Below are 144,179 nucleotides of genomic sequence, written 5' to 3'. Positions count from 1 at the left end.
TGTTGATCTTCTCCTCCTGTTGGTCTAGCAGATCCAGGATGATGCCCATCGGGGACTTTTTCATGCCCACTCCCTCCATCTTATTCTCCAGTCTGTTCTTCATGTTGCGCAGCCTCAGAGACGCATGAACCAGGATCACTATAGGGAAGAAAGGCAGGATTAGTTTCCTACCCGTTCAGGATGTGCTATCCTCAATGGAGAATCCCATGGTAGAATGTTCCCATTCTGTCAGCTGGAAACATGTTGTAAAAGTACACAGGTGTGCCTTACTCTTACGCAGCTTCAACTGAGAAGGATAATTATTTTCCAGGTATGTTATTATGAAATACAATTGATTAACGGGTTAAGGAGAGGCATCTTTACTTCCCTCGTCAGAGATGCCGACTGCATGATGTAAGCCAGTAAACATAGTGGAGTCTATAGTACAAACAGTACATAGCAACCACGTCGGCAGCCACAGGACAGCCCTCTTGGGATAGGCTGTGTCACATATTGACTGCCTCCTGTTTTTTCACCACAATGTTAGTTGTTGCCTGTACTTTTCTCAGAACCACCAATTGCCCTAAACATTGTGTTCTGTACTGTGTATTTCAGAATGTAGCAGTTTGTCTAGGCCAGCATTTCACAACTCCAGTCTACTCCAACACCACACACTTTTGTTGCTCCGGACAAACTCAACTGATTCAACTTAACGAGGGCTTGATGATTAGTTGATAAGTTGAATAAGGTGTGCTCGTCCAGGGCTACAATTAAAATGTGTTCTGTTTGGGGTACTCGAGGACTGGAATTGGGAAACACTGGTCTAGGCTATTTCTTTTCAAACAGTGGCACATGCATTCTCCATATTGAACCCATTAAATCAGTGAGAGTTGTTAAATAAAGGTTAAATAAAAAAATCTAAATAAAATCTGTTTGCTCCATCTTCTGGGACTCATCCCCCATGTTTGCACCTACCCCATTCATAGACGCTAACTGCTTTAGCATCTATTGACGATAGTATCTGCTGACCAGGGAACTTATGTTAAGAGCCCAGACTCTTGCGCTAAACATTAACACGCATCTCTTGCGTTGCGGCACAGTTTTGGAAACATTAGGAATTTATCTTTCATATCAGCGAGAAAAGATTTAACAAAAAAAGGTTAAATTACTACACACCTTTATTGGGTTAGGGTTCCCACATGGCCATATTTCCATGTTACAGCACTTGTTTACAGAAAACAGACAGAAGAAAAGATCTTAGAAATGTCTGTTTACAGTAGGGATGGGTGTTTAATGTTTGGATTATTCGAGTACTCATGATTTTTTGGGGAGTATATTTTTAGAACACAAGGCCCACTATGGTAAAAAAATGTTTGTGCATTTATCTATACTGGACAAAAATATAAATGCAACAATTTAAAAGATTTTACTGAGTTACAGTTCATATAAGGAAATCAGTCAGTTGAAATAAATTCATAAGGTCCTCATCTATGGATTTCACAACTCGGAATACCGATATGCATCTGTTCGTCACAAATACCTTTTTAAAAAAAAAAAGGTAGGGCGTAGATCTGGTGTGACCACCATTTGCCTCATGCAGCGCGACACATTTCCTGCTCATTGAGTTGATCAGGCTGTTGATTGTGGACTGTGGAATGTTATCCCACTCCTTTTCAATGGCTGTGCGAAGTTGCTGAATATTAACGGGAACTGGAACACGCTATCGTACACTTCGATCCAGAGCATCCCAAACATGCTCAATGGGTGACATATCTGATGAGTATGCTTGTTGCATTCATATTTTTGTTCAGTGTATACTTAATCCATGTTTTGTATGAGATATGCCTCTTGCATGTGTGTAGATGGTGGGTGTGTTGCATAGAAATTAATAGTTCCTGCAAAGATGCTGGGAAGTGCTGGATGTGCGGCAGCTAAGATGGTGAGGAACAAAACATGGATTTCATATTTTTGGGGGGGGGGTTCCATTGATTTTTGTAGAACCACCTGCAGCTGGAAACTGACATTTCTAAGATACTTCTTACACCAAATCGAAAATGAAGAAAGTATCGTCAAGGACAGCTTAGTTGAAAAATCTATGGTGGCAGTTTGTATGGGGCTTTCCTGTAACAGCCAGTAATGGACACCAAAAACATTGGTTATATCACATTATTTTGTGTACAATGTAGCTAGTTTGCTCCCTTTTCCAATGGAGTTACCATTGGAAAAGGCCTGGAAGCTAGGATAAATCTACATGCTAGTTACTGTGTGCATACTTGTGCATTGTGTGACTATCAGGATTCTGACCCTATGGGCTGAATTCCCAGACACAGATAAAGCCTAGTCTTGTACAAAGATCTTCATCTGTGTCCAAAAAGCTGGCCTTATGAGTGTACAATTTTGAGACTCACACAGCAAGGGAAAAGTAATTCCGAAAATGAAGACCATCACTCCACCACACAGCGACAGCAGGAAGTAGCTCGTTCCCATGACAGCGATGACAAACAGAGTGGGGTTCTTCTTCTTGAAGTTCTTGATGAAATTCTTGTTCTCTCCTGCCCACACCGAGCCCATGAAGACCAGAGAGACCACCGCACCGCCCAGAAACATGCCAAGAGGGTTCAGAAACCTACACAACACAAGGGAAACACAGATTACACATCCTCTAAATCCACTCAAACGCTATACATGGCAATGCAAAACAACAATTGGGCCTCTAAAACACAATACATGTAATGATGAGCACAAGCTGGTGGCTGGAATATGATCAACACCTTTACATTATTGATTTATTTTTTATCTGAGCCATTTTCTAAAATAATATCATAACTTTCAAGCTACTGTAGCTGCAATTTAGTAATTAGGACGCATACAAAGCTGGTATCATATCAATTGTATTAATAGCATACTTTGACATGGATCAGTGTGTGGCTGAGATATGGTCCCAACAGCTGGGACAACTTGCAGCATCCATGTGTTGTCATTGTCAGGTTGACTCAAGAGACTATTAATAGAAAATAAATGTGACAGGAAACTCATCTGTCAAATTTTACAGAGTTCAGTTTCGTACTTGAGTACCTTTTTATATTTTGAGTACCATTTATCTTTATTTCAAAAGACAAAAAGGTACTCAAGTACTCAAATGAAAATGAGACTATAACGAAATTGGTTACTATTAGCCTAAGGCCTACATTACCTTGTAATTACTATGTTCATCATGGCTCCCATGATTTAAAAAAATGTCACACACAGTTGCTGGCAGCTGATTCAGGAAAAGTGGTGCAATGAGATTTGTTTTTAGCAGGCCAACTACAGTAGCTAATGCCAGACTCCATTCCAATTCCATGACATGACTGGATCTCTTATTTTGACGTTGCAGCAATATGAAAAGGTATATAGGGACTGCGCATTGCTATGAATAAATGCCCACGACTGGCGCGTGGATCGGATTGCAGACTAATCAAAGAAACTAGTTATCTAGTTAGCTAGCTATAGCAGCTGGGTGGAAAATGCTAGGAAGCTCGCGCTGTCATGCTGACTTACCCCACGATCAGGAAAACCACTATGGCCACGGCGAAATAATTGGTCTGATAGTATAACAAGTTGCTGATCACCCTGTTGTTCCATTTAGCTAAATCTCCGAAGTCGGGTTTTGCAAATCGATCAGCCCCTGGGAAGAAGTCATCCCACGGTCTAAGTGGTGCAAGCTCCATACTCGCCATCTCTGAGTTTCACTGCGCGAGTATTTTTGACTGATCAGCTGATCAAATCAGTTCTCGTTCTTAGCAGTTCAGCTTCTCGCGAGAGTAGGACAAGCACATTAACGTTGATGTGAATCAAAATTACGTTGTGCTTCACCCTATTTTTTAAAACAGTCTATGGCTTCACATGCCGCGTTTAAAACAAATGGTTACTCAGAAATCTCCGACTTCCGAGCATTAACGAACTCGGAAAAAACGAAATATCGTTTTGAACGGTCATCCAACTCGGAATCTCGAGCTCCGACCTTAATATCACTGACGTGATGATTTGACCTCGTTTTACCTGAGTTCTCAGTTGTCTTGAAAGCACCATTATAACTGTGCAAAATTTGAGCACATAATGCTAACGCAGGTTTGATTTTTGTGAATATACAGTACAGGCACTGGGGACATGGCAGCGTGAAAGTATGGCGGATGCTGAAGAGCCGTAAGTAACATTACCAAAATAGATATTGTAGCTGACAGAAATATGCTGCTGTTAAACAAGCATTGAACCTTTTATCTCTCATTTTTAGGGAGAAGAAAAGAAGGAAAATAGAGGAGCTGACTGAGACGTTAGTGACGAAATGCTTGAAACTGTCAGCAGTAGGTTTGAGTTGCACAACTAGTTAGCTAGCATGGAGTGTGGAAATTCATTCATTCAACAATTTCAGTTTTGGAAATTGGCCCAATTCAAGTAGTTAGCTAGTTTACTATAACGACCAGGCAAATATTAGCAAGGAATTATAGGCCTAGTCAAAGTGTACCAAATCTAACCTCGGCCAGAGGCTCTAGCTCTGCAATATCAAAGAAGACCAGTTAGTTATGGTAACGTTAGCTAGCCCTTGATCATGACTCGCAGTTCCACACAGATTAAAATCGGGTAACGGACGGATAGGTAATTTATCTAGTTTACCAGCCTGGAGCATTACACATAAGTCAACATTGGACGAAGGCGTATTCGGTATGCGGGAGTTTTGTTAACAGCCCGACCCTCGGTCTGAACACGCATCGCTTGTGGTACGATTTTGGAAGCATAATGACCTTATCTTTCATATCAGTGAGAAACCATTTTCAGAAAACAGAAGGTTAAATTGATACACACATGGCCATATCTACATGTTACAGCGCTTGTTTACATTTATAAAATAGAGTCTGGCAGGATATTGACGTTTATGAATGGGGTTTTGCCAGACACAACCAGGGATGTAGTGGAGGATAAACGACGTTTACGCGCCTTTTTAATTTAGTTAATTATCGTTTACACACTTATTATTGCGTTCCCAGCGTTGGTCAACATTCAGAAGGCTTCTTGATCTGAGTTCTAATCGCGCCTACCTGTGCTAACGAGTGGATTCATGTATGCTTATGGGGAGTGATACATGCCAAAATTAAGCCTCATGAAGCTACTGATATCTCTCACCAAGTCTACTAACGTCTTCCTAGCGCCATGAATTAACATGGACTGTCAATGGAGACAAGTTTGTTTTTAAAGCGCCAAACTGCCGACGCGTTCACGACACGTACACGTCATGTGGACATAGTGTTCACGTTGTGTAACGTCTCACTGACACGTCATGTGTCACTGACACGTCAGTTTGCGTGTAAGTTTATTATGAATGATTTTACCACGAACAATTTAAAAACGTCTACATGTGTTAAAGTCTCTGTTTAGTATTGCAATTTCATTTGTCGATTTAGCTAAAATAGGCCTATCACCTCAATGCAAAACTTATTAGGCTAGTTGATATTGCAGCCACCATTACCGTGTAGATATGCCTATTTCTCACATCAATACAGACACAAGGGCTTCTTGGTAGCCTAGTGGTTAGAGCGTTGGGCCAGTAACCGAAAGGTCGAATCCCAAAGCTGACAAGATAAACTTTTTTTGTCGTTTTGCCCTAGCAAGGCAGTGTTCCCTGGGCGACGAATATGTGGATTTTCGATTAAGGCAGCCCCCATCACCTCTCTGATTCAGAGGGGTTGGGTTAAATGCGGAAGACACATTTAATTTGAATGCATTCAGTTGTACAACTGACTAGGTATCCCCCTTTTCTTTGTTGGGGGTAGTCTAGGTCCCTATTGGCGCATTCAAAACAATTCGGAAGTCTGCAATCTGACTTCCGACTTCAGTGCGTTCAAGACAACTGGGAACTCTGGGGGGGGGGGGAAAATTATCTCAGACTGGGATTTTAGTTTTGTTTTGAACAGTCATCCAACTCGGAATCTCTGGCATCTTTCTTTGACCTGAAAATCACTGATGTCATGATTTGACCTTGTTTTCCCCCCACTTCCCAGTTTACTGGATTAACAGACACAATCACTGTCACCATGCAATCCTTCGTCTATACATTTCTGTAGAGATGTCTTATGGTTAAAAGCAGGGTTCGAATTGAGGTGCTATGTGAGAATATAGGCCTTGTTGTAGAGATGTGCAAAAAGCATATGTTACCACTTGTTTGCTTAGCCATAGGAAAAACAACAGTCAAGATTTTATAAAGCGATCTAGGCTATAACAATGATAAACTCCACGATTATTTCTGCAGTCTACTGGTCTATTGAAGGTCTTGCGCAGCCTAAACATCCCAGGAAAATGTGGTTGGTTTATTAAATGCTCTGCAATGTAGAGCTATGCCTAATGCAAAATACCCAAAAGTTAGAATCGGTATGGATCTATGCATAGACCAAACAGCTTAACAGAGGCCCTAGGACCATGCCTCAGGTTTTAGGCTGGGTTTCTGTACAGCACTTTGTGATATCAGCTGATGTTAGAAGGGCTTTATAAATACATTTGATTGAACAGATAATGTATTATTCAGGAGAATCCATTTGAATCAGGCTATTCATTTCAGTGCAGTTGTGTTCTTACGCATATCCTTAGACTAAACGGAACCGTAAACACCCCAGCCTGTTTTGATCACAGATCATGATGAAGCCTGAACATTTAAGCTGTTTGTCATTGATTTAGCCCACAATTGCCTAAGGATTTGATACACATGAAGACCTATATTTAATCTGGAATTGACAAACAAAAGCCTGACTAGGATCCTGACTTTCCCCCATGTCATATTACCAATTAGGGTAAATGTATTCCTATTAATTTGCATAGGCTAACCATTGCGATTTAATGATATTTACCATCTTTTGCTTTTTATGAGTAAACAGGCATCAGGGTAAACATCATATAATTTCAATGCCCCCCCACACACACATTAATGTTACTTACCTTACAGATCACAAAGTGAACCAATTTCCCCCCCATTAATATGCAAATACATTTGATTCATACACTGGCTTGTCTGGCTGGCATGTTTTCATTTTAAACAGGCATTCCCTTACCTACACTGAAATAATTTTTGTCCTCAATAATGATTTTAAAAAGTCATAGCTCATTAGTACACCCTTGTGGTTGAATATAAAAAATATATATATCTTATGATACAATTAATAATGTTGAACTAACAAATACCATCAAGTGATGCATTACAATTTACAATAACAAACACCTTATGAAACAGCTGTGAAAACCAATCTAGCAATATTTTAGATTTAAATACATAACCATTGATATTCTTTTGGTACATGTGTGTCAATTTACTTTCAGATTTTTTGTACACTCACATGGCAATCATAGACTGAAATACAGAATTATGGTGTGTCGAATAGAGAGGAGGTGGGTCTTGTGTGGATGGGAGGTTCTACCTGTCACTTGTTTTTCAACAGGTAGTGGACTCGAAGAGGGAAACTGCAAAGTTCAGGCGCTGCTGCCCTCTCTGTTCTGAGTGTTTGCAGTGCTAGTGTTTTTAGCTAATCTGTGCAGCTCACATTATGTGCCCAGTATGATAGTTGTCTTGCTCTTTCTTAGCAGATAATGACAACTTGACAATAACAGTAGCTGATGTAATGAAAAGTTTGAGGGTGGTTGGTAATGGAGGACATCAGGTGGATCCATGTCTGGGTGTTAGGCAGAACCCCTAGGTCCTGGAGAACAGGAGCAGAGTAAAGGGAACAGGGTAGGAGACAGACGTAAACAAGCAAACACACAGGTTAAATGATTGTCAGGTATGTAAAAATAGTTATTTAATTATTTACTTTAAATGTTTGATTAGACATGGATTAATGTTAATGGCAGACAGAAAATAAAGGATACCTTTATTATTTTTGATGTCAGTGGGGTTGGGAAGGGATGGTCCCTGGGAAAGATAGAGAGATGAGTTGAGAGAAACTCCAGGGTGGTGTCATGACCACTGGAGTCATACACCCTAACAGTACCTACCTGGAAGTGACGGTTACTTAACGTGACCCAGTGGTTAGCCTTGAGATTGACTATTTGGAGAAACACCTGGGCCAGTGTTGGTACTGCTGACAGCATAGCGATGCCACCCACCACGAGGCAGCAAATGCAAATAGTTACCATCTGAGATTTGTTATATTCCCCTTAACGGATGTTGACCCCAGCTAGGAGCGAAAGAGCACCAAGCTTTCCCGGGTCTCATCTTCCTTTCGTCCTTCTTCCAAGCCAAGTAATTTGCCCAGATGTCAAAGCACTGGTCCCCTTGATTCTTCTCAGGTGGCTCCACTTTTTCTCATGCACCCAGTCCATGTTCAGTCTCACCTTGATTGATAATTAAAATAAATGCAATTATATTTAATATTATTACAAATATATCTCTTGGAAGGCCAGAAAATAAATGAACAGCGGACAATTTTTACCTGGTCAAAAACCTCCACATCCTTCTCAGTCCGTCCCTGAAGGTGGTCTTTGAAGGAGTCCTAATCTGGTTCGACAACTTCTGCCACATCAGGTGGAGTATTAGTGACCTCAAAGTGCGTTAGTACAAAAAACAGCAAAAGAAAAACACTAAGTCAATCAAAAAAAGTATACTACAGTATATGCAATAATATTATATACAATTGCATTGTTTACATCAGTTAACTGCTGCAGCCCCCCTCCATATAGCAGGTGATAGAGTGAATACTCTGGAGGCCTGGACACTGCTGTGTTGTGTGCAAAAATAATTACCTTCAGATTGTCTCAACGTCAACAGTGAAGAGGTGACTCCAGGATGCTGTCCTTCTAGGCAGAGTCTCTCTGTCCAGTGTCTGTTATTTTGCCCATCTTAATCTTTTATTTTTATTGGCCAGTCTGAAATATGGCTTTTTCTTTGTAACTCTGCCTAGAAGGCCAGCATCCTGGAGTCACCTCTTCACTGTTGATGTTGAGACTGGTGTTTTGCAAGTACTATTTAATGAAGCTGCCAGTTGAGGACTTGTGAGGTGTCTGTTTCTCAAACTAGACGCTCTAATGTACTTGTCCTCTTGCTCAGTTGTGCACCTGGGCCTCCCACTCCATTTTCTATTCTGGTTAGAGCCAGTTTGTGCTCTTCTGTGGTACACAGTGTTGTGACAGATCTTCAGTTTCTTGGCAATTTCTCGCATGGAATAGCCTTCATTTCTCAGAACAAGAACAGCCTGACGAGTTTCAGAAGAAAGTTCTTTGTTTCTGGCCATTTATGCCTGTAATCGAACCCACATCATCATTTCTAGGCCATTAGCGATAACAGGAAATACACAAGCCGTAGGCTACACTATAGTCCAAGGTGGCTATGTCGGAATGTCTGCTTGCACGGGGAAAATTGTACATTTGTAACATCTATGGTTGAGATTTAATTAATATAAATATAAACTATGCACATTATGACTGTCATTAACACGCAATGCAGGTGTCACACAGATGTTAGTAAGGCGTTGGTATCATGTCAGGTGGTACGGTTGCCAAGGCTTATATGTATGTGTGTATGTGTGTGTATGTATATATATATGTGTGTGTGTGTGTGTGTGTGTGTGTATGTGTGTGTGTATATATATATATATATATATATATACTGCTCAAAAAAATAAAGGGAACACTTAAACAACACAATGTAACTCCAAGTCAATCACACTTCTGTGAAATCAAACTGTCCACTTAGGAAGCAACACTGATTGACAATAAATGTCACATGCTGTTGTGCAAATGGAATAGACAACAGGTAGAAATTATAGGCAATAAGCAAGACACCCCCAATAAAGGAGTGGTTCTGCAGGTGGTAACCACAGACCACTTCTCAGTTCCTATGCTTCCTGGTTGATGTTTTGGTCACTTTTGAATGCTGGTGGTGCTTTCACTCTAGTGGTAGCATGAGACAGAGTCTACAACCCACACAAGTGGCTCAGGTAGTGCAGCTCATCCAGGATGGCACATCAATGCGAGCAGTGGCAAGAAGGTTTGCTGTGTCTGTCAGCGTAGTGTCCAGAGCATGGAGGCGCTACCAGGAGACAGGCCAGTACATCAGGAGACGTGGAGGAGGCCGGAGGAGGGCAACAACCCAGCAGCAGGACCGCTACCTCCGCCTCTGCGCAAGGAGGAGCAGGAGAAGCACTGCCAGAGCCCTGCAAAATGACCTCCAGCATGCCACAAATGTGCATGTGTCTGCTCAAACGGTCAGAAACAGACTCCATGAGGGTGGTATGAGGGCCCGACGTCCATAGGTGGGGGTTGTGCTTACAGCCCGACACCGTGCAGGACGTTTGGCATTTGCCAGAGAACACCAAGATTGGCAAATTCACCACTGGCGCCCTGTGCTCTTCACAGATGAAAGCAGGTTCACACTGAGCACGTGACAGAGTCTGGAGACGCCGTGGAGAACGTTCTGCTGCCTGCAACATCCTCCAGCATGACCGGTTTGGCGGTGGGTCAGTCATGGTGTGGGGTGGCATTTCTTTGGGGGGCCGCACAGCCCTCCATGTGCTCGCCAGAGGTGGCCTGACTGCCATTAGGTACCGAGATGAGATCCTCAGACCCCTTGTGAGACCATATGCTGGTGCGGTTGGCCCTGGGTTCCTCCTAATGCAAGACAATGCTAGACCTCATGTGGCTGGAGTGTGTCAGCAGTTCCTGCAAGAGGAAGGCATTGATGCTATGGACTGGCCCGCCCGTTCCCCAGACCTGAATCCAATTGAGCACATCTGGGACATCATGTCTCGCTCCATCCACCAACGCCACGTTGCACCACAGACTGTCCAGGAGTTGGCGGATGCTTTAGTCCAGGTCTGGGAGGAGATCCCTCAGGAGACCATCCGCCACCTCATCAGAAGCATGCCCAGGCGTTGTAGGGAGGTCATACAGGCACGTGGAGGCCACACACACTACTGAGCCTCATTTTGACTTGTTTTAAGGACATTACATCAAAGTTGGATCAGCCTGTAGTGTGGTTTTCCACTTTAGTTTTGAGTGTGACTCCAAATCCAAACCTCCATGGGTTGATAAATTGGATTTCCATTGATTATTTTTGTGTGATTTTATTGTCAGCACATTCAACTATGTAAAGAAAAAAATATTTAATAAGATGATTTCTTTCATTCAGATCTAGGATGTGTTGTTTAAGTGTTCCCTTTATTTTTTTGAGCAGTATATATATGTGTGTGTGTGTGTGTATATATGTGTATGTGTATGTGTGTATATATATATATATATACACATATATACACATATATATATATATATATATATATATATATATATATATATATATATATATATATATATATATATATATATATATATATATATATATATATATATATATACACATACACACACACACACACATATGCATTATCCCTACACACACACACAATATATATATATATATATATTGTGTGTGTGTGTAGGGATAATGCAGAATGCCACCTAGAGTTTTGGAGAGCTATTATGGTAGCCAGCTAGTTTCCATTAGCTAGTTAGCAGCAGCAACATCTGCTGCCAATTATGAAATCTGCAGCCTGAATTTTCACATATGATAATCGAAAAATTGTTTAGGTACTAGCTAGCTAGTTATACTAGGGAAATCATCATGATGTTAATGTACAAGTTACAGACCGGTGTCTACCTAGCTAGCTCTCTCATTTTGACTCATCACACTTGTAGTAAAGGTTTGAATGATTTCTGATTGATATGTGCAGAAGAGCACCGTGTGTTCTCTGTGTGCAGAATGGCTGTAGATGGAGACAGTAGAGACTGGGATGGCCGATGGAACCATGTGAAGAAGTTCCTCGAGAGACCCGGCCCATTCACTCATCCTGACTTTGAGCCAAGCATTGAGGTAAGGAAGGAATAGCAAATAGATAACTAATAACATTTCCTTTATTTAGGGGATAGAGATAATCATTCACCAAACCAACTCTTTTATGTTCTCAGTCCCTTGGGTTCTTATTGGAGACATGCAAGATCCTGGTCATCGGAGCTGGAGGACTTGGGTGTGAGCTGCTCCAAAATCTGGTATGAGAGTTTATGTCCAGCATCCAGGTGCAAATGCATGCAAGCCTTTTTGTTTCTTTGTCTGTTTCTGCACATCAATATCTTAAAGTGGAACTGACAGCGTTTGAACTACTTTGCATATATGACATTCCCAGTTTATGCTTCAAAACCAACTTTATAAGAAGTTTTAAAAATAGGTTATATTTTAATCAAAATTCCATGACTTATAATAAGGCATTGTTGGCAGAATACAGTTGAAGTAGGAAGTTTACATATACCTAATTCACCAATACATTTCTTGGTAGTCCAAAAAATATTGCTATCAGGTTGTAAATCACAGATGGTCTGGCCCATGTTTTGCTGCCTCCACCCATTGGATGCACTGTTTCAGTTTAAATGGCTCAATATTTTGACCAAAAATGGACGACTGTAACAAAGGCTTGGAATGTCAATACAATCAAACTATCAATGATCAAAAGTCAGTCATAACGTGGCAAATTGGCTAGCGCACGTGTCATACACAAGCGAATATAAATGAGTCAAATTGAATCATCTACTTTATGAAATTACTGCCTGATGCGCTTCCTAGTTTACAGCGCGTAGCGAATGGGAAAGTTTACAGACAGACACATGCCTAGCTAGGCTACTAAAATGTTGCAGTCTGGCTTTGGTTTTTAAGGCTTGACAGTGAGTACGTTTACATGTACACTAGTAATTTGATATTAAACTGATTGTGGCAGAAGGCAGAGTATGGCATCAGTAAACACCTAACTCTGCTTATCTTAATCAGTGTAAAGTCATAATCGAAGTAAGCATACGCCGATTAACACCTGGTTTTCTAAGCAATCTATCTAATTACTAAAACATGTAAGCAGCATAATCGACGTTCCAGCGTTGTATTTGATTTGCTTATGTGCCAGCACCGGGTAGCGCAAGCCTCAATCTTATGCACGAGTGAAGTGAGCTCGGAAAAACTGAATAGTTTTTACATACAAAAGGTATATGTCCAAAATCAGAATCAATAACTATTTGCAAAAATAACATTGTCACTGTGGCAGAACGCTACTTTTTATTAGCGAATTTCTGTATTTATCAAAAGTTCCATCAGTAGCCTGATTTCAGATGTGTCCATGTAAACAGGATTATTAGGGAAATCGTTTTTCTTGCAAAGCATGTCAACTTTTTAAACAAACTATTATATTGCTGTGACTATCCACAATAATCGCATTGTTGTGTGCGTGTAACTGTGCTCAATTAATAAAAAAAATTTTAAAAACCTGCAACAAACTTCCACGCAAAGGAGAAACATGTAGGCCTATTACAACAATTTTGAGCAGTAAACTAGGTTGGCTACTGACTACAATACATTTGTATGTCACCATACAGCAATGCTGTATTCAACTGCACCCGTGATCCATGCAGTGCAAAAAAATAAAAACATGTTTTAAGTTTAAATGTTACAACTTATTGCAACGTTTTTGTTATTTGGAGTTAAGTACTTTTTTTGGATTAGGGTCGCAGCATATTATGCATAGCAGCAAAGGCTGTACACATATTTATATTTTGTTGTAATATGTAACAATTCTATATACCGTATTCTATGTACATAAGTGGACATTTTATAAAGGGACATTTTTTTCTGATAAAACCAATGGCCAGTTTGCGTCCCAGTTTCACGTTTTTTTTTGTTGTAAAAACAAGTAGGCTATATCTGGCCCGCAAATTCGTAGTTTTTTTTCATATGTCCCGTGCACTGATTGAGTTTGACACCCTTGGGCTAGCGTATTTATTTAGCAAGCTAAAAACACAGAGCCTAACGTTAGCTAGCTAGCTGTTAGGAGGATGTCATGTCATGTCATTGGACGAGTGTGTGAGTGACCGACTTTTTCCCCTGATCGTTTTTCGGTGGCTACAGCTAGAGATGCAGCTGTCGTTTGGTTAGCTAGCAAGAAATGTGAATTGCTTTGCTAGCTCGCTAAACTGAACTCGAACGACTGTTATCCACAGTTAGTATATCTCTTAGTTGTGATCAAATGTATTTGGCATTGATCAAATGGGCGGGTAGGCAGGGAAGTTCCTATTCAGTTTTCAAAACATGGGTTGTGAGAAGCATGCATTAGCAGGTAAGCTGCAGAAGGACGAGCAGGCTACTTACTATTCCCCATCGTTTATCAGTGCAATTTTGACGGCCAACTAGCTATGTTTATCTAATATTCCTTCGTTAGATTTGAGCTCATCTCGCTCTGGCTAGCATTAGTTGTTGATGTACATAGGCAACTGAGGGAGAGAGTCTACCTTTTCATGGTTGTTTGATCAATAGGACTGTCAAGTTCTCAAATGTTAGTGGACTCCTGTGGTATTTACGTATTTCCCAAACATTCTATGCATTTATGAAAATAATCATATCTAATTGCTCGCTTGTCAGAAAATGTAAAAGGCCTCATATTATTCCTGGGGTTGTGTATGAATAAAATGTAATGTTGCTGAAATGCTGTCAGTTCCACTTTAATGTTTGGTTTTGCCTTGTTCTAGGCCCTGTCAGGTTTTCGTCACATTCATGTTGTTGACATGGATACCATTGATATCTCCAATCTCAACAGGCAGTTCCTTTTCAGGTTTGGCTTGCCATTTTCCCCCCTTCTCCTATGTCCATTAATCTTTTACTTTATGATGGATAGCAACCTTAGTGTGTTCACGGTTGATAGAAAAAATCTACTGAAAGAAAAAGAGTCTTAAGAGTTTACTGTTGAACACACACATCTCATCTGTATACCCTGTTTAGGACCAAAGATGTTGGACGGCAGATGTGGCTGCTGACTTTGTCAATGGTCGCGTCCCTGGATGTCAAGTCGTCCCGTATCCTTTACAACTGACATGGTGAATACCGGCATGTAGGATTACCCCATACACATTATTGCATTACTAAGCTTGAGCATGTGAACATTAGTATCTTCTATCATTTATTTTTCTTAAATAGTATCCTGCTCAGACATTTCAACAAAATCCAAGACTTTGATGAATCTTTCTACAGACGTAAGTGCAAACTTTGTGTACATTATGGAGTTTTCTAAAATCATTTGTACCTACGGTGCATTCTGAAAGTATTCAGACCCCTTTACTTTTTCCACATTTTGTTACGTTACAGCCCTATTTTAAAATTGATTAAATAAATATTTTTCCTCAATCTACACACAATACTCCATAATAATAAAGCGAAAACTGTTTTTTTCGAAGTTTTTGCTAAATTAATAAACGGAAATACCTTATTTACATAAGTATTCAGACCCTTTGCTATGGGACTCGAAATTGAGCTCAGCTACATCCTGTTTCCATTGATCATCCTTGAGATGTTTCTACAACTTGGAGTTCACCAGTGGTAAATTCAATTGCTTGGACATGATTTGAAAAGGCACACACCTGTCTATATAAGCTCCCACACTTGACATTGCATGTCAGAGCAAAAACCAAGCCATGAGGTCGAAGTAATTGTCTGTAGTGCTCCAAGACAGGATTGTGTCAAGGCACAGATCTGGGGAAGGACATAAAACATGTCTGCAGGATTGAAGGTCCCCAAGAACACAGTGCGTTCATTCTTAAATGGAAGAAGTTTGGAACCACCAAGACTCGTTCTAGAGCTGGCTGCCCGGCCAAACTGAGCAATTGGGAGAGAAGGGCCTTCGTCAGGGAGGTGACCAAGAACCCGATGGTCACTCTGAAGGAGCTCAAGAGTTCCTCTGTGGAGATGGTTGTCCTTCTGGAAGATTATCCCATCTCTGCAGAACTCCACCAATCAGGCCTTTTATGGTATAGTAGCCAGACGGATGCCACTCGTCAGTAAAAGGCACATGACAGCACGCTTGGAGTTTGCCAAAAGGCACCTAAAGACTCTCAGACCAAGAGAAACAAGATTCTCTGGTCTGATGAACCCAAAACCTTTTCCAGAGCCCTCAGGACCTCTGACTGGGGCGAAGGTTTACCTTCCAGCAGGACAATGATACTAAGCACACAGCCAAGTCAACGCAGGAGTTGCTTCGGGACAAGTCTCTGAATGTTCTTCAGTGGCCCAGCCAGAGCCCGGACTTCGATCAAACATCTCCGGAGAGACCTGAAAATAGCTGTGCAGCGACGGTCCCCATCGAACATGACAGAGCTTGAGAGGATCTGCAGAGAAGAATGGGAGAAACTCCTCAAATACAGGTGTGCCAAGCTTGTAACGTCATACCCAAGAAGACTTGAGGCTGTAATCGCTGCCAAAGGAACTGAGTAATGGGTCTGAATACTTATGTAAATGTAATATTTCAGCTTTTTATTTTGAATAACTTAGCGAAATAACAGTTTTTGCTTTGTCATTATGCAGTATTAAGGTTGTAACATAACAAAATGTGGAAAAAGTCAAGGGGTCTGAATGCTTTCTGAATGCACTGTAAAACAATGGCTCTGACACATTTTCTTCTCTTATTTGTAGAATTCCATATTATTGTTTGTGGATTAGATTCCATCATCGCCAGGCGTTGGATGAATGGCATGCTGGTATGTCTTGATATAAACTATATGCTATTTGGACTGTGTGTATATGTCAGGGTTTTTTCTGGATTTAAAAGGGGCTTAGGGGGTGGCATGGCAGGTGGCGTGGCAGGGAGCGTGGCAATGGGCACGGTCGGCACAGCTGGATTTGAGACATTTTTAGAGGCCCCCAACTTTGCAGTGTAGAGAAATGTTGGAATATATAAGCACATTTCCTGCAATTCTACAAATTCCTCCATGGAGCTGAGAGAAATTGTTTGTTTTAATGCAAATGTTCTGCAATTCTACACATTTTGCTGACTGTCTAGCTTTTATTTTGGTGATAACAGAATATATATACTGTAGGTCCATTTTATCTTTTAGACCTGATTTATCTGGTTTTAGTCATTTAAGTTCAAACTGAAAGTGTTTTTACATCCAGATTTTAATATATTAATAAAAAAAACTGTTTGGATATAGGCGTCCCGAAAAAATGCTTAGGGAGCCCGCCCAAGGATTTCATGGCAGAAAAATACCTGTATGTAAAGCGTCAGTTCTAACTAACTGAAGACACCATTTACAGATATCTCTCCTGAGCTACGAGGATGGTGTTCTGGACCCCAGTTCCATCATCCCCCTCATTGACGGTGGGACGGAGGGTTTCAAAGGCAATGCTCGGGTCATTCTCCCTGACATGACTGCATGCATCGACTGCACCCTGGAGCTCTACCCACCACAGGTGCTCCAAGTTCTCTCAGACCTGCCAATTTTTTTTGTACTACTTCAGTAGCCCACTTATATGTTAAGTTGGACAGTGATTTTGTGTTCTGCAGCCATTTTGTGTTATCATTGACAACTTGTGTGTGTGTGTTACATTTTATGTATGTTGTATAGCCTAATTTGATGTATTCTTTTGGTCCATAGATTCATTTCCCCATGTGCACCATTGCGTCTATGCCGCGGTTGCCAGAGCACTGCGTTGAATATGTCAGAATGCTACAGTGGCCCAAAGACGAGCCTTTTGGAGGTACGACCATGAATAACACTACTCTTTGTCACATCACCTCTTGATTGCAATCAAAAGGTCAGAAAATGATTATGCTGTATCGCCCGTCATAATACCGCCATAACACTATCATAAAGATTGACATAGTCAAAATACCTCCACAGCTGTTATAATAGGTAGTCATAATATCTTTTTTCTTTTTACCCCTTTTTTCTCCCCAATTTCTTGGTATCCAATTGGTAGTTACAGTCTTGTCTCATCGCTGCAACTCCCGTACGGACTCGGGAGAGGCGAAGGCCGAGAGCCGTGCATCCTCCGAAACACAACCCAGCCTCTTGACACAATGCCCACTTAACCCGGAAGCCAGCCGCACCAATGTGTTGGAGGAAACACCATACACCTGGTGACCATGTCAGCATGCACTGTGCTCGACAGTCATGGCCAACTGGACTTGGACCCAGAATCTGTAGTGGCACAGCTAGCACTGCGATGCAGTGCCTTAGACCACTGCGCCACTCGGGAGGCCCTGTAATATGACTATCTAATGGTACAGTTTGCAATACAGCATTGTTTTTTTAGCCGTTTCTGCCCTTGCTAAATGCTTTAAGAAAGAGCAGAAACAGCCAGGAATCTTTTTTTTTTTTAAGTGAGTAGATCAGCTTTAATATGGCAGATATATTGTGGCTTCTACCAATGTAATTATCTGCATCATTTCCAATCCCCCATATATACTGAACAAAATATAAACGCAACATGTAAAGTGTTGGTCCCATTCCCGTACGGACTCGGGAGAGGTGACGGCTGAGAGCCATGCGTACTCCGAAACACAACCCTGCCTCTTGACACAATGCCCACTTAACCCGGAAGCCAGCCACACCAATGTGTTGGAGGAAACACCATACACATTTGTGCACAGAATTTGAGAGAAATAAGCTTTTTGTGCGTATGGAACATTTCTGGGATCTTTTATTTCAGCACAAATTTGTTTACATCCCTGTTAGTGAGCATTTCTCCTTTGCCAAGATAATATCTCAAGAAGCTGATTAAACAGCATGATCATTACGTTTTACTTTTTTAAAACATTTTAGTCATTTAGCAGACGCTCTTATCCAGAGCGACTTACAGTAGTGAATGCATACATTTCATTTCATTTCATGCATTTTATTTATTTTTTATTTTTACTGGCCCCCCGTGGGAATCGAACCCACAACCCTGGCGTTGCACACACCATGCTGGCATTGCAAACACCATGCTCTACCAACTGAGCCACAGGGAGCCATTACACAGGTGTACCTTGTGCTGGGGACAATAAAAGGCCACTCTAAAATGTTCAGTTTTGTCACATGACACAATGCCACATGTCTCAAGTTTTGAGGGAGTGTGCAATTGGCATGCTGACTGCAGGAATGTCCACCAGAGCTGTTGCCAGAGAATTTCTTGTTAATTTCTCACAACCGCTGACCACGTGTAACCTTTGCATGACCTCATCTGGCTTCTTCACCTGCTGGATTGTCTGAGACCAGCCATCCAGATAGCTGATGAAACTGAGGAGTATTTCCTTCTGTAATAAAGCCATTTTGTGGGGAAAAACTAATGTGATTGGCTGGTCCTGGCTCCCTAGTGGGTGGGCATGGCTCCCAAGGGGGTGGGCCTATGCCCCCTTAGGCCCTGAACCATAGATTAGGTCCTAATTCATGTTTTAATTGACTGATTTCCTTATATGAACTGTAACTCAGTGAAATCGTTAATTGTTGCATTTAAGTAATAAGGCACAAGGGGGTGTGGTATATGGCCAATATACCACGGCTAAGCTCTGTTCATGTGCGCAACGCAGAGTGCCTGGATACAGCCCTCAAATTACCCAGTTTATAATTATATTTTGTGTGTGTGTGTGCGTGCGCACGCTAGTCATGCTCATACATGCATGCATATCCGTAAAACATCAGTGTCAATGTCAACAGTGAAGAGGCGACTCTGCGATTCTGGCCTTCTAGGCAGAGTTGCAAAGAAAAATCCATATCTCAGACTGGCCAATAAAAGATTAAGATGGGCAAAAGAACACAGACACTGGACAGAGGAACTCCGCCTAAAAGGCCAGCATCCCGGAATCTTCTCCTCACTGTTGACGTTAAGACTGGTGTTTTAAGGGTACTATTTAATGAAGCTGCCAGTTGAGGACTTGTGAGGTGTCTGTTTCTCAAACTAGGCACTCTAATGTACTTGTCCTCTTGCTCAGTTGTGCACTGGGGCCTCCCACTCTTTCTATTCTGGTTTGAGCCAGTTTGCGCTGTTCTGTGAAGGGAGTAGTACACAGCGTTGTACGAGATCTTCAGTCACTCTGCAATTTCTCGCATGGAATAGCTTTCATTCTCAGAACAAGAATAGACTGACGAGTTTCAGAAGACAGTTCTTTGTTTCTGTCCATTTTGAGCCTGTAATCAAACCCACAAATGCTGATGCTCCAGATACTCAACTAGTCTAGTCTAAAGAAGGCCAGTTTTTTACATTCCTTTTTTAATCAGGACAACAGTTTTGTGCTGTGCTAACATATTTGCAAAAGGGTTTTCTAATGATCAATTAGCCTTTTAAAAGTGATAAACTTGGATTAGCTAACAACGTGCCACTGGAACACAGGTGTGATGGTTGCTGATAATGGGCCTCTGTACGCCTATGTAGATATTCCATAAACATTTTTAAAAAAGCCGTTTCCAGCTACAATAGTCATTTACAACATTAACAATGTCTACACTGTATTTCTGATCAATTTGATGTTATTTAAATGGACAAAAAAAGTTTTTCTTTCAAGAACAAGGACATTTCTAAGTAACCTCAAACTTTTGTGTGTGTGTATATATCTATAACCCTACCTCATTGGAGTAAACTAAATACATATATTTTCGTTCTTTGTTATTTTCCCATAAACCTACCTCCCTCCCCTAATTGGAGTAAATTAATGGACAACAATACAGCTTATACATGCTATGTACATTTGCTGGACAGTATGTTTTACATTAGTTATCTTTTTGTTTGTTTTTAGTCCCAGCCTTCAGCTACCCTCAACCTCTCCCACCCACCCCTCCCCAAACTGGCATTGCACAATGTGCCTTTTGGTGGTCATAATTCCTTCATAACACTATCATAATGATCAACATTATACCCATTTATAATAGATAATGGCAGCTAATGACAGTCCGGCTCATGTCTGTCCCTCAGATGGTTTTGGTTTGGATGGGGATAACCCTGAGCACATCCAGTGGGTGTTCCAGAGGGCCCAGGTGAGAGCTGCTGACTACAGCATCACAGGAGTCACATACAGACTCACACAAGGTGAGGAGAACCATACTGTAACACCCTGTCCTGTTTTACCAGCTTTCAGCCATACATACTGTATAGTACACACAATTTGCTCTCAATTCCATTTTCAATTAGAATTTTAAAATGTTTTTTTTATTTAAGTTTTATTGACACAAACTCCCCCGCTTACAAGTATTGGTTGCTGAAATCTGTGAACAGTGGAGTTAAAGATTTCTTTTGACATGGCTTTGCCTCAGGCGTCGTGAAAAGGATCATCCCTGCTGTGGCGTCAACTAATGCTGTAATAGCTGGTAGGAAACCCTTAATGACTGTCATTGGGTTTTATTTTGAAGAATCCTAAAGTAAAGTGTAATGTATTTCACATTTTATGTTGCTTTGTAGCTGCCTGTTCCACTGAAGTTTTTAAAATGGCTTCAAGGTTAGTACTATGACTCATCCCTTTTTCACATGATGGACTCACTGGAGATTCCATACTAGGTCCATACTAGGTCATACTATGGTCAAATCCATACTAGGTATCATTCATATTACCTTTCTGTGACTTTGCAGCACTTATATTCCACTGAATAATTATCTGGTATTTAATATTGTGGACGGACTGTACACCTACACCTTTGAGGCAGAGCGAAAGGTTAGTAATGTTTTCGATGTACCCAGATGAGTGTCCTTAATGGATATATATTTGCCCATTTTATTTAGGAGAACTGTATTGTTACTGACGGTGCTATTGACACACAAGGCTATAAGGGTATGGCGTGGTTTCAGGCTACTTGTGCCTTCATGCTCTTGTTTGGTCTGACAGGAGAACTGCTCAGCTTGTAGCCAGGTGCCCCAGGATCTACAGTTCCCACCCTCTGCCAAGCTACAGGAGGTCCTGGAGTACTTGACAGAGAACGCCTCCCTGTGAGTACATCTAGTAACCAGATTGACTGATATTGATGTCTGTCATGTCTTCACACAGAAGAGGCTGTTTTTTATGGTTACTGAAGTGTAAATGTACTTGTTTTCCAGACAAATGAAATCCCCAGCCATCACAGCAACCCTGGAAGGGAAAAATAAGACACTGTATTTACAGACTATAGCTTCAATTGAAGAAAGAACTAGACCAAACCTTTGCAAAACCTTGAAAGGTAAGATGTGTGCATTGTATGTGTGTGGTAAATCATATAAATCTATGTGTTTATTTTGGCCATCTTGTAAATGTAATGTTGTGTTGTTGCAGAACTGGTATTGTCTGATGGACAGGAACTAGCAGTGGCGGATGTCACCACACCTCAGACTGTCCTCTTCAAGTTGAAACTCACCTTTTAAAGGGCTTGTGCAGTCATAAATGTGATTTTTCTTATGTTTTATCTATATTTCCACACTATGAGGTTGGAATAATTCTGTGAAATTGTGAAAATGATGATAATACCCTTTTAATGTAAGCTTGTTTGAAAAGAACGCCTGACATTTCAGGTAATTTTGCATGGGTGGAGTTTTGGCCTGCCTGGCGACATTACCGGGCGGTGTTAATAGACCAATAACAGAGAGTTCCAAACCTCTGCCAATAACAGCTAGTTTTCAGGTTACATATCCCTCCCATTAAGCTTCTCCAATTAGGTGCCTCTCTCAGACCACTCCCAGACAGTCCTAACGAAATTATTGCTTGAGAAATTGCTTTTTGTTAAGAAGCTATTTTTGTTTCTTTTTTACCATTGTTTTCAATTAAAATCACAGTAAGGTACTTAATTCTTACCCAGAAATGATTTGATATTGAGATAAAAATGACTGCATTGGACCTTTTTTAAAATGCAGAATCTGTCAAGACATTTGACAACCTTTGGGGAGAAAGTGGCAAGTGATACAGTGTGGCATGGTTTTAATATATTTTAGTCTGATAATGTATATAAGATCATTTTCTCTGTCGTATTGGCCCATTATGGGAGGTCGCTGATGGCCGTCAACTTTCTATATCACTATATGTGGAATCAGTCTGTGAAAATGTTTCTTAATGTTTTACTCCTAAATGTTTGCGCCAAACGGCTGTCTACTTTCCCTCATTCAAAAGAGCAGTCGTTTATATTGGGTACCAGTCAAAAGTTTGGACACACCTACTCATTCCAGGGTTTTTGTTTATTTTTTATTATTTTCTACATTGTAGAATAACAGTGAAGACATCAAAACTATGAAATAACACATATGGAATCATCTAGTAACCAAAAAAGTGTTAAACTTCATAGTAGCCACCCTTTGCCTTGATGACAGCTTTGCAACCAGCTTCACATGGAATGCTTTTCCAACAGTCTTGAAGGAGTTCCCACATATGCTGAGCACTTCTTGGCTGCTTTTCCTTCACTCTGCGGTCCAACTCATCCCAAACCATCTCAGTTGGGTTGAGGTTGGGTGATTTGTGGAGGCTATGTCATCTGATGCAGCACTCCATCACTCTCCTTCTTGGTCAAATAGCCTTTACACAGCTTGGATGTGTGTGTTTGGGTCATTGTCCTGTTGGAAAAACAAATGATAGTCCCACTAAGCGCAAACCAGATGGGATGGTGTATCGCTGTAGAATGCTTTGGTAGCCTTGCTGGTTAAGTTTCTTGGCTCAAGCAAGTCTCTTCTTCTTATTGGTGTCCTTTAGTAGTGGTTTCTTTGCAGCAATTCGACCATGAAGGCCAGATTCACACAGTCTCCTTTGAACAGTTGATGTTGAGATGTGTCTGAACTCTGAAGCATTTATTTGGGCTGCAATTTCTGAGGCTGGTAACTTTAATGAACGTATCCTCTGCAGCAGAGGTAACTCTGGGTCTTCCATTCCTGTGGCAGTCCTCATGAGAGCCAGTTTCATCTGCACTTGAAGAAACTTTCAAAGTTCTTGACATTTTCCAGATTACTGACCTACATGTCTTAAAGTAATGATGGACTGTCGTTTCTCTTTGCTTATTTGAGCTGTTTTTGCCATAATATTGACTTGGTCTTTTACCAAATAGTGCTGTCTTCTGTATACCACCCCTACCTTGTCACGTCACAACACAACTGATTGGCTCAAACACATCAAGAAGGAAAGAAATGACACAAATGAACTTTTAACAAGGCACACCTGTTAATTGAAATGCATTCCAGATGACTACCTCATGAAGCTGGTTGAGAGAATGCCAAGCGTGTGCAAAGCTGTCATCAAGGCAAAGGGTGGCTACTTTGAAGAATCTAAAATATATTTTGATTTGTTTACCACTTTTGGTTACTACATGATTCGTAATGTGTTATTTCATAGTTTTGATGTCTACACTATTATTTTACAATGTAGAAAATAGGAAAAAATAAATGAGTAGGTGTGTCCAAACGTTTAGCTGGTACTGTTTGTAATTATGACAAACTGTGCTGCAATAAAGTGTTTCGTTAATGAAAGTTATCACAAAGAGGGTTTCCTTAGTCTGCACTAGATCGACGCTATATACCCAACACACCACTGACATAGCATGATTTGATTAGAGGTGGTTTCACCAACCCAAATTAATTTAACTTTTTAGGATATTGATCATTAGATTTTTTTTGTATATGGTTTAGTAGTTCCTGGACTCTATGGCTAAACTTCATAGTCATAGACTAGCCCAGATTTCAATTAAATAAATTGTAAATGGGGCATTTTGTAGTCGACTTAAAGAAATTACGAGTTGACACCTATTTTACTAAGCACAATAGGAGGACTAGTACCATGGTCTGCACGTGAGGTTAGCGGCTATAAAATACTTCTGTGGTGTGTTCAGGTTTGCTACATTGTGGAGCAAAAACGTTATTGAACAGACAGGTATGTTTGCTCTAGTGGAGGCTCCTTAGAGGAGGAAGGGGAGGACCATCCTCTTCACCAAATTTCATTAAAATATTGGAACATTAAAGTTATCCTTTTTAGATAAAACCTCTAAACGTATTCACACGTCACCAAATAATTTATTAAAACCCTGTTTTGCAAAGGTCTACAGTAGCCTCAACAGCACTCTGTAGGGTAGCACCATGGTGTAGCCGGAGGACAGCTAGTTTCTGTCCTCCTCTGGGTACATTGACTTCGATACAAAACCTAGGAGGCTTGTGGTTCTCACCACCTTCCGTAAGCCCTATTCGCACAGGACTAGTATTACTAGAGAACGTTGGTTATGTAATTATTTCCCCAGAATGTCCATTATTCCAGAGGACAATTCGGATGGGATTAGTGTTTTCCAAACTACCACCCTGTAATTCTTACTTTCTTTTCAATAAATTGACAGTTATTGGAGGTTTCTTTCTAGGTGTGAAGATACTGTATTTCAACAAGTCCAGGTGACAACAGGGCTACACTGTTAACTAGAGTTTGGTTCCCAAGTTTTAGTATGATTTAGAAACTATCTTTGGTATAGTGTCACCATAATATTTGAATTGAGGAAGTGTGATCATAATCTTTAGGATATTTCATGTCCTAAATGACCGCATTCTTCAGATGTAAGCTAAATGGTGCACTTGTGTTTTAAGGTTTTGAATGAGGAAGTTAACCTGTCATTTCCAAATGTTTAGGTCAGTTGTATGCTGCTTTGCAATCTATTATTTTTTTTTTATTTTTTATTTCACCTTCAGGTAAGAACAAATTCTTATTTTCAATGACGGCCTAGGAACAGTGGGTTAACTGCCTTGTTCAGGGGCAGAACGAGAGGTTTTTACCTTGTCAGCTCGGGGATTCGATCTTGCAACCTTTCGGTTACTAGTCCAACATTCTAACCACTAGGTGTTGCATTAAATCGGCCCTATATGTTTTACTGATACATTTCACAATATTAAATTAATTCGCACAAAACATATGAACAAAAGTATTCACTGAGAAAGTTGATACATGTAGGCCATTAGCACTTTGTTCAATTTATCTAATCAGTTATTGTTTTCTTGCTCAAACCGCGAGCATCACCTGTCAAACTCAGACATTTCTCTCAAAACACAGGGATGTCAATTCCAACAGGACTAGTATTGTCAGATCTTGGAGTTCGCCAAAAAACTAGGCTATTCTGGCTGGAATTGTTATACTCCTGCCATGTAAAAATTACTGATATGGCAGATGCGGACAGGAGTAAAATTACAGATGTGGGGTTTTGTGCTCATGCACATAATTACATTACCCGACCTCCCCCGGTAAAACTAATCCTGTCCGAATAGGGCTATAGACTATACACAGTAATTATGACAAATTCCGGAGGACCTCGTCCAACCTATCAAAGCTCTTCCAGCATGAACTGTCATGTTGTCCACCCAATCAAAGGATCAGAGAATGAATCTAGAAATGAAAGCAGAAGCTACAGCTAGCGCTGCAGTGCATAAAATGTGGAGATTAGTTGACTCAAAGAGAAAGACAATAGTTTAACAGTTTTGAACAAATTCATTTATTCAAAAATGGAGAAGCAAGAGATGGCTATATTTTTATTTTCTTTCACTTACTTAGCTAGTGAATGTAGCTAGCTAGTTTAGCCAACTCAAACACCCAGCTCAGAGGGTTGCTATGTTACTTAGCTGGCTATGGCTATCCAACACCGGAACTCTTCCAAGTAAGCTTTTGGTACCTGCCGGTAACTGTTAAATTGCTTGCTACCTGTACACTGTATTCCCTGATTGTAGCGGGTTTACTAACTCGTTAGTTCTAGTAGCTATGTTGACTTGACATTAGCTAACATGGTGACAACGATGTAAGCTGTGTGTAGCGGTTATGATATTTAGGTTTGACTATGAAAGTTTTTTTCGTCTGGTCACAGACCGCTGTTGTGTTCTGCACTTTAGTCCAGAAGCTAGGGGAAAAGGTGAGAGGAGGAGAGTGTGTAGATGCGAGAAAGAATTATCCAACGATCAAAGGGATCATGCTGTTTATATGTGGCTGCTATGATTTTAGTATCAGGTAGTAGCCTAAACCTATCGCTATTACTTTGAGCTGGGTGAATGGAATATGAATGACAGTCATCCAATATGCTGTAATAGAAATAAGGCTAAAATATAATCGTCCTCCCTCATCTTAAATGCACTGACCGCCACTGGTTTGCTCCCATTTGATGGTGTGGGGTGGCTTGAAGCAATGAGTGATGTACTAAAAGGACAGTGGTCATGCTGACATCGTTCCCCAACCCATCCCCATTTTCAACTTGTCTTTCAGTACAGCACCATTTCCGTTCAATTACTGAATGCTGCCCTGGTACAGGATTCATACCCCGCAGTGAGTGAGCAGATCAAATGTACCCACACACTATCACTGTGTTAAATCAGCATAAGCTCCTTAGTCCTTACGTGTCATATTGAATGAGGTTTGGTGTGGTATGGAGAAAGATGGTTTCTTGATTAAGTTGTTAAATGATGAGAAAGCCGCATGGCATGCTAAACAGTCAGTATCATGTGAAAACTGGTGTCTTGTGCCCTCATGTAGTCATTTAGCTCTGGGGAAGTACATCATACCCATTCATACGTTTTGCTCCAGTAGCGACTGCATGAAGATATGATACCTGTGAGTTTCCAAATTAGTCCATCAATGATGAGAGGATAGCCCTGAAGCATGGGCTGGAATATATTTCAACAGCAGTGAGAGATATTTCTCTCTAACCCTTCGATTTTTCTGCCTCGGACTGTATCCTGTTAAACGTTAATAGTCTGAATTGGAGTGACTTATCACGCGGTTTCGTCTGTTTTCATATCAAATGTGAGGTGGCTACTGAACAGAAACAAACTCAAGGAAATCAATAATTATTGAGGAAGGGACTCTTTCAACCATTATTTCCAGCATTATTTCTAGCCTATTGCGCATTGATGTGGACAACATTTTTTGACGTAGGAACCACGGTTTTTAGGGGTTAATACGAAATTAGCTCTGTAAAAGGCAAAGAAAGATACGAACAGAGTGAAGTGTAGGCATACTTTATCATGCATGAGAATGTTTTCCTCTCAATAGTGAGTGCGTTCTTGGACCGATAAACTGTCTGGTTGATGGACGGCAACTTCAAGAAACAATCAGGAAAGTAGCCTAGGTGCTAGCTGTCATCACAATGATATATGGCTCTATAGGTAAGTGAGTATTCATATCTAAATTGAATCCATTGTTTCATGAATGTGATTAAACACTATCGTGATCAGAAAATGACAGACTGCTTTATCTGCGAACAAGTGTCAGTCGAATGATCTGAAGCTGCAGCGTTGTTCATTAAATTCTAAACACCTTGGAAAGTATTTGATTTTATACACACTACCGTTCAAAAGTTTGGGGTCACTTAGAAATGTCCTTGTTTTTGAAAGAAAATCATGTTTTTTTTTGTCCATTAAAATAACATCAAATTGGTCAGAAATACATTGTAGACATTAATGTTGTAAATGACTATTGTAGCTGAAAACGGCTGATTTTTTTAATGGGATATCTACAGTCGTGGCCAAAAGTTTTGAGAATGACACAAATATTCATTTTCACAAAGTCTGCTGCCTCAGTGTCTTTAGATATTTTTTTCAGATGCTACTATGGAATACTGAAGTATAATTACAAGCATTTCATAAGTGTCAAAGGCTTTTATTGACAATTACATGAAGTTGATGTAAAGAGTCAATATTTGCAGTGTTGACCCTTCTTCTTCAAGACCTCTGCAATCCGCCCTGGCATGCTTTCAATTAACTTCCGGGCCACATCCTGACTGATGGCAGCCCATTCTTGCATTATCAATTGACCACAATGGGATTAAGGTCTGGGGAGTTTCCTGGCCATGGACCCAAAATATTGATGTTTTCTTCCCCGAGCCACTTAGTTATCACTTTTGCCTTATGGCAAGGTGCTCCATCATGCTGGAAAAGGCATTGTTCGTCACCAAACTGTTCCTGGATGGTTGGGAGAAGTTGCTCTCGGAGGATGTGTTGGTACCATTCTTTATTCATGGCTGTGTTCTTAGGCAAAATTGTGAGTGAGCCCACTCCCTTGGCTGAGAAGCAACCCCACACATGAATGGTCTCAGGATGCTTTACTGTTGGCATGACACAGGACTGATGGTAGTGCTCACCTTGTCTTCTCCGGACAAGCTTTTTTCCGGGTGCCCCAAACAATCAGAAAGGGGATTCATCAGAGAAAATGACTTTACCCCAGTCCTCAGCAGTCCAATCCCTGTACCTTTTGCAGAATATCAGTCTGTCCCTGATGTTTTTCCTGGAGAGAAGTGGCTTCTTTGCTGCCGTTCTTGACAACAGGCCATCCTCCAAAAGTCTTCGCCTCACTGTACATGCAGATGCACTCACATCTGCCTGATGCCATTCCTGAGCAAGCTCTGTACTGGTTGTGCCCCGATCCCGCAGCTGAATCAACTTTAGGAGACGGTCCTGGCGCTTGCTGGACTTTCTTGGGCGCCCTGAAGCCTCCTTCACAACAATTGAACCGCTCTCCTTGAAGTTCTTGATGATCCGATAAATGGTTGATTTAGGTTCAATCTTACTGGCAGCAATATCCTTGCTGATGAAGCCCTTTTTGTTCAAAGCAATGATGACGGCACGTGTTTCCTTACAGGTAACCATGGTTGACAGAGGAAGAACAATGATTCCAAGCACCACCCTCCTTTTGAAGCTTCCAGTCTGTTATTCGAACTCAATCAGCATGACAGAGTGATCTCCAGCCTTGTCCTCGTCAACACTCACACCTGTGTTAACGAGAGAATCACTATCATGATATCAACTGGTCCTTTTGTGGCAGGGCTGAAATGCAGTGGAAATGTTTTTTGGGATTCAGTTAATTTGCATGGCAAAGAGAGACTTTGCAATTAATTGCAATTCATCTGATCACTCTTCATAACATTCTGGAGTATATGCAAAATGCCATCATACAAACTGAGGCAGCAGACTGTGAAAATTAATATTTGTGTCGTTCTCAAAACTTTTGGCCACGACTGTACATAGGCGTTCCGAGGCCCACAATCAGCAACCACCACTCCTGTGTTCCAATGACGCGTTGTTAGCTAATCAAAGTTTATCATTTTAAAAGGCTAATTGATCATTAGAAAAACCCTTTGCAGCTATGTTAGCACAGCATAAAACTGTTGTGCTGATTAAAGAAGCAATAAAACTGGCCTTCTTTAGACTAGTTGAGTATTGTGAGTTTGATAACAGGCTCAAAATGGCCAGAAACAAAGAACTTTCTTCTGAAACTCCTCAGTCTATTCTTGTTCTGAGAAATGAAGGCTATTCCATGCAAGAAATTGCCAAGAAACTGAAGATCTTGTACAGTGCTGTGTACTACTCCCTTCACAGAACAGCGCAAACTTTCTCTAACCAGAATAGAAAGAGTTGGAGACCCCTGTGCACAACTGAGCAAGAGGACAAGTACATTAGTGTCTAGTTTGAGAAACAGACACTTCACAAGTCCTCAAATGGCAGCTTCATTAAATAGTACCCGCAAAACACTCAACGTCAACAGTGAAGAGGCGACTTCGGGATGCTGGCCTTCTAGGCAGAGTTGCAAAGAAAACGCCATATCTCAGACTGGCCAATATAAAGAAAAGATTAAGATGGGCAAAAGAACACAGACCCTGGACAGAGGAACTCTGCCTATAAGGGGAGTTGCAGCAATAAGACAAGACTGTAAAAGTATAAACAAAACAAAAACGTCTAGGAGCAACAACATCTCAGCCGCGAAGTGGTATGCCACACAAGCTCACAGAATGGGACCACCGAGTCCTGTAGCATGTAAAAATCTTCTGTCCTTGGTTGCAACAATCACTATCGAGTTCCAAACTGGTTCTGGAAGCAACGTCAGCGCAAGAACAGTTCATCTGGAGCTTCATGAAATGGGTTTCCATGGCCGAGCAGCCGGATAAAAGCCTAAGATCACCATGTGCAATGCCAAGCGTCGGCTGGAGTGGTGTAAAGCTCGCTATCATTGGACTCTAGAGCAGTGGAAATTAGTTCTCTGAAGTGATGAATCACGCTTCACCATCTGGCAGTCCGCGGGACGAATCTGGGTTTGAGGGATATCAGGAGAATGCTACCTCCCCCAATGCGTAGTGCCAACTGTAAAGTTTGGTGGAGGAGGAATAATGGTCTGGGACTGTTTTTCATGGTTCAGGCTAGAGCCCTTAGTTCCAGTGAAGGGAAATCTTAACGCTAAAGCATACAATGATATTCTATACGATTCTGTGCGTCCAACTTTGTGGCAGTTTGGGGAAGGCCCTTTCCTGTTTCGTAATGACAATGTCCCCGTGCACAAAGCGAGGTCCAAACAGAAATGGTTTGTCGAGATCGGTGTGGAAGAACTTGACTGGCCTGCACAAAGCCCTGACCTCAACCCCATCGAACACTTTTGGGATGAATTGGAATGCCGGCTGCGAACCAGCCCTAATCCGCCAACATTAGTGCCCAACCTCACTAATGTTTTTGTGGCTGAATGGAAGCAGGTCCCAGCAGCAATGTTCCAACATCTTGGGGAAAGCCTTCCCAGAAGAGTGGAGGCTGTTATAGCAGGAAAGGGGGGACCAACTCCATATTAATGCCCATGATTTTGGAATCAGATGTTTGATGAGCATTTGTCCACATAATTTTGGTCATGTAGCGTAGCTCTATTTCACCAGGTGTTGAAGAACACAATCTTTTAGATACTGTAGGCCTAATATCAAAGCAGATTTTCTCTTTAATATTGAGTTTGACAGGTGGCCGAGATTGTTTTTTATTACAATGGGAGCAGATACACTATGGACCAAGGGGGAAATAATTATTAGATATGTTTGCCATAAATCCACATGAATTCAAATGCATTCTTGTCTATCTAATGCTAGTCTTGTCTGTCTGGTCACAGAGAGGTAATGTGATAACCTGCCTGATCACTGTGGTGTTTGATACACTATGTGATCACCTTAGTAGGTTGCATCACTGAGCTAGGCTACCTACTGCATACAGACACAGTGACGGGTTTAAGACCTTGTTGAAGAACAGATGCTGGTTAAAAATACAGTAGTTAATACTCCTGATATCCTTCTTCTGGGAGAATCTCTGAGCAACAGCGGGTTAACTGTTTTTCTCCCAATGTTCTCTGCATTATTCAGCACTGTAATTAAATGTAAAAGAAGAAATCCTTGTCCTAGTTTTTCTGGGACGACTTGGTTGTGTTGAAATACTTGCGGTTATCTGGGGTATTGTTGTGGACTGGGTGAGGGGGTTTGTGAGGTAGAAGTTCTCAAAGGGTTGTGAAAGGGTGGTATGGCCTAGGTTATTGGGTCAGGAAATCCTTACACACTGTATAAAGATGTATATTAAAGTTGAAAACTCGTAACATAGTGTGTTTGAATGTGGAATCACTTTAAAATAACCTATATATAAACGAGACAGACAACGGAATTGGCTACAGAGCAGGCCATCAGACGTCAAAAGTTCAAGAACCTGCAGCGCTGAATGGGCCTATACTATGGCAGCACTGTAAACACTATACCAATTGGTGGCTCAGTCTGACCGTTGGTGGTCTCAGCAAGCTGGGTCTAACACCACTCATGGGTGCAGTCAGAGGCTAACTGTTGATTGAATACAAATGTTTGGTCCATGTCCCTCATGAGTTTAGCTCTTCTCACCTTTTGTCCCAATAACTGTTTTTTTTTAACCACTGGGTGGCAGTAATTGTATGTCGTATTGTCTTTCATCAAGCTTTCATAAAACTTCATGATGAAATGTAGACACAATATGTAGATATAAAAGTGTTAAACCAACATTTTTCTATTTTAAGAAATCAAATATTTGAAGTAGCTGTAAGCAAAGTATTTGAACTAATACTGAATATTCTAACAGACGTTTCAGACCCCATCCCCCATACTGTGCGATGGCTGTTGTATCATACATTCCCACTAACAACATATTTCTCTGTTGTTGCTTGGCTGAAAGGATGAAGGTTATTAGCTGGGAGATGGCGTGGCCGGTACACTGGGGCGGCCTCCTGCTCTGCATAGTGATCCTCTACTGCCAACCAATGTCCACCGGCAACCACAGCCCCTTGGGGCAGTCGGGTAGGTACCAGAGCCAGCCCACACCAGCCCCTCCCTGGCCCCCAAAAGACTCATTATGGCTCCTGGCCACCAGTATGCCTAGCTCTACTGGGAACTGAGCACGGTCAATACTAATGAGGTGAAAAGAGGTGTTTGGTCTGGTCTGTATGGTAGAATTTAAACACAGCATATGCTGATGCTGCAATTACTGTACAGCGACTGTAGGAAGAGACTACAAAATACTACAATAATCAGCTACACATTCATAAATAACAAACAGGTAATTGTCAGTAATTTATTCTCTTCCCTTTAATGACCAAGTGTTCAAATACACTACAAGAAAATGCTCAACAACAAAAGAGTGATCAAATGAAGATCCTACATCTGTAGGTGAAGGCAGGGACGTGTCTTTTTGACAGATTTTAAGGACTGGTTTAATTTTTTTCATCTATGTCTATGCATGCTAGTCAGGTTACCACCTTTCCTAAACCCTTTGTCTCAGATTCATCACAGGTAAAGACAGGTACCTGTGAAGTGGTGGACGCCCATCGCTGCTGCAATAAGAACAAGATTGAGGAGCGCTCTCAAACCGTCAAGTGTTCCTGCTTCCCTGGCCAGGTCGCTGGGAAAACAAGGGCAATGCCCTCTTGTGTTGAAGGTAGGATGCTTCATATAAGATGGTAGAGTTTCAGTACTTCAAGGGTTTTTATTACAACAACATATTGTCAATGTTACAGTTATCTCGCCCGTTTTTCCAGGCGGAAATCAGTGTTTATTGAAGTGCTCTCCAAACAACACGCTGCAACTCATCTCATTTCAAGTGACTGACTGCCCACTGTGCTGTGTTCTCTCCTGTTCTTTTCAGCATCCATCATGCTTCAGAAGTGGTGGTGCCAGATGCAGCCCTGTCTAAAGGGAGAGGAGAGTAAAGTACTGCCTGATCTCAATGGCTGGTCCTGCAGCTCTGGAAACAAAGTCAAGACCACCAAGGTGAGTTTATGTGAAGGGACAGCAAAGGAAATTAAATGAAGGACTTTGAATTCATGCATTATTACAGTACAGTTGGAAGGCAATGAAACCAACCTATTAAGAACACAATAATTAAATGACAAGAAAACTATACATCTGTTTCAACTAGCATTACATCAGGGAAATGGCACCAATGATACATACATGCTTCAAAGTGGTCCCTGTGTAAAGATGATGATAAATAACCTAATGAAATTATTGATTGTTTTGATAAACGTAAGAAGAAATGTAAGCTCCCTCTCTCTCTCTCTCTCTCTCTCTCTCTCTGCACCCCTCCCCCATGAAGCTTAATTATGTTTGCACATCTAGCTAATGCAAAGATTGAATGACAGCGTTTGTGCAGAATCATCACATGCGTTTACAGTACATGCAATAAGCCTTGCTTTGATGATAAAATATCCCACAATCTGGCATGATTACTGCTCCCAGTCAGTCACAGAGGGCTAAGCAAGCTTTATTTGGTAATTCTGTGCAAGATGGGGCCAAAAGGACAAACATGAAATGAGACCGTTTTATACATGTAAACCAGCTGATACAGAGATCTAAATGGAATGTAATTCAATCTGACAGCCTTTCATGCCAGTGGACAAACTGCTGCCTTTAGGAATGTGCAAATCTGTGATGTCTTGCCTTTTATCAGCTTGAAATATATATGCAGTAGGGAAACCTATCATGAGTCAACTCAAAGGGAATAGAAAAACAGCTGAACATATACTGCATAAAGTAATTAATGAATCAAAACTGAAACAAACATTCCAACATGAATCTTTCTGGACAGGTATACTATACCCATCTGATTTTATAGTTGCCCCAGGAAGAAACTCCGTTCTGCCATTTCCCTGTCCACTACATACAGTATGTCTAAGATTTGGATCAGGCAGTAGAAATAATGATTTCTAGTGAAGGCTGTTGGTACAGGGTGACCCAGCATTTAATAGACCTTTCAGAAGTTTCTGGATTGCACCCTGTTGCAGGATTTGTTGTTGTTGTTACTTTAACTCTATTTGAGGTTTAAAAAGGCTTCTGCAGTTTGTAATTTCCACTTAAAAATGTCAGACTTGAATTTCTCTTATGAAAAATGTGTCAACCCTTACAAAATGTCCATTAATTAGAATCCACATAATAATTAACTTTTCCTGTTGCTGCAGGATTATTTTCCTGCTGTGGCAAACTGACTCTAAGATTCTACATCTGTTCTTCCTTTTACCTTTTCCAGGTAGCGCGGTAGCAAAAACCCATCTCAGCCAATCGACTGAGACCCAGAATGTGCCCTGGCCTACAGTAAATCTCACTCGTTTTTTTCTTTGAACAAAGTGAAGATCTCGTGCAGTTCCTGGGATACAATTATGAATACACTAGCAAATGAGCAGCCCTACCAGATAAATAAAGTGACTGGTGTGAATGAAAAGGATAACTCAAGAGGAACTCAAGGAGCCTGTGCAATAAAGTATGTATCCCTACTCCCCTGCCTGTGTCCTCTGAGAGACAGAGATGGGGGGCAGATAAAAAACAAAATCTCTCAATTGGATTCCATATTGTGTTCTGTCAGAGGGACATTGTCTTTCAGTGAGAGATAAATGCTGAGCTGGTGATTGCTGTATGCATTGTCTGTTTGGATGAGTCACACCCAGAGAGAGAACTGGACATTTGAAATAGATTGTGAACTTGGACCAATGACTGTATGAACAGAGGCTCTTGTCTTGACTGTCTCAATGAAGCAATGTGCCCTGCTATTGATGAGTGGAAGCACATTTGATTTGGGCATTCTTATCAATACGTTTTGTGGAGAGACGCTGTCTTCATTTGTTTTGGGCATTCATATCGATACTGTCATTTGATTTGTCCTGTCCAACGTTTTGGAGGAAAGGGCCTGACATGCCTGGGCTGCTCCTCGAGCTACTCCAGATTCAGCCACACACACTCACACATGCAAGGATGTGATGGCATGGAAATTAACATGGAACTCAGATGCAAAACAACGGCTGTTTGAAATGCTAATCACTAGGAGAGGAGGAGAGAGGAAAGGGGCTTCTTCAATGCCGACAGTATTTACATCACGCATTTGTTTGTCTTTCTAACTGCTGTCTCCTGTTGAGAGGACCTCTGTTATAGTAATGATGTGACATGGTGCAGAATTGCCTGTGCCTTCAAGCAAATTGTGGCTACAAGCAAAATAGAACATTCACTCTACTCTCATTTACTTTCCTCAGTTTCTGTCCTCTCAACACTTTTTGTACATCTATGCTTACTCATAATAATTGTCATTCTTTTGTTCATTCTTTTAAAGTAGTTTGAGAAAGCAGGAGAGTTTTTACAGTTTAACATGACAATGCAGAAATGTTACAGAGCTTCACTGATAAAAACCTACTTATTCCCAAAACAACATCCCATCAAAACATGCCAAACAGCCATTCAAATTCAGCTTGTCAAGCCTAACATAAGAGGTGTTTGCTCACCACCGCCAAAATTATTACCCTGTAAAATGATTTGGCAATTATATCTTCTGAGCTGTCATAAAGGATCAGATGTAATGTTGTGTTTATGACATAATAATTAATGCTAGTGTACATGATGCCTAACCTACAGTTTTACTCAACACAAATATTTATCTTCCTAATTTATTCAGCACAACTTTCTCTTAATGACCTAGAGAGGACACAGCTAATTAATAAAGTGTGAATATGATAAATACAAGCCATTATTGCACTGTGTGTTTGTGTGCATGCATGTGGGTGTGCGTGTTTTGCCTGGGGAGACAATAATTAAAATCCCACTGGTTTTAAAATGCCTTCAACTTACTCAGTGCGATAGACTGAGTGTAATTTGGTTATGGCTCAAAGATATGTTCCATGTGTCTTGTCATGTGCATGATGTCTAGAATTGAAATTGCATTTAACATAATTAGAGAGTTGAACAATTATATTTTAATGAATATAATATTAATTGGAATAACAATGTTGGTTCATCTGCCTGTGTTTAATTCATGTATAGTGCATGCATGGTCATGCGTCATAGTTGTACTGTAGGCAGATTGATGCATACTGTAGCTACTTGTAATCAAATACATAAAATCATAGTTTAGTCTCTCCCTGTTTTCATTGTGCTGTGATGTTAATGATATCATATGGTAACTATGAAATTTTCTGCAGTTATCATGGGTATAAATTATTTAATATTTAAAATGCATGATGTAAAATATACTTTGACTTATAAAGCAACCGTCCTATTAGTACAGCCTAATTTCCTGAACTATTTTGAAAGTATCTTGCATGTGGATAATTGTAATTTACTGTCACACTCTTTTAAAGTAAACATGTTGAGCTCACAACAGAGGAAAATAACCCCACAGCAAGACACAACAGATAGGGAGAGCATACAAAGACTCAGGCACTGCCTGTTTTCTTGAGTAATATTGGTGTAACGTTATGTCCTATTGTTACCAAACATGAGTATGCTATCCACAGCAAGATGTATCTTCTCCAGAAAATCCCTCAACATGCATTTTACAGTTAATCAATTATTAACCTTTGTCTTCTGTGGGTTTACTTTACAAGGGGAAAACTGTACGTTTAAACGTTTTGCCTCCTGAACATCAGCGGGGTAATGTTGATGTAAGGTACACTGAGTTTACAAGGTCAATGAGACAGGCCCACAACACATTAGCCCCATTTATACCTGGTTCTAACATGCATCCTTTGTCTTGATTTTATCCACATTCTGAATGTGCCCACATTTTTAGACAAGTGTAGACGACCACCTCCAGAGGTAGTCGGGGACCATTTGTATCTGGATATCAATCAATTTGAAACAGATCTGGATGATCTAACCATTTAAATCATAATTATACTGGTCTCTAAAATCATTGACAGGTAGCACCATTGACTTATGGCATCAATAATTGTCTTAAAGTAAATAAATGCATATTATTTTGAAAGGATATGTGTTAAATAATCTGCATACAGGGAGGCCCCAGGAAATCTGGTCACAATGTGGATACAGTGGACGGATAAGAGACAATTAAAAAAAATATTTTATATTATCTTTTAACCCCTTTTTCGTGATTACGATCTTGTCTCATTGCTGCAACTCCCCAACGGGCTAAGGAGATGAAGGTCGAGTCATGCATCCTCCGAAACATGACCCGCCAAACCGCGCTTCTTAACACCCGCTCACTTAACCCGGAAGCCAGCTGCACCAATGTGTCAGAGGAAACACTGTTTGTTTGATGACCGAAGTCAGCCTGCAGGCGCCTGGCCTGCCACAAGGAGTCACTACAGCGTGATGAGCAATGTAAAGCCCCCCGGCCAAACCCTCCCCTAGCCCGGACGACGCTGGGACAATTGTGTGCCACCCTATGGGGCTCCAGGTCATGGCCGGTAATGACATAGCCTGGGATCGAACCTCAGGCTGTAGTGATGCCGCAACACTGCGATGCAGTGCCTTAGACCTCTGTGCCACTCGGGAGGCCAAGAGACACATTTTAATACCATGTGTAGATGCAACGGCTACAATGTGGGCACAATCAGAATGTGGATAAGATCAGGACAAGTGACTCATGTTAGAACTAGGTATAAGTGAGGCTATAGTCAGTCAGTTTCAACACATGTCAAAGCAGGTCACCACTGACACACTACCAACCCTGTAGATTTATCACTGTTTGTAAATGTGTTATTGTTTTTGTTTGCCTGATCAAGTCTTTAATCATTGATGGAGCCCAAATGGTTTGGCGGCACCAGCGTTCTCAGCATGAATGATTTAGATGAACGCTGGAGGAGCCGGGAGAGGAACCTGATGTCAACTTTAATTAGAATCGAGTTTGGTCCGCATTACCTTGACTTTGAAATCCCTGCATCCCACAGGGAAACAGGGAGACAGTGCCTGTTTTGAGAGGATGTGATTAGACTTGGTAATATCTTGGTGGCTGGCTGCTGCCTGTTGTACTTGGAGAGAATGGCAAACACTAGAGCAGTTTGTTTTACTCTACTGTAGGCTATGTACGGGGTCCGAGCTTAGTTTTCTTGCCAGTTGTCCACATAAACTACTGTACATGGCACATGCACCTAATGTAGTGGTGGCTGAAGTGGTGGTACACACTTATTAATTGACTCCATCTTGGTACAATCATTGACTTAATATCTGACACTACCCATCATGATCTTGAGTTTGACTGACGTACAAAATGTGTAAATGGGTTGGTGCAGGTGTTGAGCATGAGCACTGTCAGTGTCACCCAGTTGGAATATGTTTATATCTAGAATATCCCATGGGTATCCAGCACTGAGGTGTAATAAGAACTGGAGACTGCATCCAAGATGTTCAACTATTGTTTTCAAGGTAATCTACTCATGCTCGTAGACGTCGATTCATGGACCGTCTACATCCGGGTTGCATCCGGTTTATACCGACCAACATCACATGTGCACTAGGGCACATGGAGCAGCGTGAGTAGCGACGACATCATCACATCATCCAAAAACAAGGCAGACATTGGATGAATATAATTTGTTAATATCTTGTGATGTGAAAAAAATATCTGCATTTGTGCACAAAGTGGATGACTAAAGTGTCTTATTAGGAATTTTCAAATCTGACTTTTCTATGTGGCTGTTTATGGAAATTGTCTTTCTGGGGCGGGCATCAGTTAAACTGCAGTACCGAAGCAAAACTGTAGGAGTAGTCAAAACTGTTTCTAGACCAGAACCCTGGCCCCTTGGGATCCAGCAGAGAAGGGGTCCTATGGGTACCTCACTATTGTCCCCTGATGCCTCACTTACGTCCTGACAGAAAGTCAAGGTGGATCAACAACAGTTGCCACGTATTTGTCACAGTTCTGCACCCAAATGTGAGCCATCAGGCCCCGCGGGAGCAGCCTAGAGTGTGTCTGATTTTATGGAGCTGGTGCTTCTTCAGAATCTCCTGCAGTTAGCTAACATTAAATTATCATTAGTGTCATAGTGTTTGGTAGTGTGATGGAGGATCTGTTTTACTGTCAAACAAACGACTTTAGTTAGAAACAGAATATGGCTGAATGTCAGATTCTGGGTAAGAGGGAGAGGAGAGCTGAATGAGACAATTGGAAGCTGCGGTTGAGTAGCCATTGGTAGGATGAGCAGCCATGTTGGGAATCTATCCAGGCCAGGGCACCGGGGTTATCACCCCTGTTCTAGCCACAAGATATTTAATGATCACTGAGTCAAGACCTCAGTTTCAACAGCTCTTCCACAGATAATTGAAGATGATAACTTTTCAGAGTGCTTCAATTTAGCCGATGATTCCCTCCATGAGACACAATGCTGCATACCATGGTTTCACCTTCAACTACTGTTCACCTCTGTCTCATTTATCTTTTTCACAGAATCCCAGTAGGCCAGTCCCACCAGCTTAATCTTTTCATCTGCAGCATGATTGTAAAGGGAGCCTTTAAAGGAAGCACCACCTCCATTAAACAGTGGTTTAGTAATTAATTTGCTTCCTTAGGCTGTGTGCTTACACAGGTACTGTATGCACACTAGCAGTTCATCAATAGTTGTTCAGATTGGAATACACTTTAGAACAGATTTCAAAATACAGTTAGGATACAGTGCCTTTACTTGCATGTTACTTTGTGCTGTCCCTAGCCTTGCCTGCCGCTGGTGCGATGTGATTTCAGTGTGTGTTTATACACTGTGTTTGACCCACAAGCACAGATGGAGATTCCAGACAACATGTGCCAGAGAGCAACACTAAGAAAATCCCTTCAGGGTGTCTGGTGGTTTTACATCTCCCCGCTGACTGCTTGGTTCCTGGTGCTTTGTAATATAAAAATCTTTTATATAATCTGCTTCATGCTCCATTGGGTATCCTTTGTTGAGCGGAAGACTTCAGAGTAAATCTGTTTTTTATTGACTGTCCTTATTCGTCAAGTTAATTTGTTCTTTACAATGCGAGCAGAACACTTCAAAACCCCAGTCTGTTAGGGTAGAATTCCCAGAGTGCTGCAGTTCTGTAGCTACTGTTTTATGGATTCAACTGGTCTAGTAGGCTACCCAATACAAAAGATGCATGTACACGGGTGAACGTAGGCCGGTACGGTCCATTATGGCGCCCCGGCAAAATAAATAATGGGGGTACGCAATACCGGTAAAATGTGAGTATCACAATAATTAACACAAAATGCCAATAAAACTATAGGCTATTAAACCATTATTTAACATTACCACAGTGGTGTAGTGGAGGGTAAACAATGCAGTTTACCCACATTTTTAGAGGGCTGGACAGTTTACCCACCTTTTGCAGAAAAATGCATTGAAAGTATAGGGAGTGTCATTTATTTCACCACTAATTGGGCGGTAAGAAAATAAATCTACTTTCACCTCTGAATGTACAAATTAAACATTGGTATTCTGGTCATGTGATTTCCTCTACTTACTTAACCCAGTTAGCAGGCTAGTTGATTGTGATCGTTGGGATTTCTGACATCTGTGCACTGTGGAGGCAATTATTATCCAGATTTCATCACTTACAATAAGCTGATTTTGTTGATACTTCAAGCAGCCAATGCAAAATAGATATTTAATTACATAACACACCATAGTTTAATTTAATATTTATGCACAAAGCAATGGTAGACTTTTAATATGTTGTTGAAGAATTTGACACACAAGGCATCTAAAGAAGTAAAAAAAAAACGTAGACCTACTGTGTTTTTTGGTGAACACTCAACCGTTTGATGGATAACTGAACTATAAAAGAAAGCAACAGAGATGACCTAAGGAATTCAAGTACAAAAACAGTTTTGATAAAAGAAACATGTCTTGTTATTGGCCAAATGATTCCAATGTACATTTTCATCCTCACATGATCTACACCTATAGGTTATTGTATGTTTAAGAAACACTAGACCTTTGGTTGTGGTCTGGAATCTGGAACACATGGACAAGAACAGAACAGATCAGGGTTTGGAATCATTTACATCTCACCACCATCATACTGTAGACAATGTTCTTGTTCACATGAAGAGACTGAAACATGGTATATACAGAATCCTGAGTCCCCAGGGCAAGTACTTCCTCAAAGTAACCCAGAAATGTCTCTCTCTGTCTTTCGCCGAGTCTGTCTGAGTCTGCTGATACAAGAGAACGAAGAGCTGGGACAGTGGCGGCAGTAGATTCTCAGACGAATATCAGACGCAGTTCAGATGTGCTGTACATCCAAATGCAGTGTTCCATCAAATTACAACATTGTGAAATCACTGGGTTTCCCATTGCTATGCTTCAGCTGCATCATTCCTCAGTGCCCTTGAGCAGCAGTTTCTTTGAGAATTCACACCTTTCTATACAGGGAAGTTCACACGTATAACTGTAAGGTAAGCTGAATGTCTGGGTCCTTGGATTGATCTGAAACAAACAAAAGGGAGAGCACTCAGATATTACGATACAGTATATTGAGGTGCAGCTAAAATAGTCTTGATTATTAGATGGTTTATGGTAAGACGGTATACATTAACAGCTCCATGGAAGATGGAACATGTCAAAGCTGACCTTTGTAGTTGGCCCATCTAAAGTTAGAGGTATCCTTTGCTTGCAGGTTGTTGGGTGTTCTAAAAAAGAAAAGAGACAGTTCTCATATTCTTGAGTCAATACCTTGTGCCTTTGTCTGTCAACATAAAACTCTATTGGTCTGTTGGTGCAAATCTCCCATGACTGTACCTATCCCTCCTCCAATATAACTCTGATTCAAATTGTAATGAGAGGTTAATCTTACCCGGGTGGTTTTGATCTTGTTCCCAGCGTAACACATCCAGCCTGAGTTGTCAGGCAGCGTCTTGCATTCTTCATCCTCCAGGCAGGGCTCCATCTCACACCACCACTTACCAATCACTATGGATGCTGCAGGCAACAAAACCATAAGGTGACCTGAGTATGTCTTACCCAGTGGAAACGGAGGCAATATCAGATAGCATTATATGACTTGAAGATGGATTGGTGACTAGCACTGAAGCAACCTTAGGTGTATTTACAGTGGCTTGCGAAAGCATTCACCCCCTTTGGCATTTTTCCTATTTTATTGCCTTACAACCTGGAATTAAAAGGGATTTTGGGGGGGTTTGTATCATTTGATTTACACAACATGCCTACCACTTTGAAGATGCAAAATATTTTTTCTTGTAAAGAAAAAAATAAGACAAAAAGAACTTGAGCGTGCATAACTATTCACCCCTCCAAAGTCAATACTTTGTAGAGCCACCTCTTGCAGCAATTACAGCTGCAAGTCTCTTGGGGTATGTCTCTATAAGCTTGGCACATCTAGCCACTGGGATTTTTTCCCATTCTTAAAGACAAAACTGCTCCAGCTCCTTCAAGTTGGATGGGTTCCGCTGACGTACAGCAATCTTTAAGTCATACCACAGATTCTCAATTGGATTGAGGTCTGGGCTTTGACTAGGCCATTCCAAGACATTTAAATGTTTCCCCTTAAACCACTCAAGTGTTGCTTTAGCAGTATGCTTAGGGTCATTGTCCTGCTGGAAGGTGAACCTCCATCCCAGTTTCAAATCTCTGGAAGACTGAAACAGGTTTTCATCAAGAAGTTCCCTGTATTTAGCGCCATTCATCATTCTTTCAATTCTGACCAGTTTCCCAGTCCCTGCCGATGAAAAACATCTCCACAGCATGATGCTGCCACCACCATGTTTCACTGTGGGGATGGTGTTCTCGGGGTGATGAGAGGTGTTGGGTTTTCGCCAGACATAACGTTCCTTGATGGCCAAAAAGCTACATTTTAGTCTCATCTGCCCAGAGTACCTTCTTCCGTATGTTTGGGGAGTCTCCCTCATGCCTTTTGGTGAATACCAAACGTGTTTGCTTATTTTTTTCTTTAAGCATTGGCTTTTTTCTGTCCACTCTTCCGTAAAGCCCAGTTCTGTGGAGTGAACGGCTTAAAGTGGTCCTATGGACAGATACTCCAATCTCTGCTGTGGAGCTTTGCAGCTCCTTCGGGGTTATCTTTGGTCTCTGTTGCCTCTCTGATTAATGCCCTTCTTGCCTGGTCCGTGAGTTTTGGTGGGTGGCCCTCTCTTGGCAGGTTTGTTGTGGTGCCATATTCTTTAAATTTTTTAATAATGGATTTAATGGTGCTCTGTGGGATGTTCAAAGTTTCTGATATTTTCTTATAACCCAAATCTGATCTGTACTTCTCCACAACTTTGTCCCTGACCTGTTTGGCGAGATCCTTGGTCTTCATGGCGCAGTTTGCTTGGTGGTGCCCCTTGCTTAGTTGTGTTGCAGACTCTGGGGCCTTTCAGAACAGGTGTATATATACTGAGATCATGTGTCAGATCATGTGACACTTAGATTGCACACAGGTGGACTTTATTTAACTAATTATGTGACTTTAGAAGGTAATTGGTTGCACCAGATCTTATTTAGGGCCTTCATAGCAAGGGGGGTGAATACATATTCACGCACCACTTTTCCGTTTCACTTTTTAAATTTTTTATTTCACTTCACCAATTTGGACTATTTTGGGTATGTCCATTACATGAAATCCAAATAAAAATCCATTTAAATTACAGGTTGTAATGCAACAAAATATGAAAAACGCCAAGGGGATGAATACATTTGCAAGGCACTGTAAAGCCTTTCTTACATGCATTTCAAATCAAAGAGAAAGCCAGATGTCTAGACATGTTAATTGAAAGAGGGGACATAGCTGTAACTAATGCAGGACATATTCTTGCTCTGGAAAGAGAAAATTGCCGTAAATACAGGGTAAATGTCCAACACATCTTGGACGTCTAACAGAGAAAAATACCCTGTCAGTCCTGACAGACAAAAGAGACCTCAAATTCCCTCACTCTGTCTGTGTACTCTGCTCAGTAATTGTGGAAACATTTCCTAATGGTTAGAATCTAAAGAAGCATACAAGCAGGTGAGAAGTGATGCTTGCTGTCAGGGCTGGCCCCAGGCATAAGCGACATAAGTGACCCCAAAAAATGTAAGGTGTCTAAAGCGTTTCCACAGTTGTGTCAAATTGGCTGGATGTCCCTTAGGTGGTGGACCATTCTTGATACACATGGGAAACTGTTGAGTGTGAAGAACCTGGGTAGAAACCTTAGATTTGTGTCGGGACTATATCTCATGGAAGGATGAAATAGTATCCAAATAACCTTTTTAATGAAAATATGTCAATCATTATTTGAATATGTTGGTAACCTGTTATATAAAAGTGATAATGCCCTTGAAGCTGGTGTTTGGAGAATATATTGGCACCTTTTGCCAGCCCGACACAAAACAACACTCATGCCAATATATCCTCCAAAACCGTCTTCTCGGGCTTTATCACTTAACTATAGTAATTACGGCCGAATACCGACTGGGTACTATTTTGTTAGTCACTTTCACTCAGAGATCATTAACATGGCATAAGTCATTGCAAAATGTGGAGAATTGCAGGAGATTAGCTTTAAAACTGCAAAAAATGTAGCTTCACCACATGGCAAAATGAGTATACAATTTTAGCATTTTCTCTCTACCCCACAGCATAGGAAGAAATACAGTATATAGACAGTAATATAGGCTACTACTGTCTTCTGTTGGATCTTTACTAGAGATGCTAAAATTGTGTCTCATCTGTCAAAAAGCCAATACATACAATTCATAAAGCAACAGTAGATTTCCACAGTACAAAATGAGGTAGTTGAGTATGGCCACAACTTCAGTAAAAGTTTTGTCTGAGTGTTCTTGGCTGTCCTAGTCTAAGTGGTTTTCCACTTGGTCCTGTTCCTTACGGTGAAGAGGGTCACCGTGGTTTGTTGCATCTATTAAACAACAACTCCTTAGGCTGCTCTGTCTTAGACCTGGCACGAATCAAAACAAGATGCATAATACACAAAGAACCATTGCAACTTCTCTAGGGAATGTACTGTATGCCATTGATGAAAGCGTATGTTCTATAAAACATTCTATACATTCTCTCAGGTTAATACTTCTGCAGTGAGCTAATCAAAAGAAAGGGATGGTGCATCTCCGTCTCTACTGGCCACCTGCTGTGAGAAATGCTATCCCAGATCTATTGGGAAAGGCTGAAGCATCATATATAATCCAAGTTATATATTGTACTACTTTTATGCAACCCTGATAGAAAATATTCAAGAACTGGTTCTATAAGCAGCATCTGTGTGTGCGAGTCCAATCAGTGATAGGGCACACACTTCCCTTGCACCTGCATTGCCAATGGGGGTTGGGATGCTAGTCTTTGTCTACTCACCGTCGACACAGGAGGGTCTGTTCCTGGTGGTCCCTGCCACCTTCCCTGGTAGACAGGAACACTTGACTGTCTGGGACCGCTCCTCAATCTTGTTCTTATTACAACATCTGTGAGCCGCAATCACTTCACATGTTCCTCCTTCTAGGAAAGATAAACAACAGCAAACAAGTAAAAACTGTTCAAAATAACTTCTTAGGTTAGTCAATGGCAAAGTTAGCACAATCAACAATGATTTATGTAGCTACTGTATGTTGGTAGGCCCTTTGTTGGCATGTTCAATTCCTGTGTATGTTCTAGGCTTTATCTCAATATCAACATACTGTAGATGGTATCTCTTTATGCAAGATATCACAAGTGTATTACATGTGACAGCTATTAATATGTTTACCATAAACAAGGGCAATGTCTGTCGTGCGTTTTGTGCTTTGATTGAGTGAGGCCCCAGAGGTCCCTAGCTTGTGTGAGAGACTAGATAAAGACATTATCAGGATGAGAAGGCCTCCAGGGGCCCTCCCTCCGTCTCAGTCTGAATAATGTCCCTTCATGTAATTATCAGGAGGTTGGTTCACTTTGCCTACAGGACACCGTCCCCCGCCACCCCCCTCATCAGGCTGCCTGTCTTATTCTGCCTACGGAACATCTCCCTATCAGGATGCCCCACCTGCTGTCCTCAACGGTCTGCCCCTACAACTAACACGAACAACACAACACAAGTATGACCAATCCAATAATTAGGCCTGTCTGCCGACCAAAGACAAGGAAAGTTTATATGTGAATCAGGAGGCAAATATGAAATGTTTCCCATTTGGTGGAGTTTTTCAAGAGAAACGTATATGCCATTACGTTTTCAAAATGTGTTACGACTAGAGAATGTAATTGCAGAGCAGCAGTGGATATCACCTGCTGATGAAAGTAATACTATGGAACATATAACCTATGAGACTGGGTTGAATAATAATGCTATCGCCTTACCCTGTGCAATATCCAAAGATTAGTCAAATACAGTCAAATGACTTTTTCCCAACTAGATAGAAATGTAGATTTGTCTTCTAAGATGTACGATTTCAAGTGAGACCCATATTCGGAGTCAAAACCCAGATAGACTTTTAAAAGAGTTTCAATTCAGGTCGGAGAGGAGTCGGTGTCAGCTTCATGCTATAATTCAGTGATCATGTTAAAGCCTGGAGAGATTATCTAACACGACCTCTCCTGAACCCTGGATGACCTCCTGACCCCTGATTGAAAGGACACCACACAGCCCATTCTCCTCTACTAATGACTTACTCACTCATTCCACCACCTCAACTCAATAGCAAGAGGATTTAGTTTAAACATTTTCAATACAACATGCAAAGAATTGTAGAGACTGCCAAACGTTACCATTATACGTTAGGGTTTAATCAGGATTTTTGATATACTTTACCCACACACTGCCTTTATGCATAACATTGTGTTTTTCAGAGTGTGCATTGTACATCACCCTGTCAGCTATCTGAAGTGTTGTTTGAGCCTAGCTTGACTGAGAAGGGACTGCAAATAACAGCAATAGAGATTGGAAGCTCCGTTGGAGACAGCCTAGAGGTTTAATTGGCAGAAATAATTGTAATAGAATAATTAAACTATGGTAATTGACTAAGTTTAATTGAATGGGAGGAAATAAATTAAAGACCTTAGCTTTCCAAATCTCTCTGTCTGACCAGATTTCTCAATAATACCGTGTGGTTTCAGTGGGATTTTCATGACTCGAGGCCTTGGCAGGAGTTGAGGAGAGACAAACTTTATCTCTGAACCTGTATGACAACGGGGCATGCTTGCACAATGATAATCCAGATTTTATTTAGCAGTGGAAGCAGTAGGCCATCAGCTAAAACAACAACAGCCCACAGGGGTTAGTTCTCTTTAATGCATCTTCTTAATTGCATAAGACAAGACCCAGATGAATCCTTTGATCTATTAAAAACCACACTACTCAACAGAATGCACTTTGTTCGTTGCTTACGTTGCTTGTTGAGAGGAGCAGCAACGAGAACAGGAGAAGTTTGAGTCTGGATATACTCTATATTTGGAAATCGTCACCTCTGAAGAATATATTAAAATCAAATAAAAATGCAAATAGGCTTGGTTATTTCCAGCTGGTAGGTGTATTCGGTGGCTTTAAACAAAAGTAATGTGAAACTGATGAGCGTTCTTTAAGCTCAGTCGGTGTGGCTCAGTTTGTGACTGCCACACTCTTAATGCTCCGAGACTCCATCTCTACGCACACACGCTGCATGCTCAGAGACCACATCTCTGCGTCATGAATATATCAGGGGGAGATGGAGAATAACATGGCTGGAGATGAATAGTGCCTCATCAGGTGACGGCTGCTGGAGCCATGCCAGGATATAATTGTTTTCTGTATTTCCATTCCCTCTTCCATTATCAATCACTGAGAACAAAGTCAGCTGCCCTAATGACAAATGGCTTCAGAACTTGTGTGTGCGTGTTTGTGTAGTTATGTGTCTCATGGAAGCTGTGATATTGTATAAAGGTTGGGTGGGATGGTGTGCTTTCTGAAAGCACAAAATATCCCATCTCTCCCTGAAAAGCACATTATGTTAAGCAGGTCATGAGCCAGTTCCTGATCTCTTTCCTTATTGTTTCTCCCACTATTGTGTTGACTGGCAGAGAACAGGAATCCTGCTGAGACAGTCGTTCCAGGGGGTAGAGGGGTAATGCAGGGAGGAACAGGAGGACCTCTGCTAGTAACGCACTATTTTAGTTGCCATACCATGCCATGTTTCTGCCAGGCCCTCTTCCTGTCTGTACAGTAATCTAAACATTGGGTTTGTCAGAACACAGGTGCCACACAACCTGCAACCCAATAGGTCTGGGCCACATTTAGTTAGCTAGAGACATTGACCTTTTGAAAACGCCTGCAAGTTTGCTGAGGTTAAAGACTATTTGTCACTGCATTTTGAGGAAAGATAAGGTACTGTCCTGATATTTGACAATGTACTTTCTGTGGCATTCAGGGAAGATGGTTGTAACACTTCAAACCAGAGTAAAAGGGGCTTGGGAGGCCTGGTTTCTGGGGGCTGCAGAGAAAGACATTTGTGTGAGCTCTTAATATTTTAGGAACCCATGATTTGGACAGGTCACAACACCTGGTGGCCACAATAAATCAGTTTCTGAGGAGTAACAGAGGAGTAAATCAGTTTCTGAGGAGTAAATCCGTTTCTGAGGAGTAACAGAGGAGTAAATCAGTTTCTGAGGAGTAACAGAGGAGTAAATCAGTTTCTGAGGAGTAACAGAGGAGTAAATCCGTTTCTGAGGAGTAACAGAGGAGTAAATCAATTTCTGAGGAGTAACAGAGGAGTAAATCAATTTCTGAGGAGTAACAGAGGAGTAAATCAATTTCTGAGGAGTAACAGAGGAGTAAATCAATTTCTGAGGAGTAACAGAGAAGTAAATCAGTTTCTGAGGAGTAACAGAGGAGTAAATCAGTTTCTGAGGAGTAACAGAGGAGTAAATCAGTTTGAGGGGTCTGGAAAGCGAAATGAAAGCCAGTAGAAATGAGGAATTAGGACTTATTACCCCTGCTATAGAGGTTCATACTGTAGTGTCAACCCATGCATGACAATTACACACAACATTGACATTCTACAATTGCGTGGATCTAAGATTCTCTGTGCCTAATGGATGTGAACAGGGGCCATATGGGACCAATAAATGGCTATTCACCAGTGATGAAGCTGCTATTGCTCAGACGCAAATGTTCGCCACATCTCACTAGAAATGTCACTATATGCCGTAAGCATGCCAAGACTTGCTGTCTACTATAATAAACACGTGTAAAGTAGTCTCCAGAGGATCTGACCGCATGTATTCTATCTCAATGGGTAGTGGGTACAATCTTTCCCTCTCCAGCAATCTGTGCTGTGTGTGTGTGTGTGTGTGTGTGTGTGTGTGTGTGTGTGTGTGCGTGTGCACGCTAGTCTAAAACAAAATATGAACCTCCAATTGAATGTACTGTGCTCTCTCTGCTGTGTTTCACACTGCCATCCACTTGGAAAGCCTTAGACGCTCAATTTAGCAGGTAACATGGCTCTTTTCCGAGGTTCTGTGGATGCACACTTACTACATTGTGAATGGTTCTTTCCCATATACACACACATCTCCACGAGTTCTGGCAAACCACAGCCCATGTTTGGAATGGAAGTAGCCAGCCTCTCACCATTAAATAGAAGATTCGCTCAAGGTGACCTGTAATAGGCCGTGCTCACAGTTCATTCTCTGTGTCCATGCCAGCAGGCTACCACAGCCCTGTCACTGGCAGGAAATGAGACAACCAGATTAGAGAATGTCAAATTAATGCAGATGGAAGACAGTGAGAGTCACAAAACACAAGCCTGCATGGTGTCAAATTGAAAGACTAGGTTTTTCCACCCAGTAAAGACCTTGCAGGGCTGTTGTTATTCTGGTCTCAAATGCTTGGGAAGAACACGGAGAGAACTATTGCATGATAAATTGTGTGCCAATCATGACAAATTTGTTTCTGCAAAAAAGAAAAACGGATGATAACATGAGATGATGCCAATCATAAATGACATCTAGATGAATCGTGTGAGTCATGGGAGAGAAAACTAAAACGGAATAGCTGAATGTTATGAACAATGTAAGATCAATGTTTTCTTTTCTCTCTCAGAGCAAATAACATGGGTTTGAAAAGCGCTAAGAAGTCCTAATAACGCACTGATCAAGAAGGCTAAATCGGGATTCGACAGTCCCTTCTTGTGTGTGTGTGGTGTGTAAGGGTGTGTAAGTGCGTGTGTGTGTGTTTACTTTTACCCTCCCAGACCAGAAAGAATTACTCTCCCCCTCTGAATTGGATTTAGCAAAGTACTTTTTTACAGCATGCACAATTTACACATGGCTGAAGAAAGATATAAATTGCTACTCAGAAAAAGTACGGCCCATGAGAAAATTAATATAAGCAAGGACATTTAGGAAATATATGACTGGCAGCACTGTCACTTAACAGCAGTAGCTCCTCCATCCTCTTAGTAGTTCTTTTGCATTTCAATAAAGTATTGTCCATTCTCAGTGGCCCGTTGCACCTGACCATATCTTTTACCCTCCTGTGTTAAAGATGCATGAAAATAGCATGGAACAGAGGAACCAGAGAGAGGAAGGGAGGAGAGGAACCAGAGAGTGGAAGGGAGGAGGGGAACCAGAGAGAGGAAGGGAGGAGGGGAACCAGAGAGAGGAAGGGAGGAGAGGAACCAGAGAGAGGAAGGGAGGAGGGGAACCAGAGAGAGAAAGGGAGGAATCAGAGAGAGAAAGGGAGGAGGGGAACCAGAGAGAGAAAGGGAGGAACCAGAGAGAGAAAGGGAGGAATCAGAGAGAGAAAGGGAGGAGGGGAACCAGAGAGAGAAAGGGAGGAATCAGAGAGAGAAAGGGAGGAATCAGAGAGAGAAAGGGAGGAATCAGAGAGAGAAAGGGAGGAATCAGAGAGAGAAAGGGAGGAACCAGAGAGAGGAAGGGAGGAGGGGAACCAGAGAGAGGAAGGGAGGAGAGGAACCAGAGAGAGGAAGGGAGGAGGGGAACCAGAGAGAGAAAGGGAGGAACCAGAGAGAGAAAGGGAGGAATCAGAGAGAGAAAGGGAGGAGGGGAACCAGAGAGAGAAAGGGAGGAATCAGAGAGAGAAAGGGAGGAATCAGAGAGAGAAAGGGAGGAACCAGAGAGAGAAAGGGAGGAATCAGAGAGAGAAAGGGAGGAGGGGAACCAGAGAGAGAAAGGGAGGAACCAGAGAGAGAAAGGGAGGAATCAGAGAGAGAAAGGGAATGGGTTTTTCTATTTGCATCTGAGCCTCAAAACCTGTCTCCACAGCTGTCACACAGGGATGCAAAGGCTGCTGTATAAACTGGTATTGATCAAGGGCATAAAATCATATTCTCAGTCTTGAGGAGGAGGATCCTTATGTGACAAAATGCCCATGGTGATTTCGTTTTGCTATGGATATACTATATGTGTTGTTGGGCGTGACAGCAAACTACAGCAGCAATCATGCAATGAAACAAAAACGTTCCATTTGGTAAAAATAGGACAAGAAACATTGAACATGAGTCTCTATTCTTCTTTATTCTTTTTCCAAAAATGTAATGTCAATGCTTTGTCTGCCTATCTATCCATCTTTCCCTAGCTCTCGCTGCCTTCTACGTTTCCAGGTATTTAATATCAGTATATAGCCTTCCCAGATGAAACACTTCCAGTCTGCATTAAAAAAAAAGAAATAAAAAAAGAGGGAAGATGAAAGGTGGGCACTATTCAAAGAGTTGTCAGTGGAAAGCTGCTGAGCTTGTATCTGTAGCTACAATCTTAGAAAAAAAGGTTCCAAAAGGGTTCTTCGGCTGTCCCCCTTTTTGGTTGCAGGGAAATCCTTTTGGGTTCAATGTAGAACCTTCTATGGAAAGGGTTCTACATTGAACCCCAAATAGTTCTTCAAAGGGTTCTCCTATGGGCACAGTCGAAGAACCATTTTAGGTTCTAGATATCACTTTTTTTGTTTGAGTGTAGGTCCTCTCCTCTCAGTGCTGGACGGACGCTGCAGTAGTCTGGTGCAGGGTACAAGTGTGTCTGGCTGCCCTGCAAATGCACTCTGCTGCAACATTTGCTCTGTGTAAATAATGTACAGCATAGTAGAATGCTTAAATTACCTGTCATACAATAAGACATGTACTCTCCTGGTTTGGGTAGTAATGATTTACCTAAGTTTCGCAGGGTGACAGGGCTGGTAATGGGAGTTGAAGGAAATGGTTAATTACTAATCCAATATGCTGGTGTTGTGCAGAGATGTCTTAGGTAATAATCACTTTCAATTATCTTTATTGTGCATTGATAATAGACTAGATATGTGGGTGTTGGTGACGTATGCAGCCTATTGTATGAAAGTACAATAATTGCACTCTTTATGCTTGCTATTAGTATACCACTTGGTTACTGTGAGGGGACAGTACACCAGTCATCATCTCTATTAACATAGTGTAGGTGTTTTCTTATCACATGTCCCATGTGAGAACAACACACACTACTCATTCTCTGCCCCAATTGATGCTCTCCAGCCTAACTCCATCACTCATCCTATGATAGGGTTCTCATTATTGCAACAGAGCAGTCATTTCTATCATACCACACCACTCTACCTCGGCATGCTGCATGCTTATCACCAACTCTGAACCTGCTGTAATTGGATCTGTGGTTTAAATATGCAAAGTGATTTGTGGCAAACCAAGAAGGTATTAGAGGCATAAGAAGCTGAAATCTGCAATAGAGCCTGATACTCACAGTATTAATTACCTTGCTTATTTATCATACCAACTCTCCCCCTTGGACCCAATTAGGAATTCAAGATGCTATTTTACTAGCTAATGAGGTTTAAGTCATGATAATGAATTGAATATCCCTGTCGAACATTTGAAATAAGTAAGAATTAAGGGTAACAACTCAGTAAGGGATCATCCTGCAGAAATACTGTAGGTGTACTGGACATATAGTTACCCTTATTGACAAGTCATTAATTTTTATGTAAGGGTTAGTGTTATTGGACTCCCAAGTGGTGCAGTGGTCTAAGGCACTGCATTTCAGTGCAAGAGGCAATACTACAGTCCCTGGTTCGAATCCAGGCTGAATCACATCCAGCCGTCATTGGGAGTCCCATAGGGCAGCGCACAATTGGCCCAGCGCCATCCGGGTTTGGCTGGGGTAGGCCTTCATTGTAAATTACAATTTGTCCTTAACTGACTTGCCTGGTTAAATAAAAAAATCTATATATTTCTAGGGTTAGGGTTGAACCATGATGTGGACATGAAGCTAGGGTAAGGGTACAACATAACCTTCACTCCAAATCAAACCTCCAAACCTACAACCTGATTTTGGACAAAATACCTTGAAGGATTCCTACTACCAAACGAACAACCACTAAAAGAAGCACAAGAAACCTGAAAACACCATCCAACCTGGAACTGAGTGAGTAATGTTAGTCTGAAGCTAGTTTTAAAGCCAAGAAGAAAAATAAATTACAATGATATATATTACTTTATGAGGACAGAATTCTAAGTTAAGGACAGCACAGATCCGGCTGTAAGTGAGAGGTGTCAAAGCCCTTGAGCCCAACAATGTCAAGAGAGTTTCACATCCTCTCCCACCCAAAGGCAGAGGTCTTTGAAGCCCCCCCATCGGTGCAGAGGTCATAACAATACAGTACCCCCTGGATTCATCTCTATTTTGAACTGATATGCAGCAATGACACTTCAATTGTAAATTACCTCAATAAGAAACAATATTGTTGCTTTGATCACATCAGAAGATATCCTCCTCGCAATCTCTAAAATACAACAGCCACAGGACAACTTTGTTTGGACATCGTAAAGGACCATTTGCTGAAACTGAAGAGATATAGCCAACTAACGACCTCCTTTTCCATGTGGAAAAAAATGGTGGACAGAGACTTGATAGCTACGTTAGCTAGCTAGCTGAGATTTCTACAAGGAATCTGCCTCCTGAAAAAAGCTTCTCCCAAGTGGGTGTGACACCTACTCCCGATGCCTGCTGCACTGCTGCTTGGATTCCACCTGCCGATCTGTTCACCGTCTGCCCTGGCCTGTCTCCCCCTGTCTGGTACAGGTACCCCCGCCCCTCTCCACTCCGTTGGGGAGAGTGACTCTGAAACCTCTACAGGATCGGTGGGTCCCCCGCGGGACGGTTGAGCTAACGTAGGCTAATGTGATTAGCATGAGGTTGTAAGTAACAAGAACATTTTTCAGGACATAGACATATCTGATATTGGCAGAAAGCTGAAATTCTTGTTAATCTAACTGCACTGTCCAATTTACAGTAGCTATTACAGTAAAAGAATACCATGCTATTGTTTGAGGAGAGTGCACAATTATGAACTTGGCATAATACATTATGGCCTTTCTCTTGCATTTCAAAGATGATGGTACAATTGTTTTTAAATGCATGTTTTTTTCTTGTTTTTTCTTTGTATTATCTTATTTAGATCTTATTTATTTAGATCTAATGTGTTATATTATTCTACATTCATTTAGTGTTTCCTTTTAAATGGTATCAAGAATATGCATATCCTTGCTTCAGGTCCTGAGCTACAGGCAGTTAGATTTGAGTATGACATATGTATGACATACATTTAGGTGAAAATTGAAAAAAAGGGACGGATCCTTAAAAGAGGTTTTTAAACACTCTACAACAAAGCTTTCTTAGTGTCCAACAAGCTTTCTCTGCCCTTAACCTTGTTCGGAACACCTCCAAAACAAAGGTCATGTAGTTTGGTAAGAAGAATGCCCCTCTCCCAACCAGTGTGATTACGACCTTTGAGGGTTTAGAGCTTGAGGTAGTCACCTCATACAAGTACTTGGGAGTATGGCTAGAGGGTACACTGTCCTTCTCTCAGCACATATCAAAGCTGCAGGCTAAGGTTAAATCTAGACTTGGTTTCCTCTGTTGTAATCGCTCCTCTTTCACCCCAGCTGCCAAACTAACCCTGATTCAGATGACCATCCAACCCTTGCTAGATTACGGAGATGTAATTTATAGATCGGCAGGTAAGGGTGCTCTCGAGCGGCTAGATGTTCTTTACCATTCAGCCATCAGATTTGCCACCAATATTCCTTATAGGACACATCACTGCACTCTATAATCCTCTGTAAACTGGTCATCTCTGTATACCCGTCGCAAGACCCACTGGTTGATGCTTATTTATGAAACCCTCTTAAGCCTCACTTCCCCCTATCTGAGATACCTATGCAGCCCTCATACTCCACATACAACACCCATTCTGCCAGTCACATTCTGTTAAAGGTACCCAAAGCACACACAGTCATGGGTTGCTCCTCTTTTCAGTTCGCTGCAGCTAGTGACTGGAAGGAGCTGCAACAAACACTCAGACTGGACAGTTTTATCTCCATCTCTACATTCAAAGACTCAATCATGGACGCTCTTACTGACAGTTGTGGCTGCTTTGTGTGACGTATTGTTGCCTCTACCTTCTTGCCCTTTGTGCTGTTTTCTGTGCCCAATAATGTTTGTACCATGTTTTGTGCTGCTACCATGTTGTGCTACTGCCATGTTGTGTTGCTAACATGTTGTTGTCATGTTGTGTTGCTACCATGCTGTGTTGTCACGTGTTGCTGCCATGCTATGTTGTTGTTTTAGGTCTCTCTTTATGTAGTGTTGTGGTGTCTCTCTTGTCGTGATGTGTGTTTTGTCCTATATTTTTCCATTTTTAATCCCAGCCCCCGTCCCTGCAGGAGGCCTTTTTTGTAGGGCGCCATTGTAAATAAGAATTTGTTCTTAATTGACTTGTCTAGTTAAATAAAAGTAAAAATAAAAAAATTGCAAGGGTTAGGGTTATGTCTAGGGTTAGGGTTTAACATTGGTCTGGACATGAAGCTAGGGTTAGGATTAAGGTAAGGGTTAGGGTTATGTCTAGGGTTAGGGTTGAACTGTCGTGTGGACATGAAGTTAGGGTTAGGGTTATGCCAATGGTTGGGGTTGAGCCGGGGTCTGGACATGAAGCTAGATTAGGGTTGGGGATTAGGGTTAAATAGCTTAACACCTTTTTTTGCAAGGGATAGGCAGGACAAGGACAAGGACAAGAACAAGGACAAGGACAAGGGCACTGCAGATTTAAAAATACATAAGAGAATCCCAAATTCTGTATTTTTTTTATATCTCAAACAGAATCTGATTGGGGGGGGGGGGGGCTTTTTTGAGGAAGGCCTAAGGGTCCTGACTCACTGAGATACACACCAGACAAACAACACTAAAATTGGAATACTGATTAGCGCTGCCCCCAGGTGGTGAGGGTAAGCAATAACACATCTGCCACGCTGACCCTCAACACAGGGGCTCCTCAGGGGTGCGTGCTTTGTCTCCTCCTATACTCTCTATACACCCACGACTCCGTCGCCGCGCAGGACTCCAACACCGTCATTAAGTTTGCAGATGACACGACGGTGGTAGGCCTGATCACTGATGATGATGAGACAGCCTACTGGGAGGAGGTCAGAGACCTGGCAGTGTGGTTACAGGACAACAACCTCTCCCTCAACGTCAGTAAGACCAAGGAGCAGATTGTGAACTACAGGAAATGGAGGGCCGAACAGGCCCCCATCCACAACGACGGGGCTGTAGTGGAGCAGGTCGACAGCTTCAAATTCCTCGGTGTCCACATCACTCTGGAACTATCATGGTTCACACACATAAACACAGTCATGAAGAGGGCACAACAACGCCTCTTACCCCTCAGGAGGCTGAAAAGATTTGGCATGGGCCCTCAGATCTTCAAAACATTCTACAGCTGTACCATTGAGAGCATGTTGACTGGCTGCATCACCGCTTGGTATGGCAACTGTATGGGAACTGCTTGGCAACGGCAAGGCGCTACAGAGGGTAGTGCATACGGCCCAGTACATCACTGGGGCCGAGCTCTATGGCAGGCGGTCAGAGACTGTTCTCTCTACTACCACATGGCAAGCGGTCCCGATGCCCCAAGTCTGGAACCAATAGCACCCTGAACAGTATTAACCCCAAGCTGAAAGGCTGCTAAATAGTTAGTTAAATAGTTAACCAATAGCTACTCGGAATATCTGTATTGACCCTTTTTTGACTCACGTACGCTGCTGTTACTGTTTATTATCTGTTCCATTGCCTAGTCACTTTATTACTACCTATATGTACATATCCACCTCAATTACCTCGTACCCCTGCACATCGACTCTGTGCTGATACCCAGTGTGTATAGACAAATTATCGTTACTCATTGTGTGTTTATTCCTTGTGCTATAATGTTTGTATTTATTATTCGTGTTATTATTTTTCTATTTTTCTACTATTTCTAATAGTTTTTTCGTTTTGTTTTGGGAAGGGCCCATATTATTTATATTTGAACTTTGAACTTTCTTCAAACTACAAATCTACCATTCCAGTGTTTTTCTTGCTATACTTTATTTACTTTGCCACCATGGCATTTTTTTGCTTTTACCTCCCTTATCTCACATCATTTGCTCACTTTGTATATAGTCTTATTTTTTTTATTTTTTTTCTACTGTATTATTGACTGTATGTTGTTTACTCCATGTGTAACTCTGTGTTGTTGTATGTTGTCGAACTGCTTTGCTTTATCTTGGCCAGGTCGCAATTGTAAATGAGAACTTGTTCTCAACTTGCCTACCTGGTTAAACAAAGGTGAAATAAAAATAAATAAAAAAAGTAAGTCTACACCTGTTGTTTACGACTCATGTGACAAACATAATTTGATTTGATTTAGAGCTGATGCTGGTATAATGACAAATTAATGTTACTCAGAAACTCGCATCAACTGGTCGGGTGGTGTGAAAGGTATCACTGTTAATATGCCACTTTAGTAGCAGTTTATCAGATATTCAAATGAACATGGCATACGTGTAAATCATTCATACAGCATATCCTCCCTTACAAAAAAAAGTTTGCAGTTTTACATATAAAAATCGCATTTTCACATATGAAACCATAGTTCACATGTTAACATTAACACCACCTTTTCACATGTGAGGAGAATAACATGTTTTCACCTCACATTTGAATTGCAGTTTCACATGTGACATTTTTGGTTTCATATGTTAAAAACTTTCACGTGAGATTTGGATAAGCAGTTTCACATGTAAAAATGTTCACGTGAAAATCTAACTCACATGTGGAATTGCATTTTCACATCAGAAAAACATTCACATGTGAAAATCACATTTTACGTTTGACGTGTAAGAATATTCCAAATGTGAAAATCCCACTTTCACATGTGGAATTGTGTTTTCACATGTGAAAATTACATTTGCCTTTTCACATGTAAAACAACTCCACATGTGAAAATATCCCTTTCACATGTGGATATGCAAGTTCACGTGAAAATCAATCACATGTAAGGAAACTCGGTAACACTTTATTTGGATTGTCCATCTGTAGATGCTCTACTGACTATCAGTAACACTTCAACTTCCCATCTACTTACTAACCCTAACCCTTGTCTAGCCCTAACCCTTATTCAAAACCTAACCCTAACCGTAACCTTAGTAAGTAGTTGCTTAACAACAGATAGTTTGTTGATAGTATGGACTATCCGGACTATCCAAATAAAGTGTGACCAGAAAATCAATCACATGTGAAAATCAATCACGTGAAATTTGCAGATTCACATGTAAGAAAACTCCACGTGTGAAAATCTCACTTTCACATGTGATAATTACATTTGAATGAAATTGAAAGCAAAACAGACTCAAAAGTATTGATAGAAAAACTATATATTTTTATGTGAGAGCAAATTAATTGTAAATTGACTTTTCAGTGATTTTATTTAATGATAACTGTCACGTCTACTCCCGCTCCCGCTCTCCGGCGCTCAATGTCGAAAGTTTACTCATTATTAAGCACACCTGCCACCATCGTTACGCGCACCTGCGCCTCATCAGACTCACCTGGACTCCATCACCTTCCTGATTACCTCCCCTATATCTGTCTATCCCTTTGGTTCTTTCCCCAGGCATTATTGACTCTGTTCCTGTGTTTCATGTCTGTACGCTACTTGTGTTTCTTGTTTTGTTCCATGTTCCGTTATTTAGTAAATTCACTCCCTGTACTTGTTTCCCGATTCTTAGGGTATATGTTACAATAATACAAATAAATGAAATGCCTCCCTCTTTCCTGCAATTTTCCACATCTTTGGTTATGTTACCCTGGACTTTGCTTTCACTACCTTTTTCCAGGTGCACGTTTAGGCACATTCATTCCAGCAACATAGTATTCTGTATCCCAAATCTAAATAAATTGGTGTGTAGACAGTGAAATGCTTACTTACGGGAACTTCCCAACAATTTACAGAAATAGTAGAAAAGTAAAACGGAATAATAAAAGTTATAATAAATACACAATGAATAACAATAACGTGAATATATACATGGGGTACCAGTACCGAGTCGATGTGCAGGGGTACGAGGTAATTGAGGTAGACCAAAAGTATGTGGATTCCTGCTTGTCAAACATCTCATTCCAAAATCATGGGCATTAATATGGAGTTGGTCCCCCCTTTGCTGCTATAACAGCCTCCACTCTTCTGGGAAGGCTTTCCACTAGATGTTGAAATATTTCTGCGGGGACATCCATTGTGCCACAGAAGATTAGGCCTGGTTCACAGTCGACGTTCCAATTCCTCCTAAAGGTGTTTGATGGGGTTGAGGTCAGGGCTCTGTGCAGTCCAGTCAAGTTCTTCCACACCGATTTTGGCAAACCATTATTTAATTCTTTATTTATTTTTTGTATATATATATTTTTTTTACCCCTTTTCTCCACAATTTCGTGATATTCAATTGTTAGTACAGTCTTGTCTCATTGCTGGAGCTCCCATACGGACTTGGGAGAGGCGAAGGTCGAGAGCCATGCGTCCTCCAAAACACGATATCACCAAGCTGCACTTTTGTGACACACTGATCACTTAACCCGGAAGCCAGCGGCACCAATGTCTTGGAGGAACAGTCTTGTTTTGTCAGGTCTTACCAGCGTGTTTCCCGTTTCTCCTGTTCTCAAGTTTTTGTTTTCTAGTCTTCCCGGTTATGACCTTTCTGCCTGCCCCTTTATTATATTAAATATTCTGAGAATCAAACTATCCGCCTCCTGTGTCTGCATCTGGGTCATATCCTGAGGTGTAATAGTACAAACTGGCCATGACTGACCCAGCAGACTCAGACCAGCTTCGCAACGCTGTCTCCTCCCAAGGAGCCAGCATTGGAAGGCATGAGGGGCTACTTCAAAACCTTATGATAGGACTCCCGACCTTGGCGGAATGCCAGGATCACACTTTCAATGCATTGCTGGAGAAATTCCGCAGATTATCTGATAGGCAGCAAGTCACTACGGTAACCCTCCAGACTCTCAATAACCCTGCTACCTGCGGCGCTTCTCCCTAGCCTACCCCTGCTTCCAGAGAACCCCGCTTACCTCCTCTGGAACGCTACGTTGGAGATCCAGGAACCTGCCTGGCGTTTCTCTCCCAATGCTCCCTCATCTTCGAGCTGCAGCCCTCTTCGTTTCCCTCAGATTGCTCAAAGATAGCGTAACTGATCATGCTGATGTCCGGGAGGGCACTAGCCTAGGCTACGGAGGTGTGGGAGCAACAATCCACCATTTGCCTCAGTCTGGAGGAGTTCATGGCGGAGGTTAGAAGGGTGTTCGATTTTCCGTTTTCCAGGAGACAGGCTGCTCGGAAGCTACTTCAACTGTGTCAAGAGTCAAGTAGTGTGGCAGACTACACAGTGGATTTTCGCACTTTGGCCGCTGAGAGTGCCTGGAATCCGGAGTCTCTGTTTGACATTTTCCTTCGTGGATTATCAGAGGTGGTTAAAGAGAATCCGATGTCACCCGAGTTCCCTCGGGAATCACCGAGGGCTGTCGACTTGCCTTCTCCGGAGCCAATGCAACTGGGCAGGGCTAGATTGTCTCCTGCTGAACGTTTATGCAGACTGAGCGCCAAGAGCTGTCTGTATTGTGGAACTACAGGACATTACATATCTACCTGTCCATTAAAAGACCAGGCTCATCAGTAGCTATGAGTATGCTGGTGAGCCATACAGGGAGTTTCCAATCCTCCATTACTCGTACCCTTCTCCATTTCATCCTGTTGTGGAAATAGCCAAGTCCACTAATTTGAAGGGGTGTCCACATACTTTTGTATATATAGTGTATGTACATATAACTAGGAATAAAGTGAGATAATACACAGTAACAGAAGTGTATGATGAGTCATAAAAGTTAGTGCAAAAAAGGTCAATGCAGATAGTCTGTGTAGCTATTGGTGAACTATTTAGCTAACTATTTAGTCGTTTTGGGGATAGAAGCTGTTAAAGGGTCCTGTTGGTTCCAGACTTGGTGCATCGATATCGCTTTCCATGCAGTAGCAGAGAGAACAGTCTATGACTTGGGTAGCTGGAGTCTTTGACAATTTTTAGGGACACCGCCTGGTATAGAGGTCAGGGATGGCAGGGAGCTTAGCCCCAGTGATGTACTGGGCCGCATGCACTACCTTATGTTGTGCTTTGTGGTCAAATGTCAAGCGGCTGCCATACCAAGTGGTGATGCAGCCAATCAAGATGCTCTCAATGGTGCAGCTGTATAACTTTTTGAGGATCTTTTCAGCCTCCTGAGGGGGAAGAGGCGTTGCTGTGCCCTTTTCACGACTGTCTTGGTGTGTTTGGACCATGATAGATTGTTAGTGATGTGGACACCGAGGAACTTGAAGCTCTCGACCCGCTCCACTACAACCCTGTTGATGTGAATGGGGGCGTGCTCGGCTCTTCGTTTCCTGTTCCCCACAATAATTTTCTTTCTCTTGCTGATGTTGAGGGAGAGGTTGTTGTCCTGGCACCACACTGCCACGTCTCTGACCTCCTCCCTATAGGCTGTCTCATTGTCATCGGTGATCAGGCCTACCACTACATTCTTACACAGGTAATCCTTTTGTCCAGATGGGAAAGGGCAGTGTGCAGTGCGATGGCGATTACGTCATCCGTGGATCTGTTGGGGCGATATGCAGGCTGTATCACAACCGGCCGTGATTGGGAGTCCCATAGGGAGGCGCACAATTGGCCCAGCATCGTCCGGGTTTGGCCTGTGTCATGACGCTAGCCCTTTCAGTGAATTGGCTAGCAGAAATGTGAACAACCCCCCTCTCCTGTTAGGTGGCAGAGACTCTTGTCTCCCTGACCATGCAGTATGAGAGAGAGAGGGTCACAGTAGAACAAAGGAACTCTCCCGCCAAATTCTATTACGTCCCAGAATTTGAGAATTGAACAATATTCCTATTTTGGAGAATGTGTAAACGTTCGGTGGAGAAGCCAGCTACGACCTGGTCAATTTTGTTTCATGTTTGTGACCTCATGAAAGACAATACAGCCACATTACCCTAACTCTGTTTACACAGGTTCCTCAGTTGTGAGGCTTGCATCTAATTCTTGTATAAAATGAATGAGTAAAGATGAAACTATTTGCGAAATGATGTAATGTGATGTTAACCTTTAAAATGAGAGAATTGGCCTCTAATGTAAAGTTTAACTAAGTCAGTAGCCACGCCCAAGTGAATAGACATTGGTTAGAAATGATGAACCAACCCCTTTTCTATTCTTGAATAAAAGCCTCCGTGACCAAAAGTCAACTCAGTTCCAAATAACGGGAGGACTTGTCCTCCACTTTGAAAAGGGCTAATTTCAGTTATACAGGGCAGGAAACGAGAGTGCTTACTCCACATGTGAAATGGTATGAACTGTGAACTATTGATCACTCAAGAAGAAGTGAGTCCTAGATTACAACCTAACAGACTGCAGCTGGAAAGGTAGCAAATCTAGTACGAGAGCACTGACCGAACCGGAGGAATCTCAACAGTGAGATGAACCTTTCAGACCACGTGAACCTCTCACATGACAACGCGGAAGAATCTACAAAGGAAAATGGCGACATCGACTGGGCAAACCAGCGCCTCACATCACCAGCTCAATTATCGAAGCCAGCTTCACGTAAATACGATACATTACTTTTCCGAATGAGCGATCATTAGTGGCATATGTATTTACGTGAGAATAGCTTCCCAGGTCCGATAGAAACCCATATTCCTTAGTCTTCCTTCCAAAACCCCTTTCTCTTCTCCCTGAATCTAACGTGTTATAACCAAGCTGTTTTTGTTTAGTCCACTAGGGATGGTATTTACTGTATAATGTTATTATGTATTGTATATTCTGTAATTGTTTAATTAGTTAGTAAATAAATAATTTAGCCAATTGGTGTATGAATGATTCATAGTAGAGGCTGGGTTTGTGCAGATAACCAAGAATTTTATGATGTTCAGATGAGACGGACGGAAGGTAATAATAATAATAAATTAATACAAGACTAATTGATCACATATTAAAATATCTGAAGAGTTATATTCAGAAAATTATGACTCCGTAAACCAACATTTTCAGTGGTGCCCCAACTTCCTAGTTAATTAAATTTACATGAATAGTTTATCACGTAATAATAATTACAGAGAATTGATTTGATAAAATAACAGTCTTCACATTTAATGATAAGTCAGAGACACGACACCGGCCGTCATTGAAAATAAGGGATGCCTAGGGATGCCGTCTGGTCCAGCAGCCTTGCGAGGGTTAATACACTTAAATGTCATACTCATAGCGGCCATGGAAAACAAGAGCTCACAGTCCTCGTGACTGGCAGCGACGGCACTGTGTTTTCCTTGAAGCGGGCAAAGAAGGTTTTAAACTTATCCGGGAGCAAAGCATCAGTGTCTGTGACATGGCTGGTTTTCCCTCTGTAATTGTCCCTGCCACATACATCTAGTGTCTGAGCCATTGAATTGCAACTCCACTTTGTTTCTGTACTTATGTTTTGCCTGTTTTTTTATTTATTATTATTTTACCCCTTTTTTCTCCCCAATTGGTAGTAGTTACAGTCTTGTCTCATCGCTGCAACTCCCGTACAGACTCAGGAGAGGTGAAGGTCGAGAGCCATGCGTCCTCCGAAACACAACCCAACCCAACCCAACCCAACCCAACCTAGCCGTACTGCTTCTTAACACAATGCACATCCAACCCGGAAGCCAGCCACACCAATGTGTCAGAGGAAACACCTGGCGACCTGGTCAGCATGCACTGCGCCCAGCCTGCCACAGGGGTTGCTAGTGCACAATGAGACAAGGATATCCCTACTGGTCAAACCCTCCCTAACCCAGGCGACACTGGGCCAATTGTACATCACCCCATGAACCTCCCGGTCACGGCCAGCTGCAACAGAGCCTGGACTCAAACCCAGCATCTCTGGTGGCACAGCTAGTACTGCGATGCAGTGCCTTAGACCACTGCGCCACCCGGGAGGCCCGTACGTTTTGCCTGTTTGATTGCCTTACGGAGGATATAGCTGGACTGTTTGCACTTGTCCATGTTCCCTTATTTTTGTTTACAAAAAACTACCTATATACTTCCATTTATTTGTATGGGTTACTTGAGATGAGTCCCGTGACACTTGTGGGGGTCATAGAGCAAAATGGAGACCACCATCGTGTTCGTGAGAGTCTCGCCTTTTCATAGTGAGAAGATGACAGACGCACAAATGTTACAGACGCACAGACATGCTAACCTTTCACCATTACAATAATGGGGAGGTTAGCATTTGTTTTGGGGTATGGTATTTATACTTCTGTAACTTCTTCTATCATCATTATACACAATTCACTCAGGATTATCCATAATTATGGTAGCATTCACATTAATGTAGAACTGTTTAAAAACACATTCTATTCTTATTTACAATAAAAGTGACTCCAAAATGACACAATACATTATTTTTCATGAAGTTCTATTGGGCACAAAATAATCTCAAACACAACCAAAACAAACAGCAAATGCATCAGAGTAACAAGCGTGATGTAATCATTGTGTGCTAGGAATATGGGACCAAATACTAAACTTCTGACTAATTTAAAACAAAGAAATGAAATTGTCCTAATACTTTTGGTCCCTTAAAATGGGGTTGACTATGTACAAAAAGTGCTGTAATTTCTAAACGGTTTATCCGATATGGATGAAAATATACTCAAATTAAAGCTGTTAATCTGCACTTTAACCTCAACAAAATGTGCCTCAGTTCCAATACTTTTGGAGCTCACTATAGGTGTCCCTCTTGTCCAGGTGGGAGAGGGCAGTGTGGAGTCCAGTTGAGATTGCGTAATCTGTGGATCTTTTGGGGCGGTGTGCGAATTGGAGTGGGTCCAGGGTGACTGGGATGAGGGTGTTGATGTGAGCCATGACAAGCCTTTCAAAGCATTTCATGGCTACAGATGTGAGTGCTATGGGGCGATAGTAATTTAGACAGGTTACCTTGGCGTTCTTGGATACAGGGACTATGGTGGTCTGCTTGAAACATGTACATGTAGGTATTACAGACTGGGTCAGGGAGAGGTTGAAAATGTCAGCTGGTCAGCACATGTTCTGAGTATGCGTCCTGGTAATCCATCTGGCCCTGCGGCCTTGTGAATGTTAACCTGTTTAAAGGTTTTACTCCCATTGGCTATGGTGAGCGTGATCACACAGTCGTCCCGAACAGCTGGTGCGCTCATGCACAGCTCAGGCATTTAGCTCGTCTGGTAGGTTCACGTCACTGGGCAGCTCTCAGCTGGGTTTCCCTTTGATAGTTTGCAAGCCCTGACACATCCGACGAGCGTCAGAGCCGGTTTAGTAGGAGTCAATCTTAGTCCTGTATTGATGTTTTGCCTGTTTGATGGTTCGTCGGAGGGCGTAGCGATATTTCTTATACGTGTTCGGATTAGTGTCTCATCCTTGAAAGCGGCAGCTCAAGCCTTTAACTCGGTTGTTGCCTGTAATCCATGGCTTCTGGTTGGGATATGTATGGATGTACGGTCAATGTGGTGACAACGTCGTCGATGCACTTATTAATGGAGCCAGTGACTCCTCAATGCTATCGGATGAATCTCAGAACATATTCCAGTCTGTTCTAGCGAAACAGTCCTGTAGCTTAACATCCGCTTCATTGGACTAGTTCCATTTTGAGCATGTCACTGGTACTTCCTGTTTGAGTTTTTGCTTCTAAGCAGGAATCAGGAGGATAGAGTTATAGTCAGATTTCCCAAATGGAGGATGAGGGAGAGCTTTGTATGCCTTTCTGTGTGTGGAGTAAAGGTGATATTTTCGCCTCTAGTTGCACAGGAGACATGCTGGTAGAAATGAGGCAAACTGATTTTAATTTCCTTGCATTAAAATCACCTGCAACTAGGAGCGACGCCTCTGCATGAGCATTTCATTTTCTTGTTTTCTTATGGCCCTATACAGCTCATTGAGTGCAGTCTTAGTGCCAGTATCGGTTTGTGATGGTAAATAGACAGCTATAAAACATATTGCTGAAAAGTCTCTTGGTAAATAGTTTGGTCTACAGCTTATCATTAGGTATTCTAACTCAGGCGAGCAGAAACTCAAGACTTCCTTAATATCAGAGATTGCACACCATCTGTTGTTAACAAAGAGACACACACCTCCCCCTTGAGTTTACCCAACGCAGACGTTCTGTCCTGCCAATGCATAGAAAAAACAGTTAGATGTATATTATCCATGTTCTTGTTCAGCCTCTGAGAAACATAGGATATTACAGTTCTTCTGCTGGTTTGCCTCCATTTTATTTATTTTTAATTTAACCTTTATTTAACTAGGCAAGTCAGTTAAAAACAAAATTCTTATTTACAATGATGGCCTACACCAGCCAAACCCAGATCACACTGGGCCAATTGTGCGCCACCCTATGGGACTCCCAATCATGGCCGGTTGTGATGCAGCCTGGATTCGAACCAGGGTGTCTGTAGACCACTGCACCACTTAGGAGCCTGAGTGCAGGGTTGGCCCTGGTCAATCCCTGGATGGGAGACTAGATGTAGCTGGAAATGAGGGAAAAACATGTGAAGGGAAAAAACATGTGAAAAATGATATAACGTGAAGCTTCACACGTGTCTGAAAACCACGTCTGACTCGTGAAAATGTGAATATGTTTGATATAAGGTCACACGTGTCTGATAACAACGTTTTTTTTGTTGTTTTTTTGTTGTTGTAAGGGCTGCATTCCTTTTTACCCAATCACATCAACCACTGTGTAGTGAATTTGCTATAGCTGACAACATATGTTGACATGTCATGTGGATGCCATTTACCTGTGGGTCAACTTGCTCTGTCAGTCATTGAGGCATGATCAATTCAATGGAAGGATTATCACTTTACTCTGTTTCAGAATCAGATCTTATCCAAGGTTAGGATGAACAGTATTCTTCTGCCCTACATCCTCACACAGTATGTTGTGGAGAAGAAATTGTGAAAAGTGAATAGAGAATGATCAAATTGAATGTGGGGGCTGTTTGACACTGTGTTGATGGATTGCTATTCTCCGCGGCTGGTGGCCTTGACTCCAACATGCAAAACAAAACAATTCCCCTCCACTCTACACTATGTATGTGTGTGATTGTGTATGTATGTGTGTGATTGTGTATGTGTGTGTGTGTGCAAGTGTGTGTGTGTGTGTTCTTGGAGAACCCCCTGTGCCAGCAGCCGCTGAGCCTGGTGGGAGTGATGTAGCATGGTTATTAATGCATGAGGATCCTCATACAGAGTATCTAAGGCTGATAACAGCTGGCAGAGTCAGAGGACAGTGAGTGCTGTGTAATTAATTAAGCTTTAGGCCTCCGAAATTCATTTTGCACACACAAAACCATAGCCCATTGCACAATGCTGCTGCATGTACGTTTTCTATAAACATGGTGTATAAACCAATATCTACAAGCACTAAGCACACGTGGGTCTCGTGAACAGAATTATTAATGGAATCCAAGAGAGAACATGTAGTATTGAGTGTTGTAAAATCCAATATCACACCAATACTGAACATAATCAGGCATGTGCAAGGTGTTGTATCAAAATATGATTACTGCTCACACACAATAACTGACAAAATGTGGCCCAGATCCAAAATCCAAAACTGGCACATCATTTCTCCCCTGAAAGAGACCTCGATGTCTTGTCAGAAACCCATTATTCTTTAAAAGTGCTTTCCTCACCATCTTAAATAACCACACCCCATTAAAAAAATGTAGAACCAGGAACAGATATAGCCCTTGGTTCACTCCAGACCTGACTGCCCTTGACCAGCACAAAAACATCCTGTGGGGTACTGCATTAGCATCGAATAACCCCCGCAATATGCAACTTTTCAGGGAAGTTAGGAACCAATATACACAGGCAGCTAGCTTTTTCAAACATAAATTTGCATCCTTCAGCACAAACTCCAAAAAGTTATGGGACACTGAAAAGTCCATGGAGAATAAGAGCACCTCCTCCCAGCTGCCCACTGCACTGAGGCTAGGAAAAACCGTCACCACCGATAAATCCGCGATAATTGAGAATTTCAATAAGCATTTTTCTATGGCTGGCCATGCTTTCCACCTGGCTAACCCTACCCCGGTCAACAGCCCTGCACCCCCCACAGCAATTTGATCAAGCCTCCCCATTTCTCCTTCACCCAAATCCAGACAGCTGATGTTCTGAAAGAGCTGCAAAATCTGGACCCTTACAAATCAGCCGGCCTAGACAATCTGGATCCTCTCTTTCTAAAATGATCCGCCAAAATTGTTGCAACCCCTATTACTAGCCTGTTCAACTTCTCTTTCGTATCATCTGAGATCCCCAAAGATTGGAAAGCTGCTGCGGTCATCCCCCTCTTCAAAGGGGGAGACACTCTAGACCCAAACTACTACAGACCTATATCTATCCTACCCTGCCTTTCTAAGGTCTTCGAAAGCCAAGTTAACAAACAGATCACCGACCATTTTGAATCCCACCGTACCTTCTCCGCTATGCAATCTGGTTTCCGAGCTGGTCATGGTTGCACCTCAGCCACGCTCAAGGTCCTAAACGATATCATAACCGCCATCAATAAGAGACAATGCTGTGCAGCTGTATTCATCAACCTGGCCAAGGCTTTCGACTCTGTCAATCGCCACATTCTTATCGGCAGACTCAACAGCCTCAGTTTCTCAAATGACTGCCTCGCCTGGTTCACCAACTACTTCTCAGACAGAGTTCAGTGTGTCAAATTGGAGGGCCTGTCCGGACCTTTGGCAGTCTCTATGGGGGTGCCACAGGGTTCAATCCTCGGGTCGACTCTTTTCTCTGTATATATCAATGATGTCGCTCTTGCTGCTAGTGATTCTTGATCCAGCCTCCAGTATTTCTGCTGCAGTAGTTTATGTGTCGGGGGGCTAGGGTCAGTCTGTTACATCTGGAGTATTTCTCTTGTCTTATCCGGTGTCCTGTGTGAATTTAAATATGCTCTCTCTAATTCTCTCTTTCTCTCTTTCTTTCTTTCTCTCGGAGGACCTGAGCCCTAGGACCATGCCTCAGGACTACCTGGCATGATGACTCCTTGCTGTCCCCAGTCCACCTGGCCATGCTGATGCTCCAGTTTCAACTGTTCTGCCTGCGGCTATGGAACCCTGACCTGTTCACCGGACGTGCTTGTTGCACCCTCGACAACTACTATGATTATTATTATTTGACCATGCTGGTCATTTATGAACATTTTAACATCTTGACCATGTTCTGTTATAATATCCACCCGGCACAGCCAGAAGAGGACTGGCCACCCCTCATAGCCTGGTTCCTCTCTAGGTTTCTTCCTAGGTTTTTGGCCTTTCTAGGGAGTTTTTCCTAGGGAGTTTTTCCTAGCCACCGTGCTTCTTTCACATGCATTGCTTGCTGTTTGGGGTTTTAGGCTGGGTTTCTGTACAGCACTTTGAGATTTCAGCTGATGTACGAAGGGTTATATAAATACATTTGATTTGATTTGATCCACCTCTACACAGACGACACCATTCTGTACAACTGTGGCCCCTCTTTGGACACTGTGTTAACTAACCTCCAGACGAGCTTCAATGCCATACAACTCTCCTTCCGTGGCCTCCAACTGCTCTTAAATGCAAATAAAACTAAATGCATGCTCTTCAATCGATTGCTGCCCACACCTGCCTGCCCGTCCAGCATCACTACTCTGGACGGTTCTGACTTAGAATATATGGACAACTACAAATACCTGGGTGTCTGGTTGGACTGTAAACTCTCCTTCCAGATTCACATTAAGCATCTCCAATCCAAAATTAAATCTAGAATCAGCTTCCTATTTCGAAACAAAGCATCCTTCACTCATGCTGCCAAACATACCCTCATTAAACTGACTATCCTACCGATCCATGACTTCGGCGATGTAAATTACAAAATAGCCTCCAACACTCTACTCAGCAAATTGGATGCAGTCTATCACAGTGCCATCGTTTTGTCACCAAAGCCCCATATACTACCCACCACTGCGACCTGTATGCTCTTGTTGGCTGGCATTCGCTTCATATTCGTCGCCAAACCCACTGGCTCCAGGTCATCTATAAGTCTTTGCTAGGTAAAGCCCTGCCTTATCTCAGCTCACTGGTCACCATAGCAGCACCCACCCGTAGCACGCGCTCCAGCAGGTATATTTCACTGGTCACCCCCTAAACCAATTCCTCTTTCGGCCGCCTTTCCTTCCAGTTCTCTGCTGCCAATGACTGGAACGAACTGCAAAAATATCTGAAGCTGGAGACTCATATCTCCCTCACTAGCTTTAAGCACCAGCTGTCAGAGCAGCTCACAGATCACTGCACCTGTACATAGCCCATCTGTAAATAGCCCATCCAACTACCCCATCCCCATACTGTAATTTTATTTATCTTGCTCCTTTGCACCCCAGTATCTCTACTTGCACACTCATCTTCTGCACATCTATCACTCCAGTGTTTAATTGCTATTGTAATTATTTCGCCACTATGGCCTATTTATTGCTTTACCTCTATTATCCTACCTAATTTGCACACACTGTATATAGACTTTTTCTATTGTATTATTGACTGTACGTTTGTTTATTCTATGTGTAACTCTGTGTTGTTGTTTCTGTTGCACTGCTTACTTTATCTTGGCCAAGTCGCAGTTGTAAATGAAAACTTGTTCTCAACTAGCCTACCTGGTTAAATAAAGGTGAAATACATTTAAAAAATATTAATAATAATTACCACAAATACGGCCATCATTGGAAAAAATAATTTGTTCTTAACTGACTTGCCTAGTTAAATAAAGGTTACATAAGTAATAAAAATTCATAAAAATGTGTCAAATGACATGGAAATACTATTTTATACTGGAAATTAGTCTAAGAAGGTACCTTAGCATAATGGCAGTGGTGTAACGTCCTTAAGTATTTTTGTTTTGTTTTGTACATTACTTTACTATTTATATTTTTGACAACTTTACTTTTACTTCACTACATTCCAAAAGAAAATACTATACTTTTTACTCCATAAATTGTCCCTGACATCCAAAAGTACTCGTTACATTCTGAATGCTTAGCAGCACAGGAAAATGGTGCAATTCACACACTTCACATGACATCCCTACTCCCTCTGATCTGGCAGACTCACTAATCACTAAACACATACTTTTACTTTAATTACTTAAGTATATTTTAGTAATTATATTTACTTTTGATACTTAAGTATATTTTAAACCAAATACTTTTACTCAAGTTGTATTTTACTGGGTGACTTTCACTTGTCTCAGCCTCCAGTATTTATGCTGCAATAGTTTATGTGTCGGGGGGCTGTTATATCTGAAGTATTTCTCTTGTCTTATCCGGTGTCTGTATGCTCCCTCTAATTCTCTCTCTTTCTCTGTTTCTCTCTTTCTCTCTTCTCTCGGAGGACCTGAGCCCTAGGACCATGCCTCAGGACTACCTGGCCTGAAGTCTCCTTGCTGTCCCAAGTCCACCTGGTCATGCTGATGCTCCATTTTCAACTGTTCTGCCTGCGGCTATGGAACCCTGACCTGTTCACTGGACATGCTACCTTGTCGCGGACCTGCTGTTTTCGACTCTCTCTCTCTACCGCACCTGCTGTCTCTAACTCTGAATGCTCGACTATGAAAAGCCAACTGACATTTACTCCTGACGTGCTGACCTGTTGCACCCTCTACAACCACTGTGATTATTATTATTTGACCCTGCTGGTCATCTATGAACATTTGAACATCTTGGCATTTTACTGTTATAATCTCCACCCCTCAGAGCCTGGTTCCTCTCTAGGTTTCTTCCTAGGTTCCTGCCTTTCTAGGGAGTTTTTCCTAGCCACCGTGCTCCTACATCTGCATTGCTTGCTGTTTGGGGTTTTAGGCGGGGTTTCTGTATAGCACTTTGTGACATCGGCTGATGTAAAAAGGGCTTTATAAATACATTTGATTGATTTATTGATTGATTGACTTCAGTCATTTTCTATGAAGATATCTTTAATTTTACTCCAGTATGACAATTGAGTACTTTTTCCACCACTGCATAATGGAGTTGTATGGAGTGTTGGTCCCCTGGGGTCATACTGGCATGTATGGAGAATATTGGGACAAAGTGGGCTTGGCAGGCACTAGATGTAGTAGAGCCTGAGGCTCAGGCTGCATGCCACTTCCCATAGACACTGCAGGTAGGCTGGGATGAGACCTAGTGAAAGCATGGCTTCCTGGCTCAGAGGCAGACCTGGGTTCAAATAATATTGGAAAAAAAATTCTCAAATATTGTACCTGTGCTTGATTAACCTTTCCTGTTGGAATGCAAAGTCTCAAAAGTGCAAACCTCTAACATCTGGCCCTCCATGCAGACGCTCAAAGTATATGACAGATTTCAAATAGTATTTGAACCCAAGCCTCCTTAGAGGAGGTCTGAGGGGAGGATGAGCGACATGTAAGTCAAAAGAATGTGCCTGCGAGAGGCATTATATAAGGCTATTAAGCTGTCACTGTCTAGAAGGATGCAACCTTTGTTTGCGACCGCTGAAAATCAATTTTTCATGTTTGTTTCTGGCGAGGATGTAGCACTGTACTATGTCTCTCCTTTGTTAGAGAGCATGGGGAAATGTTTTTGCTCCTTCTTTTTTCTCTCACTCTCTTTTACAGAAAGATACACAATGAAAAATATGTAGCTTGCAAGCAACATTATAGTATAGCTTACGTATACCCACTGCCCCTTATTATATGTTGACATGTGTGTCTGATTTCTATATAATTTGGGGTGTAATGTTTGGGTGTCTGTAAATTTAAGTACGTATTTGCACTGAGAATTCAAATGAACATACTGGGAGTCCAGTACACAAACCAGATGTTGATGTATTTTCAGGGCAATTAGGAAAGAACCATTCAGCCGAGTGAAGTTCAATCCAGTATTGTCTGAGTTCAAACCCTGCCAGCCGTAGTGTAGGTGAGAGGGAGTTGATGAGTGAGACAACCTCAGACTTCTGTGTCCTCCTAACTCTTATTTGTTGTCTCTCTGTGGACACCCAGTGCCGCTTCTAGCCTTTTGGGGGCCCCAAGCGAGATTTGGCCAGGGCTAGCAATTACCTAGCAATCCATACAAAATGTAGCTGCCATGGGCTAATTGAGGGACTGACATAACAAGTGGAAAACTGCTGATGCACTACCTTGTGTGCTCTACTTTTCTAACTCTCAACAGTAAGTTGAGACCTTGACTGAGTTCCTTTTTTTGTGTGTGGGAGGTTGGGGCCCCCTAGATTGTGTGGGGCCCTACACGCAGCGCCTAGTCTGCGTATAGGAAGAGGCGGCTCTGTTGACACCTTCAGATGGAACTGAGATTCAGGCCAACCACTCAATAGAATTCTTACCATTTAAAAACAAATTTTTCCTCCTATTTGAAGATAGCACAAAATTACAATACAATCACTCCAGATTAATTTAAGAAAGCATTATGTTTCCCTCTTCTCTATATACATCACTCTTATGTGCACACCCACCACATGGGAAAATGGACTGTCTGACAGATAGCATTAAGCATTTAAAAGTCCCTGTCAACACACCCCTTTCATACACTTAAAAATACTATGTAACCTTATCATTTATATAACCATATCACCATAGATTAATTGTAGTTAGCATTGTTTGTTTGTTTTGAGCAATATGGTTCAGTTTGTAAAGTAAGTTCAAACCTTATGTATGAGTTAAAGTGTATGAGTTCTAGAGATAAAGTGTGATCAGAAAAACACAATAAAACGTTGTAACAGTGGCAAGAGTGCTTTACGTTTGAGTGCTCTAGTGTGTTTCCTGTGATCCCTGTTGGGGGTGGATGGTTGCATGTCAACTCATGACCCTAAAAACAAAGCCGATGCCCCTTTTGCATGCACGACAACCACAATCTGTTCCTGCTGCTGTTCACGCTCTTTGCATGGAATAAATACGGCACCTTGTGAATCATGCAACCCGTAGCTCAGCAAACTGCACTGTCCGTCTTCACCAGAGGAGTGTAAAACAGCCCACAGCACGTCTGAGAGTGAAGCTCCGGCTGCTGCTGCAACCTATAAGTACAGCTGAAGGGTGGAGAGGAGTACACTAACTCCTCCTGATTCACTGGACATACATAATCATCTATTCAGGAATCCTACCTCCAGCTAGAGTTAGTGCGTGCTGGGCCTGGGACACTTGGGACCCTTGGGATGCTTTGTGTTGTTTTTGCAATACATTTCAAATTGGCTCAAGGCAATTATACACATAGACCTACCTTTGTTCAAGGCTTTCAAAATCAATGTCTGTTGTTTGGAATAAGGTGTTGTTCGTGTTCATATTGGACCATGTGAGTTGCATTTAGCCGTAATCAGCATATTAAAACCTTTCATTGCACTATGCCTACCATTTATCCTGCTTAGAGAACCTGTTTACCTCTACAGCCCAACACTTTTCATTGGCAAGGAAAAAACTGATCTCCAGCCCCTTGTGATCTCAATTTCCTGTGGTAGTACCAGTCACTGAGAATTTAAGGCATGTCACCGGCTTCAATGATTGGCCCAACGGTCTACAGCCAATGTCCTTCCTGCCACCAATTCATGACCCGTCAACCCCAATACTGCTACCAATCCAACAGCCACACAACACACAACGCAGAACAAATGCCCCGATGTCACAGTCAATCCAGGCATCCCATTCTGCTCTCATAACACTGTCATCCCATTTATCCTGGCATGAGGACAAGACAAATTATGGTATTCAGGAATAACAAGGTTTTTACTCTTTCCCCTGATACAGAAAATTAAGAATTGTATGCTTTCTACAAGATTAACTAACCAGTATTCACATTTTTGGTTGAATTTGAAATCTCTCTCAAATGCTTGTCGGAAATGTGTGTTTGTCGAGTGTATTGTCTTTACAGCTGAATGCCAACATCCCATGTGATTGATTCTTCAATGGGAGAATGTAATTATGGTCTGTACCATCACAAAGCTCATAGAACAGCAGTAAGCACTGATGTCTCAGAGGAGATTTCATAAGGTCATTACTCGATAGCTGGGAATCTCGAGCTCAGAAAACATGTTCCCCTTTATTGTTGTTTAGAAATGTTTATGGGACAGACACACAACTGAAACATTCAGCATTACAGTCCTATATTAGTCCCATCTAATGTGTGTATCTATGCATTGTGTATCTGTGTACAAGGCCATCCCATTAAATTGGGTTTTGTGTAGTTTTAAATAGCACTCTCTGTAGTTTTAAATGGCGTTCTGTGTAGTTTTAAATGGTGCCCTGTTTAGTTTTAAATGGTACCCTGTTAAGTTTTAAATGGCGCTCTGTGTAGGTTTAAATGGCACTCTGTGTAGGTTTAAATGGTGCTCTGTGTAGGTTTAAATGGCGCTCTGTATGGTTTTAAATGGTGCCGTGATGTGGCTTGCAAAAGTATTCATCCCCCTTGGCATTCTTCCTATTTTGTTTCATTACAACCTGCAATTTAAATTGATTTTTATTTGGATTGCATGTAATGGACAAACACAAAATAGTCCAAATTGGTGAAGTGACATGAAAAAAAAAACTTGTTTAAAAGAATTATAGAAAAAAACACGGAAAAGTGGTGCGTGCATATGTATTCACCACCTGTTCTGAAAAGCCCCAGAATCTGCAACACCACTAAGTAAGGGGCACCATGAAGACCAAGGAGCTCTCCAAACAGGTCAGGGACAAAGTTGTAGGGAAGTACAGATCAGGGTTGGGTTATAAAACAATATCAGGAACTTTGAACATCCCACGGAGCACCATTAAATCCATTATAAAAAAAATTGAAAGAATATGGCACCACAACAAACCTGCCAAGAGTGGGCCACCCACTAAAACTCACGGACCAGGCAAGGAGGGCATTAATCAGAGAGGCAACAAAGAGACCAAAGATAATCCAGAAGGAGCTGCAAAGCTCCGTAGCAGAGATTGGAGTATCTGTCCATAGGACCACTTTAAGCCGTTCACTCCACAGAGCTGGGCTTTACGGAAGAGTGGCCAGAAAAAAAACATTGATTAGAGAAAAAAATAAGCAAACACGTTTGGTGTTCGCCAAAAGGCATGTGGGAGACTCCCCAAACATATGGAAGAAGGTACTCTGGTCAGATGAGACTAAAATGTAGCTTTTTGGCCATCAAGGAAAACACTATGTCTGGCACAAACCCAACACCACCCATCACCCCGAGAACACCATCCCCACAGTGAAGCATGGTGGTGGCAGCATCATGCTGTGGGGATGTTTTTCATCGGCAGGGACTGGGAAACTGGTCAGAATTGAAAGAATGATGGATGGCGCTAAATACAGGGAAATTCTTGAGGGAAACCTGTTTCAGTCTTCCAGAGATTTGAGACTGGGATTAAGGTTCACCTTCCAGCAGGACAATGACCCTAAGCATACTGAAAAAGCAACACTTGAGTGGTTTAAGGGGAAACATTTAAATGTCTTGGAATGGCCTAGTCAAAGCCCAGACCTCAATCCAATTAAGAATCTGTGGTATGACTTAAAGATTGCTGTACACCAGCAGAACCCATCCAACTTGAAGGAGCTGGAGCAGTTTTGCCTTGAAGAATGGGCAAAAATCCCAGTGGCTAGATGTGCCAAGCTTATAGAGACATACCCCAAGAGACTTGCAGCTGTAATTGCTGCAAAAGGTGGCTCTACAAAGTATTGACTTTGGGGGGTGAATAGTTATGCACATTCAAGTTTTCCGTTTTTTGTCTTATTTCTTGTTTGTTTCACAAGAAAAAATATTTTGCATCTTCAAAGTGGTAGGCATGTTGTGTAAATGAAATGATACAAACCTCCAAAAAATGAATTTTAATTCCAGGTTGTAAGGCAACAAAATAGGAAAAATGCCAAGTGGGGTGAATACTTTCTCAAGCCACTGTACTAATATGACATCCATGTTGTGTTACTCCTCCGTCATTGCTTTATGATTGGAGCAGCTAGACCAATCAATCTTTTCAGGAAAGCCTATGATCAGGGGCGTCTAAACAACAAAGACTCACAAGAGAGCAGTAACTCCAATCAGGCTCCCAGCTTTCTCCAAATAAATCTCACTAAAGTGGAGATTTGATATGGAAAAGAACAAAACCCAATAAGCATTTAGTCTATTGTATGTTGTGCTGACATTACATTCACCCAAGAAAAACATATAATTAACACACAAAATGTACTTTTAGTAGTCTAAAAATACAGTAGGAGGATGTACTGTATAAAACCTTTGAAATTGTGCATTCGAGGCTATATTGTGACACAGTGTCTTTTGAACCAGTCATTATTGCTGCCTCAGTAGCCTTTGTAGGCACCAGGACACGAACATGGAATGTTCTAATGCCCTGGGATTTGGTTGGGCTGTATTAAAGACTAAAAGTTGCACTCCGCATCAATGAAAGAAATTATGCTTAGTCATATTTCAAATATTTATTCGTTTTATCACATTTTATGTTATATATTTATTTAAAACATTTTTTATTCTTGTAATGCCCTGGCATTTGGTTGGGCTGTATTTGTCCACATGTTATAATGCTCTGGGTTTTGATTGGGCTGCATTTGTCCGCATGTTATAATGCCCTGGAATTTGGTTGGGCTGTATTTGTCCACATATTATAATGCCCTGGGATTTGGTTGGGCTGTATTTGTCCGCATGTTATAATGCCCTGGGATTTGGTTGGGCTGCATTTGTCCACATGTTATAATGCATTGGGATTTGGTTGGGCTGCATTTGTCCACATTTGATAGCACATACTATATCATACTCACGTGTGACTGAGCGATGAAACAAAGGTGGTGTAGCGAGAATTACTGTCCTGACACTGACATCAAATGTTGAATACAAGAAGCAGTTGACCTGCTTTATCACTACTAGGGCGTTGGAAACAGAACAGCCACTGAGGAGTGCTGCACGTTCAGTTAAAAGCACTGGCACAGCTCTCTTTGCAAAGCCTTGACAAGATTCACTATGCAGCTTTTGAATGATTCTCTCCTATGTATACTTCCATTCACAATATCCATAACTCAGGCCTCCTGAAAACAAAAGTACCGGTAGTCCAATTTCAATTCAGCACAATTTCATAAAGATTGTAATCACCCGAACCAAAAGGAGGAGAATTGTTTGTTGGTAAATTAACTCATAAATCAGCATGAGAGTTATTGGGGCTGAGGTGGACCCAAGAGTAAATATTTCCGCCAGATCCTGCAAACTGTAGCTCAAAATGAATAAACACACAGTCTTGCCACGTTGGTTTGGACTTTTGAAGCAAACCCTCTGTACACAAAAGACAAATGTAACACAGTGCAATGTGCATGCTAGTTAGCTAATGGGTGATTAGTCATAGCTAATTAGCCTGTCATCCATTAGAAAATAATGGCTTTGTCAAAAGAAGCCTCCACAGACACCACATGCACCATAACCTTTTCTGAAGTGGTTAGCAGGTTGAAGTTTATTGGGATTTCTTGTCCTGGAGGCAGAACTTAGTGACTTCCGCTAGATGGGCCAACTGCAAAGTGAAAATTGGCTATACTGTAAGAATGTATGACAACAGAAGTTCACTTTTTGGGCCTAATTTAAGGTCAGGGTTAGGTATTAGGGTTAGCAATGTGGTTAAGGTTTGCGTTAAGGTTAGGGTTAAAGTTAGGTTTAAAATCAGATTGTATGACTTAGTGGCTGTGCCAGCTAGTGACCACTCTGCAGAGCTGCCTCCAGAACAACATTCATGACGAAAAACACTAACCTGTAAGAGGTTAGGGAAAGTTGGTCATTTTTTTCAGTGACTATTTACAAAGAACACACAAAGTTCTACATAGAATATATACGTATATTGCCCAAGCCCTCCTCCCTATCTTGTTTTGTTCCAGTAAACAACCATTACTCTGTACCGCAATTATCCATACAAAGGCTATAAAAAGGGACAAAACCTTTTGCAATGTTCCATTAGACCTACATTTACACAGCTCAAAAGTGGAACAAAGCAGAGGTAGAAGTGGAGGAGGGTGTTGTTGATGACTCACCAATCATGTGAATGGAGGTCCTTCCAGGACGTGTCACATGGTGCTGCTGTAGCTGTATGGTCTCATAGAAGGTGGCCTGGCAGAGCTGGATGGCCGTCCCACTGACCGAGAGGACCAGGCACAGCAGCCAGGACATGACAGCACACATCTGCTATAGCGGGGGGGAGGGGCACAGTCAATGTCATAGGTCATCATGTCACACACAGAAACACACACGCAAGCACAGATGCACTCATGACCAAATGAAAGCACACACACACGCACACACACACACAGAAACACACAGAGATAACCAGGTCCTGGCACATTGACCCAATGAACTTCCACATAAACTTCATAATAAACAGTGTATCATTCAGCGTGATAATCAACTGCTCATTTGTGATCTTTTTATTCCTGCCCTATTTTGTCCGTCAGCCACGGCACAGCAGCAAATGTGGAATGGTCCCTGGAGACTTATTCCATGCAGCTGAGATTTCCCCTGACAGGCTGAATCTCCCTCTTCAACTCCTGACTATCTCTTCTTGCCTGCCTTTAAACCAAAATTAGAAATAAAAAAGATAAGATTTCTCTCCTGGTTCGCAGGCAGTTAGCTGCCAACTCTTTTCTATGGGTGTCTTTTGGATGTCACAAGGCTGTGAAAGTGACAGAACCATAATGGGAATCAACAATCATGTAATGTCTCTCACAAAGCTGTTTAGATAAGACACATACAGATCCCAGGTTAAGGTTAGGGTTGGGTTGAGAATGATTCAATATTTTAAATAATTGCCTCTGTAAAAATATATTGACATCAACAAACGTTTTGGTGATAGCACTAAATTGTGATTGTATTCAACAGATTACAAATGTATTCATTTTTAGTGAAGCTTGTGAAAGAGAAAATAGCTTTTTTCTCAGTTATAATCTAAATAATTACCACCGTCAACATATCTTTACGTCAACATACTAGAGGTGTTGCCTGCAAGCAGTGTTTCTGTTCAACAAATTACAAAATGTGAATTTTTTTCAAGGAGCATGTCAAAGGAAAATGTGCTTTTATGCAGGTGTCTTTAATAGGTAATGAGATTTTGTATTAGATTAGGTTTTAGATATTTTTTTGAATGTAGCGTACTGTGTCTGTGTGAAATTTTAGTAGAGTGTGTTTCCGCCTTGGATTGGCTTTCAATGATAGTACTTCAGAGAAAAAAATGTAGCTGGCCTTTTGTTATTAATTCCACATGTCCTACAGTACAGATATAGGATCTTCATTTGAGCCAGTTTGCTACAACAATAAAAAATTCCTGCAGTAACAGGAAATTGAATTATTATGTGGATTATAACTAATGAACATTTTTGTAGGGGTTGCTAAATTTTTCATAAGGGAAAATCAAGACTGAAATGTCTAAGTCCAAATGAAAAACTTCATAAGCCTTTTTAAACCTTAAATATATTACAAGTGTTACATTTCCTGCATTGCAGGAGAAACTCTCCTTCAACAGGGTGATCACATTAAGATCCTATCGTAGTTCAGCCTAGATATTAAAGTCTCTGTTTTCCCTGTTTAAAGGACCTTACGTCTGTTAAAAGGTGGCATAGTCTGCAAAACACATGACATGTATTTTCTTTCTGATGCACTATCGATGTTCTCGTGTGTGTTCATGTACAGTAAAGCACTGTACATAACATAATTGGTCCAGAAAATTTCCCAAAAACTGTCAGTACATTTAATAGTTCAATACATTATGTATTTCAACAGACTGGATGTAACCTTTGGAATAAATCAGCCTTGGGATAAAAGAGGAACATGAAATCCACAAGATTATGCAAACAGTAAATATTGTAAAAGTAATGTTACTACAAATAGCAAGCAAAAGTATGTCATAAAAACAGAGCACAATACTTTTAAGGAATTTACTTAACGCATAACTACGTACAAACTCACTTAAATCTTTATGAACAAGTTAAACATATAAGTGATGCAGATTTTATGAAACTGTCTCCATATTTATTCATTTAAAGTCCCTTGGGTACAGTTTTATTTCTACTTCCATCGAAACACTAAACATCTCTTTCTCCTTTATACAGTAAATCTCCTACCTGAGTAAAGATCCTGGTAATCCTGGTAGAGTAAATAATTGTTCTATCACATTATCTTAAATCCATCCATCCCAAAGCTGATGTGAATCCAGCCACAACTTTATCCTTGATTTAGGTGTAGAGACTACCAAACTCCTCTGACACTTCACGGCTTGCCTTTCTTCACTTTGTCTGAGGACGACCAACAGCAATGAGCACAGAGACTGAAACAGATTTAGAGCCTTGCCATTTCCTCCTTTGAAATATCACTGTATTCCCTCGAGGAGACCCTGGCACTGACACAGAATAGATTTGCCTCTTTGCGTTTACAGGCACATACAGAGTGATCCTTAATTAACTGCTGTAGAATCTCCCCTCTCGCTCTCTCTTTCTCTCTTTCTCTTTCTCTCTCGCTCTGTCCGTCTGCGTCCTCCTCCCATTGACAGGCAGTCTCTGAGCACACGTTCTAGCTCTGTCCCCCTCAGCGAGCACTAAGTAATGACTGTTCCTCTACAGCCTGCCTGAGTGGAAAGACTATCAGGTCTTAAAGCAAGATTGCCCCAGTATCACACTGAAACGGCAAGGTACATTATGGTCTGTCCTGATTATCAGCCTCTTACCATTGGAAATCAACACAGGTGGTCTCACATAGGAACACCCACTTAAGAACACCTATAGACACTTACATAGATTATATTTACCTAGTACATCTTACACAGATTTTTTTATGCACTTCTCCCCACAGCATAACATGGCAATATGACACGCAAGTGGGTGCAAACAAACCAGGCTACATTTCATGTAGGGCAATTCCACGCAAAGAGAGTGATGATGAGACTCAGATTTTCACTTTAAAATGTTTGTCAAAAAATGTAAAACAATGATTGAAAAGTTGAACAAACCATAAAACTCTATGCACATGGGCTACTTTTGACAATTTCCACTGAATATTTTACCAAACCACATTTACTTGAAGAACGGTGCAGATGCAACGTTGTGCTGTGACGGTTTTGCTGTTGTTGTGCCATCATTTTGTCACCAAACTTTGCATCTGCATAGAGTTGGCTGTTTTGTTTAACTTTGTAATCATTGGTTTTTGTTTGGCATTCATTTTGTGAAAAATCTAAGTCTCAGTATCACTCTGTTACCATCTAATTGCCCTGTACATTTCATATGTTTGATCCTCTTCATGGTGACTGCAGATAATATATATTCATAACCAAATCGCCACCCATTAGAAATAAGAAGTTTAAAGAAGAGAGCTGAAATCAACCTTCTGGTGAAGGATCATTAACCATAGGCTGTTCATAAACTGGACGTCTGAGAGGGATATTCAAATAGTCAAGTTCATCATTCACGTGATGGTTTAATGGCTATCATAGGAAATAAGGGAGAGGTAAGTGCCGTTACAGGGAGTAAGTCAGCCCTGATCAGTATGTGTGGAAGACAGTAAGGCTGAGAGAGGCTGTCCTCCCTCCTCTATACCCACGGTATGACTGAAAGCCAGCTCCACTCCTCCACTGCATTGTTTCTAAGCTTTATCGCTGGTATACAGAACACGCCCCTGGCCCTGAAATCACACTGCTCTAAAAGTGGTGAAAACATTTTCAGCTTGATTGGAAAGGTGAGGTTCATTCCCATGGAGGCCAAGGATGGAATAAAAACTTGGAGCAAGAGGAGAAAGTGTGACACACTCCTCTTAGGGGTTATGGGCATAATGTCACTTTGAATGAGCGTCTCTGCTGCGAGGCTATGTAATAATCAACACTCTGATGGGGATGGAGGAGACACGATGTGAAGAAGAGGAAAACAGAGAAACAAACAGAGACAACTTAAATATCTTGGAGCAGAATCAGAGTTAGACAATCATTCCCAGCCTCAGACATCTTCAGCATGCAGCCCACAACAGGGCTGTTTTAACATTGAATGAATGAGATTTGTCTTTGACAGCGTTAGGAGCGAACTATATGCTTCAAAGCTCCATTGGATTAAGCTACTTTGTCAAAGCAGTGCAAAAATGCAAGGATCTCATTGAAAAACAATAAGTCCTGGCGTCAACCAAGCACACGTTAAGTTTCTGCAGCTCTGAATGCTCAGTCTCCGGGGAAGTAAATTCTCTAATCTCTGAGGGACTATTATTTTTCTTTATTGTGACTATATGACTTATATGACTATATCTTTATGATATACAGGTAAATGCCTGTCACGTCCTGACCAGTAAAGGGGTCTTTTGTCATTGTAGTATGGTCAGGGCGTGGCAGGGGATGTTGTTTTTGTGTGTTTTGGGGTTGGTTTATTTACCGGGGATTTGTTCTACTTTTCATTTTCTATGTTCGTTTTCTATGTGTGGCTGAGTATGGTTTCCAATCAGAGGCAGGTGTCTTCCGTTGTCTCTGATTGGAAGACAGCGACGCCGCGCAGCCCGGGGCCTCCAGCAATGGTCTGCAGCCAAGAGCCTTCAGCGGTGGTCTGCAACCCAGAGCCTTCAGCGGTGGTCTGCAGCCAAGAGCCTTCAGCGGTGGTCTGCAGCCAAGAGTCTTCAGAACGGGAGCTACGCCCAGAGCCAGAGCCACCTTCGTAGTGGGAGGATTGGCGAAGAGGGGGTGTAGCACAGGAATCATCGTTGACGATGACCACCCCCCCTTCCCTCCATTTAGGTTTGGGGTTGTTTTTGTGGGGTTTTTTTTGTTTTGAGGTGCAGTCGGGGTCTGCACCTTTGGGGGGGGGGGGGGGGTACTGTCACGTCCTGACCAGTAAAGGGGTCTTTTGTCATTGTAGTATGGTCAGGGCATGGCAGGGGGTGTTGTTTTTGTGTGTTTTGGGGTTGGTTTATTTAGAGGGGATTTGTTCTAGTTTTCATTTTCTATGTTCGTTTTCTATGTGTGGCCGAGTATGGTTTCCAATCAGAGGCAGGTGTCTTTCGTTGTCTCTGATTGGAAGCCATACTTAGGCAGCCCTTTTTTCCTTTGGGTTGGTGGGTGGTTGTTTTCTGTATAGCTTGTGTGCCTTATGGAACTGTTTAGTCGTTTGTTTATTTTGTTTGAGTGTTCTCTCTAAATAAAGAAAGAAGATGAGCACTATACCCGCTGCGCCTTGGTCTGTCCCTTACGACGCCTATGACAGTGCCAAAATAAAGGAAACACAAACATAAAATGCCAGAACAGCTTAAATGCATTTTGGCATAGATTTTACAAGGGTCTGGAACTCTATTGAAGGGATGTGACACCCCTCTTCCATAATTTGGGGGTGGTAAACAGTCTCAGGCGCCGCTGAATTGGGTTGAGATCTGGTGACTGAGACACACACACACACATTTTAAACCCCCTATGCGCCTATGAGACCCCTCTTGCAAAGTCACTGAGATCTCTTCTTCTAGCCATGGTAGCCAAAATAATGGGCAAGTGGGCATTTTTATACATGACCCTAAGCATTATGGAATGTTAATTGCTTAATTAACTCAGGAACCACACTTGTGTGGAAGCACCTGCTTTCATTATACTTTGTATCCCTCATTTACTCAAGTGTTTCCATTATTTTGTCAGTTACCTATATCTCAAAACCTCTCCGTGAGATGGTGGCAGTAATGCACATGTGTCTAAAGTGAACAGTGCATATACACTGATGCAATTGTGACCTGCAGTATCCCAAACTAGTTCACATTTTCCCCTCAGCAACAGTAATGTCTATTGCTGTCGTGAGTGACCAAAATTCTGAAAGGTTTTGGTGTTCCAAAAACTGCACATGACATTTGGAAATGATATTAATGCTGACATTGACATTTACTCCTGAAGGCTCATTGTTTTAAGACTTCATGGAGTGTGTCAAAATTCTTAATTATACCAGTATTGTTGTTCATTCAGAACAATACAACATGTTGAACCTACTAAAAGAGTTCATAGTGGGAAAGCTTGATACCTTTACACTGAAATAAAAACTTTAACAATTGTAAATCTTCACACCATTAAATGTATTGCTATTCCACATGTGTAGCTCAGTGAGGGGCATAGGCGTGACTGAACAGCTCCTGTTTCAGCACCATAGACAGGTCTACTCACTACAGCACTATCAAGATGCTCTAGTTCAGTTCCATGGACAGCTCTGTTCGCTGCATCACAGTGAAGAAACCCAATTTCAGCAACCTGGACAGCTACAGCCCCAATCACTACAGCACCATGCTGGCAAAGGACAGCGCCTTGTCACTCAACATACCTGTATAGAATTAATAATCAACACACCTGCAAGGCATTCTCTAGTCAACACAGTGGCATGAAGGTTCCACACCAGTGGTGCAGTTGGAAGGACACAACCACAGCACGCCAGCAGACCCACTAATTGTGTTTTAGGTCCCTCTCTGTAGGTTCCTCAGAAGGATAACTTATTTTAACACTTTCGAAGAAGCCAAGATGCTGCCTTAGTAAGGGAAGCCAAACGGGTAGGATCTTCAGCCACCACTTGCCTGATGGCTCTGTGAACTTGTTTTTTTGAGTCTTGGTTGTATGCTTTACTCATTGTCACCTGTGTATTCAGGCACACCCAACTTTTCCCAACCTCATGGTGTGGGTTTTGTTTTTGCAACAGGAATGGGCATTCATTTCTCTGTCTTTCCCAAGACAGATGGAGGGGGTTCGATTAATCCTGCCCCGGGTGCCCGTGTAGGCGCGTTTGCATCAGCTGAAAGTTGATTGCATTCGATTTGGAACCGGGCTGCCTCCCGTGTGTGAAACAGGTGCCCCATTCAAAGCCCAAGGTGAAGTCCGCTCAAAACAGAAGTGATGCAATTAAGTATGATTAGGATTCAATGTTTTCCCATGCAAAATACTTTATCTGCCTTTCCAATTTAAACATTTATTTTATGGAAAAGAGATGTTTCTGGACGATGCACCATACTGCCTTGTTGACAAAATGACAGATTGGCACAGATTACTGTTCCATTTGAGAAGGGAGCTCCACCCTCCCTGCTTTTGCCCGATGATGTAATGGGCCATAGGCCGGTTCCCCACGGCTTAGCATAATCGAATCTGCCCATGGAGACAGACAGATACGGATTCAGAAACAAAAACAGACACCGAGACGGACACAGACATGTTTGCAGTCTTGAGCTGTGAATGTGCCGGCCACCCTACAAGGCTCTGCTGTTCATAATCTAATTATAATTTCCTCAACTGACATTAATAAAGAGTATCATTTAAAAGCCGTTTTAATGCTGAGAAAACACTCAAGACTTTTTAGAGAGGGGGAAAAGCCTTTCCTTTATTGTTTCGTCTAAATGCATTTTCTCAGAGGCATATCAGTCACCAGTGCCAATAAACCACACTGGGAAGACAGCATGAGGCGATGAGGGATTATTTTCAACTTCCAATCATTAGCATTTTCATTGAGTGATTCTGTTTTAAGCAGCAATTGTGGCTTGTTTCTTTTAGGGGTCAATGGTAAACAGTTAGGGGCTGGTCCATCTGCATGAGCCCTCTTGCAAGTTCAGCCAAGTAAGAAATATGATTATCTTTAAAGGGAGACCTAATCTAAAAGTCTGAAAGCCAAAGCCTTGTATCTTATATTGTGGTGCGCTAATGTTGGGTAGGATCCCATCAAACCACTATTAGAATAACTTTGGTCTCGATCTGAGGAAGCTGGGTATTTTTAAACGTACTGCCTTCTCGTGTTTAATGGAAATTGAGTGTCTCCACATTTTACACCTGATGATCTTAACATTTAATAGATTTTTGTTATGGATGACAGTGAGACACAGTTGTAATCTTTCCCCCAGCAAACACTTCATTAACTTACCAGGCAAAAACTTCACTATTCTTACCCCAACGTGATTTCAGTTGGAAACTGAGACACATAAGTTTAAAGGGGAACTGCACCTGCTGATTTGGCCTTGTTTTTTTGGCTTCCTCCTCAAGAAATGCTTGTGGCCATGACAGAAACCAAACGTGAGTTGGCTTGGAGGTGGTATGATGTGAGTGTTTCTTGGGTGTGTCCTTGCCACCACCAAGACACACCCATCTGTCAGAACCTTGCCGGAGGCTGTTTCCCCGCGCTCAACCACAACAAACAAACCTCCTGAAGGTTGAGTTCAATTGCTACAGGCAGATAGATGTATGATGAGATGCCAGAGGAAGCTTTGAATAGGTCAGTAGCCTACAGAGTAATATGAGATTGCTGAATTTATTTAGATATTCTAAACTAAGTGTTTTGAGAACTTTCAAATGTAGTAACAGGTCCATGTAGAATAAACAACCCTTTACATAATACCATAGCATCAGTGTTCTGCTAATGTTACAATGTGCACCTTTCAGCTTTCATTGTCATTCCCAGCCGATACAGATACTTTTGTCTGGTGGTAATGGGGCTACACTGGAAAACATGTCAGAGTGGTCATACCTTCCTGTGTGGTGTCCTGTATACAACAGGAGGTCCCTGATCCTGGTGCAGAATACACCGGGTTTCTCACTCCCCATATTGACTGACACCATTGAATTCAATACTAAAAAAAGACAATATAAGTAAAAGTTCTGTCTAGTAAAATTGTAATGCCAAGTGCTAGGTTGCTCACAAATTTAGAGACATCAATATCAAGCCCATCAGTTTGGAGTTCATCACATCATCTTGCAAGTCTCCAAGTGCTGGCTCCATAGATGCATCTGTGAACACATACACAGTCAATGTTCAATCACCAATGGCAGTTAGGATAGGTGATATCTGACAAACAATCATATACTAGGTTTAAGTTTGAACAAGTCAGACTAAACCTACCTAATTCTGGTCTCCCTATCGACGACCTTGGTGAGCAGGCAAGAGGTGAGGCTGAAGGTAAGGTCTTTGCCAGTGCCCCATTTATGGGCAGGACAGCGTAGATCAGCTCCTGGCCCCTCATCAAAGATACTGGTAGGTCACACACACAGAGCACTGATTACATTATCAATGATGGTTATGATTAGCATGGTGGAACCAACCTGATCACTGTATTCACCTTTCTAGTTCAGTTCAGATATCGTGATATATGAAGTGAAATAGAATGATAAACACAGCAATCAGGCTGGTTCCACCAGGCTAGGTTATGAAGGTGAATTGGGACAAAAGTCAAAACTTATTTGACCTTTGACTAGGTTAAATGTCACCAACTTCATTAAAGTGTCCTCCCTGTTCAATTTATAGGAATGCTCACAGCGAGGGCATGTCTGTATGATGCAGAGGGTCTTCTTGCTGGTCTTCTCTATGTTGCATGTTTGGCTACAAACTGGACATCTCTCAAACAACTGCAGCAGGCAATCCTTATAAATAACGTACTTCCTCATCTTAAATGTTTCTGACTCATATCGATTCCACATAGGTCGTTTTCAAAGAGATTAGTTGTTTTATAGGGGGAGTCGCTCTTTAAGATGTTTACATAATATACGCTCTGGTTTTTGGTTTCTAGTAGGGCCCAGGTCTATAAAAAGACTGAGCAATATGCAAAGCCTGTCTGTATAAGTCATCTTTTTGACATCATTGTGGGACAATTTCCCCCATTTTTACATCTTTACCCTTTTACACCTAAGTAGTAACATCAATGCATGCACATGCAATTTTGAAAGTGATGAATACAGTAGTGCAATCTTAGGCAGAAAATAAAGGACATACAGATGCATTTGTTCATAACTCACCATTCTTTTATCCCAAACTGCTGATGACAGTCTCTTGGGAGAGCAGATGCTTTGCCTTCTGGCCCAGGGCCTCACCGTTCCATCTCAGTAAGTGCCTCTGCTTCTCCCCAGATCTGCTATAACAACTCTCTATTATTCTCTTCCTGCAACCAGGTGCGGAAAAGATTCAATTATACAGTATATTATTTTCTTGCTTTTAACAATGTATTGGTCTAACTTTTTTATAGATAACTTTGACACCTTTAAGAAACAGAAGATGCTCTGGAGGAATGCAAAGTACATCAAAATCATCTTGACTCCTTGACCCTGTTCGTGCATTTCAAGGCTGCATTGAGATAATGACTTATCAGTGACCCAAGCCCTGCTCAGATAATCTCTACCATTGTGTTGCTGAGTTGTCGTAGTGCTGCTGCAAATGTACATTGTCCCAGGGGCGTTGGCAGTCATAATGTAAAGTAACCTAATTTATGTCCCTCTAACTCCTCTGAATGCCTCTGTCAATCCTACAGCTATTGTATGTATCAGACCTCAGGATAAGACCCAGATGCAGACAGTTCGAAGTAACAAAAGTGCATTACAAAACAGGGGGCAGGAAAAGGACAGGTCAAGGGCAGGCAGATGTCAGTAATCCAAAGCAGAGTCCGAACGGTACAGAACGGCAGGCAGGCTCAGGACAGGCAGAGGTCAATAATTCAGGGCAGTGTCACAAGGTACAGAACGGCAGGCAGGCTCAGTGCAGGCAGAATGGTCAAAACTGGGGAAACAGGGACTAGAGAGAAAAACAGGAGTATGGGAAAAACACTGGTAGACGAGACAAGACGAACTGGCAACAGACAAACAGAGAACACAGGTATAAATACATAGGGGATAATGGGGCAAATGGGCGACACCTGGAGGGGGTGGAGACAAGCACAAAGATAGGTCAAACAGATCAGTATGCAGTAATCATGTGCCTATGAACCTGAGTTATACTGTTAGCACTGAGGCAGTTGGCCCTAGTAGGAAGTCCACTGTGTGCAGCTCAACCTGCACTATCAGCTCAAACATAAATATCACTGTCATGTCTTCCTCTGTCAAATGCTGTTGAAGTAATATGGCAACAGGTTCACTTGCCACACCTAAAGGCCATTCTTGACCGAAGCTGCTATAGACCACCAAGTGCTAACAGTGAGAATCTGGATAATATGTGTGAAATGCATGATAATGTACAGTGCCTTGGTAAGTATTCATCCCCCTTGGCGTTCTTCCTATTTTGTTGCATTACAACCTGTAATCTGAATGGATTTTTATTTGGATTTCATGTAATGGACATACACAAAATAGTCCAAATTGGTGAAGGGAAATAAAAAAAATGTAAATGAAAAAGTGGTGCGTGCATATGTATTCACCCCTTTGCTATGAAGCCCCTAAATAAGATCTGGTGCAACCAATTACCTTCAGAAGTCACATAATTAGTTAAATAAATTCCACCAATGTGACATCTAAGTGTCACATGATCTTAGTATATATACATTGCTCAAAAAAATAAAGGGAACACTTAAACAACACAATGTAACTCCAAGTCAATCACATTTCTGTGAAATCAAACTGTCCACTTAGGAAGCAACACTGATTGACAATAAATGTCACATGCTGTTGTGCAAATAGAATAGGCAGCAGGTGGAAATTATAGGCAATTAACAAGACACCCCCAATAAAGGAGTGGTTCTGCAGGTGTGACCACAGACCACTTCTCAGTTCCTATGCTTCCTGGCTGATGTTTTGGTCACTTTTGAATGCTGGCGGTGCTTTCACTCTAGTGGTCGCATGAGACGGAGTCTACAACCCACACAAGTGACTCAGGTAGTGCAGCTCATCCAGGATGGCCCATCAATGCGAGCTGTGGCAAGAAGGTTTGCTGTGTCTGTCAGCGTAGTGTCCAGAGCATGGAGGCGCTACCAGGAGACAGGCCAGTACATCAGGAGACATGGTGGAGGCCGTAGGAGGGCAACAACCCAGCAGCAGGACCGCTACCTCCGCCTTTGTGCAAGGAGGAGCAGGAGAAGCACTGCCAGAGCCCTGCAAAATGACCTCCAGCAGGCCACAAATGTGCATGTGTCTGCTCAAACGGTCAGAAACAGACTCCATGAGGGTGGTATGAGGGCCCGACGTCCACAGGTGGAGGTTGTGCTTACAGTCCAACACCGTGCAGGACATTTGGCATTTGCCAGAGAACACCAAGATTGGCAAATTCGCCACTGGCGCCCTGTGCTCTTCACAGATGAAAGCAGGTTCACACTGAGCACGTGACAGACGTGACAGAGTCTGGAGACGTTGTGGAGAACGTTCTGCTGCCTGCAACATCCTCCAGCATGACCGGTTTGGCGGTGGGTCAGTCATGGTGTGGGGTGGCATTTCTTTGGAGGTAGCCTGACTGCCATTAGGTACCGAGATGAGATCCTCAGACCCCTTGTGAGACCATATGCTGGTGCGGTTGGCCCTGTGTTCCTCCTAATGCAAGACAATGCTAGACCTCATGTGGCTGGAGTGTGTCAGCAGTTCCTGCAAGAGGAAGGCATTGATGCTATGGACTGGCCCGCCCGTTCCCCAGACCTGAATCCAATTGAGCACATCTGGGACATCATGTCTCGCTCCATCCACCAACGCCACGTTGCACCACAGACTGTCCAGGAGTTGGCGGGTGCTTTAGTCCAGGTCTGGGAGGAGATCCCTCAGGAGACCATCCGCCACCTCATCAAGAGCATGCCCAGGCGTTGTAGGGAGGTCATACAGGCACGTGGAGGCCACACACACTACTGAGCCTCATTTTGACTTGTTTTAAGGACATTACATCAAAGTTGGATCAGCCTGTAGTGTGGTTTTCCACTTTAATTTTGAGTGTGACTCCAAATCCAGACCTCCATGGGTTGATAAATTGGATTTCCATTGATTATTTTTGTGTGATTTTGTTGTCAGCACATTCAACTATGTAAAGAAAAAAGTATTTAATAAGATTATTTCTTTCATTCAGATCTAGGATGTGTTGTTTAAGTGTTCCCTTTATTTTTTGGAGCAGTATATATATATATATGTATATATATATATATACATACACACCTGTTCTGAAAGGCCTCAGAGTCTGCAGCACCACTAAGCAAGGGGCACCACCAAGCAAGCAGCACCATGAAGACCAAGGAGCTCTCCAAACAGGTCAGGGACAAAGTTGTGGAGAAGTACAGATCAGGGTCGGGTCATAAAAAATATCAAAAACTTTGAACATCCCACAGAGCACCAATAAATCCATTATAAAAAATGGAAAGAATATGGCACAACAACAAGCCTGCCAATTGAGGGCCGCCCACCAAAACTCACGGACCAGGCATGGAGGGCATTAATCAGAGAGGCAACAAAGAGACCAAAGATAACCCTGAAGGAGCTGCAAAGCTCCACAGCAGAGATTGGAGTATCTGTCCATAGGACCACTTTAAGCCGTCCACTCCACCGAGCTGGGCTTTACGGAAGAGTGACCAGAAAAAAGCCATTGCTTGAAGAAAAAAATAAGCAAACACGTTTGGTGTTTGCCAAACAGCATGTGGGAGACTCCACAAACATATGGAAGAAGGTACTCCGGTCAGATGAGACTAAAATTGAACTTTTTGGCCATCAAGGAAAACACTATGTCTGGCACAAACCCAACACCTCTCATCACCCCATCCCCACAGCAAAGCATGGTGGTGGCAGCATCATGCTGTGGGGATGTTTTTCATCGGCAGGGACTGGGAAACGGGTCAGAATTGAAGGAATGATGGATGGGGCTAAATACAGGGAAATTCTTGAGGGAAACCTGTTTCAGTCTTCCAGATTTGAGACTGGGACGGAGGTTCACCTTCCAGCAGGACAATGACCCTAAGCATACTGCTATAGCAACACTCGAGTGGTTTAAGGGGAAACATTTAAATGTCTTGGAATGGCCTAGTCAAAGCCCAGACTAATCCAATTGAGAATCTGTGGTATGACTTAAAGATTGCTGTACACCAGCAGATTCCATCCAACTTGAAGGAGCTGGAGCAGTTTTGCCTTGAAAAATTGGCAAAAATCCCAGTGGCTAGATGTGCCAAGCTTATAGAGACATACCCCAAGAGACTTGCAGCTGTAATTGCTGCAAGAGGTGGCTCTACAAAGTATTGACTTTGGAGGGGTGAATAGTTATGCACGCTCAAGTTCTGTTTTTTGTCTTACTTAAATGCATTTAAATGCATTTAATAAATAAAAGATCTTTAGGGTTACGGTATATTTTGGAGTGTTATACATTGTTTTGTATATACATGTTATACACAACCCCACATCCCTCTTTCTATCCTCTCTCGTTCTTTATTATTTTTCTGTTACCCATTGTTTTCCTTGTTTGTTTCACAAGAAAAAATATTTTGCATCTTCAAAGTGGTAGGCATGTTGTGTAAATCAAATGAAACAAACATCCAAAAAATGAATTTTAATTCCAGGTTTTAAGGCAACAAAACAGGAAAAATGCCAAAGGGGGTGAATACTTTCGCAAGCCACTGTATGTGATATCAACAGAGATGTATATTTTCTGGGTGACCTAAATATTGACTGGCTTTCATTAAAAACTTCTTCAGGATCGGTGTCCCGTCCACGGGACGGTTGAGCTAACATAGGCTAATGCAATTAGCATGAGCTTGTAAGAAACAAAAAATACTCCCAGGACATAGACACATCTGATATGGGCAGAAAGCTTAAATTCTTGTTAATCTAACTGTAACGAGTGTCGTGTTTGGAGGACCAAGACGCAACAAGGAAGTGTATACTCATCTTCTCTTTTTAATATATAAGAAGGAGAAACAAAACAAACACGTATACAATTAACAGAAACGACACTAACAGTTCTGTCATGTGACAAGCACAAAACAGAATACAACTACCCACAAACCACAATACAAACACACCCCTAATTATAGGACCTTCAATCAGAGGCAACGATAGACAGCTGCCTCCAACTGAAGGCCCCAACACCATTTAACTAAACATAGAAATACAAATGACTAGACAGAACATAGAAATAAACTAACATAGAATAACCAATACCCTGGACTAATAAATCAAATACCCCTCTCTACATGGACACATAAACACAACCACCCTGAACCACATAAAACAAATACCCCCTGCCACGTCTTGACCAAACTAAACACTAACAAATCACACCTTTACAGGTCAGAACGTGACACTAACTGCACTGTCCAATTTACAGTAGCTATTAGAGTGAAAGAATACCATGCTGTTGTTTGAGGAGAGTGCACAATTATGAACTTGAAAATGTATGAATAAACCAGTTAGCCACATTTGGGCAGTCTTGATACAACATTTTGTATAGATGTGCAAGATTTCACTGGATCACTCTAAAACTTTGCAAATACAGTTCTGCCATCTAGTGGCCAAAGTCTAAATTGCGCCTGGGCTAGAATAATGCATTATGGCCTTTCTCTTGCATTTTAAAGATGATGGTACAAAAAAAATACAAAATGTTTTTTTTTCTTTGTACTATTTTTTACCAGATCTAATGTGTTATATTGTCCTACATTCCTTTCACATTTCCACAAACTTCAAAGTGTTTCCATGCGCAGACCAGCTGGCTGGCTGGACCATATCACCTCCACCCTACCCGAAACCCTAGACCCACTCCAATTTGCTTACCTCCCCAATAGGTCCACAGAAGACACAATCGCAATCACACTGCACACTGCCCTAACTCATCTGGACAAGAGGAACACCGATGTAAGAATGCTGTTCATCGACTACAGCTCAGCATTTATTATCCTGGACTTCCTGAAGGGCCGCCCCCAGGTGGTGAGGGTAGGTAACAACACTGGGACCCCACAAGGGTGAGTTCTCAGCCTCTCCTGTACTCCCTGTTCACCCACGACTGCGTGGCCATGCACGCCTCCAACTCAATCATCAAGTTTGCAGATGACACTACAGTGGTAGGCTTGATTACCAACAACGACGAGACAGCCTACAGGGAGGAGGTGTGGGCCCTCGGAGTGTGGTGTCAGGAATATAACCTCACACTCAATGTCAACAAAGCAAAGGAGATGATCGTGGACTTCAGGAAACAGCAGAGGGAGCAGCCCTCTATCCACATCGACTGGGCAGTAGTGGAGACGGTGGAAAGTTTTAATTTCCTCGGCGTACAAATCATGGGCAAACTGAAATGGTCCACCCACACAGACAGCGTGGTGAAGAAGGCGCAGCAGCAGCTCTTCAACCTCAGGAGGCTGAAGAAATTCGTCTTGTCACCAAAAACACTCACAAACTTTTACAGATGTTCAATCAAGAGCATCCTGTCGGGCTGTATCACCGCCTGGTACGGCAACTGTTCCGCCCATAACCGTAAGGCTCTCCAGAGGGTAGTGAGGTCTGCACAACGCATCACTGGGGACAAACTACCTGCCCTCCAGGACACCTACACCACCCGATGTCACAGGAGGGCCAAAAAGATCATCAAGGACAACAACCACCCGAGCCACTGCCTGTTCACCCCGCTATCATCCAGAAGGCGAGGTCAGTACAGGTGCATCAAAGCGGGGACCGAGATACTGAAAAACAGCTTCTATCTCAAGGCCATCAGACTGTTAAACAGCCATCACTAACATTGAGTGGCTGCTGCCAACATACTCACTCAACTCTAGCCACTTTAATAATGGAAAAATGTATGTAATAAATGTATCACTAGCCACTTTAAACAATGCCACTTTATATAATGTTTACATACCCTACATTACTCATCTCATATGTATATACTGTACTCTATACCATCTACTGCATCTTGCCATCTTGATGTAATAAATGTATCACTAGCCACTTTAAACAATGGCACTTTATATAATGTTTACATACCCTACATTACTCATCTCATATGTATATACTGTACACTATACCATCTACTGCATCTTGCCTATGCCGTTCGGTCATCACTCATTCATATATTTTTTTGTACATAATCTTGTTCATTCCTTAACACTTGTGTGTGTGAGGTAGTTGTTGTGAAATTGTTCGATATTACTGCATGGTCGGAACTAGAAGCACAAGCATTTCGCTACACTCGCATTAACATCTGCTAACCATGTGTATGTGACAAATAAAATTTGATTCGATTTGATTTGAAATGGTATCAAGAATATGCATATCCTTGCTTCAGGGCCTGAGCTACAGGCAGGTATATTTGGGTGTGCCATTTTAGGCGAAAATTTAAAAAAAGGGACGGATCCTTCAAGAAAAACTTCAATCTATAACTAGTGCCTGCAACCTGGTTCAGGTTATCAGTCAACCTATGAGGGTATTTACAAACAGCACAGGAATGACATCATCCACACGTATTGATCACATGTTTACTAATGCTGCAGAAATCTCCTCTTAAGCCGTATCCAAATCCATTGGATGTAGTGATCATAATATAGTAGCCATACCTAGGAAATCCAAAGTTCCAAAGGCTGGGCCTAATATAGTGTATAAGAGGTCATAGAATATGTTTTGTAGTTAGTCCTATGTTGAAGATGTAAATAATATTTGCTGGTCTGTGGTGTGTAATGAGGAGGAACTAGATTCTGCACTTATAAAATTGTTTATTCCAGTTACTAGTAAACATTCACCCATTAAGAAAACGACTGTAAAAACTGTTAAATCCCTGGAGATTGAGGAGGAATTTAAAAATTGTGTGGTTGAGAGGGATGAGGAAAAGGGAATGCGATATAAGTCTGGCTGAACAGCCGATTGGCAAACGTACTGTAAATTGAGAAATCATGTGACTAAACTGAACAAAATGAAGAAGAAACTGTACTATGAAACAAAGATGAATGATAGTAAAAAAAAAGCTTTGGAGCACCTTAAATGAAATGATTTGGCAAAAAGTCAAACTCTGAACATTGTGTCAGATGGCTCATTCATCACAAAACTCACTGATATTGCCAACTACTTTAATGCTTTTTTCATTGGCAAGATTAGCAAATTTAGGCATGACATGCCAGCAACAAATTCTGAACCTACACATCCATGCATAACTGACCAAATTATGTGACATGCATTGTAATTTTGAATTTCATAATCTGAGTGTGGAAGAGGTGGAAAAAGATTATTGTTGTCTCTCAACAATGACAAGCCACCTGGGTCTGACAACTTGGATGGAAAATTACTGAGGATGATAGTGGACAATATTACCACTCCTATTTGCCATCTCTTCAATCTAGGCCTACAGGAAAGTATGTGGCCTCAGGCATGGAGGGAAGCAAAAGTAATTCCGCTACTCAAGAATGGCAAAGCACCCTTTACTGGCTCAAACAGTTGACCAATCAGCCTGTTACCAACCCTTAGCAAACTTTTGGGAAACATTGTGTTTGACCAGATACAATGCTATTTCACAATAAACAAATGAACAACAGATTTTTAGCACATTTATAGGGAAGGGCATTCAACATGCACGGCACTCACACAAATGACTAACGATTGGCTGAGAGAAATTGATAAAACGATTTAAGGATCTGTTTTGTTAAACTTCAGTGCAGATTTTGACATTATCTATCATAATCTGCTGCTGGAAAAACATATGGCTTTACATCCCCTGCTATATTGTGGATCAAGAGTTACCTGTCTAACAGAACACAGACAATGTTCTTTAATGGAAGCCTCTTCACAATAATCCAGGTAGTCAGGCATTCCCCAGGGCAGCTGTCTAGGCCCCTTACTTTCTTCAATTTTTACTAATGACTTGCCACTGGCTCTGAGTAAAGCCTTTGTGTCTATGTATGCTGATGACTCAACACTATACACGTCAGCTACCATAGCAAGAGAAATCACTGAAACACTTACATATTGCAGCGTTAACTTTTTGGGCGACCCGACCAAATTCAAATAGAAATGTGAGTTAAAGATCTGTCATTCTCATTGAAAGCAAGTCTAAGAAGTGGTAGATCTTTCTGTGCGCTGTTTGTTTCTATGCTTCTCGTTCTTAAGTTGTGTTTGTGTCTTTCACTTTCGGTTTTGTACACCTGCTTCAAACAGCAGAAAATACATATTTTTGGTTAGGGAAAATATATTTCACAGCAATTTAGATGGTACAATGATTCTCTACACTAAACTTTGTTTTGTCACAAACAGGGGAACTATAAAAATTTCAGCAACCAGAAAATGGTGGAGCAATTTCTACATAGATAATCTTTAGCAAAAAGCTGCATTCAGTTTCAGAATGGGTGGCAAGAAATATATCAATCCTAAATATTTCAAAAACTAAAAGCATTGTACTTGGGAAAAGTCATTCACTAACATTTTACTGCAGTGGGCTAAATCAGGGTCACATAGTGTTTCTTGGTACTCTTAAACAAAATCTACTTTCAAACAAAAGTATACACCTCACACACATGGTTATGGGCTTAAAAAGACACCTGTACCATTTCAGATAGGGTTGAAATGTATTCAATTTTGAGTTTGCATCCCAATATTACTGTAGCAGAGACACTGGGAGTCGAGAAGAAGGTGCAGGGGTTGAGTTTAATAATACAATAAACTTGGAACGATACAAAACAAGAGTAGCATCTGGATATGAAACACATAACAAATACTGCCTTGGGAAGGGAACTAAGGGAGTGTTTGTTTGCGTTGTTTGTAACCTATTTTTTTAAATTATTTTGTACATAATGTTGCTGCTACCATCTCTTATGACCGAAAATAACTTCTGGGCATTAGGACTGCGATTACGAATGATATACTGCTTCCCAGGAACAGGCCCAGATCCCCGTCATTTGCGTAAAGAGAAAGCAGAGAAAAAGGGGCCAGAGGGCGGCTGCCTTTTGAGAATTTGTAGGTGATCGAAATAAGACCCCATTTCCTTCCATTCTGCTAGCAAACGTGCAATTTTTGGAAAATAATATTGATGACCTACGCAGAAGATTAAACTACCAGTGGACATTAAAAACTGTAATATCTTATGCTTCAAGAAGTCGTGACTGAACGATGACATTATCAACATACAGCTGGCTGGTTATATGCTGTATCGGCAGGACAGAACAGTGGCGTCTGGTAAGACAACGGGTGGCGGACTATGTATTTTTCTAAATAACAGCTGATGCACGCTATCTACGGAAGTCTCAAGGTTTTGCTCGCCTGAGTATCTCATGATAAGCTGTAGAACACACTATCTACCTAGAGAGTTTTAATATGTATTTTTCATACCACCACAGACTGATGCTGGCACTAAGACCGCACTGAATGAGCTGTATTCCGACATCTTCCTGATTCCTGCTTACAAGCAAAAATGAAAGCAGCAAGCACCAGTGACTCGATCAATAAAAAAGTGGTCAGATGAAGCAGAAGCTAAGCTACAGCACTGTTTTGCTAGCACAGACTGGAATATGTTCCGGAATTCCTCTGATGGCATTGAGGAGTACACCACATCCATCATTGGCTTCATCAATAAGTGCATCGATGACGTCGTCCTCACAGTGATTGGACATACATACCCAAACCAGAAGCCATGGATTACAGGCAACACATGCACTGAGCTAAAGGTTAGAGCTTCCGCTTTCAAGTAGCGGGACTCTAACCCGGAAGCTTATAAGAAATCCAGCTATGCCCTCCGACCAACCATCAAACAGTCAAAGCGTCAATACAAGACTAAGATCGAATTGTACTACACCGGCTCTGACTCTCGTTGGATGTGGCAGGGCTTACAAACTATTACAGACTACAAAGGGAAGCACAGCCGAAAGCTGCCGAGTGACACAAGCCTACCAAACGAGCTAAATAACTTCTATGCTCTCTTCGATGCAAATTCCGGAAGACTGTGTGATCATGCCCTTTAAACAGGTCAACAGTCACAAGGCCGCAGGGCCATACGGCTTACCAGGACGTGTACTGCGAGCATGCGCTGACCAACTGGAAAGTGTCTTCACTGACATTTTCAGCCTCTCCCTGTCCGAGTCTGTAAGACCAACATGTTTTAAGCAGACCACCATAGTCCCTGTGCTCAAGAACACTAAGGTAACCTGCCTAAATTACTACTGACCCGTAGCACTCACGTCTGTAGCCATGAAGTGCTTTGAAAGGCTGGTCATGGCTCACATCAACACCATTATCCCAGAAAACCTAGACCTACTCCAATTTGCATACCACCCCAACAGATCCACAGATGATGCAATCTCTATTGCACTCCACACTGCCCTTTCCCACCTGGACAAAAGGAACACCTATGTGAGAATGCTATTCATTGACGACAGCTCAGAGTTCAACACCATAGTGCCCTCAAAGCTCATCACTAAGCTAAGGACCCTGGCATTAAACACCTCCCTCTGTAACTGGATCCTGGACTTCCTGACGGTACACCCCCAGGTGGTAAGGGTAGGTAACAACATATCCGCCACGCTGATCCTCAACACAGGGGCCCCTCAGGGGGCGTGCTCAGTCCCCTCCTGTACTCCCTGCTCACTCATGACTGCACAGCCATCATTAAGTTTGCAGATGACACAACAGTGGTAGGCCTGATCATTGACAATGACGTGACAGCCTATAGGGAGGAGGTCAGAGACCTGGCTGTGTGGTGCCTACACAACAACCTCTCCCTCAACGGGATCAAGACAAAGGAGATGAATGTGGACTACAGGAAAAAGAGGACCTAGCACGCCCCCATTCTCATCGACGGGGCTGCAGTGGATCAGGTTGAGAGCTTCAAGTTCCTTGGTGTCCACATCACCAACAAACTAACATGGTCCAAGCACACCAAGACAGTCGTGAAGAGGGCACGACAAAACCTATTCCCCCTCAGGAGACTGAAAAGATGTGGCATGGGTCCTCAGATCCTCAAAAGGTTCTACAGCTGCACCATTGAGAGCATCCTGACTGGTTGCATCACTGCCTGGTATGGCAACTGCTCGGCCTCCGAGCACTACAGAGGGTAGTCAATTCGGCCCAGTACAAGACTCCTGAACATCTAATCAAATGGCTACCCAAATGGCTACTTATTTTTTTTAACTGCACTGTTGGTTAGGGGCTCGTAAGTAAGCATTTTACTGTAAGGTATTTATTGTATTCGGCGCATGTGACAAGTACATTTTGATTTGACAGATATAGGGTAGGTAATCAGTGAAGTGATGGAGTCCAAGAGTGTCTCATGATGAGGCGCAGGTGCTCGTAACGATAATGCCAGGTGTGCGTAGTCCAAGCCAGTGATAAGTAAACCGGTGATATCGATTGCTGGAGAGGGGGAGCGGGAGTAGACGTGACAATTACACTTGATATACATGACATTTTACATTTACATTTTAGTCATTTAGCAGACGCTCTTATCCAGAGCGACTTACAGTAGTGAATGCATACATTTCATACATTTTTTCTCTGTACTGGTCCCCCGTGGGAATGACAGAGACTGAAAAATATCAAAACTGTTTGACATAGAAACACCAGATTTTCTGCTGTTTTTTTAAATAATCTTTATTAATTATGAAATGAAGAAAATATAACGTTTCATCCATGAGGCTACTAAGTCATTTTACTGCAGGAAAGGGCTGCACCCTAAACCTCAATTAAATCTTGTAATGAATAATGTGGAAATTGTGCAAGTTGAGGAGACAAAACTGCTTGAAGTAACCCTGGATTTTAAACTCATGGTCAAAACATATTGATGCAATAATGGCTAAGATGGGGAGAGGTCGGTCCATAGTTTTGTCACACCTGGACCACTGTCTAGTCATGGGGTCAGCACGCTGGCCCTTAAATGTACATGGAGAGCTAACAATAATATGCATGCCAATCTCTCCTGGCTCATAGTAGAAGAGAGATTGACTTCATCACTACTTGTATGTGTGAGAAGTATTGATGATTGGTGATTCTCTGATCCACCTCCATGCAGACGACACCATTCTGTATACTTCTGGCCCCTCTTTGGACACTGTGTTAACTAACCTCCAGACGAGCTTCAATGCCATACAACTCTCCTTCCGTGGCCTCCAACTGCTCTTAAATGCAAGTAAAACTAAATGCATGCTATTCAACCGATCACTGCCCGCACCTGCTCGCCCGTCCAGCATCACTACTCTGGACGGCTCTGACTTAGAATACGTTGACAACTACAAATACCTGGGTGTCTGGTTAGACTGTAAACTCTCCTTCCAGACTCACATTAAGCATCTCCAATCCAAAATTAAATCTAGAATCGGCTTCCTATTTCGCAACAAAGCATCCTTCACTCATGCTGCCAAACATACCCTCGTAAAACTGACCATCCTACCGATCCTCGACTTCGGTGATGTCATCTATAAAATAGCCTCCAACACTCAACCTATCAACAAACTGGATGCAGTCTATCACAGTGCCATCCTTTTTGTCACCAAAGCCCCATACACTACCCACCATTGCGACCTGTACGCTCTCGTTGGTTGGCCCTCGCTTCATACTCGTCGCCAAACCCACTGGCTCCAGGTCATCTACAAGACACTGCTAGGTAAAGCCCCGCCTTATCTCAGCTCACTGGTCACCATAGCAGCACACACTCGTAGCACGCCCTCCAGCTGGTATATCTCACTGGTCACCCCCAAAGCCAATTCCTCCTTTGGTCGTCTTTCCTTCCAGTTCTCTGCTGCCAATGACTGGAACGAACTGCAAAAATCTCTGAAGCTGGAGACTCATATCTCCCTCAATAGCTTTAAGCACCAGCTGTCAGAGCAGCTCACAGATCACTGCACCTGTACATAGCCCATCTGTAAACAGCCCATCTATCTACCTAACTCATCCCCATACTGTATTTATATATTTATCTTGCACCCCAGTATCTCTACTTGCTCATTCATCTTCTGCACATCTACCATTCCAGTGTTTAATTGCTATATTTTAATTACTTTGCCACCATGGCCTATTTATTGCCTTAACTTACCTCATTTGCACTCACTGTATATAGACTTATTGTTTTCTTTTGTTCTACTGTATTATTGACTGTATGTTTTGTTTATTCTATGTGTAACTCTGTGTTGTTGTATGTGTCGAATTGCTATGCTTTATCTTGGCCAGATCGCAGTTGCAAATGAGAATTTGTTCTCAACTAGCCTACCTGGATAAATAAAGGTGAAATAAAATAAAATAAAATTGACATGTTGAATGCACTGAGCTATCTGTTTAATAAGGATCCACCCCTTTTTTTACATTTTCGCCTAAAATGACATACCCAAATCTAACTGCCTGTAGCTCAGGACATGAAGCAAGGATATGCATATTCTTGATACCAATTGAAAGGAAACAAGTTTGTGGAAATGTTAAATTCATGTAGGAGAATATAACACATTAGATCTGGTAAAAGATAATAAAAAGAAAAAAACATGCGTTATTTTGTATTTTTTTTTGTACCATCATCTTTGAAATGGAATGCCGTATTATTCCAGCCTAGGCGCGATTTTGATTTTGGCCACTAGATGGCAGCAGTGTATTTGCAAAGTTTTAAACTGATCCAATGAACCATTGCATCAATGTTGTATCAAAACTGCCCAAATGTGCCTAATTGGTTTATATATATTTTTTTATTTAACCAGGTAGGCCAATTGAGAACAAGTTCTCATTTACAACAGTGACCTGGTCAAGATAAAGCAAAGCAGTGCGACACAAACAACAACACAGAGTTACACATAGAATAAACAAACATACAGTCAAGAACACAATAGAAAAAACTATATATACAGTGTGTGCAAATGAGGTAAGATTATGGAGGTAAGGCAATAAATAGGCCGTAGTGGCGAAGTAATTACAATTTAGCAATTTAACACTGGAGTGATATATGTGCAGAAGATGAATGTGCAAGTAGAGATACTGGGGTGCAAAGGAGAAAAAAATAAAAAAAATAATAACAATATGGGGATGAGGTAGTTCGATGGGCTATTTACAGATGGGCTATGTACAGGTGCAGTGATCTGTGAGCTAATACATTTTCAAGTTCATAACTGTGCGCTCTCCTCAAACAGTAGTATGGTATTCTTTCACTGTAATATCTACTGTAAATTGGACAGTGCAGTTAGATTAACAATAATTGAAGCTTTTTGCCAATATCAGATATGTCTTTGTCCTGGGAAATGTTGTTGTTACTTACAACCTCATGCTAATCACATTAGCCTACATTAGCTCAACCGACCCGCGGGGGACCCACCGATCCTGTAGAGGTTTTAAACTTCTAGCACACAGCTGAGACACCCATGCATACTGCACAAGACATACCACCAGGTCTCTTCAGTCCCCAAATCCAGAACAGACTATGGGAGGTGCACAGTACTACATGGAACTTTATTCAACATCAAGTAACTCATGCAAGCAGTAAAATCATATCTTTAAAAAACAGATAAAAATATACCTTATGGAACAGCGGGGACTGTGAATAGAGACACGCAGGCATGATAACATACACACTATACACACTATACACACACAGACTTTGTGTTGTAGATATGTGGTAGTACACTAATGGCCTGAAGGGACACAATGTGTTGTGAAATCTGTTGTGAAATGTAATGTTTTTTTGATTGTATATAACTGCCTTCATTTTGCTGGACCCCAGAAAGAGTACATATGGACCAATACAATGTAAATACAACCATCCCAGCTCTGCAGATTTTTCTGCGAAGAGACAGAATCATTAGATCACTTGTTTTGATACTTCCCATATGTGGTTCGTTTCTGGTCGCAGGTTCAGAATTGCAACATTTACCTGTAGTTATCTCTAAAAAAATAGCACTGCTGGGTGACTTGAAAAGTCATAGTCAATCGATCAATAATATAATAGTACTCTTAGTAAAAATGCAATCTTTCAATTACAATCCGTAGAAACTATGAGAATAGAAAGGTTCAGAACTTTTGTGAAACATCACTGCAGAGTTGAAAAATATGGCAATTAGAAAAACAAAACTGGATGGTCTTCAGAGATAGGTGGGAAGAGTTGAGGGTAGCTGAAGGATAAAAAAAAGAAGATAACTAATGTAAAATATACTGTGTCCTTAAAATGTATATAGTATGTATAAACCGGAAGTAAAAGCCTGAATATTGTTGTCCATTAATTTACTCAAATTATGGGGATTGGAAATTATGCAGACAATTACATTGATAGAACCCACAATATATCTTCTGTATGAAAGCTGATCTACCCCTAAATAACAAAATACAATTTAAAAACACTCAATAAACAGATATTACAATATATACAAACATACACATATACAGGTATTTGTTTGCTTGAAAGAGCAGCATACATTTTCCTGTCAGGACTAAAAAGAGAACCTTCAAAACAGCTGAAAAGGAAATTAAACAGCATGCTTTGTGTCCAACTGGACTGTGGGAACATGTGAAGTATTTGTAAAAAGAGAGACCCCTGTGAGGTTGGAGGGGGACCTTTCTTTTGCCGCCAATGGAGGACTGAGCAAGGTTTAATACTTTAGAGAGAGTGTGGCCTTTATTCCCTGTGAAGAATAATTATTAGTGTCCTGAAAATGTATTGGTGGGTCCTAGAGAGACACCACACTGTGATTTCTCTAGCTGTGCCATGAGTTGTTGATAGGTCTATGGTCCTATCATCCATTGTGCTCCATTGCTATAGATCACTACTATAGCAGTAAACAGCAGAGGGCTTTTCAGAGACACGTTTGAGTCTCTGCTCTGGTCTCTAAGACATTCCCAGACTAACTTGTCTAACTGTTAATCAAGAGCTCTCAAACATATTATTGAAATTATTGCGTCAAAGAATTTCCTGTAGTCAAAATTCATTTTGAAAAAGACATTCAACAGCAATACTAAAGGGTACTTTACAGTTGTAACCGCAGGTTGATGAGTCTTTTCCTGGAGGCAGAACTGAGCGATTTCCACTAGATAGGCCAGCTCAGCTGCAAAAGGTAAAATGTGCATTAGGGTTAGCAGTGTGGTTGAGGTTAGGGTTAAGATTAAGGTTATGGCTGTGGCATCTAGTGATAACTCTGCAGAGCTGCCTCTAGAACAAGATGTATGTTGAAAAACACTAGCCTCTGTTGTAACTGCCATAATATTGTTGTTATCCCAATTCTGGTCTTTTGACCAATTATTGGCAAATGAGCAGATCTGATTGGTCAAAAGACCAATTAGTGAAAAAATTATCAAAATTAGACTGCTTGTGTAAACGCAGCCTATGAGCTCTGGATCATTATGTCACATATTTCATAAATAATTATGTATCCATTTTTCCACTACAAATACTACTACAGCCTCCTACTGTACGCTTGGAGAAAGGGAGCCGTAAGCTTTGCAGCTTTGTCCTAAACCACTGTCTTACATTCACAGTTTTGGGTTCATGTAGCTGTTAATATAACTGACAAAGAGGAATACTATAATTGGAGACAGAATGTCAGAATGAGTCTGGTGACCAATTGGAATATGAATCCATTGTAGTAACTGTATCATACACTGGGTTTATTTTCTGAGCTGAACCTAATAGAGTAATAGGCTTATTCATTATATGCCACCTCCTCCTTATAAGATTTAAACAACACACCTACGCTGAGTGTACAAAATATTAGGAACACCTACTTTTTCCATGACAAAGACTGACCGGGTGAAACAAGGTGAAAGCTACGATCCCTTATTGACAGGTTAAATAAGGATTTTTAAGCCTTGAAACAATTGAGACATGGACTGTGTATGTGTACCATTCAGAGGGTGAATGGGCAAGACAAAAGATTTAAGTGCCTTTGAATGGGGTATACTAGTAGGTGCCTGGTGCACTGGTTTGAGTGTGTCAAGAACTGCAACGCTGCTGGGTTTTTCATGCTCAACAGTTTCCCGTGTGTATCAAGGATAGTTCACCATCCATAGGACATCCAGCCAACTTGACACAACTGTGAGAAGCATTGGAGTCAACATGGGCCAGCATCCCTGTTGAATGCTTTCAACACCTTGTGTAGTCTATGACCCAGCAAATTGAGGCTGTTCTGAGGGCAAAAAGGGGTGCAACTCAACATTAGGAAGGTGTCCCTAATGTTTGGTACACTCCGTGTATAAGACTAATATCCTTAGAAGGATTGTCATAAGTTATAATCCTAGCTTTCATCAGCTAACAGTCTGTAACAAATGCTTTGAGAAGGCAACAGCTGCATCCGCATGGCTACATGGTAGAGCCAGCCCTGGAGGCAGAACTGAGCGGTTTCCACTCGATAGGCCAGCTGCAAAGTCAAAGTTGAAAAAACATGTGCTTTTTTGTCTTAATTTAAGGTTAGGGTAAGGCATTAGGGCTAGCACTGTGGTTCTGGTTGGGTTTAAAATCAGATGTTATGACTGTGACTGTGCCAGCTAGTGACCACTCTGCAGAGCTGTCTCCAGTACATGAGTCATCTCAATAGATGTCAACCTGCGTAGAGCCATTTCCCATTCTGACAACAGCTCTTGAACAAGAGATGAAGAGTACGAGATTATGGAGCATTTATTTTATCGTCTAAGGGTGCCTCCATTACCTTGTAGAGCTATTAGTAGATGAATGGTAGTAATTTGTTCCTAATTAGCCAATTACAGTGCCTTCAGAAAGTATTCACACCCCTTGACTTTTTCTACATTTTGTTGTGTTACAGCCTGAATTTCAAATGTATTTAGATGTTTTGGTCAATAGCTTACCCACGATACCGCATAATGTTAGAGGACTTATGGTTTTTAGACATTTTTACAAATTAATAAATAATGAAAAGTATTCAACACCTTTTTTATGGCAAGCCTAAATACGTTCAGGAGTAAACATTTGCTTAATAAGTCACATAATAAGTTGCATGGACTCTGTGTGCAATAACAGTGTTAAACATGATTTTTGAATGATTACCTCATCTCTGTACCCCACACATACAAATACCTGTAAGGTCCCTCCAGTCGAGCAGTGAATTTCAAACACAAAGACCAGGGAGGTTTTCCAACGCCTCGCAAAGAAGGGTACTTATTGGTAGATGGGTAAAAAATACAAATCAGACATTGATTGAATATCCCTCTGAGCATGGGGAATTACACAATTACACTTTGGATGGTGTACAGTATCAATACACCCAGTCACTACAAAGATACAGTCGTCCATCCTAACTCAGTTGCCGGAGAGGAAGGACACTGCTCAGGGATTTAACCATCAGGCCAATTGTGATTTTAAAACAGTTACAGTTTAATGGCTGTGATAGGAGAAAACTGAGGATGGATCAACAACATTGTAGTTACTCCACAATACTAACTTAATTGACAGAGTGAAAAGAAGGAAGCCTGAACAGAATACAAATATTCCAAAACATGCATCCTGTAAAAATGTCACTAAAGCAAAACTGCAAAAATGTGGATACAACATAACTTTATGTCCTGAATACAAAGCGTTATGTTTGAAGCAAATCCAACACAACACATCACTTAGTACCACTTCTCATATTTTCAAGCATGATGGTGGCTGCATCATGTTATGGGTATGCTTGTCATCGGCAAGGACTAGGGAGTTTTTATAGCATAAAAATAAATGGAATAAAGCTAAGCACAGGTAAAAGCCTAGAGGAAAACCTGGTTCTGTCTGCTTTCCAACAGACCATGGGAGACAAATTCACCTTTCAGCAGGACAATTACCTAAAACACAATGCCAAATATACACTGGAGTTGCTTACCAAGACAACATTGAATGTTTATGAGTGGCCTAATTATAGTTTTAACTTAAATCCTTTTGAAAATCTATGGCAATACTTAAAAATGGCTGTCTAGCAATCATCAACAACCACCTTGACAAAGCTTGAAGAATTAAAAAAATAATAATCCAGGTGTGCAAAGCTCTTTGATTTACCCAGAAAGGTAATTCTAACATATTGACTCAGGGGGTTGAATACTTATGTAATCAAGATATCTTTTTCATATTTTTTTTTACAAATGTTAGAATGTTTCTACTTTGACGTTAGAGTATTTTGTGTAGATTGTTGACAAAAAAAATAAAAAATGAATCCCACTTTGTAACACAACAAAATGTGGGAAAAATCAAGCTGTGTGAATACTTTCTGAAGGGGATAATATGAGGGGATAATTAGATTGTCAGATTGTGAAAAGCTTGATAAGTGCAAGGATGCCCATTCAAAACCATTGATGGCTACAACCATTGTACTAATGAAGTTCTCCTAGTCTCCAGACTCTCCTTACTGTGGCTTGACTATTTTCACCGGTTTACTGGAGTGAGTATATCCTCAGCTAGAACATGAACAACATCTCCAGCTGGTACCTGTGGGAGTGTACTCTTTTTTTATTTTGTCAGAATGAGAATGAGTAGGCAATGGAGGGTCTTCCCACCTTCATCATTATTTTGCTCCACTGCAACACTCCCCAGGCTATTGTTGCAAATGAGAATGGGTTTTCAATAAACACACTGTACTGGGTAAAATGAATAGGTAGACAGAATATATCTGAGAGTGGTTGGTGAATACAACACACACACACACACACACACACACACACACACACACACACACACACACACACACACACACACACACACACACACACACACACACACACACACACACACAAACACACAGGCACGTACACACACCCTTGCTCACTCTGTGTGTGTGTGTGTGTTCTGACTCACTGTCAGGTGTGGGATAAGTCCTCCAAGGCTGTTCAGGGTTGCTCACACCAGGTTCAGCCCCACCCACATGTGTGTGATAATCTGTTCTCTCTCTTACCAAAGCTTCTCGCTCTAAAGGACCTTTCAAATCCGCTGTAATCATCCTATTGAGACAGCTGAACAGAGTGCTTTGTGTAATAGGGTTCTTTGCAAGATTTGTATTGCCAAAGCCTGCAATTATTACCCGAAACGATAAGGTGGATTTTGATGTTTGCAGTTGTCTGATTTGTTCTTTGAGTTGGTTTGCATCAGCTGTCTATACTTACTATCATGTATATTTTACCTAAGTCATTACTACACTACCTGTATGTAACACTTACATTTCAAAGTTAGTGATGCCGTGTTTCAGGAAGGACCCATGTTTTTCCTGGAAAGAATGCCTTCACAATATTGTACAACTTTATCAGAGAGATTGATCAAAACAAAGAGGAAACAAAAAAACTGAACAGATGCCCTTTTCATGGCTCATTGGCTTCTTAGATAAGATCCTTTTCAGAGTCAGAATAATTTCTTTACTACTGACCCACCTTCGGAATATATTACAATAAATTACAGTTGATTGGCTGTGTGGAGTCATGAAGGGAGATGTGTGGTTTGTATTCAGTGCTAGTTTGTTGCATCAAGTCCCTGAGGTGATTATGCATACTATTCTGTGGTAATAGGAACTTTTGCTCATTTCAAAATGGCAGCTTGAGTCTACTGCAAATGCTTGCATGAAATTCATTGATTTTAAGTGGAGTGGAAAGATAGTCTTCTCAAAAATAGTTTAAATTATGCTAAACTCAGCCCTCGACCCGGGAATGTAAAGTTGCACATTGTTGAGTGATTAGAAAATATCCTATCACCTTGGGATTGGGAAAAGTGAGGAGGTAAAGAGCATTCTTGTACAGTAACGACGTAAATAAGTGTGCAATTCTTCAATTTTTATTATTTGTCAAGTCTTTGTTATAAATGTATATCACCATATAAATGTATCAAATTAATTTATTTCAGTACATTTTTACCCACAAAATCAAAATCAAATCAAATTTTATTTGTCACATACACATGGTTAGCAGATGTTAATGCGAGTGTAGCGAAATACTTGTGCTTCTAGTTCCGACCATGCAGTAATATCCAACGAGTAATCTAACCTAACAATTTCACAACAACTACCTTATACACACAAGTGTAAAGGAATGAATAAGAATATGTACATAAAAATATAGGAATGAGTGATGGCTGAACGGCATAGGCAAGATGCAGTAGATGGTATAGAGTACAGTAGATACATATGAGATGAGTAATGTAGGGTATGTAAACATTATATAAAGTGGCATTGTTTAAAGTGGCTAGTGATACATTTATTACATCAAAATGGCAAGATGCACTAGCTCAGATATTTGTTTTATTCAGAAGTCAAAATGACTTTACTGAAAGTTAACGAAGGTCCTTATTCTTCTGACTCAGTTCATACATTTCTCAATTGTAGGTCAACAGAAAAATCCCTGCAGAGTTTGTTTTATTATAAGTAGGATATAGAGTACAGTATATACATATGAGATTAAAGTGGCTGGTGATACATTTAATAGATACATTTTTCATTATTAAAGTGGCTAGAGTTGAGTCAGTATGTTGGCAGCAGCCACTCAATTTTAGTGATGGCTGTTTAACAGTCTGATGGCCTTGAGATAGAAGCTGTTTTTCAGTCTCTCGGTCCCCGCTTTGATGCACCTGTACTGACCTCGCCTTCTGGATGATAGCGGGGTGAACAGGCAGTGGCTCGGGTGGTTGTTGTCCTTGATGATCTTTTTGGCCCTCCTGTGACATCAGGTGGTGTAGGTGTCCTGGAGGGCAGGTAGTTTGTCCCCAGTGATGCGTTGTGCAGACCTCACTACCCTCTGGAGAGCCTTACGGTTATGGGCGGAACAGTTGCCGTACCAGGCGGTGATACAGCCTGACAGGATGCTCTCGATTGTGCATCTGTAAAAGTTTGTGAGTGTTTTTGGTGACAAGACGAATTTCTTCAGCCTCCTGAGGTTGAAGAGGCGCTGCTGCGCCTTCTTCACCACGCTGTCTGTGTGGGTGGACCATTTCAGTTTGCCCATGATTTGTACGCCGAGGAAATTAAAACTTTCCACCGTCTCCACTACTGTCCCGTCGATGTGGATAGGGGGGTGCTCCCTCTGCTGTTTCCTGAAGTCCACGATCATCTCCTTTGTTTGTTGACATTGAGTGTGAGGTTATTTTCCTGACACCACACTCCGAGGGCCCTCACCTCCTCCCTGTAGGCCATCTCATCGTTGTTGGTAATCAAGCCTACCACTGTAGTATCGTCTGCAAACTTGATGATTGAGTTGGAGGCGTGCATGGCCACGCAGTCGTGGGTGAACAGGGAGTACAGGAGAGGGCTGAGAACGCACCCTTGTGGGGCCCCAGTGTTGAGGATCAGCGGGGTGGAGATGTTGTTACCTACCCTCACCACCTGGGGGCAGCCCGTCAGGAAGTCCAGGACCCAGTTGCACAGGGCGGGGTCGAGACCCAGGGTCTCGAGCTTAATGACGAGTTTGGAGGGTACTATGGTGTTAAATGCTGAGCTGTAGTCAAACCTTTACCATTCCAGTAGTATAACATACATCTGAACGATACAGTCCATTTTCAGGAGATGAGGATTCTCTTCGATTCAATATGGTTGACTACCACACAATGTTTGAAATAAAAATAATATATATGATAATAAACATATACCCTTTGTAGAGGCATGCCTATATAGTGAGAGGGCACACCAGAGAGTAATATTTCCTAACAAACCCTGAAGCATAATGGCCATTTGCACGAGGGAAGCTCTCCCACTACATCAGTAATACAGTCATATTTAAAGATAGCAGTGAGGTTGTTGGTTGTTTAAGCAGGCTGAAACCAAAGCTGCTGGGTCTGTGAGTACACAATTCCCTATATAATGCATTACATTTGACCAGAGCGCTATTGGCCCTGGTGAAAAGTAATGCACTATATAGGGAATACAGGGTGCCATTTGGGACAGACAGAGGCTCTCTCCAGGGCAGGGCCTCACACCGAGACATCCCTGCTAATGATCTCCATATACCATCTACTGTATGTATGCCTCAGCCCTGCCTCCAGCTTTGATGAATCCTTTATGATGGGAGATTGTTTTTTAGATTAGGACACAAATACTTCTTCAGTGATGTACTGGTTACTGTATGTGGAAGGCAAGATGCATGTACTATACCATGGCTGTACTGTTTTTCCCCCCATTCTCCTCTCAAAATTGTTTTGCTAATGTATGAATCAAAAAAACTATTTTAAATGTCAAGCTAGCAGAGATGCAACACTGCACAAACACACATTCCTGTGAGGGAACGTAGCTTCAAGTATCATCGTCAAGGGCCTCGGGAACGGTCTGTAGGGACAGACCAGCCAACTTCTCCAAGAGGCGATGAAGACATTTTATTGTCTTGGCCATATGGCTTGTGTTCATGTGTTCTAGAAAATGTGTTGCTTCTCCTTGGGAGGAGAATAAGAGTCTTAATCACACATCTATATAGCAGCCAAGCCTTAAAAGGCAGCTGTCACCATTAGGAACCTCATGATGCCTGTCATAGAGAGACGCACTGCCCTTGAAACTGAAAGAACCACTGAGTATTGATCCGCTATGAGTAACTTCACCAGACCATTGCTAGCCGACCTATATAGAAACACTTTTTGTTTACATTGAGATTGTGGTCAAGAGTCTTGTTTTTGAACACTATGTCCACGTAAACTGTACCTGAGGTGTCATTGGCAAGGAAAGTTGCAACAGAGACCCATCTAGAGTATGATGTACTTAAAGTGGGTACCAATAGATTTAAACATAGATTTTTTTGTCATTGATCTACATAAGATACTCCATAATGTCAAAGTGAAAAGAAAATTACACACATTTTTACAAATTAATACAAATTAAATAGCCTAGTGGTTAAAGTGTTGGACTAGTAACTGGAAGGTTGCTAGATCAAATCCCTGAGCTGACAAGGTAAAAATCTGTCGTTCTGCCCCTGAACAAGGCAGTTAACCCACTGTTTCTAGGCTATTGCTGTAAATAAGAATTTGTTCTTAACTGACTTGCCTAGATAAATAAAGGTTAAAAAAAGACTAAAATATAGTCTTTGCATAAGTACAATATTCACCCCCTTTATTTAGGCAAGCTTAAATTAGTTCAGGAGTAAAATTTGACTTAAAATCTCTATGGGACCGGCGGGACGAATTCGTCCCACCTACGTAACAGCCAGTTGAATCCTGTGGCGCGATTTTTAAAACGTTTGAAATACTATTACTTCAATTTCTCAAACATATGACTATTTTACAGCTATTTAAAGACAAGACTCTCGTTAATCTAACCACACTGTCCGATTTCAAAAAGGCTTTACAACGAAAGCAAAACATTAGATTATGTCAGGAGAGTGCCCAGCCAGAAATAATCAGACACCCATTTTTCAAGCTAGCATATAATGTCACAAAAACCCAAACCACAGCTAAATGCAGCACTAACCTTTTATGATCTTCATCAGATGACACACCTAGGACATTGTGTTATACAATACATGCATGTCTGTTCAATCAAGTTCATATTTATATCAAAAACCAGCTTTTTACATTAGCATGTGACGTTCAGAAAAAGCATACCCCCCGCAAACTTCCGGGGAATTTACTAGCAATTTACTAAATTACTCACGATAAACGTTCACAAAAAGCATAACAATTATTTTAAGAATTATAGATACATTACTCCTCTATGCACTCGATATGTCCGATTTTAAAATAGCTTTTCGGATGAAGCACATTTTGCAATATTCTAAGTACATAGCCCAGCCATCACGGGCTAGCTATTTAGACACCCACCCAGTTCAGCCTTCACCAAAATCACATATCCTATAAGAAAAATGGTCTTACCTTTCCTGTTCTTCGTCAGAATGCACTCCCAGGACTTCTACTTCAATAACAAATGTAGGTTTGGTCCCAAATAATCCATCGTTATATCCAAACAGCGGCGTTTTGTTCGTGCGTTCTAGACACTATCAGAATGGTAAATCACGGTCGAGCGCATGGCGAAGAACGTGACAAAAAAATTCTAAATATTCCATTACCGTACTTCGAAGCATGTCAACCGCTGTTTAAAATCAATTTTTATGCCATTATTCTTGTAAAAAAGCGATAATATTCCGACCGGGAATCTGCAATTAGCTAAACAGCCGAAGGAAAATACTGCACGGGGTCGAATCGCGCACGCGCCTAATTCCATTGTCCTCTGATGGGACACTTGGAAAAGGGGATTCTGTGTTTCAGCCTGAGGCTGCCTCGTCATCGTTCAGGTTTTTCCCTGGTTCTGAGAGCCTATTGGAGCCCTAGGAATTGTCACGTTACAGCTAAGATCCTGACTCTTCAATAAACAGAAGCAAGAACAACAACACCTTGTCAGACAGGGTACTTCCTGCATGAAACCTCTTGTGGCGTTTAATCAAAAGCTTTGATTTGGGAATTCTAAATTCCAACAGAACAAAGTGTATAAATCAATATCAAATATTTCAATGCCCTTGGACACGGGAAAAATGGGTCACCTTTTAACACAAATGCTACCTGATTCAAAGTATGGAATGACCCTGTGTAGTGGTTGTTTAAGAGACGATAATAATACATTTAGCTAAAATGTTATACTCACAGACACCATTCAAACAGTTTTAGAAACTTTAGGGTGTTTTCTATCCAAACCTGAACAATAATATGCATATTCTAGCTTCTGAGTTGGTGTAGGAGGCATTTAAAAATGGGCACATATTTTTTCCTAAATTCTCAATACTGCCCCCTAGCCCGTAGCAAATCACATAATACATTTCATGGACTCATGCTGTGTGAAATAATATGGGATGAGTCCTTCAGTCAAGTATTGAATTTCAAGCAGGGATTCAGGGATTCAGGGAGTTTTTCAAAAGCCTCATAAAGAAGGTCAGTAGATGGGAAACAATAACAAATCCGACATTGAACATCTCTGTAAGCATAGTCAAGTTAATAATTATGATGTGGATGATGTACTAAACCACGAAACACATCAAAGATAGTGTACATTAGTCCATCTAAAGTGAGCTGCAGGACAGGAAGGAAATTGCTTAGGGATGTCACCATTAGACCATTGGTGATTTGAATACAGCAAAAATGGTTGTGATAGTTCAATGGAAGGAGAAAACTGAGGATGGATCAACAACATTGTAGTTACTTCACAATAATGACCTAAATCATAAGAGTGAAAAGAATTTAAAAAATACAGAATAAAAATATACAGAACATGCAACAAGGCACTAAAGTAATACTGAAGAAAAACTACACGGCAAAGAAATACACTTCTTGGCATGAATGAAAAGCCTTATGTTTGGAGCAAACTGCCTCCTTATTTTCAAGTATGGTGGTGGCTGAATCATGGTTTTATTTTAGTGTTTAATATTAGTGTTTATTTTTCATTAATCTTTAAAAAATGTTGGAATATTTCTTCCACTTTGACATTAGAGTATTTTGTACAGATCGTTGACAAAAAAAAAGACAATTTATTCATTTTAATCGCAGTTTGTAACAAAATAAAATGTGAATAAATCTAACAGGGGTGAATACTTATAATACACACTGTATCCATCAGAATTGGGTTTTACATGTAATCTGATTACAAAAAAATGAACTGTTATCAGCTACATTACCAGCTAAAATATTGTTATCAGATTCCAGATACTTTTGAAAAACTTGATGGTTACTTCTTGGATTACATTTAATTCAGAAAGGATGTTTTGGAAAAAATACATTATGACAATCTTCTGTTTTCTCAATGACATTCAATTCAGCATTGAAAAAAGGAGCAAGTTTAAGATTGTTCCACCTGAGGGGGTCTGACCACAAGTCAGAGACCACTATGATGACACACCATTTGATGGATCCTTTTTGTCTTCTAATGCCTCTTAAAGGGAAAGTAATCCAAAAGTAACTGAGCGTAATCAGATTACCTTCCTGAGTTTGGGTAATCCAAAAGTTATGTTGCTGATTACAATTTTGGACAGGTAACTAGTAACTAACGGATTACATTTAGAAAGTAACCTACCCAACCCTGGTATCCATCATATATTTCCAAATAGTGTTGTATCCACTGGCCCGTTGACTCATCACAACGGATAAACCGGTCCACAATTCAGAGACCATGTATATGTCAGAATATACCAGCAGCAGTCCAGACATTACAATGTTTCTTGATATGTAATGACACAGATGTTAGGTCTGAGATTGGTGTATGGAGCTCATCATGCCTCATCCTGCTTTTCACTTTGGGGCAAGGAAAAACCGTCATGCCTCAGTTGTTCTGGTAATTATTTCTGCTCCTCTCCCTTTTCCATGCCCAATCCCAACCCTCCACGGAGTGTGTCCCAAACGACACCCAATTCCCTATATAGTGCACCTCTTTTTACAAAAGCCCTATGGGCCATGGTGTAAAGTAGTGCACTTTAAAGGGAATAGACAATAATAGCTCAGGCCTGCTTCTTTCTCCCAGAGGACATGACACTGGAACAGCTATATAGCTATATCTGTGAAAATGGGGATTAGTAACTACCATGTATAATATTTCTTCTTGCATTACAAAGAATATTTGTTTTATTTTTCATTCATCTTTAAAAAAAGGAATTCCTCTTCCACTTTGACAGAGTATTTTGTGTTGATTGTTGACAAAAAAAAAGACAATTAAATCAATTTTAATCGCACTTTGTAACAAAATAAAACGTGAAGTAGTCCAAGAGGCCTGAATACTTATAATACCCACTGTATCCATTAGAGTTGGATTTTACATGTAATCTGATTACAATAAAACAAACTGTAGTCAGCTACACTACCAACATAGATATGGTAATCAGATTACAGATACTTTTGAAAAAATAGATGATTACTTCTTGGATTACTTTTAAATTCAGAAAGGATGTTTGCGGGATGAAAAATAAATTATGATACCTTTCTTTTTTCTCAATGACATTCAATTCAGCGTTGGAAAAAGGTGCAAGTAAAGTTTGTTCCACCAGAGTGAGTCTGATCACAAGTAAGAGACCACTATGATTGCACACCAAATGCATTTAATGGATCTTTTTTGTCTTCTAATGCTTCTTAAGGGAAAAGTAATCTAAAAGTAACAGAGTAATCAGATTATGTTACCGAGTTTGTGTAATCCAAAAGTTACGTTACTGATTACAATTTTGGACAAGTAACTAGTAACTAACGGATTACATTTAGAAAGTAACCTACCCAACCCTGGTATCCTTCATATATTTCCAAATAGTGTTGTACCCACTTGCACGTTGACTCATCACAACGGATAAACCGGTCCACAATTCAGAGACCATGTATATGTCAGAATGTACCAGCAGCAGTCCAGACATTACAATGTTTCTTGATATGTAATGACACAGATGTTAGGTCTGAGATTGGTGTATGGAGCTCATCATGCCTCATCCTGCTTTTCACTTTGGGGCAAGGACAAACCGTCATGCCTCAGTTGTTCTGGTAATTATTTCTGCTCCTCTCCCTTTTCCATGCCCAATCCCAACCCTCCACGGAGTGTGTCCCAAACGACACCCAATTCCCTATATAGTGCACTTCTTTTTTACTAAAGCCCTATGGGCCCTGGTGAAAAGTAGAGCACTTTAAAGGGAATAGACAATGGTAGCTCAGGCCTGCTTCTTTCTCCCAGAGGACATTACACTGGAACAGCTATATAGCTATATCTGAGAAAATGGGGATTGGGAACTACCATCTTAGATTGGATACAATTTCTCCATATTAAGAGTAACAAATTGAATGAAATAGTACAATGTTATCTCTCAGGTCGAATTGCCCCTCGCGATTGTGTTCCCCTGATAAAGGTGATGGCGTGTCTCCTACAGTAGTTGGACCATGCTATGTTTCAGATTAGATCTCCCTCTCTCAATTATCTCTCTCTACTCTCTAGTTTGTTTGTAAGAGAGAGAAAGAGTAAGAGAGGGGAATATGAACTCAGCAAAAAAGAAACGTCCTCTCACTGTCAACTGCGTTTATTTTCAGCAAACGTAACGTGTAAATATTTGTATGAACATAACAAGATTCAACAACTGAGACATAAACTGAACAAGTTCCACAGACATGTGACTAACAGAAATGGAATAATGTGTCCCTGAACAAAGGGGGGGTCAAAATCAAAAGTAACAGTCAGTATCTGGTGTGGCCATCAGCTGCATTAAGTACTGCAGTGCATCTCCTCCTCATGGACTGCACCAGATTTGCCAGTTCTTGCTGTGAAATGTTACCCCACTCTTCCACCAAGGAACCTGCAAGTTCCCGGACATTTCTGGGGGGAATGGCACTAGCCCTCACCCTCCAATCCAACAGGTCCCAGATGTGCTCAATGGGATTGAGATCCGGGCTCTTCGCTGGCAATGGCAGAACACTGACATTCCTGTCTTGCAGGAAGTCACGCACAGAACGAGCAGTATGGCTGGTGGCATTGTCATGCTGGAGGGTCAAGCTCAGTCCAATGATGCTGTGACACAACGCCCCAGACCATGACGGACCCTCCACCTCCAAATCGATCCCGCTCCAGAGTACAGGCCTCGGTGTAACGCTCATTCCTTCGACAATAAACGTGAATCCGACCATCACCCCTGGTGAGACAAAACCGCGACTCGTCAGTGAAGAGCACTTTTTGCCAGTCCTGTCTGGTCCAGCAACGGTGGGTTTGTGCCCATAGGCGACGTTGTTGCCGGTGATGTCTGGTGAGGACCTGCCTTACAACAGACCTACAAGTCCTCAGTCTAGCCTCTCTCAGCCTATTGCGGACAGTCTGAGCACTGATGGAGTAATTGTGCGTTCCTGGTGTAACTCGGGCAGTTGTTGTTGCCATCCTGATGTTCGGATGTACCGATCCTGGGCAGGTGCTGTTACACGTAGTCTGCCACTGCGAGGATGATCAGCTGTCCGTCCTGTCTCCCTGTATCGCTGTCTTAGCTGTCTCACAGTACGGACATTGCAATTTATTGCCCTGGCCACATCTGCAGTCCTCATGCCTCCTTGCAGCATGCCTAAGGCACATTCACGCAGATGAGCAGAGACTCTGGGCATCTTTCTTTTGGTGTTTTTCAGAGTCAGTAGAAAGGCCTCTTTAGTGTCCTAAGTTTTCATAACTGTGACCTTAATTGCCTACCGTCTGTAAGCTGTGCGTGTCTTAACGACCGTTCCACAGGTGCATGTTTATTAATTGCTTATGGTTCATTGAACAAGCATGGGAAACAGTGTTTAAGCCCTTTACAATGAAGATCTGTGAAGTTATTTGGATTTTTACTAATTATCTTTGAAAGACAGGGTCCTGAAAAAGGGCCGTTTCTTTTTTTGCTGAGTAAATATACTGAGCAAAAACATAAACGCAACATATAAAGTGTTGGTCCCATGTTTCATGAGCTGAAATAAAAGTGCCCAGCAATTTTCCATATGCACAAAAAACTTATTTCTCTCAAATTTTGTGCACAAATTTGTTTACATCCCTGTTAGTAAGCATTTTTCTTTGGCTAAAAGAATCCATCCACCTAACAGGTATGTCATATCAAGAAGCTCATAATTTAATAGCATGATCATTACACAGGCACACTTTATGCTGGGGACAATAAAAGGCAACTCTTATATGTGCAGTTTTGTCACACAACACAGTGCCACAGATGTCTGAACTTTTGAGGGAGCGTGCAATTGGCATGGTGACTGCAGGAATGACCACCAGAGCTGTTGCCAGAGAATTTAATGTTAATTTCTCTACCATATGCTGCCTCCAACGTAATTTTAGAGAATTTAGCAGTAAGTCTAACCAGCCTCACAATCCAACCAGCCTCACAACCGTATAGCATTATGTGGGCGAGCGGTTTGCTGATGTCAACATTGTGAACAGAGTGCCCCATGGTGGCGGTAGGGTTATGGTATGGGCAGGCATAGGCTACGGACAATGAATACAATTGCATTTTATCGATGGCAATTTGAATGCATAGAAATACCATGAACTACCGTGTTGAGGTCCTGAGGCCCATTGTGAGGCCCATTTTTTTAAGGTATCTGTGACCAACAGATGAATATCTGTATTCCCAGTCATGTGAAATCCATAGATTAGGGCCTCATGAATTCATTTCAATTGACTAATTTCCTATGAACTGTACCTCAGTAAAATCTTAGAAATTGTTGCATGTTGCGTTTATATTTTTGTTCAGTATATTTTAAATGACAGATTAGTAATGTCGGTCAGAGACCCAGCACTGTGACCTGTAAAAGGCATGGTAAATGTGAGTTTGGATGATAATTTACAATGTCTCAGACAAAACGACTGGCAAAAGCATAAAAAGCCATGTTGCAGTGGCTTAGTTTGGAGATTTGTGTTTCACAGCATGTTGATTACAGAAAACACCATAAACTCATTTTGTCTTCTTTTGCATGGCCTCTCAATTTCTTTCATAATTGAGTAGTGACGTGTATGAATGTTTGATGTTTCGAGTCCCTCTTTTGTCTGGGTTCAAACAAATTCCCTCTGATAGCAGAACACACAAGTTTCTGCATGACCACACCTAGGGTACTGAAGCAGGAAACAGGGATGGTCTTTCATGAGAGAAGAGACACTCAAACACTACTATGTAGGATGCTGGGTTCAAACATGTAGCACCTCCACAAAGTTTAATTATAGGCTAAGTATTCCAGTGGTTTCTTCAACCTCGATGTTGCTTACCACCCAATTTTACTTAATGAAACTATTTCCATCTGGACATGCATATGGGTATTTTATTATATTTGGGAAACTCTCCCCCCAGATGGAGAGCAAATGGCAGAAAATCTGTTGACAGAAAATATGTATTGAGTTTTGTGGTTTACTGGTTCATTTGATTTAGTCTGCCCTCTAGGGATTTCCTCGGGTAACACACAATCTACACTTCCCCAGTTCACACTGAACACAGGAAATTATTAGAACCCATAGTACAAGTTTTTGATATGTATGCATGTTTGATTTAATTTGAATGACATTCAGCAGTTCCGGGTAAGCATTCTACGTATCAGACAATGCTCCAGTAAATTCACAGACTGTGATCTATCAAACTACAGGCAATAAAATGCCGTCGTAGATAGTGTGGTGGTCGAAATCCTTGAATGCAGCTTGGATATAGACAGACCGTGACATGCCAGTGGCAACTGCTTCTCTGTGTGTTGGCAATATGATGACATGACATAAGAACTCACTAAATCCATGGTAAATGTTCTATCCGTCTTCAGTGTGTCTCACAGTTGTATTAGTACAGGGTCTAGAACTAAGTAGATAAAGCCTCGGGGTGGCATTCCCATGACGTCCCCAGCCTACTCTCTCCTCTTGGGATGTAAACACTGTTAAGACAGATTAGTTATACTGCAACAGTTAAAGCAGATTAGCAGAGATTATAAACAAACATGTTGGATTAGGCAGACAGCATCATTTCCTTCTTTTCACATATCCAGCTCAAGCAATTAAAGCAGTGGTTATGGTACAGTGCTGGTTTAACCTAGATATGTTAATTTCTCCAGATTTTAGATGTGTACTGAAGCGTGGAACCACAGTAAGTCCCAACCTTGGTGTATCATTAGAGTAACTAACTACCAGTTGGTCATTGCTTTTTTTATGACTGCTCTTACTTTTAAGAACCATGTTCCTTGAGTATGGCTTTGGTGTGTCTTGCTGGTGCGTATTTTGTATCTCATTCTTTTCTACCTCCATCTGATAATGAAGCCCTCATGGCATGACTCATAATGTCATCTTTTGATATTATAGGCAAATATCAATTAGCATCACAAGAACTGTTATAAAGTCTATTGAAATTACAAAATATTGTTTTGTCTGCATTTCTTCAAATCTCCTCTCTGTCTATCTCCATCACCCAAGGTTAATATAAGCCGTGGCTGGGCTCTCAAGTCTCCAACAGCCATCACGAGGAAAGAAGGATTGACCCATCCTGAAAAGCTGCCAAGATCCAATCTTCTGGGTCTCAATTAAAGTCAGATTTACTGACATCAGTCCCAGTTCAGTGTGTGTAATTACGTACAAGCTGTTCAGTAAGGAGATAATGCAGAGGCTTATGGGAACGGCTACTAATTGGAGGCCTTCACTTTCTCGGTTTGTGCCCACGTCTTGAACTGTGAATGCCTGTCAGTGTCCTCAGTGTGATATGGTTAACTCTGTATGTACAGTACCAGTCAGAAGTTTGGACACCTACTCATTCTAGGGTTTTTCTTTGTTTTTACTATTTTCTACATTGTAAAATAATAGTGAATCAAATCAAATTTTATTGGTCACATACACGTGATTAGCAGATGTTATTGCGGGTGTAGCGAAATGCTTGTGCTTCTAGCGCCGACAGTGCAGTTGGGGTGGCAGGTAGCCTAGTGGTTAGAGCGTTGGGACAGTAACCGAAAGGTTGCTAGATCCCCGAGCTGACAAGGTAAAAATCTGTCGTTCTGCCCCTGAACAAGGCAGTTCCTAGGCTGTCATTGTAAATAAGAAATAGTTCTTAACTGACTTGCCTATTTAAATAAAGGTTAAAAATTAAAATATCTAACAAGTAATTTCTAGCAAATTACACCACATATACACACAAGTCTAAGTAAGAATGAATTAAGACTATATACATATGGACGAGCGATGTCAGAGTGGAACGGACTAAGATACAGTAGAAATGTATACTATAGAATAGTATGAGATACTGTAGAATAGTATAGAAAATAGTATATACATATGAGATGAGTAATGCCAGATATGTAAACATTAAGTGACTAAGATACTGTAGAATAGTATAGAATACAGTATGTACATATGAGATGATTAATGCAAGATATGTAAACATTTTTAAGTGACTAAGATACCATAGAATAGTATAGAATACAGTATATACATATGTGATGAGTAATGCCAGGTATGTAAACATTTTTAAAGTGACTAGTGTTCCATTCCTTAAAGTGGCCAGTGATTTCTAGTCTATGCCTATAGGCAGCAGCCTCTAATGTGCTAGTGATGGCTGTTTAACAGTCTGATGGCCTTGAGATAGAAGCTGTTTTTTAGTCTGTCGGTCCCAGCTTTGATGCACCTGTACTGACCTCGCCTTAGGGATGATAGCGGGGTGAACAGGCAGTGGCTCGGGTGGTTGATGTCCTTGATGATTTTTTGGGCCTTCCTGTGACATCGTGTGCTGTAGGTGTCCTGGAGGGCGGGTAGTTTGCGTTGGGCAGGTATAATGCGTTGGGCAGACCGCAGTGCAGTTGCCGTACCAGGCGGTCATACAGCCTGACAGGATGCTTTCAATTGTGCATCTGTAAAGGTTTGTGAGTGTTTTAGGTGAGAAGCCAAATTTCTTAAGACTCCTGAGGTTGAAGAGGCTCTGTTGCGCCTTCTTCACCACATGGTCTGTGTGGGTGGGCCATTTCAGTTTGTCAGTGATGTGTATGCCAAGGAACTTGAAGCTTTCCACCTTCTCCACTTCGGTTCCGTTGATGTAGATGCTGTTTCCTGAAGTCTGCAAATATCTCCTTTGTTTTGTTGACGTTGAGTGAGAGGGTGTTTTCCAGGCACCACACTCCCAGAGTTCTCACCTCCTCCCTGTAGGCTGTCTCGTCATCGTTGGTAGTCAACCCTACTACTGTTGTGTCATCTGCAAACTTGATGATTGAGTTGGAGGCGTGCTTGGCCAAGCAGTCATGGGTGAACAGGGAGTACATGAGGGGGCTGAGTACGCACCCTTGTGGGGCCCCAGTGTTGAGAATCAGCAGAGGGGAGGTGGTGTTTCCTACCTTCACCACCTGGGGAAGACCCGTCAGGAAGTCCAGTTGCACAGGGCGTGGTTTAGACCCAGGGTCTCGAGCTTAATGATGAGCGTGGAGGGTACTATGGTGTTGAATGCTGAGCTATAGTCAATGAACAGCATTCTTACATAGGTATTCCTCTTGTCCAAATGGGATAGGGCAGTGTGCAGAGTGATGGCTATTGCATCGTCTGTGGATCTATTGGGGCGGTAAGCAAATTGAAGTGGGTCTAGGGAGGTAGGTAAGGTAGAGGTGATTTGATCCTTGACTAGTCTCTCAAAGCACTTCATGATGACAGAGGTGAGTGCTACGGGGCGATAGTCATTAAGTTCAGTTACCTTTGCCTTCTTGGGTACAGGAACATTTGTGGCCATCTTGAAGCATGTGGGGACAGGAGACTGGGATAGGGAGAGATTGAATATGCCCGTAAACACACCAGCCAGCAGGTCTGTGCATGCTCTGAGGATGCGGCTAGAGATGCCGTCTGGGCCGGCAGCCTTGTGAGTTTGAGTTTATTTGAGATTTAAGTTTATTTTATTTTTACAGGGACAGTGCACATTAATCAACGTTTCAGTAAAAGTGCCGGTTTTAGCCAGCCGGCTAATTTTCAACCACAGTCCCTGGGCAGGTTATTAAAAACAATTACAATATAGACAATCATTGAGCAGTGAGCACACGCAGAGCAACATAGGACAAGCAAGACATAGCATACAGACAGAGCAACATAGGACAAGGAAGATGTAGCATACAGACAGAGCAACATAGAACAAAAAGCAACAAGACAAAATCCATAAAAGCAACAAAGTGCTACAGACAACAGACAACATGGAAAGCGGCAATACACAGCTAGGGATTATGTTCACAAATCTGATTGACCTTTAGCCATGTCTTCATGCATTTTGTGAAAGTGTGATATGTGTTATGTGTGTCTGATGGCAGTGTATTCCAGACATGGGAAGCTCTCACAGAGAAAACGGATTTACTAAAAGTGCTTTTCCTTAAGGGAACTATACAGTCACCTCTCATGGCAGACCTTGTGGATCTGCTGCCATATGTTTGGGTTTTCTGTTTAACAAAAATACTGAGTGGAGGGGGAGCCAGGCCATTTAGGATCTTGAATACAAGACATGCGTCGGTGTATTGCACAAGATTTTCCCAACTCAGGAGCTCATGCTTTCTGAGGATGTAATAGTGATGATGGCTATTGGGCTTCCTATCAAGCACTTTGAGAGCCTGTTTGTAGACAGACTGAATAGGTTTTAATGTTGTACAGCAAGCTTGGGCCCAACTAGTCAAGCAGTATGTTAAGTGGGGGAGTATCATAGATTTGAAGTACAGTTTTGCCTTTTACCTTTTTCACATGCTTTTTAAAAGAGAGGTTGGAATCAAGTATGATGCCAAGGTACTTAAAATCAGATACCACCTGGAGCTTCTCCCCTGACACATAGACATCTGGCTCAGTAGCATCTGTTGCCCTCTTTGTGAAGAACAGGCAAACAGTTTTTTTCACATTGAGATACAAACACGAGTCACTGAGCCACTTTGTAACCTGGACCATTACAGTAGTGAGTTCTTGTGCAGCTTGTTGTTTGCTCTTTGCATGCACATATATCACTGTATCCTATGCATACATTTGAACTTCAGACCCAGTACAGACAGAGGGCAGATCATTAGTGTACAGGCTGAACAGGAGGGGCCCCAGTATTGACCCTTGGGGCACGCCCACATCCTAGCTAAGAGTGGGCGACAGCTCACTGCTCACTCTGACACACTGAGTTCTGCCTTCAAGATATGATTTCATCCATCTCAAGGCATCGGGGGAAAAGTTGAACTTGGACAATTTTGTGATGAGAATCTCATGGTTAACAGTATCAAAAGCCTTCCTTAGGTCTAGAAACACAGCCCCAACAATGCCCCCTTTGTCCATCTTGGACTTCACATTTTCCAAAAGAAAGCAGTTGGCCGTTTCTGTGGAGTGTTTCGCTCTGAGGCCAAACTGAATGGAGTGTAATGTGAAGGGGCTGTTTTTGAGGTGGGCAATCAGTTGTTCTGCTACACACTTTTCAACAACCTTCGACACCACAGGTAGTATACTAATGGGCCTGTAGTTACTCACGTCAGCAGGGTCGCCCGATTTAAAGATGGCCGTTATTATGGCTGACTTCCATACCCTTGGAAACACCCCAAGACCAATAGATGTGTTGGTGACCTAGATGTGAGGGTAAATGTTTTACTCACGTCAGCCACGGAGAAGGAGAGCCCACAGTCCTTGTTAGCGGGCCGCGTTGGTGGCACTGTGTTATCCTCAAAGCATGCAAAGAATGTTTTTAGCCTGTCCGGAAGCAAGACGTCGGTCTCGGCGACGTTGCTGGTTTTCCTTTTGTAGTCCGTGATTGTCTGCAGTCCCTGCTACATATGTGTCGTGTCTGAGCCATTGAATTGCGAATTTCTCTCTATACTGACGTTTAGCTTGGTTGATTGCCTTGCAGAGTGAATAACTACACTGTTTATATTCTGCAATATTACCAGTCGCCTTGCCATGGTTAAATGCAGTGGTTCGCGCTTTCAGTTTCGCATGAATGGTACCATCTGTCCACGGTTTCTGGTTAGGGTAGGTTTTAATAGTCACAGTGGGTACTATATCTTCTATACACTTCCTTATAAACTCAGTCACCGTATCCGTGTATGCATCTAGATTATTTTCGCGAGCTACCCGGAACATATCCCAGGCTGAAAGGAGAGCGTGGGAGGGCCTTGCAAGCATTCCGGAAGTTTGAAGAGCAATGGTCGAGAGTCTTAGTAGCGCGAGTAGGACAGTCGATATGTTGATAGAACTTTGGCAGCCTAGTCCTCAGATTTGCTTTGTTAAAATCCCCAGCTACAAGAAATGCAGCCTCAGGATATGTGGTTTCCAGTTTGCATAAAGTCCAGTAAAGTTTTTGAGGGCCATCAAGGTTTCGGCTTGAGGTGGGATGTAAACGGCAATGGCGATGACGGAGGAGAATTATCTTGGGAGATAATATGGTCGGCATTTAATTGTGAGGTTTTCTAGGTCGGGTGAACAAAAGGACTTGAGTTCCTGTATGTTCCTAGAATTACACCATGAGTCGTTAATCATAAAACACACCCCTCCGCCCTATTTATTCCTGTCTGCGCGATGTACTGAAAATCCTGCTGGCTTTACCGACTCCGACAGAGTATCCCAAGAGAGCCATGTTTCCATGAAACAAAGTATGTTACAGGCCCCAATGTCTCTCTGGAAAGAAATCCTTGCTCTAAGCTCATCAACTTTGTTATCCAAAGACTGAACATTAGCGAGTAATATACTCGGAAGCGGTGGGTGGTGTGCGTGCCTCCTAAGTCGAACCAGCAGGCCGCCTCGAGTGCCTTTCCTCCGCCGGCGATGTTTTGAATTAGCCTCTGGAATAAGTTAAATTGCTCTGGGGTGAGTGAACAAAGGATCTGCTCCAGTGAAGTCTTATTCCTGGTCATAATGCTGGTAGTTCTGTTGAGTAACCGTTGCTCTAATATCCAATAGTTCTTCCCGGCTGTATGTAATGACACAAAACATTTCCTGAGCTAATAATGTAAAAAATAGTACATAAAAAAACTAAATACTGCAAAGTTTCCTAAGAGCTAGTCGCGATGCTGCCATCAGTTGTTAAACATATCAAAATATATTTTTCCAACAGTCTTGAAGGAGTTCCCACATATGCTGAGCACTTGTTGGCTGCTTTTCCTTCACTCTGAGGTCCAACTCATCCCAAACCATCTCAATTGGGTTGAGGTCGGGTGATTATGGAGGCCAGGTCATATGATGCAGCACTCCATCACTCTCCTTCTTGGCTAAATAGCCCTTACACAGCCTGGAGGTGTGATGGGTCATTGTCCTGTTGAAACACAAAGGAAAGTCCCACTAAGCGCAAACGAGATGGGATGGTGTATCGCTGCAGAATGCTGTGGTAGCCATGCTGGTTAAGTGTACCTGGAATTCAAAATAAGTCACAGACAGTGTCACCAGCAAAGCACCCCCTCACCATCACACCTCCTCCATGCTTCATGGTGGGAACTACACATGCGGAAATCATCCGTTCAACTACTCTGCATCTCACAAAGATACAGAGGTTGGAACCAAAAATGTCAAATTTGGATTCATCAGACCAACTGGCTTCCAGTTGAAGCTCGCATCCGCTACAAGACCATGGTGCTTGCCTACGGAGCTGTGAGGGGAACGGCACCTCCGTACCTTCAGGCTCTGATCAGGCCCTACACCCAAACAAGGGCACTGCGTTCATCCACCTCTGGCCTGCTCGCCTCCCTACCTCTGAGGAAGCACAGTTCCCGCTCAGCCCAGTCAAAACTGTTCGCCGCTCTGGCACCCCAATGGTGGAACAAGCTCCCTCACGATGCCAGGACAGCGGAGTCAATCACCACCTTCCGGAGACACCTGAAACCCCACCTCTTTAAGGAATACCTGGGATAGGATAAAGTAATCCTTCTAACCCCCCCCCCCCCTTTAAAAGATTTAGATGCACTATTGTAAAGTGGTTGTTCTACTGGATATTATAGGTGAATGCACCAATTTGTAAGTCGCTCTGGATAAGAGCGTCTGCTAAATGACTTAAATGTAAATGTAAATGCAAAGGACAGATTTCCACCGGTCTAATGTCCATTGCTCATGTTTCTTGGCCCAAGCAAGTCTCTTCTTCTTATTGGTGTCCTTTAGTCGTGGTTTCTTTGCAGCAATTTGACCATGAAGGCCTGATTCACGCAGTCTCCTCTGAACAGTTGATTTTGACATATGTCTGTTACTTGATCTCTGTGAGACATTTATTTGGGCTGCAATTTCTGAGGCTGGTAACTCTAATGAACTTATCCTCTGCAGCAGAGGTAACTCTGGGTCTTCCTTTCCTGTGGCGGTCCTCATGAGAATCAGTTTCATCATAGCGCTTGATGGTTTTTGCGACTGCACTTGAAGAAACTTTCAAAGTTCTTGAAATTATCCGGAATGACTAACCTACATGTCTTAAATTAATGATGGACTGTCATTTCTCTTGCTTTTTTTTAGCTTTTCTTGCCATAACTTGGACTCGGTAATTTACCAAATAGGGCTATTTTCTGTATACCACCCCTTCCTTGACACAACACAACTGATTGGCTCAAGCACATTAATAGGAAAGAAATTACACAAATTAACTTTCAATAGGGCACACCTGTTAATTGAAATGGATTCTAGGTGATGACCTCATGAAGCTCATTGAGAAAATGCCAAGAGTGTGCAAAGCTGTTATAAAAGCAAAGGGTGACTACTTTGAATAATCTCAAATATAAATATATTTTGGTTACTACATGATTATTTCCCAGTTTTGATGTCTTCACTATTATTCTACAATGTAGAAAATAGTACAAAATAAATAAAAACCCTGGAATGAGTATGTGTGTCCAAACTTTTGTCTGGTATTGTAGGTCAATCAGTAATATACCCATGTGAACTATGACCTACCCTATTTTCTGCATACTTAATACTGTAATAACAACATACTGAGGCATGGTGTTCTCCAGCATCTAAAAAAAATGAAGATGAATGCTGCAACATTGTCGTTGACTATTAGACAAGACCAAGACCCTAGATAGATCTTTCTCTGGCAGTTACATGTGTTTCCTACCAGATTTTCAGGTTTCTCTGATAAACAACTTTCCTGCCATCTAAGAGAGGCAATTTCTACCTTAAAATGTATGTAACGATTTTTATTTATTTATTTATTTCACCTTTATTTAACCAGGTAGGCAAGTTGAGAACAAGTTCTCATTTACAATTGCGACCTGGCCAAGATAAAGCAAAGCAGTTCGACAACATACAAAAACACAGAGTTACACATGGAGCAAAACAACATACAATCAATGATGCAGTAGAAAAAAAATAAGACTATATACAATGTGAGCAAATGATGTGAGATAAGGGAGGTAAAGGCAAAAAAGGCCATGGTGGCAAAGTAAATAAAGTATAGCAAGTAAAACACTGGAATGGTAGATTTGTAGTTTGAAGAAAGTTCAAAGTTAAAATATAAATAATATGGTGCAAAGGAGCAAAATAAATCAAATAAATAAATACAGTAGGGGAAGAGGTAGTAGTTTGGGCTAAATTATAGATGGGCTATGTACAGGTGCAGTGATCTGGGAGCTGCTCTGATAGCTGGTGCTTACAGCTAGTGAGGGAGATAAGTGTTTCCAGTTTCAGAGATTTTTGTAGTTCGTTCCAGTCATTGGCAGCAGAGAACTGGAAGGAGAGACGACCAAAGGAGGAGTTGGCTTTAGGAGTTCCAGAGAGATATACCTGCTGGAGCGCGTGCTACAGGTGGGTGCTGCTATGGTGACCAGTGAGCGGAGATAAGGGGGGACTTTACCTAGCAGGGTCTTGTAGATGACCTAGAGCCAATGTGTTTGGCGACAATTATGAAGCGAAGGCCAGCCAACGAGAGCGTACAGGTCGCAGTGGTGGGTAGTATATGGGGCTTTGGTGACAAAACGGATGGCACTGTGATAGACTGCATCCAGCTTGTTGAGTAGGGTATTGGAGGCTATTTTGTAAATGACATCGCCGAAGTCGAGGATTGGTAGGATGGTCAGTTTTACGAGGGTATGTTTGGCAGCATGAGTGAAGGATGCTTTGTTGCGAAATAGGAAGCCAGTTCTAGATTTAACTTTGGATTGGAGATGATTGATGTGAGTCTGGAAGGAGAGTTTACAGTCTAACCAGACACCTAGGTATTTGTAGTTGTCCACAAATTCTAAGTTAGAACCGTCCAGAGAAGTGATGCTGGACAGGCGGGCAGGTGCAGGCAGCGATCGGTTGAAGAGCATGCATTTAGTTTTACTTGTGTTTGGGAGCAGTTGGAGACCACGGAAGGAGAGTTGAATGGCATTGAAGCTCGTCTGGAGGGTTGTTAACACAGTGTCCAAAGAAGGGCCAGAAGTATACATATATGATGAGTAGAAGTATATGATGAGGACATCTATGTGCAATGATGAGGACATCTATGTGTAATGATGAGGACATCTATGTGCAATGCTGAGGACATCTATGTGCAATGATGAGGACATCTATGTGTAATGATGAGGACATCTATGTGTAATGATGAGGACATCTATGTGTAATGATGAGCATTGATCTTTTATAATGACCACACTAGAAAGCCATGTTGGTTAGGTATTTTGAACACAGTTCTGGATGTCCACCAGATCATTATCACAGCAACATTTATTTGGTCTGGTGCATATAAACTAGTAACACCCGCCTACATTGAATACCATAGTTGAGGGGGATATTGAGGGATGTTCTGCACGTCAAGGTCATGTAAACATAATTTACAGTAATATAAGATTCTTCCAAGAAATAAAACCAATTCCCTAGCCAATCAGTGATATCCATTCATTAGGCAATGAAGTGCCAGGGAGATATGAAAACCAACAGGACTACAACCCTCGAGGACAGGCGTAGTGAACTCCTGGTGTGCTCAGAGAACCTTTTTTTGCTGTAGTAGGTCTTTACTGCCATCTTTTGGTCATAAAGATGTGGGATACAGCTTCCTCCACATAGTACTGATGAAGTTGTTCCATTTTATTTGCAAGAATCATATTGTATTTACAATGCCTTTGGGTAAAGACATGATTGCTTATTTGGCAAACAGAGTATGAGACAAATATTTCAACAACCTCAACACTAACATATGTATAAAAAATATAAAATGTCCAAATATACCAGGGTTCAAATACACGTCAACTACTACTATTGGAACTATTTGAAAGTATTTTCAAATAATTTTCTATAAATAGCCTATTATTTGAAAGTATTTTAACCCAAATACCTGGGTTAAAGTGTATTTGAGTCAGTGTATTTGAGTAATTTCAAATACATGCCAAAACTTTCCAATTCTATTTCCAAGTACATTCCAATATTAAACTACTTATCTTTTCAAATAAAAAATATCTGAATACTTAATTTGAAATGTTTGTGAAAGTAATTGAGATATTTGAAATAATATTTCAACCCAGGTCTGAAAAATAAACAACAACCCATTAACAAACCCCTTAGTCACCTGTCCCTTCTGCCATTTCCTCATCCTTAGTCATTTTCATCTCCTTCTCCCTTGCTTCTGCCTCCTCCGCTACAGACTGCTTAACAGACTGCATCCCAAGGGCTCCACTCTGTCTCTCCCTCTCCTCCTGGTCCAGTTGTTTGTAATTGAAGTAGTTCATGATGAAGAGAAAGATGCCAGGTGCCAGCATCATGACACCACATGCCCAATACATGTATTTGTAGTCGTCAAAGACTCAGTGCAAAAAGACAACTAAAGCTTACTGCAAATTTTTTATTTTTTTTTACAAGCTGTGTTTCGTTAAAGCCTATTTATTTTTGTTACAAGCTGTGTTTCGTTAAAGCCTATTTATTTTTGTTACAAGCCGTGTTTCGTTAAAGCCTGTGTAAAGTTCATTTGTTTCAATGTACCGGTAGGCACCTGCGGCTTATAGACATGTGTGGCTTATTTATGTTCAAAATAATATTTTTTTTTTAATTCAGTGGGTGCGGCTTATATTCAGGTGCGCTTAATAGTCCGGAAATTATGGTAATTACCTTTCAGTGGCTGTTGCCTTTATTTTCACAATGGGACTGTTTCACAGACATAGAACCTAGCCTTGGACTAAAAAGAATGTTAAATGGAGAATCTCTGGGAAAAAAGCCCAAAGTGTGTGTTGGACAAATAACATTCCTATTGACACATCGTGATACCTCATAAACCATGACATGCACACAATATACACTTACCTCCTGCGTACATGGCAGCCAGCATGATTGAGGACACCCATGCAATCTCACTGTAGGAGACACTGAAATACATCTGAATCTCATTGAAGTAGATGGTGAGAGATTTGGGAAAGGCATAGGAGAACCCGATGGAAATGAAGGCACCAAAGACCACAGCCCAGCCCAAGCCTCCATCTGGTGGGGTGTACCCCAGGTTATTTGTGGCCGCAGGGGGCATGGTGAGTTAGTGACTGGGCTGTGGAAACAGGATATCTTTGTCTAAAATAACCAGTTGCAACTTGGTTCAAAAGAAGTGAACTGAATAATAGATCACTATCACAGTGATTTTAACATTCAACAAAAGCAGAGAAAATGTAGACTCCTTCATACCTCCTGTCATTACATGTATTGTTAGACTTGACTTCTCCTTACTCTTATGGCATTGCATGCATTCATTACTATGTATCAAGTTTTGGTCATGTCATATGTGTTTTATGCTTTACCTCATTATCATCATAATAAAATATATATTTATCTGATCAGTGCAATAGAATTCAGATGTGTTAGCTCCGTTTCTCTCCTTTGACAATCTTTCAAAGGTATCCCTCGAAGCAAAAGTTTTGTCTTCATCACGTTGGTGCCGCTCATTCCAAATATTGATCATCATCTTATCAAGGGTTTTGTCATGGTAGGAGGGAGGAGGGGGCGTTACAGGCCGGCCAGTCAGAATCAAATTGACACACGGAGACCGCTTTTTTTGGCACTTTTGTATAACAATAATACTGGGGAACCAAAACACATTTGATATAACAGTACCAGTCAAAAGTTTGGACACACCTACTCATTCAAGGTTTTTCTTTTTTTTTTACATTTTCTACATTGAAGAATAATAGTGAAGACATCAAAACTGTGAAATAACACATATGGAATGATGTAGTAACCCCAAAAAGTGTTAAACAAATCAAAATATATTTTAATGTTCTATGTTAGTGTATTTCTATGTTATTTCTAGTTGGTCTATTTTTATGTGGTGTTTATTGGGTTGACCTTCAATTGGAGGCAGCTGCTTCTCGTTGCCTCTGATTGAAGGTCCTATTTATAGGGGTGTTTGTTCTATGGGGGGTTTGTGGGTAGTTATTTCCTGGTTTAGTGTTTGTTGCACCTGACGGGACTGTTTGGAGTCGTTTGTTTTGTATACGTGTTTATTTTGTTTTTCCTTCTTCAAATAAAAAAGATGAGTATACATTTTCCCTCTGCGTTTTGGTCCACTGCTTATGACAATCGTGACATTTACATTCTTCAAAGTAGCCACCCTTTGCCCTGCTGACAACTTTGCACACTCTTGGCATTCATTCAAGCAGCTTCACCTGGAATGCTTTTCCAACAGTCTTGAAGGAGTTCCCACATATGCTGAGCACTTGTTGGCAGCTTTTCCTTCACTCTGCTGTCCAACTCATCCCAAACCATCTCAATTGGGTTGAGGTCAGGTGTTTGTGGAGGCCAGGTCATCTGATGCAGCACTTCTGTTGTCCTGTTGAAAAACAAATCATAGTTCCACTAAGTGCAAACCAGATGGGATAGTGTATCACAGCAGAATTTGGGCCAAGTCCACTGCTCATGTTTCTTGGCCCAAGCAAGTCTCTTCTTCTTATTGGTGTCCTTTAGTATTGGTTTATTTGCAGCAATTCAACCATGAAGGCCTGACTCATGCATTCTTCTATGAACAGTTGATGTTGAAATGTGTCTGTTACATGAACTCTGTGAGGCATTTAGTTGGGCTGCAATTTCTGACGCTGGTAACTCTAATGAACTTAATTGAAATGCGTCGCAGGTGACTACCTCTTGAAGCTGGTTGAGAGAATGCCAAGAGTGTGCAAAGCTGTCATCAAGGCAAAGGGTGGCTACTTTGAAGAATCTCAAATATAAAATATATTTTGATTAGTTTAATACTTTTTTGGTTACTACGTGATTCCATATGTGTTATTTCATAGTTTTGATTTGATGTCTTCACTATTATTCTACAATATAGAAAATAGTAAAAATAAAGAAAAACCTTGAATGAGTAGGTGTCTCCTTTTGACAGGTACTGTAGCTAAAATGAAATGCAACACATGTGGGCTCATCTGAAGTCACTTTTCAGTGAGATGGAAGCCTTTCTCTTCTGTTCTAAGATTTGAAATCTCCAAAATTTGCTTTCCTTGGTTGCTTTCCACAGCTACTTTATTTTGTTTTTACCAAAAAGGCAGACCCAACTTCACCTCAAAGACACCTACTTAATGAATAATCCCAGATTCCATTAGGATTTTGGTGTCAAAATGACATTTTTGATTACTGCCACACAAGCCAAATGCTTACTCAGATAAATCTGCAGTTTCAGTGTAAATTAGTTCCAAACTTTAAATAATCTACATTTGCACAATTGAACATCCAACTCATTAAATAAGCAGATTTCTCTTAGATTCCTTATTGAAGTATATGGTCAGGTCAGACATTCAAATGATAATTTCCTCCTTTACTGGACACAATCTGCTTGGTGGTAGTGTAGGCCTATAATTGCACAATCAAAGAATGAGGGTTAGGAAAGATTTCCCTGAAACTTGACAGTGAAGCTGACCTTTTAGTAATGATGCAATTTTATCAAGATGATACAGCCGGCAGCCTGGCTCCTTGCCTGGGGACCAAATGGACCAAATTTCTAAATACTCTGTCTGGAAGATGACAGTGTTTGATTCAGAAAGGGTCCTCTCAGGTCCTCTACAAGCCAGAATGTTGAATAAAACTATATTTGAAATCACTCTGGTGTTGGTCCTTCAGCTGCTCGAAATTTGAGACAAAATGTCCTCAGGAAAGTATTGTTTACCCGACTTTTTAAGACACTGGTACTGAAGTTGACATTTCTATCACCTGGTGCAAACCTATGTAAACACCGGCAAGCCTTCGTTTAGTATGCATGGCTCGCGTGCTTGTACTTCCATCTTGTGCGAGTGCGTTTTGAAGTTGGTTTAATAATACTTTCCTGTCGATATTTTCTCTAAAATTTTGACCAGTTGAGGGACAGTCACAAAGGATAAGTTTAAATATATACTGAACAAAAATATGAATGCAACATGTAAAGTGTGGGTCCCATGTTTCATGAGCTGTAATTAAAGATCCCAGAAATGTTCCATACGCACAAAAATCGTATTTCTCTCATATTTTGTGCACAAATTTGTTTACATCCCTGCATTTCTCCTTTGCCAAGATAATCCATCCACCTGATAGGTGTGGCATATCAAGAAGCTGATTAAACAGCATGATCATTACACAGGTGCACCTTGTGCTAGGGACAATAAAAGCCCACTCTCTAAAATGTGCAGTTTTGTCACAACACAATGCCACAGATGTTTTGAGAGAGCGTGCAATTGGCATGGTGAATCCAGGAATGTCCAACAGAGCTGTTGCCAGAGAATTGAATGTTAATTTCTCTACCATATGCTGCCTCCAACATCGTTTTAGAGAAATCCAACCGGCCTCACAACCGCAGACCATGTGTATGGCTTTGTGTGGGCAAGCGGTTTGCTGATGTCAATGTTGTGAACAGAGTGCCCCACAGTGGCAGTGGGGTTATGGTATGGACAGGCATAAGCTATAGACAACTAACACAATTGCATTTTATCGATGGCAATTTGAATACACAGAGATATTGTGACGAGATCCTGAGGCCCATTGTGAGGCCCATTTCTTTTTAAAGGTGCATATATGTATTCCCAACAGATGCATATCTGTATTCCCAGTAATATGAAATTCATAGATCAGGGCCTAATGAGTTTATTTCAATTGACTGATTTCCTTATATGAACCGTAACTCAGTAAAATATTTTAAATTGTTGCATGTTGCATTTATATTTTTGTTCACTATAATTTTATTAAACATTCATGACAGACAAGGGATGCTTATGATTTTTTATGTAAATGTGCGTGTCGTTGTCTACATGGTGAAAAAAATCAGGATTGTTGCGTAAAACCATTAAACAATGCAGTAAGCCAATCCCAAAAATGACGTGTGGTTTGCGCACAAAACATTGACAGAACTCCAAACATTCATATTTTTTTCTCCATGTCCTTTTCTCATAGGCTAGATAGCCCGCAGAGGAAAAGTTACAGTGCATTTCCACATAACACGTTGGGGGCGATGAAACAACAGAGGCACATATATTTTCAATGGAGGGAAGTGAAGTGGGCGGGGGACCGTTGGGCCATGCGAGAATGGGCGAGGGAGCGTGAACAGGGTGGGACCAAAGTCAGGGAAAGCATAGAGAATTATAAAGCCTTCTTGTGGCCAAAAGGCTGTTTTAGCATGGACAGCACCATTGAGGGCTTCCAACATTTTAATTTAGTCAACTGGTTGGGACATCAAACTTTATTGGCTGATCCCTCCTGGTGACCCTGTTGGAGTCATGTCAAACCGGGTCATCAGGAGGGATCAGCCAATCGTGAAGAAGAAAATTGACTACTTCACAATTGAGATTGCATTTTTTACATTTACATTTTAGTAATTTAGCAGACGCTCTTATCCAGAGCGACTTACAGTAGAGTGCATACATTTTTATTACATTTTTACATACTGGCCCCCCGTGGGAATCGAACCCACAACCCTGGCATTGCAAGCGCCATGCTCTACCAACTGAGCACCATTGCCTTAATGGTGCTGCCGTGCTCTCACAGAAGCCATAATAGGAACTATATAGGGATGCTTTCTCTATCATTCTCATTGTGAAAAACGTTATGCAAATACTCAGTGATATGGCTATGCTATTGACCAATCGAAGCTCACTAGCTTCCAGACCCTACTGGATTGGCTGTTGAGACCTAGCACCACCTATTCTGCTTGCTAGCACCCACATGAGGGCGAGGCTAGAATGGCTATCAGAATGATCATGTTACACAGACATTTCAGTGTGTTTGACCACCAGAAAGGAATAGGCGAAGTGAGAGGGTCGACTCCCCCTCAAAATCTGTCCTCTCAGATTAAGCAGACTTGTTCTGTTTAAATGGATACTTCGGGGTTTTGGCAATGATGACTTTTATCTACTTCCCCAGAGTCAGATGAACTTGTGGATACCATTTGTATGTCTCTGTGTCCAGTATGAAGGAAGTTAGATGTATTTCGTGAGACAATGCTAACTAGTGTTAGCCAATAACTGGAAGTCTATGGCACGTGTCAGACACATTCCACGGAGGGCCGAGTGTCTGCGGGTTTTCGCTGCTTCCTTGTACTTGATTGATGAATTAAGGTCACTAATTAGTAAGTAACGCCCCTCGCCTGGTTGTCTAGGTCTTAATTGAAAGGAAAAACCAAAAACCCACAGACAATAGGCCCTCCATGGAACGGGTTTGACACCCTTGGTCTAAAGGTATCTTCTAGTAGACCAATTGAGGAGTTTTTGTATGGGGGGGCATTGAGAGAATGTCGAATTTGAGGCTTATTTGATCAAATAGAAGTTTCATAATGCTAATTTTACAAAATCAAATTAGAAATGATTTGTCACATGCTGAATACAACAGGTGTAGACTTTATTGTGAAATGCTTACTTACAAAAATGTGCAAACAAAACTAGAAAATAATAACACAATAAAGGAAAATATTGCGGCTTTATACCACAGCATTGTTGAATACTCGTTTCTGATTGGCTAGAAGGGCAATCTAGAATGGACATTAAATCCAGATAATGGGACAGTTGGAAAAGATATCGGGACAGTTGGAAAAGATATCGGGACAGTTGGAAAAGATATCGGGACAGTTGGAAAAGATATTGGGACAGTTGGAAAAGATATTGGGGACACCTTGCAATCATGACACTAGACATGTATTTGCTACAAAGTTACAGAAAGCTAAACCAACAGCCACACAAACCGAAATTGGATACATTGTAAACGCAGGTCAAACAAAGAAAAACTTAGCAATTGAATAGGTTTTGCAGAGACATATTTTTTTGGAGCATCTGATGACCTACAGTAAAGTTGTACGATGAACATGAATTTCTCCGGTTCCTACTGTAGTCATGACACAAGTGGCGCTACGCTGTCAAATCCTCCCACATGAAATGTCTAGTTTGACCAGCTGTTTTCAGCAACGGATATTTTTTAGTTTGGCTGTCATATTGGGAGGTTTGCTAGCAACAAACGATTTAGCTAGCCTCTAGCCTAACGTTAGTGTTTGATATGCAATGTGATCTCCTCGTAATGAGTGTCCTGATGAGTAGGCACTATGCCAGGCAAAATTAGGCATGATAAACTCATTGGTATGGATGTATCCACATGAATGTCAATAGAAATCACCTTAAACAAACACAAATGCAGCTACGTTGCTGTTCTGGCTGCAGATGTTGTGACAAAGGATTTTTATAACTAACCTAAGATAGACCACCAAGCTTGCAAGATCCTATTGGTGCGTTCTAGCATGTACAGTATTAGCATATTTCCGTTAGCGAATGCCTACTCTTTGAAGTTACGTGTGCAATATCTCAATGCACCCTTTTACTCCTTCTGCAATTTTTAAAAACTTTGGCAAAAGGTAAGGCCTTCAAAACTCAGTCCACTTTGTTCAAAACAGATTTTAGTTTTGAAAAAAGAAAACTGTATTGAGATCAAATGTTTCAATGATGATAATATTTGCAGAATATCGGCCAAAATCCATCTTGTTCCATCTTCTCCCACTGCCGGCCACTGGGCTTCCTCTCATCACCATATCTGGTAGTGAGTGGAAATGGCAACTGGATGCTTCACATTTAAACATCCGGTGAAATATATGGCTCATTGTTATATCAGTGATAACTGTTAGCTGTAGCTAGTTGGCTAGCTAGCAAGCAAAGGATAAGAACTTTGCCAGAGATCATGGCAATTGAACAAATAGAATAGACAACTTGGTTGCGTCCTTAAATATAGAACTAATTGAACGAACGACTCTACCAGCCAACGCCTCCATTCTGTACATTACAGGGTGGCTGAAGCGTATGTGAAGAGTGTGTGTGTGTGTGTTTTGTGCGTGTGTGTGAGTGTACAGTGAGGGGAAAAGTATTTGATCCCCTGCTGATTTTGTACGTTTGCCCACTGACAAAAAAATGATCAGTCTATAATTTTAATGGTAGGTTTATTTGAACAGTGAGAGACAGAATAACAACAAAATAATCCAGAAAAACGCATGTCAAAAATGTTATATAATGATTAGCATTTTAATGAGGGAAATAAGTATTTGACCCCCTCTCAATAAGAAAGATTTCTGGCTCCCAGGTGTCTTTTATACAGGTAACGAGCTGAGATTAGGAGCACACTCTTAAAGGGAGTGCTCCTAATCTCAGCTTGTTACCTGTATAAAAGACACCTGTCCATAGAAGCAATCAATCAATCAGATTCCAAACTCTCCACCATGGCCAAGACCAAAGAGCTCTCCAAGGATGTCAGGGACAAGATTGTAGACCTACACAAGGCTGGAATGGGCTACAAGACCATCGCCAAGCAGCTTGGTGAGAAGGTGACAACAGTTGGTGCGATTATTTGCAAATGGAAGAAACACAAAAGAACTGTCAATCTCCCTCGGCCTGGGGCGGAGGGATCTCCCGCACCTCAGACTCCTGGAGCGGGCCAGCCACCACCGGCCTGAGGAGAGACACATGGAAAGAGGGGTTAATACGGTAATCGGCGGAAAGCTGTAACCTATAACAAACCTCGTTCACTCTCCTCAGGACTTTAAATGGCTCCACAAACCGCGGACCCGGCTTCCTGCAGGGCAGGCGGAGGGGCAGGTTTCGGGTCGAGAGCCAGACCCGGTCCCGGGTCCTCACTGCGGTGACGGTCTGCGCCAGAAAGCACGTCGCACTGAAGGTGAACATGGGCGGCGTCCCATGTTTCCTCCGCGCGCTGGAACCAGTCGTCCACCGCAGGAGCCTCGGTCTGACTCTGATGCCAAGGAGCCAGAACCGGCTGATACCCCAATACACACTGGAGGGGGGAGAGGTTAGTGGAGGACTGGCGGAGCGAGTTCTGGGCCATCTCTGCCCAGGGCACGAACGCTGCCCACTCCCCCGGCCAGTCCTGGCAATAGGACCTCAGAAACACATCCACATCCTGGTTAACTCTCTCCAAATGCCCGTTACTCTCGGGGTGAAAAAGAAGGCTGATCAAGACCCCCAGACGTTCCATGAACGCCCTCCAGACCCTCGAAGTGAACTATCAGACACTATATCCTCAGGCACCCCGTAGTGCCGGAAAACGTGCGTAAATAGGGCCTCCGCAGTCTGTATGGCCGTAGGGAGACCGGGCAGAGGAAGGAGACGGCAGGACTATGAGAAACGATCCACAACAACCAGGATCGTAGTGTTTCCCTGTGATGGGGGAAGATCAGTCAGGAAATCGATCGACAGGTGCAACCATGGCCGTTGTGGAATGGGTAAGAGGTGTAGCTTACCTCTGGGCAGGTGCCTAGGAGTCTTACACTGGACACACACCGAGCAGGAGGAAACATAAACCCTCACATCCTTAGCCAAAGTGGGCCATCAGTACTTCCCAGTCAGACAGCATACCATCCGACCGATGCCTGGATGACCAGAGGAGGGTGACGTGTGGGCCCAATAGATCAACCTGTCACGGACAGCAGACGGAACATACAGACGCCCAGCGGGACACTGGAGTGGAGCGGGCTCTGCACACAACACCTGCTCAATGTCCGCGTCCAGCTCCCACACTACCGGCACCACTAGGCAGGAGGCCGGGAGTATGGGGGTGGGATCCATGGGCCGCTCCCCTGTGTCATACAGCCGGGACAGTGCGTCTGCCTTCACGTTCTGGGAACCTGGTCTGTAAGAAAGGGTGAACACAAAACGGGTGAAGAACATGGCCCACCTTGCCTGGTGAGGGTTCAGTCTCCTCGCCGCCCGGATGTACTCCAGATTGCGGTGGTCAGGCCAGATGAGAAAATGGTGTTTAGCCTCCTCAAGCCAATGTCTCCACGCCTTCAGAGCCTTGACAACAACCAACAGCTCCCGGTCCCCCACGTCATAGTTTCGCTCCGCCGGGCTGAGCTTCCTCGAGAAGAAGGCACAGGGGCGGAGCTTCGGTGGCGTACCCGAGCGCTGAGAGAGCACGGCTCCTGTCCCAGCCTCGGACGCATCCACCTCCACTATGAATGCCAAAGAGGGATCCGGATGGGCCAGCACGGGAGCTGAGGTAAACAGAGCCCTCAGGTGACCAAAAGCCCTGTCCGCCTCAGCCGACCACTGCAAACGTACTGGTCCCCCCTTCAGCAGTGAGGTAATGGGAGCTGCTACCTGACCAAAAGCCCCGATAAACCTCTGGTAGTAATTGGCAAACCCTAGAAACCGCTGCATCTCCTTTACCGTGGTGGGAGTCGGCCAATTACGCACGGCTGAAATTGGGTCACTCTCCATCTCCACCCCTGAGGTAGAAATGCGGTACCCTAGAAAGCAGACGGACTGTTGAAAGAAGAGGCATTTTTCAGCCTTGGCGTACAGGTCATGCTCCAACAGTCGACCAAGCACCTTGCGCACCAGGGACACATGCTCGGCGCGTGTAGCAGAGTATATCAGAATGTCATCAATATACACCACTACACCCTGCCCGTGCAGGTCCCTGAAAATCTCGTCTACAAATGCTTGGAAGACTTATGGAGCATTCATCAACCCGTACGGCATGACGAGGTACTCATAATGCCCTGAGGTCATACTGAACGCCGTCTTCCACTCGTCTCCCTCCCAGATACGCACCAGGTTGTAAGCACTCCTGAGATCCAGTTTGGTGAAGAAGCGCACCCCATGCATTGACTCAATCACCGTGGCGATTAGAGGTAGCGGGTAACTGTACCTCACAGTTATCTGATTGAGGCCTCGATAGTCAATACACGGGCGCAACCTCCCTCCTTCTTCTTCACAAAAAATAAACTCGAGGAGGCGGGTGAAGTGGAGGACCGAATGTACCCCTGACGCAGGGATTCGGATACATATGTTTCCATAGCCACCGTCTCCGCCTGTGACAGGGGATACACGTGACTCCTGGGAAGTGC

The 144,179-nt window shown here is 41.8% G+C and overlaps 3 protein-coding genes and 1 pseudogene across 4 annotated transcripts in view; 2 read left to right on the top strand and 2 right to left on the bottom strand.

Annotated features, from left to right (window-relative positions):
• Window positions 1–3,749, bottom strand: part of LOC115165789 (PRA1 family protein 3-like) — a 4,737-nt gene extending 988 nt beyond the window's left edge. Inside the window, exons 1-3 of the mRNA XM_029719153.1 lie at window positions 3,520–3,749; window positions 2,388–2,605; window positions 1–138 (exon numbers count right to left, since the gene is read on the bottom strand). The exon at window positions 1–138 is cut by the window's left edge and continues 988 nt beyond it. Of these exons, the coding sequence (XP_029575013.1) occupies window positions 1–138; window positions 2,388–2,605; window positions 3,520–3,698 (535 nt within the window). The 5' untranslated portion in view covers window positions 3,699–3,749. The remainder of the gene's footprint in view (window positions 139–2,387; window positions 2,606–3,519) is intronic.
• A 73-nt stretch (window positions 3,750–3,822) lies between these two features.
• On the top strand, window positions 3,823–22,861 carry LOC115165788 (NEDD8-activating enzyme E1 catalytic subunit-like; annotated as a pseudogene).
• Window positions 22,862–32,665: 9,804 nt separating this feature from the next.
• On the top strand, window positions 32,666–37,057 carry LOC115165787 (chemokine-like protein TAFA-2). Its single transcript, XM_029719152.1, has 4 exons — window positions 32,666–32,820; window positions 33,302–33,457; window positions 33,665–33,789; window positions 35,045–37,057. The coding sequence occupies exons 1-4, from the start codon at window positions 32,700–32,702 to the stop codon at window positions 35,054–35,056; spliced, it is 414 nt and encodes a 137-aa protein (XP_029575012.1). The 5' UTR covers window positions 32,666–32,699; the 3' UTR covers window positions 35,057–37,057.
• Window positions 37,058–41,187: 4,130 nt separating this feature from the next.
• On the bottom strand, window positions 41,188–82,642 carry LOC115165786 (chemokine-like protein TAFA-1). 2 transcript variants are annotated; one of them, XM_029719150.1, is made up of 6 exons: window positions 82,177–82,642; window positions 80,098–80,248; window positions 46,075–46,215; window positions 42,571–42,695; window positions 42,348–42,406; window positions 41,188–42,203 (listed from the first exon to the last, which is right to left on the bottom strand). In XM_029719150.1, the coding sequence occupies exons 2-5, from the start codon at window positions 80,243–80,245 to the stop codon at window positions 42,371–42,373; spliced, it is 450 nt and encodes a 149-aa protein (XP_029575010.1). In that variant the 5' UTR covers window positions 80,246–80,248; window positions 82,177–82,642; the 3' UTR covers window positions 41,188–42,203; window positions 42,348–42,370. The 2 variants fall into 2 exon arrangements, with proteins under 2 accessions (XP_029575010.1, XP_029575011.1); XM_029719151.1 differs by having other exon boundaries at window positions 80,098–80,245.
• Window positions 82,643–144,179: the final 61,537 nt, after the last annotated feature.

The sequence above is a fragment of the Salmo trutta genome, chromosome 28 (assembly GCF_901001165.1).
Source record: "Salmo trutta chromosome 28, fSalTru1.1, whole genome shotgun sequence".
NCBI classification, from domain to species: Eukaryota; Metazoa; Chordata; class Actinopteri; order Salmoniformes; family Salmonidae; genus Salmo; species Salmo trutta.
This window is presented reverse-complemented; position numbering and strand designations above follow the sequence as displayed.

What these genes read in the sequence shown, in the direction of transcription:
- LOC115165787 (XM_029719152.1), top strand. Translation starts at nt 32,700, where the DNA reads ATGAAGGTTATTAGCTGGGAGATGGCGTGGCCGGTACACTGGGGCGGC. An exon ending in CAGCCCCTTGGGGCAGTCGG is followed by an intron (nt 32,821 to 33,301) that starts GTAGGTACCAGA and finishes CCTTTGTCTCAG; the next exon opens with ATTCATCACAGGTAAAGACA. An exon ending in AATGCCCTCTTGTGTTGAAG is followed by an intron (nt 33,458 to 33,664) that starts GTAGGATGCTTC and finishes TGTTCTTTTCAG; the next exon opens with CATCCATCATGCTTCAGAAG.
- LOC115165786 (XM_029719150.1), bottom strand. Translation starts at nt 80,245, where the DNA reads ATGTGTGCTGTCATGTCCTGGCTGCTGTGCCTGGTCCTCTCGGTCAGT. An exon ending in CAGACCCTCCTGTGTCGACG is followed by an intron (nt 42,696 to 46,074) that starts GTGAGTAGACAA and finishes TGTTGCCTGCAG; the next exon opens with CATCCATAGTGATTGGTAAG. An exon ending in ACAAGATCAAAACCACCCGG is followed by an intron (nt 42,407 to 42,570) that starts GTAAGATTAACC and finishes TTTCTTTTTTAG; the next exon opens with AACACCCAACAACCTGCAAG.